This window comes from Xyrauchen texanus, chromosome 11, assembly GCF_025860055.1.
Source record: "Xyrauchen texanus isolate HMW12.3.18 chromosome 11, RBS_HiC_50CHRs, whole genome shotgun sequence".
Taxonomy (NCBI): domain Eukaryota; kingdom Metazoa; phylum Chordata; class Actinopteri; order Cypriniformes; family Catostomidae; genus Xyrauchen; species Xyrauchen texanus.
This window is the reverse complement of record NC_068286.1, coordinates 2,190,673-2,309,579: the sequence shown is the minus strand read 5'-3', so window position 1 is coordinate 2,309,579 and position 118,907 is coordinate 2,190,673. Positions and strand designations below refer to the sequence as shown.

The 118,907-nt window shown below is 39.4% G+C and overlaps 2 protein-coding genes across 4 annotated transcripts in view; one reads left to right on the top strand and one right to left on the bottom strand.

The window, feature by feature from the left end:
• Positions 1 to 26,143, top strand: part of LOC127651725 (NACHT, LRR and PYD domains-containing protein 12-like) — a 26,949-nt gene extending 806 nt beyond the window's left edge. Inside the window, exons 2-10 of one of the 2 annotated variants that reach the window (XM_052137705.1) lie at positions 10,528 to 10,782; positions 10,949 to 11,062; positions 11,291 to 13,198; positions 13,782 to 13,955; positions 16,750 to 16,914; positions 18,705 to 18,878; positions 19,257 to 19,430; positions 24,980 to 25,026; positions 25,113 to 26,143. In XM_052137705.1, the coding sequence (XP_051993665.1) occupies positions 10,586 to 10,782; positions 10,949 to 11,062; positions 11,291 to 13,198; positions 13,782 to 13,955; positions 16,750 to 16,914; positions 18,705 to 18,878; positions 19,257 to 19,430; positions 24,980 to 25,026; positions 25,113 to 25,642 (3,483 nt within the window). In that variant the 5' untranslated portion in view covers positions 10,528 to 10,585 and the 3' untranslated portion in view covers positions 25,643 to 26,143. The remainder of the gene's footprint in view (positions 1 to 10,527; positions 10,783 to 10,948; positions 11,063 to 11,290; positions 13,199 to 13,781; positions 13,956 to 16,749; positions 16,915 to 18,704; positions 18,879 to 19,256; positions 19,431 to 24,979; positions 25,027 to 25,112) is intronic. The other variant, XM_052137706.1, reaches the window with a different exon arrangement.
• Positions 26,144 to 55,284: 29,141 nt separating this feature from the next.
• On the bottom strand, positions 55,285 to 111,707 carry LOC127651727 (NLR family CARD domain-containing protein 3-like). Of its 2 annotated transcripts, XM_052137709.1 has the most exons (9): positions 111,584 to 111,707; positions 110,954 to 111,011; positions 107,393 to 107,595; positions 107,140 to 107,262; positions 105,049 to 106,947; positions 80,692 to 80,865; positions 58,618 to 58,791; positions 57,152 to 57,198; positions 55,285 to 56,829 (listed from the first exon to the last, which is right to left on the bottom strand). In XM_052137709.1, the coding sequence occupies exons 3-9, from the start codon at positions 107,530 to 107,532 to the stop codon at positions 56,267 to 56,269; spliced, it is 3,120 nt and encodes a 1,039-aa protein (XP_051993669.1). In that variant the 5' UTR covers positions 107,533 to 107,595; positions 110,954 to 111,011; positions 111,584 to 111,707; the 3' UTR covers positions 55,285 to 56,266. The 2 variants fall into 2 exon arrangements, with proteins under 2 accessions (XP_051993669.1, XP_051993670.1); XM_052137710.1 differs by lacking the exon at positions 110,954 to 111,011 and having other exon boundaries at positions 111,584 to 111,701.
• Between the last annotated feature and the right edge of the window lie 7,200 nt (positions 111,708 to 118,907).

The window sequence follows — 118,907 nt, the reverse complement described above, 5'->3', positions numbered from 1 at the left end:
GCATGCAGGGTTCCAGGCTGCGACCAAAATGCGACCATTTTTTCAGAATGTGCGAGTTCAAATTTTATGTGGTCGCATTTGTGCGAGTGGACGCTCGCGCAACAGAACGCCGTTGTATCAACAGCAGCTGCTGCAGTCCGTAACTTATGTTCAAAATGAACGAGTACATCATGAATCTGTTTTCCAAATCGTGTTTTTGACTTATCCTGAATCACTACGGTACGCCTATAATAAATGTTTATATTCTGACTATTTTTTATCCCGGGCTCGGCTTGGCTGCGATGTTGCCCAGTGCCTGCGCGACTCGCCATAGACATTAACGGAGAGAAGTAGCTCCGGCTACAGTGTTCTTCCGCAAGAAACGTGCAGTTTATTTATAAACAACGTACACGTCACGCGCATTGCTAGGGTGACCAGACGTCCCGAAAAATTCGGGACAGTCCCGAAATCCAAGCGGTTGTCCCGAATCCCGAATCCTGCCCTAATTGTCCCTAAAATTAGAACAAAGTCTCAAGAGCAGACTCTCGAGTAGTTATAGTGTGATAGAATATAAAAAATTGCTCATTGCCGTCCTGCAGCCAGCTCCTGTCGGCTGCTCATTGCAACCATAGACAGTAAAAGAACGTAGAGAGCTGCAGTAGGCTACGTAGGCGGCAAGGCGCGAATTTCATTCATTCATTCATTCATTCAATCTTGAAATGGAGCCTCAGGCTGGTGTCCCGGGACCCGATGAACACGTAGCTAAAAAGCAAAAACGTCTCTGCAGGTATCGGGAGGACTGGGTAGGGAAATACCCCTGGATTACTGCAGTTTTACGTGACGCTAACAAAGCGTTTTGTAATGTATGTAGGAAGGAGTTTGGTATTCCAATCTGAGGAGGTATAGCGTAGTGCATTTTCACCTTTGTTGTTTCTGTTATTCTATACGCACAAAGAAATACAACCTTTCTGTTCCCTTTTTATGTTATAGAGTAGATGAAGAGAGCGCAAGTTGCAGCCGTGAGGCCAGGGAAAGTGCACGTGCAGGCAGCTACGAGGAGGAGTGATTTGATTGGATGTTGCTGATGTTAAAGCGCAGTGTTTGTTTTATTAGTTTCATGATGACACTTGAGTTCAATGGTTTTTTTTATTTGTATTTCCGTGTTTACATGACAGACAGTCATTTCATTCAGAATTCCTCAATAAATAATTTTGCCCAGATTTTTGAAATGCATTAAGTGAGCAAAGGAAAAAGAAAAGGCACAACTTCCAGCAGCAATGGCTTAGACAGTACCCGTGGTTGCGATACGAGGCTAATGCCATGCATTGTTTGTACTGTAAACAGTGTGGCCCATCCATTGCAGGTCATTCTAAATTGGTTACAGGGTCTACGCAATTTAAGATTGAGTCTATTAAACTGCACAATGAAAGCAAAAAACATAAAACCTGCAGGGACCGTCTCACGAAACACCGAGCCCCTTCCTACGTCTTTTCAGCGGTTAGATGAGAGTAATCGCTCGACGTACAGAGGAAAAGGAAATTATTATAAAATTTAACACTGCTTATAACATAGCAAAAGAGGAACTCCCGTTCACAAAATTCAAATCAGAAATTATACTGATGAAAAAGAACTGGTTGAATGTTAATCCCACTTATGCCAACGACATGGCCTGTGCCCAATTTATAGGAGCGATAGCAGACAATCTGCGAAAAAAGACGGCTGAAAAAATTTCCTCCGCCCACTATTTATCATTTATGATTGATGGAGATACAGACATCTCCAACAAAGAATGTGAGATTGTCTATGCCCGTGTCATTGATAATGGAAGACCTACCAATATCCTAATTGGTCATATTGACGTTCAACACGCCCATGCAGAAGGTAAGGAGTGTGAGATTTCTTTTTTATTACAACTATAAACTTTGATAACGAATAATCTGTATCAGCGTATTATAATAGTCTAATCTTTTATAATTGAATGCATACATTTGAATGTTCAATGATTTTTAAAAGATAGAAAGATGATGATAATAGACAGATAGATAGATAGATAGATAGATAGATAGATAGATAGATAGATAGATAGATAGATAGATATATAGATATATAGATAGATAGATAGATAGATAGATAGATAGAATATAATTAAAATGTAAATAGATAGATTGTATATAATTCAAATGTAAAATGCTTAAAATTACAGATTAAAATTACTGTCGAATATCTGCAGCAGTGTGCGAAAGAGGATTTTCATGTCAGAAGAGAATAAAGTCGGACATTAGAGCAAATCTCCATACTGATACTGTGGAGGACCTCATTAGAATTAGTGTTGAGGGGCCAGAGCTGATGGAATATGATGCCAGTCAGGATGTTAGGCTGTGGTTCTCCCAAGGAAAGAGGACCAGGAGGCCCAAATATAAGAGCTGGCCCCTCTGAATTCAATTGCAATGTGTTACTAAGGTTGATATTTATTCACAACCAAGGCGACAAAGGGTTGAACAGCTGTGAAGACAGTAAAATTATATATCAAACGTTAAAAAACATAAATGTTTTTATAATAGTATTTTTGATTTGATTGTTAAAAGATTAAAACATTTTGCTAACATGAGGTCTTGTGTCACTGTCAGTCTTTTGACATCAGTGCAAAACTAGAGTATGCAGATTAAGACCACTATTCATTAGTATGCATTGATTAATCCCATGGCATGTAGCAGAAAAAAAAAAAGGTGCGACCAAATCATATGCTGGTGCGACCAACTGAGAAAGTTGGTAGCACCAGTGCAACCAGTGGAAAAGTTAGTCTGGAGCCCTGTCATGTATAATGTTTTAAATTTCACGATATTTCTAGTGCTGTGAATGTAAACAATCCGACTAAAAGGTTGAAGTTAAATGTTAGTTTATCAAAGTGACTGATAAATGTCTGACTGAATTCGGATCTGCAACATCTAACAACTGGTTTAACTTTTGAAACTAGTTTTGCTTTTACTGCAATTATGAGATTCAGACTTGTAAAAACCATTAAAACCAGTCATAAGTGTGACACCTACATCTAAAGCTGAATAATACAGTTAATAATCATTCATTTTATAATAAAAATAATTCAAAATTCTGCACTACATGTCATGTTTGTGCTTAGATTAAATCAGACCCGGCGCCAGACACAAATTCACGGACGGACATTAAATTTTTTTCAGGGGGGCACAACTGAGATAAACCTAATTCCCTAATTGCATAATAACATTAAATGATATGACCGATTATGAATTGAATATGTATGATACAATGATAATGATCGATAGTAGCCTGTTACATAATGTACTGACGCTATTCAAATTCATAACTGACGCTAAAGATTTGTGCGGTTTAGGCTCGCGCAGCCTCTCGATGAAACAAATAGGCCTAACTGCAGCTCACACAAAGAAACTCAGTTAGCATACTGCGGTAAAAAATCAAAATGTGTAAGTTAGTTTTTATATTTATAACATGAAGCAACACCATACAACCAAGTCCTGAATACCATCACGATTGAAAATGTAACACTGATTTAGACAGTTCAATAAACAAGTAATTAATATTAAGTCACTTCCATTTTAGATGCAATGTTGACTTTTTGTTCTATTTTAAAACAAAGATCCCAGCAGAAACAGAACGCATCTCACAGTCAACCGTGTTTTCATTACTAAATGATTCAGTGTTTTAAACGAATCGGTTGAGTCAAAGATTCAATGACCCATTCATGAACGACTTCTTTATTCTTGATGAATCAGCTGTTTGAACGAATCGTTTGAACAAATGACTCAATGACTCGCTTAACACCGCAGCCGCTTATCCCTTACCCACCTGTGGCCGTGACGTCCCTTGCTTGAGGCTATGGCTTTGGCAAGTAACGTTAGACCAACTAGTATCGCTGGAATGGCTTCTGCAGTGTTGGGATCGACCTCTTCTGAACTGCTACACCCTGGGTCTTCTCCCCTTACCTCGCTGCTCTCTTCTGCCGACTTTGGTGGTCTTTGATTAAGAAACGCCGTATATCCATGGTAACTGTCACACGAAATAGCTCAGCATAGTTGTTTAAAAAAAAAATAACAGCTATCGTTATTAAGCGCTACTATGCTTAGGACACAAACAAACATTCCCGCGCTCACTATCGACAAACCAATCAAATCCATTTAAAAATTTAAAGACTAGATTTGATGGTCGAGTGCGGGCGCGGGCGGTAATGGGTTGCGGGAGAATAAAACGATTCGTGGGACTCCATATCTAAATAAAACATCCAAAAACAAATACATTGTTATTCATCTATTGCACAAAAGCAATAAGAACATCTAAACAAAATAACGATTTACAGTCGCAAGCATAAGTAGATGTTCTCATTATAACGTGTTTGTGCAGCGTTGTGCAATGTAGCCAATCACAGACATATGTGTTGATTTCTAAAACGCAATGGCCAATCAGATGCATTTCAGATAAAATCCACTCACTGCTCAAAACGTTGGAGTTTTTGTTCAGTGCTGAATTCTGCATGCTGCATAATAAAAGAGCTTTGTGAGATCGCGATGAAATGAGATGTGAGACGTGACGTAGAGTTGATGAAGTGAGACAGGATCGTCCAGGGCAGGCACTAGTGACTCACAGGGCGGGCACTAGTGACTCACAGGGCGGGCCAGGCCCCCCAATGCCCGCCCATGGCGCCGGGACTGGATTAAATCCAAGGATAACCGGCAGAAACGGTGCACGAAATTTGCACACTTTCTTTTTTAATCTTGAAAATGTTTTGCACTCTTATTATGCACTGCAGCAACACACTGACATTATGAATGATGTGTGCTAGAGTGCGGATCGGGCCGCATTTTTCTGTCCGAGCCCGGCCCGCGTCCGACAGGGCAGTAACCGAACCCGACCCAAACCCGAACGTCATTAAGATATTTATGTCCGAGCCCGACCCGAGCCCGACACAGTTAAAAGTCTCGTTTTTTTTTCTCATACTAATGACACGTACATTTGTTTGTGTAGAAAGCCCGCTTTTATTTAGCAACTGGAAGGCATTCGGTAATGTTTACAGATGTGCGCAACGCATAAGCGTGCGCCACACACGGCCAACAAAGCGCATGTTAACACAGGCGCGCACAAGAGGCCCAAACAAATAGCCAATTGAAATTAAATGAACAAAGCTAGGTCTACCAAAAATTGCCCAAGCTAACAGAACAAAACATTAACGTAACACAAATGCAGCTTATTGAAATGATAATATTAATCATAATAACTTCTTTTTAACGTCTTCCATCGTTGCGCTGCCAGCCACATGTAGCCAAATATGCAATATTATGCACGCACATGTTGTGCGTTGTCACAGCAACATAAACAAATTTCCGCACACATGAAGATGGACGTTAGGGTAATATTTTAAATTTATTTTAATCACAAAAATAAACATTTGCATCCAGTTAAACATTATAATAAGCTGTTTTAAATTTCAAATGTTCAATGCCTTATCGTGCCGACGTGACCGAGCCCGACCCGAACCCGAACGTCATTTCAAAATATGTGTCCGAACCCGGCCCGGCCCGTCGGGTCCCGTCGTTGTCGGTTCGGGTATCCATCCTCTAATGTGTGCAGTCATGAAATTACACAGCCTCCTTCTTTCGAAATCTGAATCTGCTGTTGGACAGCATTTGTAATAATTATCCATATATAAATTTTTAAATCAGCAGATGAGTTTTCAGATAATGCATCCTCTAGCCTTGTCTTCTTTTTATTAAAGGAATGTCCTCCTCTGGCTTGATGTCTTATAATGATAAATAGCGGGGACATTTGTGCGATTGCATCTGTACAGTTATCAGATAAACAGACTCGTAATGTGTGCTGGGGCTCACAACCTCCTGAGTGCCAGAACTCGCACCGTGTACGCCCGGCCCGAGTAAGTCTCATTAGAGCAGACGCGATAACAATGACGTGATCAGTGAGATATCATTAATTATGTAAACTCTGAGTTTATCCTGATCCGCCGATCCTGATGGAATAAAGGTCGACTGATAGTTGATTTTACTGATAACGAAGTTGGGCAGTACCTTCCGATAACCGATTAATTAACCGATAGTTTTTAAAATTGATACTGAATGAAAAAATAATACAAAGTAAAATAGTGCTGAATTGTATTATTAGTATTAATAGACAGTACTGAATGAACCATGAAAATGTATTTTACTTTTTAAAATGAAATAGATATATAAATATCAATATACAAACTAATATTCAAATTTTAATGTCAGCTGACATTTAAATTGACGCTAGAGGCTGTAGTTTCCTTGTTAGCGCACCCGCCTCTCATGCCGGAGACGCCGGTTTGAGCCCCGTATGGAGCAGGTAGGACAGGAGCATCAGAATGGTGCCGTGACCCGGATGGGAGTGAGGTTTAGGGGGGTGAGTGTATCGGTGGCCAGCTGATAGATAGCTATGCAATGTGTATAAACCTCACTCTCCTGACCTCAAGAGGTGCATTAGTGAGAGGGCATTAGTGCTAGAGGCTGTAGCCTTTTAGAGTCCCGTATGGAGTGGGTAGAACAGGAGCATCACACTTAGTCCACAAAAGGGTGCAATAAATACATAAACCATTCAGCACTGTTGTATTATTGCATTGAACATTCTTATACTGGACGTCATTTGCATAAAATATATAATAAATAAAATGTTTTAGTTGGTCCATATTCTCAAATGTTTATAGTCAAATGAGGTGGCAAACGCTTCAATAGGCAGTTCAAATGGTGTTACACTTGCACTGATGCCACAGTAAACTACCCCAGAGAAAAGCTATAATAACAGCAAAATAGCATATTGTTAATTCATTACAGATGTATGTAGGGTAGAATTATTCACAGATAGCAGTGGTATTTGACTGAACTTGGTGGTGAAGTGGCTCAGACTATGAGCACAGGCCAGGGTCTGTTCAATCATACAAAACACAACAGATTGGAACTGAACGCGAGGATATTGAGACACACATTTCCACGTTGAACATCTTTCCTGAAAAAGCATTTACACAACTCATTGTTTAATCTAAGAAACGCTTATAAGAGAGCAAGACGCAACGTCAAAGCACCTCCACGTACTGTAAGGGGCTGTTCACACCGAACGCATTTGTTTTCTATGTAAACACACACTAGACGAACGTTTCCCTTTGTTTTTGTTTATTCAGTGTTTCGTGCAGGAGTGATGTGTCTTATTAAAGGGGTCATGACATGAGAAACCAAATTTGCCTTGATCTTTTGGTATATAAGAGGTCTTTGTATCATTAAAACGTCCTGCAAGTTTAATATTTTAAGACGTCCTCCCCATTCTAAACGAATCATTTATTTAATCAAGCTCAAAATACAGCTCGTTCTGGATTCATGGTTAGAAGTGACGTGACGGTTAGAAGTGACGTACCAGCGTTTGCATATGACCGCCTCCAGCACAAGATAACTACGCTTTAAGCGCAAGACAACTACGCTCATTTCAGTATCGCCGTCGCCTCACAAGTGTTCAGTCGATGGACAGCGAGCTCTGACAGAGACTACTTGTGCACAGGAAAATTACGATGCCACACAGATGTGCTGTTCCTGGCTGTGGTCAAACAAAACCTCTGAATAAGCTGCCGAAAGATCCAAACGTCAGGGAAAAATGGATGCAGTTTATTTTTTGCGGACGACCCAGTCACGGCAGTGTTAACTTAAGCGTTTGTTCTGTACATTTTAAGGATGACTGTTTTGAGAACAAATCTCAATATGATGCTGGCTTTGCCAGAAAACTGTTGCTCAAAGATACAGTAAGTCCGTGCCGACTATTCTGGGAACAACGACGACGCAAACTGTAAGTAATCTATTTTAAACTTTAAACTACTTTTTAAAGCGCAATTTCATTCATTATGAATAATCACAGTGTTTTTACTTAGTTTACTTGCATATTGTTCTGGCTGGGGGCGTCAATAATTGATACATAGGCACTGACGTTAGCCAATCATAACAGTGGTTATGATTGGCTAACCATGGTTTCCATTTAAGTTTCAAGTCTTAAATGGAAAACGCCCCCAAAACAGACTGTTTGAATCAGAGGATGAGAAACAGGGTGGGAAAAGGTCATAAATCACTAGATTTTAAAAGTTTTTCTTAAAAAAAAATATATTAATACTATAATTGCACCTAAGGGAACATAATAATACAATAAAAAAAAACCCATGTCATGACCCCTTTAAAAAAACATTAAAAGCATATTGATTTGTTGCGCCAATCTAGACTTTTTTAGTGCAAGAATGGGATCGATCTGATGTCATCGTGTTACAGTGAGGATAAAAAAACACCTGAAGTGTTCCGCTCCATTCAGAGTGTAGTCTCACGTGTCAAAAAAACTCCACAAGGCTTCAGTGAAGTCCCATTCTGTATAATGACAGCAGACCCTTCCCAGCTGCCCCAGCACCAGATGCAAGATTACTATGGTATCCTGAAGGAATAACAGACAGGTGCATGTTGTGCACATTCTTTCAGATTTGGGCAGCGAATCTTCACATAATGACAAAATATGATGCATTATATTTTGATTAGGCAAACGTTTGTACATTTTGTAACATACTATTTTATAACAGCCTATAATAATGAATAGGCGATACATTGGAACAACAAGATGCAATGTAGCATCCAAAGACATTTGTCAGACAGGTTATTATATATGCAGTTATGAACATGTAATTGCCCCTTGAGCACTTGACGAGTACTCGAGTAATTAAATGCACATCCCTAATTTATATTTGCCTTTTTATACTTAGGCAAGACAGTTAAAAATCACAGGGAACTGTTGAGGAGAGAGAGAGGAGGGAGAATGAAACAGACGAGCACTTTAACATTATGAGCTTAAACACTTCTGTCGCGGTGTTACGACTGCGGCAAGCAGGAGAAGGCAGACGGGTGTTTGGGATCCAAACGCAGTTTTATTTGAGACAACACAAAGTAAACAAACTCAGGAACAAATGAAAAGATCCACGATGGGAAAACACAAACTAGAAATACTGGATTTAACACAGGAGGAGTGCAGGAGTGACTGGGCAGAGAACATCCACAGTGGGCAGGGTAATCCACGATCGACCTGGTAAACAGTAGGGAACACGAACAAAGAGCAGTAACGGGCATAGGCACGAACATGAAACTCCAGACATCGACATGAAAACGGCAACGAACGACAAAGGGAAGGGGAAGCAGCGGGGTTTAAATAAAGAGACACGGTAATGACAAAACAACAGACAGGTGCGGACAATAACGCAGAGAAGGGCCGGGAAAGACGGGAAGTGTAGTTTACACAAGGACAGTGAGACTTGAGGCGGACAACAGGGAAAACATGACATGGAACGTGATCGGTGACGGGTGAAACGGAAAACACGGTGCAGACAACAAGGGATCGAAACATGAAACACGGGGCAGACGACAAGGGATCGTGACACGCAGCTCTGATATTCGGACCATTAAAATGACACCGTGTTGCACACTGGTCTTTTATTGTAGTAACACGATGGCACATAACAACAAAATGAACCGTGACTGGTCATTTACATGTCTCAGTCTCTTCATATGCAAGCAGGCGATTCTTGTATTCGAACTAGGTTTATTCTGAAGGCAAGAGGTGTCAAGCACACATTTTGCAGTGAATAATAAATACAAATTAAAACATTAAAATAAATTCAAATAAAATAAATTTGGCCTACAAACAGGTGAAAGTCCCTTAAGTCTATCAGGGATTCTTACGGAAGGCAGGGCTTGAAATTAACAATTGCCTGGATTTTTGCAAAGGCAAGTCAAAATGAATTTTACTTGTCAGATCGGACAAGTTACCTGACTGAAAAAATACCGGGTTTATTGGTGATTTAGCGAATGCCTGTATCACTTATTATAAAATAATAATATCCAGCTATTGAACATAATCTACAGTGCCTGAAATTCTATTTAAACACCTATTTATAAAGTTGCAAGCATGTATCGTCGGAGTGATCCATGTTATCATGTGGCTTGTTGAGCATGTTACCTTGGAGACTTAGTGCATGTGGAGGCCCACACTACTCTCTGTGGCACCCACGCACACCTCACCGTGCGCCCCATACTATAGTGACCATGAGGAGGTTAACCCATGTGACTCTACCCTCTCTTGCAACCAGGATCGCGCACATCCAATCTGAAATCACAATGTGTGCATTTGCATTCATAAGGTTTACATTTTAGAATAATTGGCTAGATTCATAATTGTTGTAATTTTGGACATGTTTATATAAAATGTTGCTTTATCCTTGTGCTTTTTGGATAATCAGTCATAAAAATGTGTTTTATATTATTCGTATGAATCCTTTAGCTCCTTTTGAAGTCATTATTCATGTCATTCCAAATAAGGTATTCGGCTTCGAACACATCCCTAATTTGAAGGTTATTTTCGTCTGATGCTGCAATGAATCAGTTAAGAGTAAAAACCCTCCAAATTGGATCAGTCAGTCAGTCTGTCTATGTGTATCTTTATTTTTTTATTTGTTTCTATATAAAGGTCTGAAATCATTCTTAAACTGTCTGAATAAAGACAAATTGGGGACACTGCCTCTAAAATGAGTCTCAATGAGGAGAGAGAGGAGGAGAGCACTACCACAAAAACAAGTTTATGTGAGCAGACAGAAGAGTGTGCTGCTTATGAGCAGCAAACGCAAAGAGCAGCATCTGCAGGATCAAGTTTTGTGTCTATGAAGAACGATGAATACATGAAGAGTCCCGCATTCAGTGATGGTGCAGAAACTTGTGACTTCGGGTAATATACAAGCCATTTATGCATGTGGCAGATGCTTTTATTCAAAACGACTTGTTGTGCATTAAAGCTATACAGACACTAGCCAGTGCTTGGAAAAAGAAATCGAAAGAGAATCAACAGACAGATCTAAAATGTGGTTTTGTTTGTCTTTTGTAACTATCACTAGGAGGAAGAGAAAAACTGCAGCATCTCCAGAACCTAGCTTTGTGTCTATGAAGAGTGACGACTCTATGATGATTCCCCCTGAATTTAGTGATGGAGCAGTGACCTCTGACCCTGTGTGAGTATAAACATTAAGTTTTTGATTTACTCTAGTGCATCTCAAATGATACATTTTTTAAGAAGCTCAATGGAAATAACACTATACATTCTCATAATGTGCTAGAGAGATTAATATTCTCATCCAACATTACTCACATCACACTGTCACATTAATATCTCTGATGTTCTCCAAGGGTTATTCTGACCACTGAATTGTCTTTTTCCTGGTTTATTTTCTTCATCGTAGGGATGCATATAATCTAATCAGATCTGTGGAGTTCTGTCAGACTCAACAAGATACAAATCCAGTCATGCTGGAGGAGACTGAAAACCTGCATCAGGATTCTGACCAACCAGTAAATTATGTTCTTCATAGAGTCAAAGACCAACACAAAACCAGCATGAAGAACAAGTATGAGAGATTATTTGAGGGAATCAAACTACAAGAGAATCAAACGCTCCTGAACAGGATTTACACACAGCTCTACATCATAGAGGGAGAGAGTGAAGGGGTGAATGAAGAACATGAGGTTTTACACATGGAGAAAACAGCCAGAACTCAACACTTACAAGACACTCCAATCTACTGCAATGACATCTTTAAACCCTTACCTGAACCAGGATGTGAGGAGAAGAGAACAGAGCAAATAAAGACTGTTCTTACTAAAGGCATCGCTGGAATTGGAAAAACAGTCTCTGTGCAGAAGTTCATCCTGGACTGGGCCGAGGGAAAAGCCAATCTGGATGTAGATTTCATGTTTGTGCTTCCATTTCGAGAGCTGAACTTGATTAAAGATGAGCAGTACAGTCTTCACAAACTTCTGCTGGACTTTCATCCTGAACTTCATCATCTGGACTCAAAGATTTATAATGAGTGTAAAGTTGTGTTCGTCTTTGATGGTCTGGATGAAAGCAGAATTCCTCTGAAGTTTTCAGACATTGAGAAAGTTCCTGATGTGACTGAGACTTCATCAGTGGGTGTGTTGATGTCAAACCTCATCAAAGGAGATCTGCTTCCCTCTGCTCTCATCTGGATCACCTCAAGACCAGCAGCAGCCAATCAGATCCCCTCCAAATACATCAAGTGTGTAACAGAAATTCAGGGATTCAATGACCCTCAGAAGGAGGAATATTTCAGGAAGAGAATCAGTGATGAGCATCAAGCCAGCAGAATCATCTCACACATTAGAAGAGCAAGAAGCCTCCACATCATGTGTCACATACCAGTCTTCTGTTGGATCTCATCCACTGTGCTTCAAAACATCCTGAAACAAGATGACAGTGCAGAAATCCCTCAAACTCTGACTGAAATGTACATCCACTTCCTGCTCATTCAGATCAATATGAGGAATCAGAAGTATGAAGAGAGAGATCCAGAGAAACTCCTGCAGTCCAACAGAGAAGTGATTGTGAAACTTGCTGAACTGGCTTTCAAACAGCTGATGAAGGGCAATGTCATGTTCTATGAGGAGGATCTGAGAGAGAGCGGCATAGACATCACTGACGCCTCAGTGTATTCTGGGATCTGCACTGAGATCTTTAAGGAGGAATCTGTGATTCATCAGAGGAAAGTCTACAGCTTCATACATCTCAGCTTTCAGGAGTTTCTGGCAGCTTTTCACTGGTTTCACAGTTATGCGAGTACTACTAAAGAAGCACTAAAGGTTTTTCATTCGTTGCATAATTTGCTGAAAGGAGTTGTAGATGAAGCCATTCAGAGTGAAAATGGACACCTGGATCTTTTTCTGCGATTCCTGCTGGGCATCTCACTGGAGTCCAATCAGAGACTGTTACAGGATCTACTGACAAACACAGAGAACAGCTCAGAGAGCATTAAGAGAACAATGGCATATATAAAAGACAAAATTAAAGACAGGAGAACTGCCCCATACAATCTTTCATCTGAAAGATCCATCAATCTGTTCCTCTGTCTGCTGGAGATGAAAGATCAGACTCTGTACAGAGAGATTCAGGAGTTTTTGAAATCAGAGAAAGACTCAAAAAATGAACTCTCTCCTGCTCAATGTTCAGCAATCACCTACATGCTTCAGATGTCAGAGGATGTGCTGGATGAATTAGATCTCAAGAAATATAATACAACAAATGAGGGTAAAATAAGACTGATACCAGCCGTGAACAACTGCAGAAAAGCTCTGTGAGTTTTATATTTCAAATAATCATTATATAAAATCATATTGTGAATAAAATATAAAATACAATTTATGAATCAAAATAAAAACATTTGTTTGCACAGTGACATTGAAGTGTTACTTGTAAGTCTTCTAATGTGTGAGACGATTCTGCTAGCTTGATGTTCATCACGGATTCTCTTCCTGAAATATTCCTCCTTCTGATGGTCATTGAATCCCTGAATTTCTGTCACACGACTGATGTATTTGGAGTGGATCTGGAGTGGTGGTGGTGGCATAGTGGGCTAAAGCACATAACTGGTAATCAGAAGGTCGCTGGTTCGATCCCCACAGCCACCACCATTGTGTCCTTGAGCAAGGCACTTAACTCCAGGTTGCTCCGGGATGGATTATCCCTGTAATAAGTGCACTGTAAGTCACTCTGGATAAAAGCGTCTGCCAAATGTATAAAAATTTTAAAAAGATAAATGTAAGTAATACTAAAAAATACTTTGGTATTTCAATGGTCCAGTTCATCTCTGTTGAGACTGTGGTCAAACAGTTTAAACTAACATCTTCTTTCATAATATATTTTGTCTCATTGTCTAGGCTTGTTGGTTGTAATCTTATACAACAGCACCTTGAAAGTTTGGCTTCAGTTCTACAATCACCTAAGTCCCTCCTGCGAGTGCTTGATCTGAGTAACAATGACCTGCAGGATTCAGGAATGAAGCTGATCTCTGATGCGGTGAAGAGTCCAAACTGTAAACTAGAGACACTGAGGTGAATAGTTTTCCAATTCAGTAAGGTGCTGTTATTCATGTACAGTCAGAATATTAAATCTAGTCCTATAGAAATATGGTGTTTTTAAATGTAGTTTAGTTTGTTTTTCCATAGCACTTTTAAGTAAAAAAATGGGACAAACATATCTTACATACAATTGTCATCTTTGTTTTAAAAATCAAGAAATTCATAACAAGAGAAATACTGGAAAAGTTAAATCTAAAGGAAATATGTATACTCAGGGCATTTTGTTACTTCCATTAGAATTTTTTTAAATGCATTCTCTATACTTGGAAGCACGTGTAACTTAACCTGTCCTCAGCAAGACATCAAAATGTTAAACTGCTAAACAGTGTTTAACAATGCAACAAATTCATACATATAAATATCAAATGAAAGGTAGGGATCTGTAAGATATCAAACAATACATTAAGAAAACTTTAAATGATATTTTTAATTATTTTCCATAAAAACGTAACAAATTGTGTCCTAACTTTGCGTCAACTTCGTCAGGTTTAAAAAAAAATCCTGAATAAATCAGAAAATGTCCTCATCAGCTTTATCTCCGAGTACCCCTTTCCCAATTCCTGCTCTTTGTGGATGCAACAGTAGGACACGTGGTCTGCTATGTTTGATATTTTTCATATTTTAAACAAACAATGTATAAGTCTCTGCGGTCACAGCTTCAACTGGTCAACTCCGTCATTCTCATTAGTATAATTTCTGTTAAAATTGTGGGATCAATTTTGGCATTTTAGTTTAGTTCATAGAGGCATCTTCAACTGAGGGGGGAACCAAATGGCTCCAGTGGACAACACATGATTAAGATGGAAAAATCGTACATTTTGTCAACTCTGTCAGAATTTTCAGAAGCGTATGAAAACAGAAAAAATTAAATATTGAATGTATTTTATCACTTAACTCCTTTACTGAACAGTATTATTGGATAATTAAAGACTACACTTGTTGGATTAATCAAATTAAAATAGCAAGTTTTTTATGTGTCTGACAGAGTTGACACAAATGACAGTAAGATGCAATTTTCAGAAGAAAACAAAAAAGAGTTTTTATAAAAACCTGTTACCTTACATAATTCATTAGCTGAGACCTTTGTCTACAAATATATCCATTTAAAATTAATTTAGTTTTAAAAAATAAAAACATGTTTTGTCCCTTATCTCAAGAATCCGTGAACTACATTATGTTAAATGTTAATTAATTACAGTGGTGACCAAAATTATTGCCACTCTTGGTAAATATGAGCTAAGAATGTTGTGAAAAAAATCTTGAATTGTTTATACTTTGATCTTTCATTAAAAAAATCACAAAAATCTAACCTTTTAATTGAAGTAAAACAATTGAAAGAGGGGAAATATCTCATTATTAAAATTTTTTTTTCTCCAAAACACGCTGGCCACAATTATTGGCACCCCTAGAAATTCTAATAAGTAAAATATATGTGAAGTATATTTCTGTTCATATTTTAATTTTTTTAGTGCATCTGGGTGACTAGGGACATGAAATTGTTCAGACATGACTTCCTATTTCATAGGGGTATAAATATGAGGTAACACAAAGGCCAAATTCCCTTAATCATCCATCACAGTGGGTTAGACTAAATAATGTAGTTCTGATGTACGGCAAAATATTGTTGAGCTTCACAAAATGGCAAGTGGCTATAAGAAAATAGCCAAAGCATTGAAAATTGGGCAATAATTAACAAGTTCCAATCATCTGGAGATCTTAAGAATTGGCCTGCAAAAGGACATGTGTCTATATTGTCTCCATGCACAGTGTGGAGGATGGTTTAACTGGCCAAAGAATCTCCAAGGATCACAGCTGGAGAATTGCTGAAATGAGTTGGGTCTTGGGTTCAGAAAGTTTCGGGTTCTGTTGTCAGATGAAACAAAAAAATAGGTTTTTGGCAGCAAACCCCAGAGATGTGTTTGGCACACACAGAGATGAAGAAGTACCCAATGCCCACAGTTAAATGTGGTGCTGGATCTTTAATGTTGTGGGGCTGTTTTTCTGCCAGAGGTCCTGGACATCTTGTTCGGGTACATGGCATCATGCGCACTATCATATACCAACAGATAAAAAAACAAAACCTGACTGCCTCTGCCAGAAAGCTTACAATGGGCCCTGGGTGGATCTTCCAGCAGGACAATAATCCAAAACCAACATCAAAATCAACACAAAAATGCTTCATTGACCACAAAATCAATTCCTGTCATGGCAATCCCAGTCCCCTGACCTGAACCCCATAGAAATTTGTGGAGTGAACTGAAGAGGGGAGTCCACCAACATGGACCTCTGAATTTGAAGGATCTGTAGAGATTCTGTATGGAGGAATGGTCTCAGATCCCTTGACAGGTGTTCTCCAACCTCATTAGGCATTATAAGAGAAGAATCAGAGCTGTTATCTTGGCAAAGGGAGGTTGCAAAAACTATTGAATAAAAGGGTCACAATAATAATGGTCGATGCTTTTTGGAGAAAAAATGTATTTAATAATTAGATATTTACTCTGTTTTAATTGTTTTACTTCAATTAAAGGTTTGATTTTTGTGTTTTTTTTTTTTTTTTTCATGAAAGATCAAAAGGATAATCAAAGCAGATTTTTTTTTCACAGCATTCTTTGCTCATATTTACCAAGGGTGCCAATATTTTTGGCTGCAACTGTACAATTGTGTAATAAACCGATTTTGCACATGTGGTTGATGTAAGCTGCCCCAAAGACCATTTCTGAACTAGAACAAAATGTGAATGGAATTAATTGAACTTTGTTCTGTTTAGATTTTCCATCTGTAATCTCACTAGTAAGTGTTGTGAAAGTTTGGCCTCAGTTCTACAATTATCCCTCCTGAGAGAGCTGGACCTGAGTAACAATGACCTGCAGGATTCAGGAGTGAAGCTGATCTCTGATGCACTGAATACAAACTGTACACTGGAGATACTTAGGTATTTATATTTTTTGCATTTGATGTATTATGTATTAGTTTTGCACAGAAATGAAAATTCTTGTCCAAACCCAAAACCAAAAATGATTATTTTAAACGATACTTTATTTGGAATAAACAAATTCAAATTGTGTGTGTATGTATGTGTGTGTATATATATATATATATTACAAGGTACAAATCACCTGTACACCTACTTATTCATACGATTATCTATTTACCCAGTCATGTGGCAGCAGTGCACTGCATAAAATTATGGAGATACGGGTCAGGAGCTTCAGTTAAAGGTGTCATGCATTGATAAATCAAATTTTCCTTGATCTTTTGACATATAAGAGGTCATAGAACTATAAAAACATCCTGTAAGTTTCAGAACTCAAAACGTATTAATTAGTCCAAAAAAAGGCTTTCTTTAAACCAGCTGACCAATAGTCGTTTGATCTCATTTAACATAACATGAGATCACATTAAACTCTAACAATGATGCGTGAGAACAGCACTGCAGTTTGCGCCTGACAGAATGCAGGTATATTTAATGCGTAATAACTTTATTAAAGTTAAAATAATGTAGAAGCAGATCATGTAAATAACAAAAAAATCAGAAACTGGTATTTCTCTGTGCGGTCAGCACCTCTTCTATGATAGCACGAAGTGTTCCAATCTAAGGGGAGAAATTGAAACTGTCCTCAGCTTAGGCACATTCTGTTCGAGCGCATGATTAATGCAGCTGAATTATAATGTGATGGCTCTTGACTTATGTGTCTGTGCATTTCTCATGAAAGAAAGATGAGAGAGGGTAGTCTTAGCCCCATTATACACGGCAACCAAATGTGTTTTTTATTTGTTTTGGCTTGTTTAACAATATAAAATATCTAAAACTCCTTTGTTTTTAGTTGTTGTTTTCCCCCTTTACTCCCTAATTTGGCATGTCCAATTCCCATTGCTCTCTAAGACCTCGTGGTGACTCACCTCAGTCCGGGTGGCAGATGATGAATCTCAGTTGCCTCTGCATCTGAGACAGTCAATCAGTGCATCTTATCATTTGGCTTGTTGAGCACGTTACAGAAGAGACCTAGTGTGTGTGGAGGCTCACGCTATTCTCAGCGGTATCCACGCACCACTCACTACACATCCCTTTGGGAGCGAGATCCACTTAGCAGCTTTGAGGAGGTTAATCCAACGTGACTCTACTCACCCTAGCAACCAGTTGGTTGCTTAGGAAGCATAACTAGAGTCACTCAGCAAACCCTGGATTCAAACTTGTGACTCCAGGTGTGATAGACAGCATCTTTACTTGCTGAGCTACCCAGTCCCCCCCTAAAACTCCTTTAAAAAACGTACATTTTCTTTTGCAGCTATAGTGCATGAGATTTTCAAAACAATTCCACAAGCATAAAGGTGGGGGCGTTGATACTTATTTAATATGCAGAGATGTTACCTAATCATAGCAGTGGGGTTTTTTACATTTAAGTTTTAAAAGGGACATGACCTGAAAATGCAGCATTTTAATCAGAGTGCTAAAAAAACGGTTAGAAAATGTCAAATAATTTCTAAAATATGACGATTTTTGATGAAGAAATCAGTGAACATTGTAAAATAAAAAAATGAAATTCATGACACATTTAATTTTCAAATGGGGAATATTTTCTTAACACACTTTGGGCTCACTAATTCCAATCAATCAACTCTTGAATAATGCAATAATTACCTATTTGAATATTGAATTCCAGTCTTTGAATTTGTGTTAAATATGTGTGGATTTTTTTTTTTACTTTTTGTTGTTCTGTCCAGGATTGCTATGTGTAATCTTACTGATCAGTGCTGCAAAAGTTTGGCTTCAGCTCTACAATCATCAAACTCTGTCCTGAGAGAGCTGGGTCTGAGTAACAATGACTTGCAGGATTCAGGAGTGAAGCTGCTCTCTGATGCACTGAAGAGTACAAACTGTACATTGGAGATACTGGGGTATTTCAATTTATGGCTTGACTTAAATTTGTAGAATTTCCCCTTAAAAGCTATGTTTACTTTGATCCTGCTCATGGTGATTATGAGCAAGGCATTGCCCCTGAAATTATTGTTTTTGTCCCCTGAAGAGTCCCAAAGAGAGTTACGATGATGTTCAAGGGCTGAGATATAATGCTTAAATTATGCTCTTTCACACAATAGTAGTAAAAGTATAAATACATATATTTGAACTTATTTACAATTTATTAACCAAATATCAATTGGTATCATCTGCAGGCCATAAAAGAGGAATATTATATTTGAGTTTTAATGGACCATTGTATGATGTATTTTATGTCTCTTTTGTAGATTATCTAACTGTTGATTTGATGTTTGTAGTTTATCAGGCTGTATGGTGACAGAGGTCGGCTGTCATTATATGGCATCAGCACTGAGTTCAAACCCTTCACACCTGATAGAGCTGGATCTGAGCTACAATCACCCTGGAGAATCAGGAGTCAAACTGCTCACTGAGAGACTCAATGATCCAAACTGCACACTACAGAAACTCAAGTATGTTGAACAGTAAAGATAAAAGTATGCTTCGGTTTTCCCTGTGTTGGAATGTGTTTCACCCAATGTGCATGACAAAATATTCGTTATAAGCATAGTTTGTGCACACTGTCCACGTACAGTCTTGTTTTTCTAGACATACGGTCAGTCCACATCTTTGTGTCTTCAGTGTATGCGGCTGCCTGTGCTAAATAGTTTTCAACTTTTTAGTTAAAATCTACCTTCATTGTTATTGACTCTTGTCTGAATGTATGCCAGTGTGGTTTTATTGTTTTTACTTAATTTCCCAACAGCTTGAACAAAAATATGATGATCTTTTTAACATTTTAATCTGGAGAACAGAATTCCCGCAAATAATTATAGTTTAAGATGCCTTTTTACACCAGTGATGATTGGTCATCATTGATTTGCAACATGTCTGAAGATGCATACTCTCCTCTTACTGCTCAGCTACTGTTCGGATGCTCTTGCTTACTGCGCCGCGCTTTGCTCTATCACTTTTATATTTTTATATTTTATCTCCTTTTATCAACTAATTTTAACTTAAGCAAATCAGCACAGTGCTCAAAAGCTTGGACTACTACTACAAAAGAAGCAGAATTATTTTATCCGACCAGCCTCCCACTGAAAGCTTTCATTCCAGGGAAGGGAAAACACAACTGCCTACATTCAAAAGGATAAGAGAAAATGCCTCTTCTGGAATCTACTTGTTGCACTAACTGCCACAGACTTTTACAAAGGATTGCAGTTCTTGAAACAAAGTTACTTGCGGGACCACCAAACCAGACGGAACACACAACAGTGCTTCGTCATGGACGCCCTCAGCATACAGCCTGTGAGTACCATGAATCTAGTGCTCCTCGACAGGCCACACTGAGTGTAGAGAAACAAGCCGATCAACTTACAAATCGATGGCACAAACAGGGAGCGAGACCAAAAGGCACTCGAGACATCAGATTGTCACGAGCATCACATATTGCCGCAGTAGCATCCTCTGCCCCAGATACGGCTCTGACAAGGATTGCAAACACTGGTTTCCTACCACCGCCTATACATCTTGAGAACAGTTTTGAAGTATTAATGAAGGAGGAATCCCCAAACATGATGAATGTGATCGAACAGAGACTGAATCAGCCAGTAGCTAACGCTGATGCTAACTGGCACTCAAGGTCGAGCAGACAGCGGCCCTCAGCTCAGAGCGCAGCCGGGCCCAGGACTCTGATAGTGGGTGACTCCATAATCAGAAACATTAGCAGCAGGGATACAACTAGGTGCTGCCTTCCACAAGCAACAACTTCGGATGTAAACAGGGAACTTCAGAACATTCTGATGAAACATAAGACTGCAAATCGTCTCATCATTCATGTGGGGAAGAATGATATTCATAAAAAGCAGTCAGAACTCATTAAGAAGGATTTCAATTAACTTTTTGAAACACTTAAAAGACTGAAAGTTCAAATATTCATCAGTGGACCACTTCCAGCAAGAGGATCATACAGGTTTTCACGGTTGCTTTGGCTTAATACATGGCTGCAAAAAACCTGCAATATAAAAGGAGTGAACTTCATTGACAACTTCAATCTTTTCTGGAGTCAGAGGCAACTGTTTCGACAGGATGGCCACCACCCAAACAAACTTGGTTCAAGAGTGCTAAAGGACAATATCTACTTCTCCCTCAATCATCCTTCTGCAGTGTGTGCCAATCCACTCAATCTGAATGGCACACACACACCTGGACACAGAAAAATGACCACAGGACTTCACTTCAGCACCTGAATGGACATGCGGTTGACAAATCATACAAGGACAATGATAACACCACTCAGCCACAACAATTTCTGCTCACGGACACAATCTCAGCTGAGCCCTGCCCACAAAGCTCACCACAGACAGACTGTGACATTTTAGAACTGCTCCAAGATTCAGCACCCAAGGACGACTTTCTGGAAAACACCCAGTGACACGTTGTCCCTCTCTCCAGCATCTCCACATCTGTGCTTCTCAGAGAAAATGGAAGAACTGCTGTATGCTGGAACCAAACTATCCCACTCTTTTGCTGCAAGCCCCCAGATATCAAGCAAAAAATGGCAGGCCCCTCAACCACCAAAGACTGCGGGCCCAGCTCGCCCTCTCCCTCCTCCTGTGAGAGCTCTTCGGCCTCTGCCACAACGCCAGGGCTCACACTCTCCTCCATCTGCTCGAGGTGAACAAAAAACAACTGATACCAGCACTCAGTGATATGTGTCGGGTCCCCGCTATGATAACAGTAACTTTCTCAAATGTTTACAAAACAAGCGGGAACCCAGTGTGCCTGTATCTTTCTCTATTGCTGTTCGATTACATGATATAAAGTTTAAGGCCTTCAAAAGCCGTACAGCAAACCCATCTAATCTGGTGCCTATTACACGCCAAACTAAGATTGCTGTGGGGACAAAAACTGTTAAGTTAGCACTTTTAAACATCCGCTCACTTAAAAATAAATCACTTCTAGTCAATGACTTAATAAGCACATACAACCTGGATTTTATGTTTCTAAATGAAACTTGGCTAGAAGACAGCTGTAGTTCAACAGTCCTTAATGAAACATCCTCTCCTAACTATACTTTTTTGAGTGTCTGCAGAGAAGGTAGGAGAGGTGGGGGTTTAGCTGCTCTTTTTAAAGATGTCTATCAATGTAAGCAAATAACATTTGGGAATTACCCGTCTTTCGAATATTTGGGTAGTGTGTTAAAAGGTGCTCCACGCATTTTACGTATCATTATTTACAGGCCTCCAAAATACTCTCCAGCCTTTGCTGAGGACTTTACAGAACGGTTATCAACAATTACCTCAGAGTTTGACTGTTTTGCCATTGCAGGAGATTTTAACATTCATAGATAATTCAGAAACCAATATGGCAAAGAAATCAAAACTGTTTTAAAAACTTTTGATCTGACTCAGCACGTACATGGATCCACACACAATCATGGACACGCTCTAGATTTACTTATCAGTAAGGGTCTAAACATTTCATAAATTGTTATTAAAGATGTAGCACTGTCTGATCATTTCTGTATTTTCTTTGATATATTGATCTCTCCTGCCATTGAAGCTAGATCTGTGTCTGTCAAGAAGTGATGCTTAAATGAGAACACTAGTGTACTATTTATGAAGGCTATATCTTTAACATCAATTATATCTGCTGACTCTGTTGATTTACTCCTTGATTCTTTTAACTCAAAAGTTAAAAGTGTAATTGATGATATTGCTCCTGTGAAAGTCAGGAAGAAGAGTGGCCGACAAAAAGCACCTTGGAGAAATTCAACAGCAGTGCAAAATATGAAAAGACAAAACTTGTAGTCCATTATAACATCTACAAAGACAGCATCCATGCTTTTAATATGGAACTAGGCAAAGCTAGACAGACTTTCTTCTTGAATATTATAAACAGCAACTTAAACAACACACGCACTCTTTTTGCGACTGTAGAGAGACTGACAAACCCCCCAAGCCAGATTCCCAGTGAAATGCTCTCAGACAGCAAGTGCAATGAGTTTGCTTCTTTCTTCTCTGAAAAAATCAATAATATCAGAAAGGTGATCAGCACATCCTTGAGTTGGGCTGGGGTCAGACAAATCAAACCACAACCTGAGAAAGTAGTTACTATGTCTGATTTCAAAGAAATTGATGGCAAAATTTTGGAAGAAACCGTACAGCACCTTAAAACATCAACCTGCGCCCTTGATGCACTTCCCACATCTTTTTTCAAAAGTGTGTTCAACTGTTTAGAAGCAGATCTCCTAGAAGTGATAAACTCCTCACTTCTCTCTGGGAGTTTTCCAAACTCCCTGAAAACTGCAGTTGTCAAGCCCCTCTTGAAAAATAGCAATCTGGATAAGACCATATTAAGCAACTATAGGCCGAACTCAAATCTTCCTTTCATAGGCAAGATCATTGAAAAAGTTGTCTTCAATCAGCTGAACAAATTCTTGAACTCAAATGGATACTTTGACAATTTTCAATCTGGTTTCTGATTGCATCACAGCACAGAGACAGCGCTCATAAAGATAATAAACGATATTCGCTTAAATACTGATACAGGCAAATTATCAGTACTGGTACTACTCGACCTCAGTGCTGGATTCGACACTGTCGATCACAACATACTTCTTGACAGGCTGGAAAACTGGGTGAGGCTTTCTGGGATGGTCCTAAAATGGTTCAGGTCATACTTAGAAGGGAGAGGTTATTATGTGAGTATAGGAGACCATAAGTCTGAGTGGACGTCCATGACATGCGGAGTCCCTCAAGGCTCAATTCTTGCGCCACTCCTGTTCAACCTGTATATGCTCCCAATGAGCCAAATAATGAGAAAGAACCAAATTGCTTACCACAGGCATGCAGACGACACACAGATCTACTTAGCCCTATCACCTAACGATTACAGCCCCATTGACTCCCTGTGCCAATGCATTGATGAATTAAACAGTTGGATGTGCGAAAACGTTCTTCAGTTAAACAAAGACAAAACTGAAGTCATTGTGTTTGGAAACATAGATGAAGTTCTCAAGGTGAATGCATACCTTGACGCTAGGGGTCAAACAACTAAAAATCAAGTCAGGAATTTTGGTGTGTCTCTAGAGTCAGATCTTAGTTTCAGTAGTCATGTCAAAGCAATAACTAAATCAGCATACTATCATCTGAAAAATATTGCAAGAATTAGATGCTTTGTTTCCAGTCAAGACCTAGAGAAACTTGTGCATGCTTTCATCACCAGCAGGTCAACCTTAAGACTTCTGAGCAGAACCAGAAAACTTGAACATATCACACAAGTCCTTAGGTCTTTACACTGGCTCCCAGTTACATTTAGGATTGATTTTAAAGTATTATTACTGGTATATAAATCACTCAATGGGCTAGGACCTCAATATATTGCAGATATGCTCACTGAATATAAACCCAACAGATCACTCAGATCATTAGGATCACATCAGCTAGAAATACCAAGGGTTCACTCTAAGCAAGGAGAGTCTGCTTTTAGCTATTATGCCAGCCGCAGCTGGAACCAGCTTCCAGAAGAGATCAGATGTGCTCCTACAGTAGACACATTCAAATCCAGACTCAAAACACATCTGTTTAGCTGTGCATTTACTGAATGAGCACTGTGCCACTGTGTGTCCGACTGTTTGTACTGTATTTTATTTTATTCTAAACTGTTTCAATTGTTCTTATTTTTTTTTATTCTTATTTTAATCTCTTCTATGTAAAGCACTTTGAATTACCATTGTGTATGAAATGTGCTATATAAATAAACTTAACTTGCCTTGCCTTATAAATGTATTATCTAAAAATGAATAACAACTTACATTTTAGACTGTTCATTACACAAAGTCCATGTCCCCTAAAAGATTTTTCATCAAATATACTTTTTGGGCTCAATCATCATCATAAGTCTGAAATATCAATCACTGTACATGATTTTTGTTCCTCTCAACTCAACTTGTACGTTATATGCGCATATTAATTAAAATAATTGGAGATTAACTATTTAGTGCTGTGTTTCCTCACAGTGTGAAGTGTGGTGGAGAGATCAGGGCAAGAGCCGGACTACAGAAATGTAGGTGAACACAAGTATGCTCTCATGTCATTATTTATTGTTGTTTTATAAATGCTCTCACCTCTAATTTCCTTAATTATATTCAGATTTCTGTAATCTCACACTGGATCCAAACACAGCAAACACTCATCTCATTCTGTCTAAGGAGAACAGAAAGGTGATGCATGTGAATGAGGATCAGTCATATCCTGATCATCCAGACAGATTTGAGCACTATCCTCAGGTTCTGTGTAGAGAGAGTCTGACTGGACGATGTTACTGGGAGACTGAGTGGAGTGGGAGGGAAGCTGATATATCAGTGGCATATAAAGGAATTGAAAGGAAAGGAAGGAGAAATGAATGTGTTTTGGGGTACAATGAAAAGTCTTGGAGGTTGGAGTGCACTAATGATCAATTCACACACTGGCATGATTTCAAGAGCACCATCATATGTGTCCTGTCACCCCGATCTAACAGAGTTGGAGTGTATCTGGACTGGCCGGCCGGCACTCTGTCCTTCTACAGCGTCTCTGACACAAACACACTCACACACTTACACACATTCAACACCACATTCACTAAACCCCTCTATGCTGGATTTAGCCTTTATAATTCCTCTGTGTCTTTCTCAGATTAAACAACCTCCTGTGAGAAACAGATATATCACAAATACATGAAGTTATATACTCACTTTATGTAGCCAACAAACACTCATGTAGTAGTAATTTATTTGTAAATTGGGACCTGTATTGATATTGTTTTTATTATCTTATCACTCTTAAGTCGTTGTTTTTGCATTATTTGCACCGTTAACTTACTTTGATTGAATATTTACTGAGCAACATATTTATATTGCATTTTTGTTGTTTGGTTTATGAAACAAATAAAAATATTAAATATGTGTACCTCTTACAGTTGATGTTGATGCTTACCACTGGAGCAATAAATCATCAAAAAATAATGACATTGTACGTTTATGTGTGGGTGTTTTAATTGTATTTATTGTTCGCTTTGAACGACAAAAGGGGTTTAACATAAGTAACTGTACTGTATGTTTGTTGGGGTTTTTTTCTTCCGCATAATGCACAATGTAACTTTTCAAACATGCATAGAAAGAGTTGGACGATAAAGATTCCAAAAAGGCTACAAAGACTGTTTTTTGAGTAAAACAACATATGTTGCAGTGAGGAACAAAACAATTAAATCAATTGTGGAATGACAATTAATTGTTTTTGTTTTTTTACTACCACAACTGGCACAGGGTAATGATGGCTCAAAACTTCATAAAGATATTAAACCTTGATAAACCTAAAAAGAAAACTGGCTAAGTCACATGATGCAAAAACATGCTTAATTAACACAGAATTAATAGTCAGTTTTCATAATGACATTGGTGGTGTTGTGCCGAAATCAATGACCTAGAGAAATTTGTGAATAGAGGTCACTGTTCATTAAATGTACGTGCGAGAACAAGCCTTGCCCTTGTGCATGTCATCGTGAGCGTGCATGGAGGAGAGTGTGTTGACCTGCTGCAAAGAAAGCTGTCTCGCCATGTGAACAGTAAAAAAATAGATTCCTTTTGTCGTTTAATATGGTTATTTGACGAGTGCTATTGCATTCTCTAATATCATTATTAATTTTTTTTGGTTTGTTTTACCATTCTGAATGTTATTTATTAATCAAATATATTTATAAAACAATGTGTAGTCTGTTATTTATTTTAATTATTTGTTGTGTTTTTATATATTGTGTTTGTGTGTGTGTGTATATATATATACATATACACATACAGTATCTCACAAAAGTGAGTACACCCCTCACATTTTTGTAAATATTTGATTATATCATGTCATTTGACAACACTGAAGAAATGACACTTTGCTACAATGTAAAGTAGTGAGTGTACAGCTTGTATAACAGTGTACATTTGCTGTCCTCTCAAAATAACTCAACACACAGCCATTAATGTCTAAACCGCTGGCAACAATAGTGAGTACACCCCTACGTGAAAATGTCCAAATTGGGCCCAATTAGCCATTTTCCCTCCTGTGACTCGTTAGTGTTACAAGGTCTCAGGTGTGAATGGGGAGCAGGTGTGTTAAATTTGGTGTCATCGCTCTCACACTCCCTCATACTGGTCACTGGAAGTTCAGCATGGCACCTCATAGCAAAGAACTCTCTGAGCATCTGAAAAAATGAATTGTTGCTCTACATAAAGATGGCCTAGGCTATATGAAGATTGCCAAGACCCTGACACTTAGCTGCAGCACGGTGGCCAAGACCATACAGCGGTTTAACAGGACAGGTTACACTCAGAACAGGCCTCGCAATGGTCGACCAAAGAAGTTGAGTGCACGTGCTCAGCGTCATATCCAGAGGTTGTCTTTGGAAAATAGACTTATGAGTGCTGACAGCATTGCTGCAGAGGTTGAAGGGGTGGGGGGTCAGCCTGTCAGTGCTCAGACCATACGCCGCACACTGCATCAAATTGGTCTGCATGGCTGTCATCCCAGAAGGAAGCTCTTCAAAAGATGATGCACAAGAAAGCCCGCAAACAGTTTGCTGAAGACAAGCAGACTAAGGACATGGATTACTGGAACCATGTCCTGTGGTCTGATGAGACCAAGATAAAGTTATTTGGTTCAGATGGTGTCAAGCGTGTGTGGTGGAAACCAGGTGAGGAGTACAAAGACAAGTGTGTCTTGCCTACAGTCAAGCATGGTGGTGGGAGTGTCATGGTCTGGGGCTGCATGAGTGCTGGGGATCTACAGTTCATTGAGGGAACCATGAATGCCAACATGTACTGTGACATACTGAAGCAGAGCATGATCGCCTCCCTTCGGAGACTGGGCCGCAGGGCAGTACTCCAGCATGATAACGACCCCAAACACACCTCCAAGACGACCACTGCCTTGCTAAAGAAGCTGAGTGTGAAGGTGATGGACTGGCCAAGCATGTCTCCAGACCTAAACCCTACTGAGCATCTGTGGAGCATCCTCAAATGGAAGGTGGAGGAGCACAAGGTCTCTAACATCCAACAGCTCTGTGATGTCGTCATGGAGGAGTGGAAGAAGAATCTAGTGGCAACCTGTGAAGCTCTGGTGAACTCCATGCCCAAGAGGGTTAAAGCAGTGCTGGAAAATAATGGTGGCCACACAAAATATTGACACTTTGGGCCCAATTTGGACATTTTCACCTAGGGGTGTACTCACTTTTGTTGCCAGCAGTTTAGACATTAATGGCTCTGTGTTGAGTTATTTTGAGGTTATACAAGCTGTACACTCACTACTTTACATTGTAGCAAAGTGTCATTTCTTCAGTGTTGTCACATGAAAAGATATAATCAAATATTTACAAAAATCTGAGGGGTGTACTCACTTTTGTGAGATACTGTATATGTAGCCTCTATATATTATGTGTATATATACATATATATGTAATATATTATCTGTATTATTATTATTAATAACAATAATACAATTATTATTATTATTATTATTTTTTCACAAAATTCACTTCGGTGATGTCTAATCTCCTCTGTGTCATATTCCAGAAAGCATTTTGGTGTGATGTCAACAGTTGCAGACATACAGCAGGGTCATCAAATCTGACAGGGTAATATTAGAGGTTACCAAAATCTGTTACCCCTCTCTATTTCACACAAAATGGGTTGAATGTTACCCAGATTCACTCTGGTGATGTCTAATCTCCTCTGTCATATTCCAGAAAAACAAATTGAATATAATGATAATCAATAAAAAAAAATATATATATATATTAATCAAAAGCTAGTTTAAAAGATATGTCTTCAAATGCTTTTTAAAAATGTAAATGCTTGATGCTGATCTAATTCAACTGGTAAAGCATTCCAGATTTTTGCCCCATAATGGCTAAAAGCAGCTTCACCAGACCTTTTAAGATTTACATCACAGTATGTAAGAGATTTTGCTTTGGAAGACCTCAAACTACAAGTTGGAACATCATTTTATAAACAGTCAAGTTATTTTTATTTGTATAGCACCTTTCACAACACACATCGTTTCAAAGCAGCTTTACAGAAAATCAAGCATTAACAGAAGATAAAACTGTAATATCTATAATGTCTTAGAGTCATTGTGTAATTTGATTAAATAACGATTGTTAATTGTGTTTAAAATAAGTAATTAAATAATAATTGTATTTTATAACTATTGGGAGAAAATGACTTTGGGAAAAACCAGACTCACTGTGGGGGCCAGTCAGAAATGTATGATGGTGCTAAAGCATTAAGTACTTTTAAAACCATTAAAAGAACCTTCAAATCAACCCTGTATTTAACAGGTAACCAATGCAAATGAGCTAAAACTGGTTTAATGGGGTCTCTGCTCCTGGATCTTGTGAGCACTCTGGCTGCAGCATTCTGAACCACTCTTAGGAAAGCCAGTACAAGTGCATTACAATAATCGAAGCGAGAAAAATAAATAGTGAAACAAATGGAAGAATTTGCGCAATATTTCTAAGATGATAAAAATAGGTCTTAGTAACAATTTATATTTGACTTAAAATTCAGATCACTATCTATAACAGAGTTACTCAACTTCAGAAAGGTCAGGAGTTGCAAAGTGGATCCTTGTACCCTCGAGGGCCACACTCTTAATTTTTATGATTTTATATGTGCCTTTGAGAGGAAGAGGCTGAAGTACTCAGATCTCACAAGGAGTGCAAGGAGGCTGGCTGGAGAACCATCATCTACCTGGTAGAAGTAAGATGCCGCAGCTTTGTTGGAACATCAGAGGCTCACCTCCTGAGGGATATGGGAATAACTGGAGCTAACCAGTGGAAAGCTTTGAAAGACTAAGTTCTTCTAAAGAAGCCGCGAAGAACAGCATCTGGCTCTGGGTGAGGAGAAAGGAGAAGTGTTGGGGAAGTAACACATAACCCGTGGTCCAGCTGCAGGGGATGGCAGGGAGACATTCTGCGGTTAAAGGAGCGAAACGTTGTTGAGCGGTGGTACCCGACTGACGACCCTGCAGCTGACCAATGGGCACCGGAGGAGATGCGTCAGGCAGTAATGCCATAACAGGCCAACAACTACCTGTGCAATTAAGGTTGAATCAAGAAATGACATTGCTTTTGTTTATTTATGACATATATATTTAGCTTTTTGTCTGTATACTCCCAGAATGGCGCAGACACATCAACGCAGGACTTTAAATGCAAACCAACACAGGTCAGATAAAAAGTCCACACCATGCATTGTGTTGTAAGTTCATCAAAGAATAATACTCAGTTGCTACCGCACAAGACACTGTGTCGTTACAAGGGTAACACCATGGTTCTGAATGATTATATTCATATTTCATGATACCGTCATGGTACTCCAAGGTACTTTAAAAATACCATGGTTTTACTACGACACATGTCAATAACATGGGGTTATCACAGAATTAGAAAATGTAAAATATGGTGCTTTTTATTAAGAACAGAATAAGTTATACAAGGAAATAATGGAAAATTTGTTTATAATACAAGAATAATACTTAAATACTCAAAAAGCAAAACATTTCTTAAGTAAACATAAGTGCTAAAAATGTTTTATACATTTAAAAAAATCAATGCCCTGTTTAATAATTTTGCCCCTGTCCCCGCTGAGGTCTGTGCACGCCACTGGTCAATTTAGGCTTAAAACATGCACACACAACAAATCGGACAACTCAATGGACCAGGATATGATGTCACGTGGGAAGGCTTTTGGTTTTGGTAAATAACACTTCACAAGTAACAAATAATATAGCCTATTATTACAATATTATAATAAAATTACTATGTGGCCACATTAGAATTATAAAGTAGATAGATAAAATATAAATGATACACCTAGTGGGTGGTTTTGCTCTTAATTTTGTAACATTGGTCATAACCCAGATAGCAAGAAGTCGGCGGTCCGCTGGCGGTGCGCCGTCGGCAGTAGAAGCGGCAGAATGGCGATATCGCAAACACGTTCGACGGCGGCAGCCGCTTTTTAAACCGCCTTCGATACGCGGACGGCCAGCCGCCGCTCCGCCGCCGTTATATCGAAGGCCGTCGGAGGCAAACGCTTTTTTCGAGCGATCTGCCGCCGCTTATTGTATATAGGTCCGGGTATCGTTCGTTCATTTGTTTTTGCTTTCATATAGGTATAAAAACGAAAAAACGAGAAAACAACTCCTTTTTTCGTTTTTTTTGAAAAACGAAAAAACTAAATTATGACTTGATTTTTGCTTTTCCCGTTCTTGCACGGAAATCAGAAAAACGACTTGATATTCCGATTTTCCCCTGTGGGTGGGGCTAAATCTGATTGGCAGGATATGCATTCATTGTTTTTCAAATTAAGAGTTTTCCAAACACTGTATTTGTTAGCCTGTAAAATTAATAGTCTATATGCATGCTATTTGTCACCCAATTATTTGGCTTCACTGACTGAAAAAATCTATTGAAATAGCCTAAATTCAAGCCTAAAAGCCTGTTCACGCACTGACAGTTGTCATTATACAAATTTAAATAATACATTTATTCCTTGTTTTAGATGTTTTTATTAACTTAAATTCTTATGAATAATATATTTTTTATAATGTCTATTTGTTATTTATGGCCTGTATGCACATACACATAAATATGCTTTGAGGTTCCTAGTAATATGCCACATGCAGGCTATAGTCAAAGTTTAGTGCTATATTACATCGTCATTATAATACAATATAATGCAGGATTGTCATCTGTCCTCTTATGTCAGATTCTTAAATTTAGTCAACAAATTCAATCAGAATGCAAAGACACTGTGTTTGGTGTATGGTTACTATGACCAAATAAAAGGAAGTCGGTATCAATATAATACATTTTTGGATTGAGATTTTGGATTGAGATTGATCCAGGCTGTTTAGCCTGTGTCATGTGGATTTACACATACACAGCAAATTATAATTGCATAAATTATGTTAAGAGATTAATGTTTTAAATGTAAAAAATTGTATGTAGAAATATGAAATTATTGGAAAAAAAATGAAAGCGTCTACTTTTTAACTATATGAAACTAACACACGCCATTAGGTGGCGGCAAGTCTCTAATGAGGGAGTTGATTCCTTTATTCCAGGGGTCGACAAGTAAGGTTGGCATCGGGCCAAAAATATTTTTGACACTAGATGGCTGGCCAGAACATAGTCAATGGATAATTTAAGAAATTAATTGATGAAAAATGCAACTAGAATTGCATGTGACAGACTGTTACAGTGTCTTTTGTAACTGGTAGTGAGCTGTTACTCTGTGTTAAATCCTGTAGTAGGACAGTCATTAACAAAAGCCACATTTGTGTGGGGGTGTCCGGGTTTTACACTGAATACATTAATAAAGCAGTAGGGATGAGTCACGATTTTCGAATATTCGATTTGTTGATTTAATTATAGAATATCGAATAGGTCGTGCGATTATTGTCTAAAAAAATCCCGATGTTTTCGGTGCGATTCGGTGCTGACGCCGTGTAACCAGAGGGTGACGCTGCCAATAACGCAAAAGCTGTCACAAGGAACCGGCAAAAGTAATGATTATGAATGTTTCAAATATAGCAAGGAGACATTTTAATTGTTAGTGTATGTGTCGGCTGCAATATTGACCGCAGTAGTTAACGCGCATAGAGAAATGCACATTTCGGATTAGACATAAGCAGAGAGTAGGCTAGTCGGTTTCTTTTCGTTTTGAATTGTTTCGTTTAAAATTAGACATTTTTAAGCTTTCTATATATTTCTGGTGTCTGTGAGGCAGCTTAAACGCCGAGTTTCGGTTCATTTATAAGATGAGCTCCAGTTCACCAGCAATGCAATCTTGCCGGCGCCTCCATGTCCTGATTATATTGTCTGCTAGCCTATATTTGCTTCTTATTTATTAAATCCAGGTTGATAAAACATTGATTAAAAATAAGATACAAATGATACAAAACGAAATTAAATTTTTAGAAAGGCTTTCTACAAAACAAAACTTAATGATGGTCAAAATCATGTCTGACCCACATGTCTCCCGATATATTGCAGCATCTTGCAACACATCCCGCCTTGCCAAAACACACATGTGGGAGATGCGGAATGGATAAAAATCACTCAAAAAATAAAAGAGGAATTGAATAAGCCCATTAATGGCATTTTTGAGTCATGCTCTTAACGAACTGTTTTATTTCCTCTTTCCATATGTGAATAATAATGTGTATCATTTTAATTTGCTTGTTACACAATGGAGTCTAACTTATTGTAATAATTATTTGACGTAGACTACTTTTAAACTTAGAATTATTCCTTGGCATCCTCGCATAGCCTACTAAACTGCATTTTTTTATTGTTTGAGTTTTTACGTGCATATGATACGCATGGGTAGGTTTAGTAGTGGTGTCGGGTGCGTGTGTATTATAGCCTACATTGGGTAGGATTAGTGGTGTGGAGTGCGTGTGTAGCCTATTACATGCGTATCAATGCTCGTAAAAACTAATTTTCGCGTATAAATTGCACGATAAACACAACGCGTGCTATAGAGACGCATTTAATATGGCTAATATTAGACATTTTATGACGGTTATTTTAGAGGTGTGTCTAGCGATCCACAGACTCTTTTGAATGTCTTTCAGAACTTTTCAGGCTGCAGCGCGGGCCAAATATTATTGCTGGTGGGCCAGTTTTGGCCCGGGTATTTTATTCCGTGCTCCCCTCCGTCTTTCAAAATATCCTTTCAAACTCAGTCTTCGCGAAAATACGCGTTCGGCGCGTGTGCGCGCTATTGGTAAGCGTTCAATGGTGTAAGTCACTACTTTGGGGTTTGGGCTGATTATAAACCTCGCTCGCACATGGCCAGACAGTGGAAATAATAATTCCTGGATATATGGCATACAAGTTATCCTCATTGATCTGAGCTTATACATCTTGAATTCGATCGAGTAGGCCTACTAAAAAACATTTGCTGGATTATTTTGACTATAATAAATAAGATGAAACATAGCTAGCCAGCCTAGGCTACTGTTTATCACAGATTAGCATTGGGGCAAATTTACCAAGGACATTTGTTTAGAAACCATTTACATTCACATAAAGTAACGCCTGTTTGGGTCAAAAGTGAGAGATTTTATCTGTCACTTTGGAAAAAAAAGCGACTCTGAGAAAATGTTCGCGTAGGGCTAGTAGGCGTGAAAAAAATATTTATAACTAAAAATGATGGGGTTGAATGATCTATGGAAAGGAGTGCCATGTCTTTTTGGTACATGATAAAGTATCTGCAGTCAGTGAAGCCAAATAATTGGGTGACAAATAGCATGCATATAGACTATTAATTTTACAGGCTAACAAATACAGTGTTTGGAAAACTCTTAATTTGAAAAACAATGAATGCATATCCTGCCAATCAGATTTAGCCCCACCCACAGGGGAAAATCGGAATATCAAGTCGTTTTTCTGATTTCCGTGCAAGAACGGGAAAAGCAAAAATCAAGTCATAATTTAGTTTTAAAAGGAGTTGTTTTCTCGTTTTTATATATGAAAGCAAAAACAAATGAACGAACGATACCCGGACCTATATATATATATATATATATATATATATATATAGCATGCAGTTTATCAAGAATAATGATTGATCAAACCAGACAAATTTCCATTTGGCGTTTTAATTCCACATTTCAAAGTACAGTAACTGTCATTGAAACAAGATGTCATATCACTGAAATATAAATAACAGAAAAATACAAACATTATATATACACACACACACACACACACACACAAAAGAACATGCAGGTTTCCAATTTCTTTTTTTTTTTAAAAACACTATTGTAACACTTACAATAATTGTTAATAATATAAAGAGGTCAGCTCTGGGATGAAAAGAATTACCAGTAAACACAAGCAATGAGGATATTTGGTACCAAATAAATTGAGGTATAACATCATATTTACAAGTCATTTCTAACAATAGGTTAAGTGGTAATAATTTAGAGTAAAGCTCTGGAGTAGAATATACCATTATAACTGCAATGCTGACTTGTGGCACAAGGATTTACAAGCTATATGTAACAATAGAATAACAGTTAAACACTGTGACGGTATCAAGTATCAGAGGTATGAAATAGGATTTACAAACTATAATAGAATTGTTAAGCACTGACGGAATGAAATAAGCCAATACTAAAGTCACGGTAAGTAGAATATTTGATACCAGATAATGTGCAAATATCAAGTATTAGATGTATAATCTAGGATTTACAAGCTATATTTAAAAATAGAATAGTTAAGCACTGTAACAATGAAATAAGCAGCAAATTGTATATGAAATAATTGAGATCTTTGGTATCAAAGAATGTGCAGGATAACAGGTATAATATACATTTTGACATTCAACTTACACATGACAACAAGTGGGAATAAATATAATTAAAAGCAGAAAATCTGGCTGTAGAGAACACAGCCAATCAGAATGTCTGGAGAGGTTGGGGACTTCTGGGCTAAGAATCACCGGTTTTCCCCGACCTCCAGAATGAGGCAGTGCAAATTGGCATATCTTCAGTGATTCCTCGTGCGCCTGTATAAAAGGACAAACCATCCCATATTCATCCAAGGAGCTGCCCTCAAAGCAGGGTCACGAGAAAAAAAAAAAAAAAGCAATTTCCACAGTGAACAGTGTGGATTGGGTGAGTGTAGTCTGACACTTTTAGCAGGCTTTTTAGGGGTCTTGATGTTACTGACTGCAGGATAAAGAAAGGGTTCCAGTTGTCGGTGATGCTGGGGTGTCAGTAGTCAGCCTAGGTTTAAGGGGTCGGCTGTGGGTCCCTCTCAGCTGTCGTCGCCTTTTCCACCTTCATGTTCAGATGCTCCTTTCAGGTAACGCGTAGCGTTAACCTGGATCTCCTCATCAGTGGCATCCTGTGTTGCCGGGTTCTTCCGGATGGCTCCTGTAGAAAATAAAGATCTGTCATTCCATTTGAATGGCATAAGGTCATACACATCTACTTAAATATAAAAAAATATCCAACTTACTTTGAACAATGGTCTTCAGGAACATGTCTCTAAAACATGCTTTATCCCCTACACCAGTCCAGGTTGTATTGATGGAAAGGTGATTAGAGAAGATACTCTGAAGCATTCGCCACACGGTTGTCTTTAGGTCCCTCCCACATTTGATTGCCAAAAACCGAAGCTGAAAATACAAAAAAAAAAAGTGTTACAAATTACATTTCTCTGAAGCTTCTCATAAATGTAAAATGTGACAGGCTGTGGATTCAGACTGTAGAATATGCAGTGTACGATCTTAATTGTACTTTTTAGATTACCCTATACCGTTATAAACTAAATCGCACACTTACAAATCGTTGCTGGAGCTCTTTATCCTGCCTCAAACTGTTGTCAAGCAACGCCAAATCTTCCTGGGTGTCTAGGGGGGAGAACAGATCCCCTGGCAGGGATAACTCTCCAACAGACACATTGGCACTGAAACGTTGCAGCATAGCATTTTGTCGTCCATGCTACGCACAACATCGCCAAACTCCCAAGACGTCGCAGCATTAGGGTTTGATCTGCACCTACAGGGGTTCCCAGAATAAAATAATAAAGTAGTCAGTCCTGGTGCTTCAAATACTAAACTATGACATTTATATCTAGGTCTACTACATGTACAGGTGGCCCCAGTGGGAATTAAACCAACAACCACAGGTGTTGTTTGCAAGTTGTACCCAATTGCCCAGTGCGAGCAAATGTCTTCAACATTGTCCCAACTTGCTTCACCTGCTCTTGAAGCGAGCCGCTGTCATCTGGGAAGTAACAATATATTGATTAGCAATACACTAAATATAATATAACCACAATTATCATACCAGTAACTTTCCCTGTAATTTCTATCCACAGTATGTTATGCATGGCATACAAGTTCATAATGAAGAACCCTTATGAGAACATCAATTTCATTTTTTTTCTTTGAAGCAGAATATCTGTTTGTAAAAGGGGAGGAAAAAGAAAATGAAATATGGGTATACAGATTTTGGTTGATATATCATACTGTACAGTGAAATTTGCTATTGTTATATCCCTACTCACCTGAAGGACGGATAGATCAGGCAAATCTCCAGTCAGGCCTTTGTAGAGTGTGTGCTCCTGCATATCCACAGGTATTTTAATTCAAACATGCAACATATTGTAATAAATCTACAATATTCAGCCTTTACCTTACACCCTCGGTTGTTGCTCTACACTTATTATATTAAATACTTATTTATATAGCTTGCTCACTGTATAATCATGATAGCCTAATACTTATAACACAAGCTCTTAAACGAATGACTGAGTTGAAAACTTGAATAAGAACGCATTTTACACAGAGGGACCAGCTAGGAAACTTACCTGCCTACAATAACTGTTTTCATTTGAGTTACATTAATCATGAATAACCTTAGCCGAGTCCCCAGGAACATCGGGCTATTAAAGTAACAAGCCTATAACTGCGGTCTTATTAATTCTAGCTTCACCATACACTCAACTGTGAGGTTTATCTGATTTTCTCATGGACCTGTAACACAATGCCCTGACAGTGACTTCACCGGTGTCCTGATCTTTATTAGAAACTGAGAGGAGACCAAGTTAATAAAATTGATATCACAATTATCACAAAAATTAACAAACAGTCTGCTTTAAAACTAAGAAAAAACAAGCTTCTATACTAACGTTACATTAAAAATGAACACGTGGCGAACTAGCTTAGCCGCTATCTGCCGGCACACCACATTAGATTAAAATACTTACCCTTGTAGTTGTGCAGATAACTCGATATGTAGAGTTTAAAGCCCTTGTCCCTCTTGCTTGTCGGAGCAGGGGACCAGGCATCAACAATGCGATGAACATCGCTGACGCGTATTTTCGGAAGATTCTGGAGACGTAGAGTAAAAACAGACATTTTGGGCGACGCGCAAGTAAACCGGAAACAGATATGGCGACAGCGGAACTTCACTGTTCAGTCTTTGCCATGTGTTTTAGCAATACATTTTTAACATTTATAATGTGTTTAGATTTTTTGTATTACCTTTACAGGGACTTTAACACTTTCTTAAACATTTGTACAGGTCAAATTGCAAAACCTGTAAAAGGTAAAATAACAAAAAAAATCGAGGTTGGAAAAAATGTAGACATAAACGAAATTTCTGCGCAACTGTGAAACCAGAGGATAATTTCGCTTTTTCATTGAGTTTATCCTTCACGTCAAAACAGGGATTTTCATGTTTATGATAGATATCACCATGGTTGCAAATTAATAAAAAATAATTAAAGTATAGGCTACCCGATATTTTGGCCATGTTGCAGATGTCTTTCACTGTTCACTGATACAGGCATTGGTGAAAAGTCTAACTTCATCAATTTATTCTGCTAAATTGTTCATACCCTGTATTAAATATCTATTTTAAAACCTAATCAGAATCAGAAAGATATTTATTGCCAAGTAAGTTTTACAAAAAGGAATTATTTTTGGTTTATTGGTGCATGTCTCAATGTGCATCAATCAAATAAATGTAAACAATTTTCAAGTGCATAAAATAATTCAATATATTTTACAAATATTACTGTATAATCGCTTCAGAGTTTCAAAGTAATTTAAATGTCATTTCCTAAACCTTACCTTATCATGGAATCAAGAGTCAAGACTCTGTTATAAACCCTAATGGCTTTGGAGCAAAAAATAATAATAGCCAACATGGCTGGTCGATTTTGAGAGTCTAAGCTGTCCTCGTATTTCAAAGCGGCTTGCCGCCGGCCGGCCGCGGTCGATTGCCGCGAGGCAACCGCCAGAGAAAATGAAGCGGGCGGCCCGCCGTCTGAACGCACCTATAGCCGACAGCTTGGGGACGGCGGCAAAACGAAGCCGTGCGGACATTTTTTGCTATCTGGGAAAAAGCTTCCTGCCTTTGCTAGTAAGTGAACATTTTGAAAAAGAAATATGAAATTGCAAAATGGGTCCGATCTTTCTGACTAAAATCACTTGAGCGCACATCACATTTACAATTTCTAACCTCATAAGTTCCCAGGAAGATTTGAACACACCATTAATTACAAAATTATTGGAAATTACAGTAACTCTGTGCCAACCAACCCCGGTCTCCCCTTTGTTGGTTTCCATCCAACAAATGTAATAATTTCGAAACTGTGCATAAGAAATCCATATGGAAATGCTTGGAATGCGGATAAACTCTAAAAATGGAAACATTTCTTCGAAGACAGCCCTTGACATTCGGAACTGTTTAACCCACAGCTTTTTGTCATTAAAGAGGGTCTTTACAATCTGATAGAACAGTTTAGAGAGCGGGTGTTCACAGATATGTGGAGGCTCTCAGCTTGTCAGTCTCTAAACAGGCTGAGAAAAGAAAATAGGGGACACTGCCTCTAAAATGAGTCTCAATGAGGAGCGAGAGAATGGAGATACTGCCTCTCAGGGGCGATTCTAGGGTCAGAGCTTTAGGGGTGCTGAGCCCCACTGCCACCACCCACCCTCTTTTCACACAAAAACAAAAAATATGTCTATTGAAAAATAACTTTATCATTTTAACATTGGTTCAACTAACTCCAAAATCCTTCTTTTTTTTTTTTTTTTAGACCTTTTCAGAGCACCAGCTCAATTGTGAGAGTTCACACAGACAACCCCCTGTAACAAACACAAACACTTCTTCACTCAGCTGCTTTTCCTGACCGTTAACTCCATGTGCCTCCTTTTGTATCAACAGTCATCAGATTGGTTAGATTAGATTCAACTTTATTGTCATTGAACAAAGTAACAGGTACTTGGACAACAAAATGTAATTCCCTCTCATCCCTTATGTCATCATCCCTCTCCCTGTTGTTTTCCTCCTCCTTTATTATGAAAAAATGTGGGGTAAAATAATGTTACAAAAAGTAAATGTAATATAGGCTACTTAATGCCAATACGTTAGTATAGGAGTATGAGTAGTTACTGTTTTGCTTGCCACTATTCACTATATGTCAATTTATTGTTGTTGTTTCCTCACCTGGTTCTTCCTGCATGCTCTCCCTTTCCCTTTCTCCTTCTCCATCTCCCTCTCTTTCCCATTCTCCTTCTCCTTCTCCCTCTCTTTCCCTTTTTCCTTCTCCATCTCCTTCTCTTTCCCTTTCTCCTTCTCCCTCTCTTTCCCTTTCCCCTTCTCCCTCTCCCTCTCTTTCCCTTTCTCCATCTCCCTCTCTTTCCCTTTCTCCTTCTCCATCTCCCTCTCTTTCCATTGGCACTGACAATCATACACAAATATATTGTAGGCAGGAGAGTTGAGGTCAGTTTGTAATGTCAAAAAATGTTCTGGAGACCATTTACAGATTCTAATGATATGATCAAAAGGCACACAGAGGCGTGCCATTTTAAATGTCTTTATTATTATTATTATTGGGCTTAGAAACTTTTTTAAATCACAAATTCTTTCACAAGAGAAGCTGTATTCTCCATTGTGGGTTTGAAATAAATAAAAATAAATAAAAGCAGGGGATTGCCTAGATAAGTAATTTGATACAACAACAGATAGCTGGTTTGCATTATCTGTTACTTTAGCTTAACACTTTTCAGAAGAACAAAAAAACAAAAAACAAGACAGAGGTCATTATGGACTGTCCCTAGTCTCTCACCTGAATCTGTCTTTTTTCTTTTAAAGAACTGTCGTATGTCCATTGCTCACTGGCAGGCCACACACACACACACACACACACACACACACACACACACACACACACACACACACACACACATGCACACAGAGAGAGAGAGAGAGAGAGAGTAATGCTAGGAGTTCAGGAGTTAAGCCTGGTTGAGGTTAAATCCTCTGTGTGTGAGGAATGAATAAATACCGCAAAAGAAAAACATTAAACTTTCTTTTATTGTCTAGTTTGATTGTCAGCCACAACTGAAAATAACAGATATAAATCTAGGAATGAATAACAATTCATTTAAAAAGCCACAGTGAGTGTTTTCACACATCCTGGTGGTATACAGTGATATGTTTGTTTTACTCTGGTCCAAACGCCAGGGCTTCATGTTTCCATGACGACTGACCAGAAAAGACGCACGTGATGTCATGTTTACACGACTCCCGATTGTTAAAATGAGTATCAAATTAACGATGAACTTTAACAACAGAGACACACGTACGCACTACACAGGTACGCAGTTTATTTGTCGCGCTGCTGTTTTTGTTTCACGCTCCAGCAGTTAATAAACAGAACTGCACGTGTCTTGCGGAAGAACATTGTAACCGACGTTACTTCTCTCCGTTTATGACTATGGACGAGTCACCCAGGTCCTGTGCAACTCCACAGCGGCGGCGACCTGATGGGCTAAAATAGTCCGAAAATAAACACTTATTATAGGTGTACCATGGTGATTCAGGATACTGACTCCAGTACTCACCGATATGGTTTCAGAATCGGAACAACTCTAGGTAAAAGGAAAGAAGTGTGAGACTCAGCTTTGGAGCAACTTAGTTGATTCACAACACTACATAACGGGTTCTCCCTCTGCGTGTGTTTCGCGCTGGATGACGGTCGTGCTGAGCGGTGCAGGTACAGAGGAGAAGTAGAAGAAGAGAAGAGGATGATACCATTTGCTAAGCGGGTTTTAAACTTTTAAACCACAAACTACGGAGTATGTTTTGGACATTATTCAACCTTGTCAAAGACGAACAAAAATTTTAGAATAACAAAATTTCTTACTCCAAGATTTAGGGGTGCTGAGCTTCTTCTTAGGGGTGCTGAAGCACCCCTAAAAAGGGGCTAGACTCGCCCTTGCTACCTCTTAAACAAGTTTCTGTGAGCAGAAAGAAGACTGTGCTGCTTACGATCACCAGATGCAAAGAGCATCATCTTCAGGATCAAGTTGTGTGTCTATGAAGAATGATGAATCTGAGCCCTGTAATCAGTGATGGAGACCTCTGACCTCTGACATACTTGCCATTTATGCATTTCACTTTTTAATTCAAAACAACTTAAGCCCAAAGTATACTTTGTTTTTATCGCAAACGCTTAGCGTCTACATACAGTTGAACGCAAACCTTTCAAAATATTCCTCATTTGACTGTTCACATTCAAAGGCAGTTGCCCCATGCATGCTACACCTGATATGAGAGACTGAACTATTTATCTTCAAGAGTTTATACCTACAAAGACGTCTTTAGAATAGAGGCTATTTTAGGCTAAATGGTGCCAAAGTGCCCATGCATTTTTTTGGGTTATGGAATTATTTTTCCCATTCAGATTTCATAGAATCCTTCTTAAAATAGTTGTAAGCCATGAACCAAACCAACCAGCTCTGAAGTGAATCACATCACAAGCTTTCATTTCAACAAAAAAAAAATTTATAATGTGAACTGTGAACTTAAAGTCTTTAGAAAGTCTTTAGAGCGATTGAAAGATATAAAAATATTGACTTAAAGTTACATTACATACGTACATTCAAAGTTACCATAAAGTTACAATGATTAACAGTATAGAAAAATTCAAAATATTGAGATGTTTACAAATATATAAGTAGTTTTAAAGTTTAAAGAAGTCAGGCTTGATTGTATCATTCACAGTGTGGTATGGGAGGAGGTGGACCTGCAAAGCTATTTTGGTGTTTTTATTAAACACGACTCTCTGGCAGAGGCGTTTCCAGCATTGAAGGACATCCGATGCTTAGCCCAGACCATTTTATTTTCAGACTAGCAACCACTTCTCTGTAGTCCAAAGCTGGTGAGAGGGTATTCTTTGAGTTTTGCTCTGGCTGGGCCTGTTTCCACAGTTCCTAAATCTTCCACTCTAGTACTATCCTCAACATCCTCTCTCCTCCCTGAATCATCTGTGATGCAAAAGAACAGATACCGCACATAACTTACTGCAAATCAGCTTCAAACAACTCATTCATCAAGTGCTACATATGTCAAATTGTGGACCAATACCATTGAAGGAAATGTATTGGGAAGAGCAGATCAGTGGGATTGCCCTTAGATCTATCACATTACCATAACGTCATCACAAAAGAGTTATATTATAGTGAGTAAAGTGAAGTAAAACATTTTTTTTATATAAATAATTTATATGTTTTGACATAAATAGTCAAAATGATGTATAAGATCCTAAGTTAAAGCAATACATGAATGACTTCAGTCTAAGTTCATTGACACACCATGGCATCGAACTGTATATAATTCTCAATGTTCATCTATCAAAATCCTTTCATTAGGATCATTGGGATAAACAATGTTTCACTTTTAACTTTCTCTAAAGTAAAGTGACTGATTAATTGTTAGCAGTTTCCATGCCTGATTCTGACACATCTTTGCTACTCTTTACAAAACCATTTAATCAAATCAAAGTGTATATTTCCTACAAACTAATATCACAAAACAAGTCACACATACATGTATGCTAATGCTCATTGGTTATACTTAAAGAAAACAACACCTGATAAACAAGGAAAGTACGCTACGAACGGGACTCGAACTGACGTCTCCGACGTGAGAGGCGGAGGCGCTAACAAGGAACTAACAAGTTGCGTCGGTCATTTGTAGACCTTTCAGGTCAGGAGAGTGAGGTTTACACACTGCACAGCTATCTACCTGCTGGCTCTCGTTACAAGTGCAATGTGATAAAACGTGTTCCTGGCTACCCACTGACTTCTTTTGGAAAAATCCCCAAAGCCTCATTTGTTTCAGTTTTGCTGTCTTTCCTGCTAACTGCCGTTAACTCGCCACTAAGTAACGTTAGTTGATGTCAGCTCCTCCTCTACCTGCTGCATATTCAACAGAGAGGAAGAAACGGAGTCGCCCATAGGCTACCGACAGCAAAGGAACTTATTCTATAGGCTAGATTATGCCTATGTCTATTTTTACAGGCTGTATGCAGTATGTGCAAAGCCAAAACACAATGAAATAAGGCAACTTGTGATTTCGGGGGTTTACATAGGCTATTGTCCGGTTTCATATTTGTCAGTCAACTTTTCAAAATACATTCGGGGCTACACTCAAAACATTCGGGGCTGAAGCCCCGGCAAAATCGGCTGATGCTGCGTCTGGATCTCATCTTGAGTTTTTTTCTTAAATAAACAATAGATTTGTCAGAAAATCAACAAAGCATACCACCAATAATGTTATTTATCACTAATTATTTACCATTTTTTATTTAATATACTTTAAATGACATCATTCATTCTTAGCAAGAGGTCTTTGTGGTTAATTTAGCCAAGCAAGGCAACAACCAAAGCATAAACAAACAATCAGAAACCGAGAAGCAGAAACTCAATAAGAGCGGAAGTAGCCGGTCATCATTCATATCTGCCCATCACTGCCCACTTCGGCATATCGCCGAGCTGTTTTGTGGTCCATTTCAGTTTATGGCGGCCCACCGGAAAAAGTCCCGGTTGTCCCGATGACCAGTCCGCTACTGCCACTACATGTAAATATAAAAAAATCTAATAATTCCCCCCATGGCATTTATGTACAGCGGAGGAGATGTTAAAATGAGGAGCACAATATAGATAGGAGGATTGCTTAATTGATATATAGTTTCTGTGGATGAAGAGGAAACACAAGGAAAATTGATTTATGAATTCCATGGTTATGACCATTTTTAAAAGCTAAGATATATTAAACATGTGTAATACTTTAATACTAAATAATAATGTAGTGAGCGTAACGCATAGGCCTAAAAAACAAAATATGCACTACGTCACCAAAATCCACTAAACACGGGATTAGATCCAGTACGTCATCGCGCTACAGTCTGCAGTGAGGATCCTGTCGAAATATGAGCAAACAACAACAACAACAGATCTGAGGCTCGGCTGAGAAATGTGATGATGATGATGATGATGATGATGATCTGCGCCAGTAGAGGGAGATTATTCAACTGGATTGACGCATTTTACATCTGTGAATAAAATAGACAGTGTTGTGTTGATGATAACACATAAACCTTTTCTTACAATAATACTTTTTCGACTAGAGGGTGGCAGTGAAGTTATGTTTTTTTTTTCGTCTGGGTGGACAAAAATAAATAAAAAATGCGTCACAAGCAAAACCGAAAGTGAAGAGAACAACATTGTGAGTCTTTAAACAGAAACATATATAGCGTATTTAAAGAACGGTACATTTTGAGGTATTTTCACGAGATATGTTTCATACAACAATGTATTCATATTTCCGTTTGAGTTTATAATATATTATATGATGTATTTCTGTAGTTCTTTACAGGTGATTTCAAGCCGGATCTTTATATTCCGGATGTGCAAACAATCTGAGGTCATCAAAATAGTGGACACGTGATCATTGAGGCGATTTAAGATTTTTTAAATAACATAAACTTTATGTTCACTTAGACTGGTGACATTCAGATACCTGTTTCAGTTTATTGTAGACTTAAAGTCATCATGTGAAATGGGTTTATATCCTGATAGTGACAATAAAAGTTTAAAATCATGTGATTCTGGATGATGATAACTGCATTATTTCTGAAAGCTCTCGTGACTTCATATAGAAACTCTGTACACAAAGATATCTGATACTATTCAGTATGATAATGCTCACATAACACTGACGACATCAGAGCTCAATGATTTCATTATGTTTGAAAAAGGGAACTTAAAAAAAATGGTTTGACAAAAGGTGCGTCCCAAACCGCACACTTCTGCTCTATTTGATGTCATTTAGAAGTGTGAGTAGTGCGAGTAGTGTGTTTGTAGTCGGGGCCATAGGCACATATTCATATACACTGATGGCCACAAGACTGGAATAATGTACAGATTTTGCTCTTATGGAAAGAAATTGGTACTTTTATTCACCAAAGTGGCATTCAACTGATCACACTGTATAGTCAGGACATTAATAATGTGAATAATTACCATTACAATTTGAAAAATACATTTCAGAACTTCTTAAACTACTTCAAAGAGTTTGTATCAAAAAATCCTCCACGTGCAAATGACAGCTTTGCAGATGTTTGTTATTCAAGCGGTCTGTTTGTCCAGATACTCAGTTGGCATTTCACCCCACACTTCCTGTAGCACTTGACCTTTCACCCCACACTTCCTGTAGCACTTGACCTTTCACCCCACACTTCCTGTAGCACTTGTGGCTGTCTTGTCTGGCACTTCTCACGCACCTTACAGTCTAGCTGATCCCACAAAACCTCAATGGGTTTAAGATCCGTAACACTCTTTTCCAATTATCTGTTGTCCAATGTCTGTGTTTCTTTGCCCACTCTGACCTTTTATTTTTCTGTTTCAAAAATGGCTTTCTCTTAGCAATTCCCACAAGGCCTCCTGAGTCTTCTCTTTACTGTTGTACATGAAACTGGGGTTGAGCGGGTAGAATTCAATGAAGCTGTCAGCAGAGGACATGTGAGGCGTCTATTTCTCAAACTAGAGACTCTGATGTACTTATACTCTTGTTTAGTTGCACATCTGGTCTTCCACATCTCTGTCTGTCCTTGTTAGAGCCAGTTGTGCTTTGTCTTTGTAGTGTACAGCTTTGTATGAAATCTTCAGTTTATTGGCAATTTCATTGTATAGCCTTCATTCCTCACAACAATGATTGAATGACGAGTTTCTAGAGAAAGCGTTTTGTTTGTTGTTGCCATTTTTGACCTAATATTGACCTGAAGACATGCCAGTCTATTGCATTCTGTGACAACTCAAAAACAAACACAAAGACAATGTTCAGCTTCATTTAATGAATCAAATATCTTTCAGCTGTGTTTGATATAATGGCTAAGATAGAAACACCAGCTTATCATCTGCATTCTGTATTCTGATGAAGATGTTATAAGCCTCCAGTACTTGTATTTGTCACCATGCAAACAGGAGAGCTCCTTGATGCAAACATAACCATAATGGTACATTTTTATAACATGCAAATATACTGTAAATGTAATGCCAACTGTGGAGGGCGAGGAGGGGGTTGGGGCTTTGTTATAATAATTATTAAGAATGATTTATTTTCCATTTCAAGCATGCGCCAGGTAAAGTGACATGCATAACGTAGTAGATAGGCATGTCTGTGGTTACTACATGTCAAGAGCTGAAAAAACTCTCATTTAACATGCTTTAATTTGTCTTTTATTTTTCATTCATTTACTTGTTCATTGTTTCATTGTTTGCAAAAACATTGATATTACTAGTCTGTAAATTTAGCTGATGCCACTACTTCACACTCTGTTAGGCCATTTTAAAAGAAGGATCAAATAGTTGTATTATCGGCCTTCAGGCACAATTCTTAAGTTCATTATTAAGACCAGCAGCACCAGTGAGACGCCGGTAATGTACAGCTAACTAAAGCAATCACAAGTGCAGACAAGTCAGTCTTGAACGGTTCCAGAGGCCATTTTGCATGAGACGGACCGCTTGGAGAAATTGGAACATCCAATATGGCAGATGTAGAAACGAAGTTTGTATGTTGTAGACATACTTTTTGATTTTTACCTTTTTTTTGTGCAATTTTTATATAATTTTGATTATTTGAATGAATCATATATTAAAGCTACACTATGTAACTTTAAAAAAAAAAAAAAAAATTTTTATTAATGAGAGCGTGCAACAAAAACCATCTACCTAACCATGTCTTTACCCAAATAGACTTGATAAACCTATAATAATGATTTATATTTTAGATTTATAATTTTTTTTGCTTGTGCAAGTATGCTTTGTATTAAGTCTGAATTTTAATGATGCTTATTTTACATATGTAATCTGTCATGTTTATTATATTTACCATTTATACTTTATAAGTTTGAAGTACTTGTTTGAATTACTAATACTGTAGTACATTTGAAAAACCAGTAGATAGAATTAAAGTATTAGTTTTGAGAGCAATGCTGACTGTTAACAGAAAACCTTGAGGAACCGACAATTTGATATTAAAATGCCTGTTCATTCTGTGGTAGAAGCCATTTTACAGTACAACAAAGTATAGACACAAGACATCAACAATATGTGTGTAAATGTTACTTCTCTATGTATGTATGTTTACACATGCTTGTTTTTTCTCTCTCTTTCACTCTCTCTGATTAGGTTACTGTTATTGGTTCTCTGATCTGCCAATCTTCACTACCCTGATGACATCATATATCTCTCCACCAATTGGACGTTATCGGTTCTGCTGTCGGTACTGGAGAAATGAAGAAAATACATTTATTATTGCTATAAAGAGAAATCTCTATCTATATCTCGCCAGCCATTTCTATGTATAATAATATTAAACCATTTGTCTGTGATGCAATTTAGCTATTCGCAGTCAGAGAGAGAGAGAGTGAGAGAGAGAGAGATCTCTCACGCGGTGCCACAGCGAGCACAACACGAGCCCTGCTTAAGGTGCGTACACACTGCCAGCGACATCGCGCGCAACAGCGACTCAATACCATTCATTTTCAATGCGAGCACAGCGACTTCCGGCGACAAGAGCTGTCGCGACCGTTGGCGCTAGATGTGGGCGTGTCCAGCGACGCGACAAGTTGAGAAAAGTTCAACTTTGGAGCGACTAACGGAAGCGACAGCCAATAGGAGAGACGACGGGAGAGCTCACGTGACCCTCTCTCTCTCTCTCTCTCTCTCTCTCTCTCTCTCTCTCTCTCTCTCTCAAGATGGATGAAAGGCTAATTCTTGCTGTTAGAAATTTCCCAGTGCTCTATGATAAGTCTCTTCCCACGTACAAGGACATTTTTAAGAAAAATACTGCGTGGAAAGGTGTATCTGAGATCGCGGGGATTTTATGGACCCAGAAAGACCGCCATTTGCATTTTCGCCGGAGATAAACAGCCGCTATGGCAAACAGCACGCCTTGTTTCTCATTCATCTTTGATATAAAGCATTTTATGTACTGATTCCATTTAGATTGAGTCTTTTCCCTCCAAAATGTTTGTTTTTAGTGGCAAGAAAAGAGATTCGCTGTCAACAGCAATGGAATGACATCCGTGAATGTCATTTATAAACGTTACTAGGCAACCAGTAGTGGGAACACCCACTAGCGACTTCACCGCCAGCCACTGGCGACCTGCAGCGATAAAGTCACTGGCAGTGTGTACGCAGCTTTAAGTGACAGAACTAAACATTCAAACTTAGCCTGTTTACACTTTAGATCTGTGATATTAGTCTGATTTTATTTTAGATTTCGCCTTCCAAAGATTATAAAAAGAATATTTACTTAAACACAGTTTATGTCTTAAATGGACGTAGTTATGGAAATAGTTGGGAGAAAATATGGCGCATCAGGAGCCTATTAGACTCGGTCTTAAAGGGGAAGCATCCTAATAAACATGCTGACGATTGAGCCATTACTGCGAATCAAACAACAAAAGGCAAAGAGAAAATCACTTACAGCTCTTGAATGAAATAACTTCTGCATTAATAAGCATTAATCTATCTATGATAAACTATGCAGTGTTATTTTATAATTGATTACTTTATTAGATTTCTAGACCACACCTGAACAGTAATGTTAGTAAACCTTCCTGAAATTAAATCACTGTGCCTATATAACGTTTATCTTTGTTTTATATATATATATATATATATATATATATATATATATATATATAACAAAAAGAACCGTTAAGAATACCGTTAAAGTACCGGATCGATAAGCAGTATCGGTAAGATAGTAATACCATTAAAACCTTAATGATACCCATCCCTAGTTATGCCTGTGCTTCTCTTGGATGCTCTGAATATTGGATTACGTGTCTGGATTGCCCCTTAATTAAAGCTGCATTTGGATCTCAACCTTTGTGTCTCGGAGCAGTCCGTAACACCTGCTTTGTTTATTTAATATATTTGTTATACATTATTTATACAATATGTTTTTACATTATAAATTTTTAATTTAAGTGTACAAGTGCAGATTGGTCAAGTGTTCAATAAATGTATTTTTTGAAGAGGAATTTTGTCTATCTTAAGTAATTATTTGTGTTACATTTTATCTTTCAAATAAAAGGTTCAAATAAGAGGTTAAAAACAAGCACATATCGGCCAAAATAAATCGGCAGCATTAATCGGCCATCGGCCGACCCGGATTTCAAAAGATCGGCATCGGCCTGAAAAAACCCATATCGGTCGACCTCTAATAAAGAGCTCCAGCAACGATTTCTAAGTGTGCGATTTTGTTTATAATGCCATAGGGTAATCTAAAAAGTAAAATTAAGATTGTGCACTGCATATTCTACAGTCTGAATCCACAGCCTGTCACATTTTAAATTTATGAGAAGCTTCAGAGAAATGTAATTTGTAACACTTTTTTTTTTTGTATTTTCAGCTTCGGTTTTTGGCAATCAAATGTGGGAGGGACCTAAAGACAACCGTGTGGCGAATGCTTCAGAGTATCTTCTCTAATCACCTTTCCATCAATACAACCTGGACTGGTGTAGGGGATAAAGCATGTTTTAGAGACATGTTCCTAAAGACCATTGTTCAAAGTAAGTTGGATATTTTTTTTATATTTAAGTAGATGTGTATGACCTTATGCCATTCAAATGGAATGACAGATCTTTATTTTCTACAGGAGCCATCCGGAAGAACCCGGCAACCCAGGATGCCACTGATGAGGCGATCCAGGTTAATGTTACGCGTTACCTGAAAGGAGCATCTGAACATGAAGGTGGAAAAGGCGCCGCACAGCTGAGAGGGACCCACAGCCGACCCCTTAAACCTAGGCTGACTACTGACACCCCAGCATCACTGACAACATGAACCCTTTCTTTATCCTGCAGTCAGTAACATCAAGACCCCTAAAAAAGCCTGCTAACTACACTCCTGTCAGACTTCACTCACCCAATCCACACTGTTCACTGTGGAAATTGCTCTTTTTTTTTCTCTCGTGACCCTGCTTTGAGGGCAGCTCCTTGGATGAATATGGGATGGTTTGTCCTTTTATACAGGCGCACGAGGAATCACTGAAGATATGCCAATTTGCACTGCCTCATTCTGGAGGTCGGGGAAAACGGTGATTCTTAGCCCACTACGCCACGCAGTCCCCAACCACTCCAGACATTCTGATTGGCTGTGTTCTCTACAGCCAGATTTTCTGCTGTTAATTATATTTATTCCCACTTGTTGTCATGTGTAAGTTGAATGTCAAAATGTATATTATACCTGTTATCCTGCACATTCTTTGATACCAAAGATCTCAATTATTTCATATACAATTTGCTGCTTATTTCATTGTTACAGTGCTTAACTATTCTAATTTTAAATATAGCTTGTAAATCCTAGATTATACATCTAATACTTGATATTTGCACATTATCTGGTATCAAATATTCTACTTACCGTGACTTTAGTATTAGCTTATTTCATTCCGTCAGTGCTTAACGATTCTATTATAGTTTGTAAATCCTATTTCATACCTCTGATACTTGATACCGTCACAGTGTTTAACTGTTATTCTATTGTTACATATAGCTTGTAAATCCTTGTGCCACAGGTCAGCATTGCAGTTATAATGGTATATTCTACTCCAGAGCTTTACTCTAAATTATTACCACTTATCCTAAATAAAAATATACACTCACCTAAAGGATTATTAGGAACACCATACTAATACTGTGTTTGACCCCCTTTCGACTTCAGAACTGCCTTAATTCTACGTGGCATTGATTCAACAAGGTGCTGAAAGCATTCTTTAGAAATGTTGGCCCATATTGATAGGATAGCATCTTGCAGTTGATGGAGATTTGTGGGATGCACATCCAGGGCACGAAGCTCCCATTCCACCACATCCCAAAGATGCTCTATTGGGTTGAGATCTGGTGACTGTGGGGGCCATTTTAGTACAGTGAACTCATTGTCATGTTCAAGAAACCAATTTGAAATGATTCGAGCTTTGTGACATGGTGCATTATCCTGCTGGAAGTAGCCATCAGAGGATGGGTACATGGTGGCCATAAAGGGATGGACATGGTCAGAAACAATGCTCAGGTAGGCCGTGGGATTTAAACGATGCCCAATTGGCACTAAGGGCCCTAAAGTGTGCCAAGAAAACATCCCCCACACCATTACTCCACCACCACCAGCCTGCACAGTGGTAACAAGGCATGATGGATCCATGTTCTCATTCTGTTTACGCCAAATTCTGACTCTACCATCTGAATGTCTCAACAGAAATCGAGACTCATCAGACCAGGCAACATTTTTCCAGTCTTCAACTGTCCAATTTTGGTGAGCTCTTGCAAATTGTAGCCTCTTTTTCCTATTTGTAGTGGAGATGAGTGGTACCCGGTGGGGTCTTCTGCTGTTGTAGCCCATCCGCCTCAAGGTTGTGCGTGTTGTGGCTTCACAAATGCTTTGCTGCATACCTCGGTTGTAACGAGTGGTTATTTCAGGCAAAGTTGCTCTTCTATCAGCTTGAATCAGTCGGCCCATTCTCCTCTGACCTCTAGCATCAACAAGGCATTTTCGCCCACAGGACTGCCGCATACTGGATGTTTTTCCTTTTTCTCACCATTCTTTGTAAACCCTAGAAATGGTTGTGCGTGAAAATCCCAGTAACTGAGCAGATTGTGAAATACTCAGACCGGCCCGTCTGGCACCAACAACCATGCCACGCTCAAAATTGCTTAAATCACCTTTCTTTCCCATTCTGACATTCAGTTTGGAGTTCAGGAGATTGTCTTGACCAGGACCACACCCCTAAATGCATTGAAGCAACTGCCATGTGATTGGTTGATTAGATAATTGCATTAATGAGAAATTGAACAGGTGTTCCTAATAATCCTTTAGGTGAGTGTATATATATATATATATATATATACACAATAAGCGGCGGCAGATCGCTCGAAAATAGCGTTTGCCTCCGACACCCCGCGGAAGGTCCGCCTTCGATATAACGGCGGCGGAACGGCGGATGGCCAGCGGGCCGGCCGCGGAACGAAGGCGGTAGGAAGGTGGCTGCCGCTTTTAAAAAGCCCCGTCAAACGTGTTTGCGATAACGCCATTCTGCCGCTTCTACTGCCTCCGGAGCACAGCCAGCGGCCCGCCGACTCATTGCTATCTGGGAAGTAAGTGTTAAGGGTCAGTGTTTAAACATAGATTTTGTATGAACTGTAAGATTAATGACTAATGTCTTTGAAGTTCATCCTTGATTAACTGCAGAAGTTCACATAGATGCAATTGTCCTTGATAATTGACTGATGAAGGGTTTTGTTGGCAATTAATTGATAGTCGATGTTTTCCATTTCAAGAGTGTAGTCCAATAGACAAAGGTGATGCAGGCAGAGATCAGTGAGGTGCATTGCAGTTCAACCAGCAGGTCATTTTAGTGAGGTTTGGTTTGGTCTATCCTAAATCCAAGGTTCAGGCAATGGCATATGAAGTATCCCATGTCTAATGGTTGGATTTGGCATCAATCCCGAGGTTGAGACAGGGAAACAAATAGAGATATAGCTGCAAGCAGCGATACCTGGGTCAAGCCAATAATTGGCACCATGAGGAGCAAAAGAAGCATTGTGACATGTTTTTGGTTCGAGTCCGATGAACAGTGTATGAGGAGACAGAAAAAGTAAACTTTCAATCATAAAAAACCCCATTATTTAAAAAATAACAAATAATTGCATGTTCACTTTTGTCCAGTATTTGGTGCTGTTCTGAAACTGCTCAGGTAGTATCTGGGCATGATGGTTATCATTCAGGAAAGCTTTCAAGAATTCTTAGCAAAAACTATCTTTTTTCATATCTCCTGACCAGTAGGGGCAGTGTGCCAAAACAATACAGGTAACCTCTGGGTTTAATGGTGATGACACCATAACCTTCGGGGCTTGACCCCTAATAATATTAGTGTAGATGCCTTTACATTTTTGCAGAGTTATAGAGCATGATACATTTTTCTGGTTCTGGCCAACATTACTAAAGCAGCCTAATTGTGAGTTGGAGGATAAATTAAGTGTTTGTCTGGCTAAATAAACAAGTCTTTAGTCTAGACTTAAATTGAGAGAGTGTGTCTGCATCTCGAACAGTGTTAGGGAGATTATTCCATAGTTTAGGAGCCAAATATGAAAATGATCTTCCTCCTTTTGTGGATTTTGATATTCTAGGAACTATTAACAGGCCAGAATTTTGCGATCGTAATGAACGTGATGGGATTTAGTGTAGTAGAAAGTCACTTTAGTACTGCAAAGCTAGTCCATTCAAAGCTTTGTATGTAGTTAAGAATTTAAATGAATACGGAATTTAACAGGTATACAATATAACGATGATAAAATGGGGCTAATATGATCATATTTCTTGGTTCTCGTCAGCACTCTGGCTGCTGCATTTTGAACCAAATTAGTTTATTTATTGAACTTGCAGGACATCCTCCCAGTAATGCATTACAATAATGGTAAATGTTAAATAACAGAAACATGCAGGATAATGGAGGTAACAACATTGCACTGAGTGTTTCAGTCTGTTCCTCACAGAAAGCTATTTTATGGCTGAAGACTGAATGAAGACTCACTAGTCTTAAAAAAATAAAAATAAATTGCCAATACTTTAATGTCATGATGGCCTGTTTGACAGTGCCTCACTTGTCAAAGTTTAAGGAGTGAGTAGATGTCATTCAGTCATAGCCAGAAGTTAGTTACACTGATATCATTCACAACTTTGAGTTGTTAGTTATAATAATAATAATAATAATAATAATAATAATACATTTTATTTGTAAAAGCACTTTACATTTTAAGAAAAAACCTCAAAGTGCTACAGGTCTGATCCTAAGAACAATATCTAGACATTCTTAAAATCCATAAGATCTGCTAAAAAGTAATGTTTTTAATCCCTTTTTAAAAGTGTCGATGGTCTGTGGTGACCTCAGATGGTCCGGGAGGGCATTCCAAATCCGGGGAGCGGCAGAGCAAAAAGCGCGATCGCCCATTGTGCACAGTTTAGTTTTTGGTATTAAGAGTTTTTGGTATTAAGAGTTTTTGGTATTAAGAGCCGGTTTGAGTTTTGTGATCGGAGGGATCGTGTTATGATGAAATTAAATATATTGATAGTTATGACAGTCAACAACAGCACAACTTGAGATTAACTTACTTTACTGACCAAGTGTAACACACTTTATGATGAGTTTTTACAGTGCTATTTTTGGAGACCCAGCGGTTGCTCAGAAAATCTGTGGATATGCAGATCTTAAAATATATATATATATATATTTTTTTTATTTATTTCAAAACACCTTTTTATTTCCACCAACTGACTCCTGGATTACAGAGTAAGTCTCATATCTAGAGCAAGACCTGAACTGATGCAGTCTTAAACTTATTGAGTTTTTATTTATTTATTGACAACAACACAAGCACACATATGAACTTATGTATATGTTAAAATATTATACATAGAAATGTAAATGTACAAAATAGATACATTTTATATTCAAGTCATCATATCTAATTCATAAAATCAATGCTCAAACCATGAAAACATTTCAGTTAAAGCCACTAAATTTCCTTGTAAATGTATATCTATGGCTTTTTACTTCTTCATTGTCACATATTTTAATAGATAGAACACATTTAAAACAGTTTATATTAGAGCTGCAACAAACAATTACCATGAAAATGGGTTCATCTTCAATCATTTTCAGTTAATCGATTAATCAGAAAAAAAAACTCATTCTTATTTCCTGTATTTAATTAAAGTGCATTTTTTAAAAACAGAAATGATTAAGGGTGTAATGACTCACTCGTCTCACAATTCAGTTCAATTTACTGTACTTTAAAAACAGCCTGAATAAAGAACCGTGAAGTTTGAATGTTTGTTTTTATTTACTTTTCAGAAGTATTGAAAACAATTTTACTTATAAAAACTTTTAACCTTTATTTGAATTGTTCAAATGTAAAATGTGAAGGAGTGGGACTAAAAATCAGCACAGCAGTGGGCAATGTTGACACCAGAATAGAAATAATAATTCTGCTGAGCTTTAAACAGAATTGTGTTTGATACATATGATTGCACACTGTCACTGATTACATACAATTGAATTATTTGTAATTAATATAGTATGTTTTAAAACAGAGTCTTGTCTCAAACTAGATGTCATGCAAACACTTTTTTAACTGCTATAAAGTGACATCACTGAAAGAACTTCTCTTGCCACACATATCCAACTAATTGAGAAGGAAATTCAATGTTTATTATAAATTGATTATAATTGATTTTATCGATTCGTTTTTTGCAGCACCTGTTTGCATTACTGTGTCTGTGAAAAATATTTTTCAGGCTTTCAATGCATGCATCTAGACTGAATCATTTTCAGTTATTTCTCACCTGAGGGTTTTCTATCTGACACAGAGAAACTGGAGAATCAGGATAAAGTCTAAATCCAGCATAGAGGGGTTCAGTGAATGTGGTGTTGAATCTGTGTAAGTGTGTGAGTGTGTGTGTGTCAGAGACGCTGTAGAAGGACAGAGTGCCGGCCGACCAGTCCAGATACACTCCTACTCTTTTAGAGGGAGGTGTAAGGGCTGGTGTTTCAATGGTTTTATTATTGTGCCAGACAGTATAAACATTACCACTGTTAATATAGTAAAGACTCCAGGACTGTTCATTAACTCCAAACCGACAATTAATCCCTTGTTTTCTACTGATTCCCTTATATGTCATTGCTACTAAACCCTCTCCTCTCTCAAATTCAGCCTCCCAGTAACAGCGTCCAGTCAGACTCTCTCTACACATAACCTGCTCCTGGTGCACAAATCTCTCTGGATGATCAGGATATGACTGTTCCTCTTCCACATGTATCACATTTTTGTTCCCCTCAGACAACTTTAGGCTAGGATGTGCTGTGTTTGGATCCAGTGTGAGATCACAGTGATCTGAACACACACACACACACACACACACACACACACACACACACACACACACACACACAAAAGAGATTCGAACTTATGTGACAAATTATATTTACATTTACATTTATACATTTGGCAGACGCATTTATCCAAAGCGACTTACACTTATTACAGGGACAATCCCCCCGGAGCAACCTGGAGTTAAGTGTCTTGCTCAAGGACACAATGGTGGTGACTGTGGGGATCGAACCAGCAACCTTCTGATTACCAGTTATATGCTTTAGCCCACTACACCACCACCACTCACTATGCAAAAGAAGGAAAGAAAAGAAAAAAGACTTACATTTTTGTAGTCCTGGTTTGATTCTGAAGGGTTCATTATGGTCCACACTGATAGAAAAACAAAATGAAACACAAGGGATGGTAACTTTGTCTCTCTTTAACATAAATCCACATAATTTATTAGAATTCTCCAAATTCTCTAAAGTAAATCTGTAACCATTGGACAACAACTGTAAGCAACTAATATGCCAAATTATGCAGATTTGGTAATCATGTTTGTTTTTTTAATTTTAAGTTTAAGTTTGCCTAGAGGTAATTGATTACTAGTTAATTTGATGCATTTCAGTAAGAGTGAGGGTTATGTACAGATATATGAGGTCTTCAGAGACAAAAAATAAATAAAATAAAAATAAATAAGGGTGACAAGGTGACTTTTTATTTGAAAAACTGTTTACTATTTGTTGACACAAAAATTCCTCTGATGCAAGTTTATATAAAAATGTACACATTTCAAATGGAAAGCAAAGTCTAATGATTGATTGTTGATTTGATAGTGAATAATGATTTCCATTCATTAAGGTTCATTCTGTTCATCATACAAAGGGATCATTTGCATATGTGCTTTATTAAGTTTTAACATGAGGACTGAAATATTAATATTAAATTGTTTCATTTTGTATTCTGTAGAATAAATTAAGTCATACATGCTTGAGGGTGTGTAATTTATCTCTTTAATTTTGTTGTGATGAGTGATTGAGTTGTGATGTTTAGAGGCACTTGAAAAAGTGTCCTTCAGTCAAGTGCAAACGCTGAGTGTTCATTTACAGAAATTGTTATGCAAATTTCATCATAAGCAGAGGATGTGAACCCCGTCATCAGCAGAATACGTGGATTTTTCTTTTAACGCACAGAATGCGTATGCGCAAGGAATTATGTACACTTAACAAAAGCATCCACAAAGAGGCAACACTGGCCCCTGGGCCATTGCATTCATGAGGTCGTCGAAGAAGAACTGGAAGAGACAAACGACAGCAAACACCTGAAGACCATAACAACAGGGAAGCCCACGTTGACAAGCACTTGTATGAGGAGGTTAGGAGATACCCGCACTTATACTCTAGTCTGAAAGAGTACAAATAAACTTTATGGGTCTTAAGCCCTGGAAAGGAATACCACAGATACTAGGCAAAGACAAAATGTTCTGTCGACAATGTAGTGAGAGAAAAGCTTAGCTATCGTTGTGCACATGTGTCATGTGCCTGTGTTTGCGCACACTTTCATATGAAGTATATTTTGAAAGGCTCGTGTTCGACTGTACAAAGATGACGAGCGTTCACATCACAATTGAAGTACACTATGGGCTTGACTTGACCGAATTTGGGCTTAACTCTGCACTTGGGTCCAAGTTCTCACAGTAGAACTGGAGACATCAGAACATTGGCCTATTCCTTGTTATGTTATTGGTAGTTTTTTCTTGCTGTTGTGCAAATAATCAAATGTACCATGTCAAATTTTAGCTCAACATACTTGAGTTTGTTCAGTTCGCAGTTTGCATCATCGAGTCTCTCAGACAGCAATTTGACTCCTGATTCTCCTGGGTGATTGTAGCTCAGATCCAGCTCTTTTAGGGGTGAAGGGTTTAACCTCAAAGCTGAATCCAGATAACCGCAGCCGACCTGTGTCACCATGCAGCCTGATAATCTAAAGAAAAAGATTGGATTTGAGTAACGTAAATTGTACTGTATCTTTCAACATACGCTCTGATGTTCATTCATGTTTTTGTGCTATAAGTTGGAAAGCAAGCATTGTGTCCCACTCTGTTTGAATGGATATACAATGTGTCATGCTCACCATTAAAGAGCATAAAAACAACATTTGTTGTTTGAATTGTGTTATAAAATTGACAAATGTAAAGCTGAGATTAAAATCATGTTTCTCCAAAAAACAACAATGGACTCCAATGATGCATTGCATCACATTTATGGATATTTAGCAGTAACCAGCACAAACTTATGCTTTCAATCTGCATTTTGTGTGCAGTTAACAATGAGACCAGACGGCGTTATGCACACTCAAAAATGGTTTGTTTATTAGCCGCTGTGGATCTGTGTTGATATATTTATTATGGGTTTCAATTAATGGATTGTCCCGTTTAATCATTCCAGTTCACAGTGGACTGAGTACCATTACCTTAAAGTGAAAGTCTACAGCCAGCGCTTTAGGATGTCATTTTTCAAAATAAAAGACCCATATTGAATAAACTAATTTAGAAATTAAAATGAACATGAATTACAGAGTTAAAAAAAATAATAAAAAAATTAAAGCTGCGAGCAGCGATGACGGGCCCAAGCCGGTGGCACCGCCACCCCCGTGCCTTTAGGGTTGCTGTGCACGATGGGCAATAACGTAACCTCGCTTTGACTGTCGAGAAGAAGATGTGTGCTGTAGAGTTCCAACGAACATTCGCAACGACAGCTCTCGACCTAGTTAGAAGCATTTCTTGTTTGCATGACATGTGGACTTAATAAATCCTTATCTTGAGCCAAATAAACAAGCTGACATTCAGTACAACCTGTGTCTTTTGTTTAGAACACATACAAATGTTATTTATGTACCGTTTTTGTACGGTACATAAATAAATAAAGCACCGCTTTTGAAGACTGCGCATGTGCGAACGTGCTCTACTATGTAAGAACGAGCCGATTATTGAATCTGGAAATGGGTGGGGCCTGTAACACCTTTAGGAACCAAACGTGCAACACTCATAAATACCGGTTGTAAATCACATTCCCTCACTCGTCTTTGAGATGGCTTCACGTGTTTGGATCGTCGGCAGTTCCATCATCCGCACACTGCATACTCGCTTCTGTGAGCAGCGCCTGGACGGAAACCTCGGTCTTCAGTGTGAGATCACCTGGGACGGCAGAGGAGGCAGACTCTGGGAGGAGCTGTTTCCAGCTCTGCGCTCTCTCAGGGCCAAAGCTACAGCTCCAGATATTCTCATTATTCACCTGGGAGGGAACAGTTTGTGTCGGGTGGGCCGCAACCGCCTCGATTTTCTTCGGAAATAAAGAGTGACCTGACCGAAGTCTTACAAATGTTTCCCAGAACCAGGCTGGTGTTTTCTGGCATTTTACCCCGTCTAAATTGGAGAGGACAGACTGGCAGGACTGGCTATGGCATTGAACGAAGCCGGCGGTGGATCAACGGCGCCATGTCTGGCTTCTTGGCAGAGAGGCAGATGCGCTGCATTCACCACAGAAACATCGGCTTGTTCCATCTGTGCAGAGACGGAGTCCACCTGAGACCAGAGGGAAACCAGCTTCTGCCGAGCAACCTCCGAGAAGCTCTGCAGGTGGAACTCAGAAGATGAAGCAACAAATGTCCTTTTAAGGGCAGCAACAATGGCTCTTTTAAGAGCCACATTCACTCATTCAAATAAAAAGCATTTTCCAAGTGTGTGAAATTCGTTGTTCCTCACCTTACTTGATGTCAGGTTTCAGATGACTTGTTTTTAAATAAAAATGTCGATTCCTCTTATCCATTCCTTTGTAAGCATTTCAATATAACTTTCAAACCATTTAAGAATCGTGCGCTGTTTTCTGTGCTGACCACAATCCAAAACGTGCCATAAAGCAGCGGTGCTCAAACTTTTTTGTTTTGGTTTATTTATATAAAGACACAGAGAATATTACTTGCCTTACCTGATTAGAATTATAAAAAAAATAACTAGGGAATCACTAAAACGAGAGAATTATTCTTATTTGATGATACTCTCAAAACATTCCACAACAAATCCTTGAAATTGAATGATATTCAGAACAGAACACGAATAAAAAAACGCTCTCTTTACAATCAAAATGTTTTTACATTTGCGATGTATTTGGATGCTAAACTATTCTTTATTATAGGCTTTGTACTTTACTCATGCTCCAATACCGACGTAGAAAATCATCCGCTTTACATGCGCAAAAATATGCTTGGAAACATCACAGTGGAGCGGTGCTTACTGTGAATGATACGAATTGTACTACTGACTATTTAAACTAGGGCTGGGCGATATGGCAAAATATATTATCACGATATTTTTTTCCATATTGATCGATATCGATATTTGTTACGATATATAATTTAATAATGCTGCCCGTTTGAAAAGTATACTGATAATGATGCCTGAAGAAACCAGAAGGTTCAATAGTTGAACTATATAGTTTATTAACATAAATAAATAACAATGCAAACATTTAACTGTGCAAACATGGATTGGTTGAGAATATATTTTGTTATAAAAGAATATTGATAAACTTTAAATCTAAATGTTAACATTTTACTTTTAGCAAACATGCTTTATCTGCCTTGACAAAACAATGCAAGTTAGCTTGCCTTGTAACTGATTATAAAATATTAAACTAAAAGCTGTGACTACAGTACTATCACATCAAATTTCTTTGGCAGGGCAGCAAACATTTCAAAATGTTTGCTGAGGTACAACCAAGACAACAAATGTAAACAAGTGAACCACAAAGTCCCTGGCAGATTTAAGTACTTAACTGTCAGATAAATAAAATATTAATTGTGTACTGGTTTTAAATATCTCAAATGTTTTAGAGGTAGCAATCTGAGTAAAAAGTGCAAAATGTAAACATTGTAAACCAGTCACTATGCTACACCTTTTAGGTAGCGCTCATGTAACCCTAATTACCCTATTATAGGTTTTTTGCCAGAAAGACTAGTCTGCAAAACTTTTGGACGGAGTAACATTAACATGGGCCCGCATTTTCATACTCTCGGTGTGGTCGCTGGGATGGTACCTTTTCAGGTGACCGAAAAGGTTTTATTTGTGTTTCCTGTCTTGGTTATCACCGACCGACGGCATATTTCGCAGACCGTCTTTATTTGCGCGTCGTCGCTTTTCAGATATCCAAACCACTTCCATATAATTGACGTCTTGTTACCTTTTTTGTCAACAATTTCCTCAGCTTTGGAAGATAGTTCGAGTTCGTCGTTTCCACTAATTTTTTCTTTACACTCACTTTCTTCACTGCCGGTAGCTCAAACAGTGCTCTGCTAGCAAATGGGCGTGTACTTAGACGCACAAGCCAAAATCTGCGTTCTGACTGGCTGTTGTCCGTTTATTTCTGCTTTGTAATAGGCTGTTAGGTCTATCCATATCGAGTAAACATGTCAAAAGTTTATCATCGTAGTCTAAATAAATATTATCGCGATGCCATATCGAGATCGTTTTATCGCCCAGCCCTAATTTAAACAGAGTAATTTTTATATGTTAGGTTTACTATTTTATTATTATATTTTATTGCGGATATAATGAACAGGCTGCGATGTCAAGATTGCAATGATGGAGTGTGTGTGTGTGTGTGTGTATTTGTAACCTTAAGTAATCATGGTTTATTTATTCATTTATTTATTCATTTGTTCTTTTATTTATTTATTATTTAACATGCATGTGTGCATTATTAAAAGTACCATTGCAGCAACGAGAACGGGTCTGAGCCAAATTATGTTAAAGACGTGTTCTGGTGACTGGCGTGTTTTTAAACCAATCAGATAAGAGTAAATCGAGAGTTAGCGATTAGCTCATCTGATTGGCTACATGAAGAAGGTGGACCCGCCCTCCACTTCGCACTCCCGTTGGAACTACGTCATTTCAACAACAAATGGTAGATTTATCAGAAAATTAATCAGAAAGAAAATCAATCGCAAAGATCGCAAAACAATAATTATAAAAGTGGTTGTTTGCTGCCATTTTTTTTGTTTTCGTAAAAATGTAAAACACAAGCATATATGTTTTATCACAGGTTTACAATAAAAATAAGAGTGTGATTTCAAAGCATTTTGAAATTTGATCATCATTCTCGGACGTTTTGATACGTTCAGATCGATCAGCCCATCCCTACTTTCTTTAGACATATGTTTCATGTGTTGGTTTTAATAAAGACTCGGAGTACTCATAAAATTCACAGAACGAAATATGCGTCACACTTCACTGCGTTCTCAACAACATGTACAAGTCTTCTTCATACGTTAAAACAACGAGAATACAGAAAATAGGCTTAGAACGCCACCTAGTGGTTATATTATAGAATTAAAGGAGAAATTACAGGAGACAGCTTTATAACTGAAATGGCTTTAACTGAAATAGACTAAAGTTTAATATAACTATTCTGATAAGTGTATATTTCCAACATCATGTTTGTGTTATCAGTTTCTGTAAGTTTTTGTGACGTGTTTCAGAAAGATAATCGCTTAGACAGAGCGATAGTTTATTTTCATCTTAACCGGACATCACAGTTGATCACTGCAATAATTCATAATTCAATATATTGATACCCGATTTCTTTATCAACTGTTTGTTCAATTGAGACATAAGGGGGTGATTTCAAAGCATTTTGAAAGTGACACACTTCCTTCTGACAGTTGGTGGCGCTATAACTTTGACTCACAGTAGTCACATCCATGTGACACACTGCTGAAGTTTCATCGAGATCAGTTAATATATGCAAAAGTTATAACACACTTCCTTGCTTTTATGCTTCCTTTGTGTGCTTTTGGAGCTTCAAAGTTCATTTGCAATGTGTTCCACATTCAAACCAAAATATCTGACTCTAGGTCAAAGTATGAAACCAATACCCCACTTTTGTCTGAAGGTGGCGCTACTGAGCCCCTGCACCAGGCATCAAAAAAGAAAATTCAAGTTTGAGGAGCTGCCACAACAACAGTATTTAAGATATCAATAATCCTTTCACACGTCTACATCTGCCGGTGTTTACATTGTACACATAAAGTTTGAAGTAAATCGTGTAACAATAAGTGGGTGATTTTAAAGTAGTTTGAAAGTGACACACTTCCTTCTGCCAGTTGGTGGCGCTATAACTTTGACTCACAATAGTCACATCCATGCGATCGGCCTCTTACAGCGAACACACCGCTGAAGTTTCATCGAGATCAATTAATGTATGCAGAAGTTATAACACTCTGACTGTTTCTCATTTCTCACCATCATTTCGTTTCCTCGCCACGGCCAAACCGTTAGAGATATCAAAAATCTGCCGGCAATTTTTCATGCTCAATGTCTTGACATCATGCTGACCGAGTTTGGTGGCGATTGGTGGAATTCTCTGGGAGGAGTATTCCAAATTCCATTGCGTGCGTTTTCAAACAACCCTAAATAGACGGTTTCCTGTTGGTCTGGGGTAAAAAGTAAAAGTATGAATGATATATGAAACGATGAGATCTATATGTGTACCCAGTTTCATATTATTACATGCAAGCGTGTTTGAGTTATAGACCAAGTTTTCGGACCCTGTTCCAGGGGCGCTGTCGAGCCCCCTGCTACGCCCGGTACCAGCTTCAGCCCGGCCCTAATGACCGCAGGTTCTGACCCGTGTGCAAAGTTTCAAGAGTTTTTGAGCATGTTAAGAGCCCCAAAAGTGCCCCGTAAGTCGTAAAAAAAAAAAAATAATAATAATAATAATAAATATAGCTGCGAGCAGCGATGGCGGGCCTAAGCCGGTGGCACCGCCACCCCGTGCCTTTAGGGTCGCTGTGCACGATGGGCAATAACGTAACCTCGCTTTGACCGTCGAGAAGACGTGTGCTGTAGAGCTCGCATCAGCGTGGGCTCTGCAAAAGTTCGCATGGAGGGCACATATCAACCACAAAGTATGTGTGAGCACCCTTCCGATACCTAAAATGAAAAATGAGACACCCTACGGTCTCATGGAGTTAATGGACACACGAAATAAGTACACAAGACTGAAAATTCATATGAAGTGTGCCATTTGAGACAGGGACAGTGCCTAGGACCGTGAACCACAATAGTCACATCTATGAGGTAATTCAAATGTAGAATAATTTTTGATGTCATAGGTCAATATCTTTTGCAGCACTTAAACGTGTTAATCCAGAAGGCCAGTATTTATCCGGAGGTGTCTGTTCAGGTTTATTAATGTAATTATAATTTACGCACTGCTGAAGTTTCATCGAGATCAGTTAATGTATGCAGAAGTTATAACACACTTCATTGCTTTTATGCTGCCTTTATGTGCTTTTTGGAGCTTCAAAGTTCATTTGCAATGTGTTCCACATTCAAACCAAAATATCTGACTTTCTGTTGGTCTGTTTGTTCACTTGAGACATAAGAGGGTGATTTAAAAGCATTTTGAAAGTGACACACTCCCTTCTGCCAGTTGGTGGCGCTATAACTTTGTCTCACAATAGTCACATCCATGTGACACACTGCTGAAGTTTCATCGAGATCAGTTAATGTATGCAGAAGTTATAACACACTTCCTTGCTTTTATGCTGCCTTTATGTGCTTTTTGAGCTTCAAAGTTCATTTGCAATGTGTTCCACATTCAAACCAAAATATCTGACTTTCTGTTGGTCTGTTTGTTCACTTGAGACATAAGAGGGTGATTTAAAAGCATTTTGAAAGTGACACACTCCCTTCTGCCAGTTGGTGGCTTATAACTTTGACTCACAGTAGTCACATCCATGCGACCGGCCTCTTCCCGCAAACACACTGCTGAAGTTTCATCGAGATCAGTTAATGTATGCAGAAGTTATAACACACTCCCTTCTTTTATGTTACTTTTGATGTGCTTTTTGGAGCTTCAAAGTTAATTTGAAATGTGTTCCACATTCAAACCAAAATATCTGATTTTCTGTTGGTCTGTTTGTTCACTTGAGACATAAGAGGGTGATTTCAAAGCATTTTGAAAGTGACACACTTCCTTCTGCCAGTTGGTGGCGCTATAACTTTGACTCACAGTAGTCACATCCATGCGACCGGCCTCTTCCCGCAAACACACTGCTGAAGTTTCATCGAGATCAGTTAATGTATGCAGAAGTTATAACACACTCCCTTCTTTTATGTTACTTTTGATGTGCTTTTTGGAGCTTCAAAGTTAATTTGAAATGTGTTCCACATTCAAACCAAAATATCTGACTTTCTGTTGGTCTGAGCTAATGACTGTAAATTAGAAAGTTGTTCGGCCCGACGAGATCTAGAAGTGTTCCGAGTTTCATATTATTACATGCAAGCATGTTTGATATATGGACAAGTGTTTGAATCCCATTCCAGGTGTGCGCTGTCGAGCCCCCTGCCACGCCGGGTACCAGATTCAGCCCGGCCCTGATGGCCGCGGGTTCTGACCTGTGTGCAAAGTTTCAAGCGTTTTCGAGCATGTTAAGGGCCCCAAAAGTCCCAGAATTTAAAAATCTAAACCCAACAGAGAACCCCCCCCACACACACACACACAAAAAAAATTTGGCAGGCCCATTCTGTCTGTCAGACAGAGAGACACTGAGAGAAAAAACACAGAAAGGGAGGAGGAGGGGTCACTCAGAAAGAGAAAAATTTTAAGAAATCCACATTCAAACCACAATATCTGACTTTCTGTTGGTCGGAGCTAATGACTGTAAATTAGAAAGTTGTTCGGCTTGACGAGAACAATATACACGCCGAGTTTTGTAACTGTAGATAGAACTAAGTTATAACACACTTTATGTGTCCATTTTTAGTCCTAAAACAATTTCCTCGCCACGGCCAAACCGTTCGAGATATCAAAAATCCGTCCGGAATGTAGCATCCTCAATGTCTTGACTTCATGCCGACCGAGTTTGGTGGCGATTGGATTCATTCTCTAGGAGGAAAATATATATTTCCAGAGCACGTGTTTCCAAACAACCCATAATAGACGACTTCCTGTTGGGCTGGCGTAAAACTTAGAGCACGAAAGTTGTTCGGCCCGATGTGATCTACAAGTGTACCGAAGTTTCATATCATTACATGCAAGCATGTTTGATATACGGACAAGTGTTCGAATCCCATTCCAGGGGCGCTGTCGAGCCCCCTGCCACGCTCGGGTACCATCTTCGGCCCGACCCTGATGGCCGCGGGTTCCGACCGTGTGCAAAGTTTCAAGAGTTTTCGAGCACGTTAAGGGCCCCAAAACCTTGAAAAACAAAAATAAAAGCATTCTCATTCAACAGCCAAATCAGCCCCCTCCCCCAGACACAGAGAGACGTAGGGTCAGTGAGAGAGGCAGAGAAAATTCTCCAAAACATCCACATTCAAACCAAAATATCTGACTTTCTGTTGGTCTGAGCTAATGACTGTAAATTAGAAAGTTGTCCGGCTCGATGAGAACAATATAAATCTTGAGTTTTGTGACTGTGGGTCAAAGTGTAAAGCAACCCCCACTTTTGTCAAAAGGTGGCGCTACTGAGCCCCTGCACCACGCCCGTTTCTGAAACTTTGCACATGTGTACTGGCTAATAAATGTGATGTGTCTGTCGAGTTTCATGCAATTTCAAGTATGCTAAGAGTCTCAAAAGCATCAAAAAGAATATTCAACTTTGAAGCGTTGCCGCGGCGACAGTATCGAAGATATCAATAATCCTTTCACATGTCTACATCTGCCGTGTGTTTACATTATACACCTAAAGTTTTAAGTAAATCGGGTAAAAATAAGTGGGTGATTTCAAAGCATTTTGAAAGTGACACACTTCCTTCTGCCAGTTGGTGGCGCTATAACTTTGACTGACAATAGTCACATCCATGCGATCGGCTTCTTCCAGCGATCACGCTGCTGCGGTTTCATGGAGATCAATTAATGTATGCAGAAGTTATAACACACTTCCTGTTTCTCTTTTCACGCCATCATTTCGTTTCCTCGCCACGGCCAAACCGTTCGAGATATCAAAAATCTGCCGGCAATTTTTCATGCTCAATGTCTTGACATCATGCTGACCGAGTTTGGTGGCGATTGGTGGAATTCTCTGGGAGGAGTATTCCAAATTCCATTGCGTGCGTTTTCAAACAACCCTAAATAGACGGTTTCCTGTTGGCCTGGGGTAAAAAGTAAAAGTATGAAGGATATATGAAACGATGAGATCTATACGTGCATCGAGTTTCATATTATTACATGCAAGCGTGTTTGAGTTATAGACCAAGTTTTCGGACCCTGTTCCAGGGGCGCTGTCGAGCCCCCTGCCACGCCCGGTACCAGCTTCAGCCCGGCCCTGACAGCCGCGGGTTCTGACCCGTGTGCAAAGTTTCAAGAGTTTTTGAGCACGTTAAGAGCCCCAAAAGTGCCCCAATAGTCGTAAAAAAAATAATAATAATAATAATTAAAGCTGCGAGCAGCGATGACGAGCCCAAGCGGTGGCACCGCCACCCTGGGCCTTTAGGGTCGCCAGCGCACGGCGGGCAATAACGTAAGCTTCGCTCGACCGTCGAGAAGATGTGTGCAAATTCCAAGAAATCCACATTCAAACCAAAATATCTGACTTTCTGTTGGTCTGTTTGTTCACTTGAGACATAAGGGGTGATTTAAAAGCATTTTGAAAGTGACACACTTCCTTCTGCCAGTTGGTGGCGCTATAACTGACTCACAATAGCAACATCCATGCGATCGGCCTCTTACAGCGAACACACTGCTGAAGTTTCAGTCGAGATCAATTAATGTATGCAGAAGTTATAACAGACTTCCTGTTTCTCTTACTGCCTTCTGCCAGTTATTATAGGCTTTGTACTTTACTCACGCTCCAATACCGACGTAGAAAATCATCCTCTTTACATGCGCAAAAATATGCTTGGAAACATCACAGTGGGCGGTGCTTACTGTGAATGATACTGAATTGTACTACTGACTATTTAAACAGAGTAATTTTTATATGGTAGGTTTACTATTTTATTATTATATTTTATTGCGGCTATAATGAACAGGCTGCAATGTCAAGATTGCAATGATGGAGTGTGTGTGTGTGTGTATTTGTAACCTTAAAGGGGTCATATAATGCCATTTTTGTACAAGTTAATATGAATCTTTAGGGTCTAAATGAAAACTTTGTAATATACTTTTATTAAAAATTCTCATTAGTATTTTAAGAAAACACTAATTTTAACTGCTCAAAAACAGCTCCGTTTTCAGCACGCCGTTTCAGTGCATATGACTTTAAATGATAATGAGGTTTGGTCACCCGCCCCTCCCTCCGTTCTGGGGAATTGTAGTCTTGAATCATATGCATTTGCAAGATGTAAACAGTATTTTGCCAGTATTGTGTTACCATTCATCTTCATGCAGTTATAACTGTTTTTTTGACATTACTTCTTAATCAGTAACATACAAGTAAACCAGGTGTAACTTAGTGTTACCATGTTAACTGTAACACCTGCGTACACAGTTTTTAATAACACAATAACCATAATGCGTTGTTCATTATAAACGTGGGATTATGAATTATATTGAGAACGTCGTAACGTTATGGAAAACATGCTGTAATGTACCCTGAGTGTAAACATTAGCCACATGCAGTTTAGCGTTGTTTTGGTTAAACTCACCTCTGAATGCTGCTTTACCTGCAGTTGAGCGTTGTTAAACTCACCGATGAATGGGGTTGTACACCACAATGAGCGTTGTTAAACTCACCGATGAATCGCGGTTGCCTATGAACGCGCTAAACCTTTGCTGAGAGGGCACTTTGATATCAGATTGTGAGGGTTTTTAAACATAAAAAACTGTTGGAGGGCCAGATAAAGATGATCTGGGGGCCACCATTATACTAGCCCTGCCATAGATCATTTATTGTAGCCTATTCCTTTTTATTTTTATTTATTGCAGTCTCGACCCATTCAGCAGCAGACCAAAAGCGTACGTGCAGGTCCAGCTGTTTCGTTTTGGTGGTGCGATTAAGACTTTCGTCGAACATCAGCACGAACGGTCCCGTGATTTTGGAAATTAGTCATCATCCGCTATTCCAAAGCGCGTAATGGCTGATGGCTGTCGTTTGCTGGAGACCCTTCACAGCAGTTAGATGTTTTTCACTTTTTGAATGAGACTCCAGCGCCCGTACACCCAACATTCCCAATTTAATAGCTTTCTTGCATAAGCAGTAGGCTTCAAATGCGTTATTTGCAACTGGCTTTAACCAAGCACGAAATTCAGATTTTTCAAGCCAAGTATCGCTAAACTTGCACTTCCTCATAGCTGAATAAAATCTGTTTAACGTCTTTCTGTGGTATCCGAGAGACTCGCGCCAATAACACGAAAGCTCAAAGCTGATTGGCTGTTGCATGTTGGTCTATTTTGTAGTCATAATACAGCGAATTACATTTGGACTAGCGAAATAAGAAACTACAACACCACGGAATTAAAAAAAAAACATTCCAAAGCGCTATGGAGCATTTAAATGAGATTTACATGGACGTAGGAAAATTAAGACCTGTTAAAAATTATTTAAGACCTAGAACACAATACTTCAGCAAATTTAAGACTTTTTAAGGCCTTAAATTGTCATTTTGAAATTTTAGACTTTTTAAGACTTTTTAAGACCCCGTGGAAACCCTGTTTTTTTTTTTTTTTTTTTTTTTGTAGAGTATTTTTTATTGTATCACCAAAGCAATGGCGCTCCACGACTCCCGTTGAAGTATCCAGCATCTCTAAGGTCTGCAAATAACTCCATCCAGAACTGAGACCTATATACATTTTTAAGAGTCCTCAAGCTGATGTTTACACCGTGTACAGCGTCACGAGTGGCCCTCGTTAAAATATTGAGCGCAATGATGCAGTATGTCTTGTTTTTCCGTCTGGTCCGCCTCTTTTAAAAACTCCAAACACCGTTCTCAACAGTCAACACGTACAAGTCTTCTTCTTACGTTAAAACAAAGAGAATACAGAAAATGTGCTTAGACCTCCACCTAGTGGTTATATTATAGAATTAAAGGAGAAATTACATATGAGACAGCTTTATAACTGAAATGGCTTTAACTGAAATAGACTAAAGTTTAATATAACTATTCTGATAAGTGTATATTTCCAACATCATGTTTGTGTTATCTGTTTCTGTAAGTTTTTGTGGCGTGTTTCAGAAAGATAATCAGCTTAGACAGAGCGATAGTTTATTTTCATCTTAACCGGACATCACAGTTGATCACTGCAATAATTCATAATTCAATATATTGATACCCGATTTCTTTATCAACTGTTTGTTCAATTGAGACATAAGGGGTGATTTCAAAGCATTTTGAAAGTGACACACTTCCTTCTGCCAGTTGGTGGCGCTATAACTTTGACTCACAGTAGTCACATCCATGCGACTGGCCTCTTCCCATAAACACACTGCTGAAGTTTCATCGAGATCAGTTAATGTATGCAAAAGTTATAACACACTTCCTTGCTTTTATGCTTCCTTTGTGTGCTTTTTGGAGCTTCAAAGTTCATTTGCAATGTGTTCCACATTCAAACCAAAATATCTGACTTTCTGTTGGTCTGTTTGTTCACTTGAGACATAAGAGGATGATTTCAAAGCATTTTGAAAGTGACACACTTCCTTCTGCCAGTTGGTGGCGCTATAACTTTGACTCACAATAGTCACATCCACGCGACCGGCCTCTTCCAGTGAAGAAACTGCTGAAGTTTCATCGAGATCAAGTAATGTATGCAGAAGTTATAACACACTTCCTTGCTGTTTAAGCTGCATTTATGTGCTTTTTTGAGCTTCAAAGTTCTTGTACAATGTGTTCCACATTCAAACCAAAATATCTGACTCTAGGTCAAAGTATGAAACCAATACCCCACTTTTGTCTGAAGGTGGCGCTACTGAGCCCCTGCACCAGGCATCAAAAAAGGAAATTCAAGTTTGAAGAGCTGCCACGACAACAGTATTTAAGATATCAATAATCCTTTCACATGTCTACATCTGCCGTGTGCTTTACATTATACACCTAAAGTTTTAAGTAAATCGTGTAACAATAAGTGGGTGATTTTAAAGCATTTTGAAAGTGACACACTTCCTTCTGCCAGTTGGTGGCGCTATAACTTTGACTCACAATAGTCACATCCATGCGACCGGCCTCTTACAGCGAACACACGGCTGAAGTTTCATCGAGATCAATTAATGTATGCAGAAGTTATAACACTCTGACTGTTTCTCGTTTCTCGCCATCATTTCGTTTCCTCGCCACGGCCAAACCGTTAGAGATATCAAAAATCTGCCGGCAATTTTTCATGCTCAATGTCTTGACATCATGCTGACCGAGTTTGGTGGCGATTGGTGGAATTCTCTGGGAGGAGTATTCCAAATTCCATTGCCGTGCGTTTTCAAACAACCCTAAATAGACGATTTCCTGTTGGGCTGAGGTAAAAAGTAAAAGTATGAAGGATATATGAAACGATGAGATCTATATGTGTACCCAGTTTCATATTATTACATGCAAGCGTGTTTGAGTTATAGACCAAGTTTTCGGACCCTGTTCCAGGGGCGCTGTCGAGACCCCTGCCACGCCCGGTACCAGCTTCAGCCCGGCCCTAATGGCCGTGGGTTCTGACCCGTGTGCAAAGTTTCAAGAGTTTTCGAGCACGTTAAGAGCCCCAAAAGTGCCCCAATAGTCGTAAAAAAATAATAATCATAGTCATCCTACTTGAAAACAATAGGGCCTTGCCTTTTCAAGGCTTGGGCCCTAATAATCCTAACTGAAACAATAGGGTCCTACGCACTTTGTGCTTGGGCCCTAATAATAATAATAATCCTAATCGAAAACAATAGGGTCCTACGACTTTGTGCTTGGGCCCTAATAATAATCCTAACGAAAACAATAGGGTCCTACGCACTTTGTGCTTGGGCCCTAATAATAATAATAATAATAATAATAATAATAATCCTAACGAAAACAATAGGGTCCTACGCACTTTGTGCTTGGGCCCTAATTAATAACACAAACTCTAATGATACCCCTCAATGTAGTAAAATGAAAATTATTCACGTAGAAGGCTGGCACATAATTCTAAAAGCTAAAAAGGTCAAGAATTAATCTAATCTTTGCATCTTTCTTTCAGAATCATGAAAACAAATATTTTAAAACTTTAAATATTACCCCATCTCAATATTACAGGTATAAAAGAGAATATTTATGCACTGAATTAAAAGTACTGTAAATACTTGAAACAATTATTTGTTAAATATACTTTCTTGGATTTCCAACAATACTAGTTTGTTTCTGAAAAGCCCAATGACATCTTTAAAATGGAGTCAAAACACCAAATAAAAGAAGATGGTGGGGCAGGACTGGCAACATGTTTTTTTCTCTACTCAAAGTCAAACTCTTTCATACAAAATGTTAAAGAAATGCTATAAAAACTAAAAACAAAACAAAAACAAAAAAACTAGTGTTGTCACAATACTAAAATTTCAGAAATCATTATCAATACCAGTGAAATTTCAGTGATCTCGATACAAGAGGTGCACCAATACCAATATTTGAAGGCCTTTTGAAGTACCATGTACCTAGATTTGAAGTAATGTGAAGTAATGTGACAGACAGTAACTCCCATCGATTTTTTGTCTTTTTTGTCTGTCTTTACACATAAAGAAACATAAAACAACTGTCTGTTTAAATTGTTTTTTTGTTGTTGTTTTTTTATCACTTGCACATGAGAGAATCCACTTATATCAGGTAAAGATGGATACAATAAAAAACTGATGTTCTAGATTTAAATGGTTTAAACTCATTAAAATGTTTCTCAGGCACGTAGAGTGCAGTGTGTGTTGGAAGCTTCACTGTCGGGCTGAAAAGAAGCAGTTTTATAAGACGCTGAAGACATGTCTTGAGTGCTTGGTTTGCCAGCACACCGAGGCAGCATTTGTGGATGGGTCATGTTCTCATTGTGAGAATATGCCCATGAGAACTTTGCGGTCATGGCTCTCCTTTTCCTTTATGAAGTAGAGAGCCTCCACGGTTGCTCCTGGTCTCCTCCACGGCCCTGGCTTCCCCAAACTGGTGCCTTTCTTCCCGGAAGTGCACGAGGATCTCACAAAGTTGTGGAAGGCACCTTTCTCCGCCTGTACACACTTCGCAGGCTCGTCCATCCTGATTACCCTAGACGGTGGGGCAGCCAAGGGATATGTCGAACTTCCCCAGGTAGAGCACACTGTGGCAGTGCACTTATGCCCACAGAGTGCAGCAACCTCAGAGAAGAAGATTCTCCCACAGGAAGGAGGCACTGTCTGACCATCAGCCGGCCACTAAGAACCCTGGATGCTTTGAGACAGGCGACCCAGGGATGGGGTTCCTGGCACCAACCGGCCTAACCCAGGTGAGGGCACTGGCATCACTCCCACCCCTGGGCCAGCATGAGGTGAGTATGCCTCCACCTATAACATCGCCGGTTGCCCACTGTTGGATACCGGCTGTAATCAGACCACCATCCACCAACGCTTGGTTCAACCCGGGGCTCTGGGCTCAGCTAAACTGGTGAGGGTGAGGTGTGTGCATGGGGATATTCACAAGTATCCCGTGGTGACTTTGGCGATCAAATTCCGGGGAGAAAAACATAGTGTGGAGGCAGCGGTTAGTTCCCGCCTCACCCATCCGCTAATTTTGGGTACTGATTGGCTGAATTTTAGAAAGTTATTGGAGGGAGTTTGTGCGGATGGGTCCTGCATGAAAGTGAAGGGATGTGTGATGTGCGATGCGGAGGCCGGGGCCGTCCTCGGCTGCTCCGAATGACGAGGGAAGGGGCGAGGTTGTCGCCCCTCCTCTCCGGGAATTCCCGGAGGGGGACTTCCCCTTGGAGCAGTCGCGGGATGAAACCCTTAAGCACGCTTTTGACCAAGTGAGAGTAATCGATGGTCAACAACTCCGGCCGGGTGTCGCCGTTTCATATCCGTATTTTTCGCTTATTAAAGATCGGTTATACAGAGTGACGCAGGACGCTCAAACAAAGGAGGAAGTAACGCAATTATTGATTCCACGGAGCCGCCGGGAAATGGTTTTCCAGGCGGCTCACTATAATCCTATGGCCGGTCACCTAGGGGAACGGAAAACACTTCTCCGTCTAATAGCCCGTTTCTATTGGCCGGGCATTGGCGGTGACGTCCGCAGGTGGTGTGCGGCGTGCCGTGAATGTCAGCTGGTAAACCCACCGGCCACCCCAAAAGCGCCATTGCGCCCTCTACCATTAATCGAGGTCCCCTTCGAAAGAATTGGGATGGACCTCGTCGGGCCATTAGAACGGTCAGCACGCGGACATCGCTTCATGTTAGTCCTAGTGGATAACGCGACGCGATATCCGGAAGCAGTGCCTCTGAGCAACATCTCCGCATGTAGTGTTGCAGGGGCACTCTTCAAGATAATCTCCCGGGTGGGGATTCCGAAAGAAATCCTCACCGATCAAGGCACGAGTTTTATGTCACGAACACTCCGTGAACTTTACGAGCTCTTGGGCATTAAATCGATTCGCACTAGCGTTTACCATCCGCAGACTGATGGCCTAGTGGAACGATTTAATAAAACGCTCAAGAACATGATTCGTAAATTCGTACACGATGACGCTAGAAATTGGGATAAGTGGCTAGACCCCTGTTGTTTGCAGTACGAGAGGTCCCACAAGCCTCCACAGGGTTCTCCCCGTTTGAGCTGCTGTACAGGCGACGCCCCGCGGTGTCCTTGACGTCATCCGTGGCGTGGGAGGAGGGACCTTCCAATAGCAAAAATGAAATTCAGTTCGTTCTCGATCTTAGAGCAAAACTCCACACACTGGGGCGATTAACACAGGAGAATTTTCTCCAAGCTCAAGAACGCCAACGCCGGCTGTATGACAGGGGTGCGTGACTACGGGAATTTGCACCGGGAGATAAGGTACTTGTATTACTCCCAACATCGAGCTCTAAATTACTCGCCAAGTGGCAAGGACCCTTTGAGGTCACACGACGAGTAGGGGATCTCGATTATGAAGTTAAACGTACCGATAGAGGGCGACGTCAAATTTATCACCTCAACCTCCTGAAATTATGGAGGGAGGACGGCCTCTGTGACGTTGGCCGCGGTAGTTCGGAGAGGGCGGAACTCGGACCGGAGGTAAACAAAAACTACAACCTTAACACTCCGGTTACTTGTGGAGACCAACTCTCACCGCGGCAACTCACAGAGGTTTCCGAATTACAAAAGGAATTTGCGGATGTGTTTTCCCCTCTACCGGGCCGTACAAACATCATACAGCACCACATCGAGACCGAGCCGGGCGCGGTGGTGCGTTGCCGTCCCTATCGCTTACCCGAACATAAAAAGAAAATAGTACGGGAGGAATTAGATGCGATGCTTGATATGGGCGTAATAGAAGAATCCCATAGTGATAGGTTCAGCCCGGTTGTTCTTGTTCCCAAGAGTGATGGGTCTGTTCGATTCTGTGTGGATTACAGAAAAGTCAACGCGGTGTCTAAATTTGACGCGTACCCAATGCCCCGTGTTGATGAACTGCTCGATCGGTTAGGTTCTGCTCGATTTTATTCGACCTTGGATTTAACAAAGGGTTATTGGCAGATCCACTTGACACCAATGTCCCTTGAGAAAACAGCCTTCACTACGCCGTTTGGATTACACCAATTTGTGACGCTTCCTTTCGGTTTGTTTGGGGCTCCGGCCATGTTTCAGCGACTCATGGATCGGATCCTCAGACCGCACACCGCGTACGCCGCTGCCTATTTAGATGATATTATCATTTATAGCAATGATTGGCAGCGGCACATGCAACATCTTAGGGCCGTCCTGAGATCGCTGCGCGGCGGGGCTCACAGCAAACCCTAAGAAGTCTTGCTGATTGAGCGTGTGGAGGTACGGTATCTGGGGTTCCACTTGGGTCATGGCCAGGTGCGTCCCCAAATTGATAAGACCGCGGCGATTGCGACTTGCCCTAGACCTAAGACCAAAAAGGGGGTGAGGCAGTTCCTGGGGCTGGCTGGCTATTACAGACGGTTTGTGCCTAATTATTCGGATATTACCAGCCCGCTGACTGACCTCACTAAAAAGGGGGCTCCAGACCCGGTCCAATGGTCAGAGCAGTGCCAACAGGCGTTTACTCAGATTAAAGCTGCACTTTGTGGGGGGCCGCTGTTGCATACACCTAACTTCTCTCTCCCATTTGTATTACAGACGGACGCTTCAGACAGAGGGCTGGGGGCCGTACTCTCGCAGGTGGTGGAGGGGGAGGAGCGCCCGGTGCTGTACATTAGCCGGAAGCTCTCCCTGAGGGAGACTAAGTACAGCACCGTGGAGAAAGAGTGTCTGGCCATCAAGTGGGCGGTCCTCACCCTCCGATACTACCTGCTGGGGCAGGCCTTCACCCTCTGCTCGGATCATGCCCCACTGCAGTGGCTCCACCGCATGAAAGACACTAACGCCCGGATCACCCGTTGGTATCTGGCACTCCAGCCTTTTAAGTTCAAGGTGATCCACAGACCGGGGGTGCAGATGGCTGCCGCGGACTTCCTCTCCAGAAATGGGGGAGTGGTAGGCAGGCCGGATGACGCCCCGGCCTGAGTCGGGCGGTGGGGGTATGTGGCAGCGGGGGCGTGGTCAAGCGCCCGTCCGGGAGAGAAAAGCGGTAAGGGCGCTCACACCTGAGCTAAATTATGTCTAACACCTGTGTCTAATTGCAGTAGTGTGAGGAGAGCGGCATAAAAAGCAGCAGCAACCAAGCCCGACGCCAACACAAGAGAACGTTACACTGTATATTGATAACAAGTAAAATTAAAAAGAAACCTACCTTTGAAGTCAACGCTGTTTCGTATATTATTATTCGTATATTTGTGCATGAAGACGCTCAGAACTGGAACAAGTGGCTTGAGCTCCTATTATTTGCAGTTCGAGAGGTCCCGTAAACCACAACAGTATTCTCCCCAATTGAGTTATTGTATGGCCGTCAACCGCATGGCGAGCTCGATGTCCAATAGGAAACTTGGGAGAAAGGACCTTCAAAGCGCAAAAATGAAATTCAATATGTTCTTGACCTGAGCAAATCAGGCTCAAGAACGTCAAAGCTGTCTGTTTAATAGGGGAGGGAACGGATAGAGGTGGAGCACGTCAGATTTAACACCTCAGTCTCCTAAAACCGTGGAGACAGGCTGTCCCCATGACTTTGGCAATGGTGGTTTCAGAGAGGGAGGAGCTCAGACCAGAGGTGAACTTAAAAACCCCTGAATGAGTCACCCCGGTCGCTTGCAGAGACCATCTCTCACAATCACAAGAAGTGATGAAGTGTGCAAAGACACATGAAAGCTGGGATTGAAAATCAGTGTTATCCCACCAAATATTTCTGAATGCTTCCTAAGTTTTAACATTAGTATTGTGTTGTTTAAAAATGAATATGAACTTGTTTTCTTTTAATTATTCGAGGTCTGAAAACACTGCATCTTTTTATGTATTTTTTATTTTGACCAGTTGTCATTTCCTGCAAATAAATGCTCTAAATGACATAGGGTTGTTGACACAGCAATTAACTAGGAAAATAAAAAATGGCACTCCATGTCAAAAAGGTTGCCGACCCCTGATCAATAGTAATGATTGGCAGTGGTACATTCACCATCTGAGGACTGTTCTGAGATCGTTGAGATGAGCGGGATGGCCAACCCGAAGAAATGCACAACTGGGTAGGTGGAAGTATGGTATCTGGGCTTCCACTTGGGGCATGGGCAGGTGCAGCCCCAAATTGATAAAACCATTGCGATTGCAACCTACCCAAGACCCAAGACCAAAAAGGAGGTGAGACAGTTCCTTGGGCTGACTGGCTATTATTGCAAGCTTTGCCAACAGGCTTTTACGCAAATGAAAGCTGCACTTTGTTGCGGGCCGCTCTTACACTCTCCTGATATTTTTTTACAGACTGACGCATCGGACAGGGGGTTGGGGGCCGTGTTGTCCCAGGTGGTTAAGGTGAGGTAGAGTCCGGTGCTATATATCAGCCGGAAGATTTCGTCCGCTTTACTGCAGTACACGGCGAACATGCCAAATCCCTGCGCGCGGAGATCGCTACTCTTCTACTCAAAGACGCGATAGAGACTGTCCCTCCAACCGAAATGAAGAAGGGTTTCTACAGCCCTTTCTTCGTTGTACCCAAGAAAGGCGGTGGCTTACGAACAATCTTGGACCTGCGAGTTTTCAACCGAGCACTGCTCAAACTCCCATTCAAAATGCTCACGCAAAAATTTATCTTAACATGCGTCCGGCACCTAGATTGGTTCGCAGCGGTAGACCTGAAGGACGCGTACTTCCACGTCTCAATTCTGCCGCGACACCGACCCTTCCTACGGTTCACGTTCAATGGCCAGGTGTTTCAGTACAAACTCCCCTTCGGCTTCACGAATGTCGTAGAGGCAGCTCTTGCCCCGCTCCGAGAAGCCAGCATCCGCATACTCAACTACCTTGATGACTGAATCATACTGGCCCACTCCCGAGAGTTACTATGTGCTCACAGAGACCATGTGCTCAAACACCTCAGACACTTGGGGCTTCAGGTCAACCGAGAAAAGAGCAAGCTCACTCCGGTTCAGAGCATCTCCTTTCTCAGCATGGAGTTAGACTCAGTCTCAATGTCTGTATGTCTCACCAACGAGCGTGCACAGTCGGTGCTGAAATGCCTCGAAAAGTTCAAGCCAGGCACAACGGTCCCTCTAAAACTCTTCCAGAGGCTCCTGGGGCATATAGCATCCTCCACCGCAGTCACGCAGCTGCGGGCCTTTGGAGAGGGCATATCAATTGCTTAGAGTTGTTGACTGTTTTCTTTGCCCTGCGGAAGTTTCTCCCGTTAATTCGAGACAAACATGTCATAATCAGGTCAGAGAGCACCACTGCGGAAGCGTACATAAATCGCCAAGGCGGCGTATGCTCCCATCACATGTCACGACTCGCCCGTCGTCTCCTCCTTCTCTGCGTGCCACTCACATCCCCGGCAAACTCAATGTGGTAGCGGACGCGCTGTCACGACAATGCTTGCCCAGTGGAGAGTGGAGGCTTCACCCCCAGTCGGGCCAGCTGATTTGGGAACGAATCGGCAAGGCCCAGGTAGACCTGCTTGCCTCCCGAGAGACCTCTCACTGCCCGCTCTTGTATGGCCGAACAGAGGCTCCCCTCGGGGCAGACGCGCTGGCACACAGCTGGCTCACGGGGCTGCGCAAGTACGCATTTCCCCCAGTGAGACTTCTTGCACAGGTGCTGTGCAAGGTCAGGGAGGACGAGGAGCAAGTCACACTAGTGGCTCCATATTGGCCCACCCGGGCCTGGTTCTTGGACCTCGTACTCCTCGCGACAGCCCCTCCCTACACGGCTCAGCGCATGGCGTCATTTAAATTTGACCCCTAGTGTCGCTTCTCCGACACAACGTGGAGAGAGCGACAGAAGGGGAATGTCTAGGTTATGAATGTAACCTCCATTCCCCGATGGAGGGAACGAGAGGTTGTGTCCTTCCCGGCCACATCGCTGAGCCGAGCCGCTGTAGTGGCCGGACCATTTCCGGCTCCTCAGAAAAATCCTGAATGAACTCTAATATTTGCCTCGCCTTTGTACCCGTATGTCCGGGGGCGGGGTATGCAAATACTTGCTGCCAACTTCTCATTGGCCTTTTTTCATAGATCAGAGGTATAGTCGGTGCTCAAGAGAGACCCCTAGTGTCACTTCTCCGACTCGTTCCCTCCATCGGGCGTTATGCTTTGTCATATGACACAGCCAAGATCTGTAAACCATTAAAATGATGTCTGAAAATCGAACGTGTTGATCATTTATCATCTTATAGGTTACTCCTTACACACCTCAGTATCTCCAGTTTACAGTTTCTACTCTTCAGTGCATCAGAGAGCAGCTTCACTCCTGAATCCTGCAGGTCATTGTTACTCAGATCCAGCTCTCTCAGGACAGAGTTTGATGATTGTAGAGTTGAAGCCACAATTTCATAGTGCTGACCGGTGAGATTACAGTTAGCAAGACTGAAAGAGAGCAAAATACACATTTTAGTGTGGTTTGTGCACAGATTCTCATATAACCATCTTGAAGCCATACAAACACAGCTTCACTTAAAAATTTGATTTTAAGTTAATTACTCAAAATGAGTCCTTAAAGTTTGCCATGCAGAAACTGCAATGGCATACATTAACAATGAGGGTTGCAGTAACTAATTTGTTTTCTTGATGCATGGATTAGAAATCCTGCCAATTCAAGTTCATAAATCTTAAAATATGACTTAAAAATCATCATTCCTCCAATGCACATGTACACAACACAACTGCCAGAGTATATATCAACAGTGTAGTCTGGTCCTGGCGTAAAGATCCAATTAATCTTAAAAGAGTTAAGTGAAAAAAACATGTATAAAATTAGATTTCGTTTTTTAATACTATATCATTTTGAAATGGATATATATTTGTCAACAAAGGTCTCAGCTAATGAACCATGTTAGGCTACAGGTTTGTATAAAAATGCTTTTTTTTCTGAAAATGTATATTTATTCACTTCATAACTTTCATCTTACTGTAATTTATAACAACTCCATCAGACACACTAAAAGCATGATATTTTGGGTTTACTCCATCCAACAAGAGAGTATATGAATTACAGTTGTGCTCAAAACTTTGCATACCCTTGCAGAAATTGTGGCATTGCTTTTGAAAATATGACTCATCATGCAAAAAATCTTCATGGTATTTTATTTAAGGATAGTGATCATATTAAGTCATTTATTATCACATAGTTGTTTGGCTCCTTTTTTTTAAATCATAATGATAACAGAAATCACCCAAATAGCCCTGATCAAAAGTTCACACACCCTTGAAAATTTGGCCTTGTTACAGACATACAAGGTGACCCACACAGGTTTAAATGCCAATTAAAGTTTAATTTCCCACACCTGTAGCTTTTTAAATTGCAATTAGTGTCTGTGTATAAATAGTCAATGAGTTTGTTAGCTCTCACGTGTACTAGCAATTTTGCTAGCAATTAACTAAATAAAAGACATGGGATAAAATGAAACTCATCAACAAAATCATATGTTCAGACTCAAGCTTTGCGCTGTTATGTCTGGAAACTCAACAGTCTGAAACTAGACAAGATATATTGATGGAGAGATTCTACAGATATTATTTATAATGCAGCAGACAAATAAGACAGTTCAGTTTTTATGGGTTCCAGCACATATTGGAGTATCAGGGAATGAGGAAGAAGAGGAAAGGAAATATAGATATGCTTATAATGTATAGTAAATCAGAAATCAATTCAATAATAAAAGAGTTCAATAAAAAATGGCAATTTTATTGGGATAATGAACAAAAGGGTAGACATCTACATTTAATACAACCATTAGTAGGAAGAGGAAGGAATTCGGGCGGGAGGAGGAAAGAAAAATGTATTTTGTCTAGACTCAGACTGGGACATACAGGACTTTCTCAACAATGTATATAATAGGAAAAACATCTTACAGGATTATGTGATTGGTGTGGAGTTAGAGAAACAGTGGAACATGTATTACATGTATGGAACATGGAGTGGTGGTGGTGTAGTGGTCTAAGCACATAACTGTTAATCAGAAGGACACTGGTTCGAGCCCCACAGCCACCACCATTGTGTCCTTGAGCAAGACACTTGACTCCAGGTTGCTCCAGGGGGATTGTCCCTGTAATAATTGCACTGTAAGTCGCTTTGGATAAAAGCGTCTGCCAAATGCATAAATGTAAATGTAAATGTATTAATACAGTGTAACAGATATAAAGAGGAAATAAATAAACTAGCAGATGAATTACATAAGAAAGGAGAACAACAATTAACCTTAAAGAAGCTTTTAAATCCAGTAAGAGGGGATAGTCTCTTAATACAATTTCTGAATAGAACTCGGTTAAGTGATAGAATATAGCTAGGACATAAAAGTATTTATTTATTTTTCTCTCCCTCCTCTCTCTGGGCAGTGAGGGACTTGGGGAAGAAATGGAGGAGCTGAACACACAGCACCATTGGAAGCATGAGTCCTGAAAGTTCGGGGGAGAGAAGGGAAAGAGTCTCTGATCTGTAACCCACAGTAGATGGCAGTAATGCTCTATTTTAGAATGCAATCCGCAAATGAAAAAGAAAAAAGAAGCAGCAGCTCTCACGTGGATACACTGAGCAAGCTTGATACTCAGCCATGGGGAGCTGAAAATAACTGTCAAAAGACCTGCGTAACAAGGTAATGGAACTCTATAAAGATGGAAAAGGATATAAAAAGTTATCCAAAGCCTTGAAAATGCCAGTCAGTACTGTTCAATCACTTATTAAGACATTTGGGGATCTCTTGAAACAAAGCCTAGGTCAGGTAGACCAAGAAAGATTTCAGACACAACTGCCAGAAGAATTGTTCAGGATACAAAGAAAACCCCCACAGGTAACCACAGGAGAAGTACAGGCTGCTCTGAAAAAACGACGGTGTGGTTGTTTCAAGGAGCACAATACGACAATACTTGAACAAAAATGTCCAATGCCACATAAAATCCCAGTTACAATATGCCCGACAACACCTTGACACACCTCACAGCTTCTGGCACAATGTAATTTGGAGTGACGAGACCAAAATAAGAGATTTATGGTCACAACCATAAGCACTATGTTTGGAGAGGGGTCAACAAGGCGTCAACAAGGCCTATAGTGAAAACAATCCCATCCCCACTGTGAAGCGTGGTGGTGGCTCATTGATGGTTTGGGGATGTGTGATCTCTAAAGAAAATTGATGGCAAGATGAATGCAGCATGTTATCAGAAAATAATGGCAGACAAATTGCATTCTTCTACATGAAAGCTGCACATGGGACACACTTGGACTTTTAAGCACGACATTGACCCTAAGCACAAGGCAAAGTTGACCCTCCAGTGGTTACAGCAGAAAAAGGTGAAGCTTCTGGAATGGTCATCTCAGTCTCCTGACCTTAATATCATCGAGCCACTCTGGCAAGATCTCAAATGCGGTTCATGCAAGACGACCAAAGACTTTGCATGACCTGGAGGCATATTGCCAAGACGAATGGGCAGCTATACCACCTGCAAGAATTTGGGGCCTCATAGACAACTATTACAAAAGACTGCACGCAGTCATTGATGCTAAAGGAGGCAATACACAGTATTAAGAACTAAGGGTATAAATAATTTTGAACAGGGGTCATTTCATTTTTTTCTTTGTTGCCATGTTTTGTTTTATGATTGTGGTATTCTGTTATAACCTACAGTTGAATATGAATCCCATAAGAAATACAAGGTATGTTTGCCTCCTCACTCATATTTTCTTATTTTTTTACATATATTACCAATTCTCCAAGGGTATGCAAACTTTTGCGCACAACTGTAATAATGGTGTTCAGTAAAGGAGTTAACCCTCTGGGGTCGACGGATGTGCCGGCTCGTCCTGCTGGATATTTTTGTAGTTGCAGCAGAAACAACTTAAATATGGGTATACAAATAAGTGTAAGACATCATTAGAGACTATAAAGAGTCTACTTATATTTGTGTCTCTCACAATAACAACAAAACCTTGTGCTTTTGTAAAATAAAGAAAATAAAAAGGGTGAGCTTTCAGCAGTCTCTGTGTTCACGAGCATATTTCAGAAACACATCACAAAAATGCGATGAAACTCTGCGAATGCTTATCACACAAACATGAAACATATGTCTAAAGAAAGCTTAAAATGTCTACTTTTATATAAAACAATTCAAATTTAAAACAAATATTCTCCTGCAATGCAATCTGTTTGAAACAAAGCGATGTACAGTTTTTACTGGTCTATCTAATTATCTGTAATGTCATCACTCCCACCAGCAGAGCGCGCCATTCATACGCTAATGTCCTGAGACGATCAACGCAAATGTACACACACCCTGACTGTGAGGTTGTAAACACATTTCATTTATTTTTCTGTGCGTTTTTGACGATACACAGGCGAGAAAGCTCCAGGATATTAAGGAAGAGTTAACATTTTCCTCAGAAGAAGAGCGGGACTCCGATGAACGTTTGTATTTTGAAGAGAGACTTGATTCAGCCGAGGATACAATTTCAGATGAGTAAGTAATTTAGTTTTCATTAGTTGACATGCTATTTTATATAAACATGTACATATGTTACTAGTGGGACTGTTTCCAGACTTGCCAGCCAGGATTCAGTGTATTGACATTTGAAATATGACTCCTAATAAGCAAGTTTTAGTTACATTTAACCTCTTAACCAGCACCCCTATTTTTGAGAATTTTCTGAAAATGACATACCCAAATACAAAATGTCTGTAGCTCCTAAACCATATGGTCCACATTCATAACTCTGATATTTTTTTAAACTAGACACTTGAAACTTTGTTACCCAAGAGTCATATTAATTCAAAAGTAGCATAGGAACAGAGTAAAACAAGGTCAAATTTACATGAAAGTGACTCATGATTTCTATGAATGAACTTCATTTAGGGAAAAATGTATCAGACTTTTATGTTAAAGGCCTGAAAACACCATAAAGATAAAACTGAATGTCTGACCATGTTCTGATTCAAATTTGAAGATGATACTCCCAAAAATGTAGTTTCTGTAAGCTTTTATTCAGGGAAAGTCTAGGCGTCCTTTCCAAAAGGCCATTTGGAGACTGCAAATGGACATCTGGTAACCAAATGACATAAGGAGTAAACACTACATACTACATACATGTATATCAATTCAGAACTGTTCTGCTCATCAAACCACACAAGAAAAATTGATTTCAGCACAACATTTTAACATTTTAACAAAATACTCTTTATTTTGAACAATTCTGATAGCAAAAACAGTGAAACAAAAAAACTCACTTCATGTATGCATTTCAAAAGTGATCGTTTTACAACTAATTAATAAATTATATAAAAAGAAAACAACATTTGTAATTGCAACAGTGTTTTTTACTCAAATAAATTACAATAAACTGATAATTATAATAAATATCCAATTACTAAAGAAAAAAAAAGCAATTACAGTATTTACAGTATTTATGTTGATCCAAGGCAGTCACTAACAAGGTTTGATACCAACTGGAAACCAAAGCCACTCAAAGACAGGTAAGATAAAGATATTTTTGTTATATTATATGCATCATAAATATAATGTGTGTGTGTGATATAAATATGATGTCTTTATGTATAATATACAGCTATCACCTAGCTACTCGTGTAGCCTCGTGTCTTTGCTAGTCATTTTATAATCAAAAACATGATATGAACAGAAAAACTGCCAATACTTCATAAACATAAAAACTCAAGACGATGTGTTTCAACTTACCGATCTAATACGGGATCGAGTCCATGGAGAAACATCTCCTCTTCAGCCGAATCGACACTCGACAACCGTGTCTCTCTGTCTAAGATGTATGTTTCTGCGTCTTTCTGCTGTTCTTCGTCGCTACTCCTCATTATCTCCTCCAAAACACTCTCAACACCACAAAAACTCCTCTTCAGTCGACGATCCATGATGTAGATTGTTAGATATAATGTTAGAATAAATCTGTGCGTTGAAACAAGCTCCGTAGCAAAACAATGGTAAAAACTGTGCGCTGTGCGTAAAATGACGAAGAGCGCACGTGGACGCACTTGTATTAGACCTATGTATTAGACAGATCTTCTGAGGTAAACTAAGCAAACTGTCAATCACTGCAATCGTGTTTTAGTTGGTTAATACTCCCATCCATCAAAATTTTGCTGACCAGACATTGGGTGGCTTTTATCCAATCAAAAACCGAGGGGCGAGAGTGACAGGTCCCGCAGCCTGTTGGTGCGCTCCCTTCATATTTTGGTCATTACAGAGCCTGTGATTGAAGGAGAGAAACAGGGAATGGCTCATTTTATCGGAAACAGTCCAAACTACGGGGGAGAGATGGTTTTTGAACATTGGAATACAAATTAGAATCGATATTTCATTGAAAGTGAACATGATGGATTACTCTAACTGGAAGCGCTCATGAAAACTGAGGAGGATATTTCGTTTTTTTCCCTATTTTTTTGTTGTTTTGGATTAAAAAGTGGGATGCATTTTGAAGAGTAGACCCTTACATTGAAATGTATGCTGGTGTTTCTTGGATTCGATCCGAACTGATCTGAACCATAGGAGATGAAAGATGAGTATTGCCGTTCATTTTGTTCATATTTACAGGGTCGGTCTGTCAGCATTTAATTTAACCCTTTCCTCTCTGGTGTATTGATTGCAAAAACAAGTTCAGAACGTGATTTTTGAGCGTTTTAGCTATCAAATGATGCATAGTTTATGATAGTTGATTGAATATTTGTTATAAAACAAAGGTAATAAAATTATAAATACGCCCCCACGGCCCGCCCACGCCCCCCTGCGGGTATAAGACATTAAATGCTGTTTCGGCTAAAGCAGGTATTTAAATTGTATGTTGTATGATATAAATATGATATGTAATAAGATATAAAATTATTACGAATGTTTAGATTATATTTTATTATGAAAATTCAGCTTTGATCACAAATTGCATTTTACAATATATTTAAATAGAAAACTGTTCTTTTGAATTGTAAAAAGAGTTCAGAATATCAATGTTGTTTCAGTATTTTGGATCAAATAAATGCAGTCTTGGTGAGCAGAAGAGACTTCTTTTAATGGTAGTGTAGGTCTAAAATTAAGTAAAGTCTTTATGTAAAGAAAATATATAGTCAGATTACTTCTTTTAACTTAAAACTTGATTTTGATCATTAAGTCTCCTCACATTCATTCTCTATCCCTCATTGATAGATTCAATGAATATTCATGATAGTTCACGCCTCCTCGCATATTACCTTTCAACACTAAAATTGTCTTACAAAAGTTAAATGACTATATTGTTTTGTATGAATGAGTGATCAGGATGGTTTTCACATCATTTTGTAGCAAGAACTCTAGGCTACAAGATCCAGTTCTCAAAAGTCTTGTGGACAAATGTTTAGTATGTGTTATATGGCCTTATTTCAGTGACTTAAAATTTTAGTTTTTTCAAAAACCATGCTTAAACGTTATTTTCTTAAAATACAAACCTGTACACACATGTTGCTCACATATTATTGTAGCCCAGTTTGTGCTGAATACAGTGTTATCAGACTTTAGCCATTAATATGTTTTTAAGCGACTGAAAAAAAGCACAAATATCAAGGCATGTCAAAACTTCTCCAGGGCCCAAAATACCCTCAGACCCCAGAGGGTTAAGTGATAAAATGCATTCTTTATATAATTTGTTTTTCTGTTTTGACACAATTCAGAAAATTCTGATGGAGATTATTTAATTATTTATTTTTTCATCTTAACCATGATGATAACCATGATGATTGCTGGAGCAATTTAGGTTTTTCCTAATTTTAGTTAGCATCCTAACTAAAATGCAAAAATCCATCCCACAACTCCAGACAGAAATTTTCATGCAGTGATCACAGTTTTCACATGTTGACCTGTGACCACAGAGATAAAATATTGTTTGTTTAAAATAAAAAAACAATATATAATACTTATCAGACCACGTGTCCTACTGTTGCATCCACCATGAGCAGGAGGTGGGAATGGGGTAACCAGAGTTATAGCTGACAATGACATTGTCTGGATTATTCATGATTATGGAGTTGTTGCAAAGTGAGGAAACATTTGATTTACATTTTTTATGGGAATAAAATATTTAAAATTTAGTTTATACATTGTTTTATATTTTAAACCCATAGCTTTCATTTAATATATAGATTTTTGAATTTGCTAAACTTTTAAACACTTTGTTTGGCAGTTTAACCTTGTGACCTCTTGCTGAGGGCAGGTTTATTAAATGTGCTTTCAATTATAGAGCAAGCACATAAAAAAATCCAATGAAACACATTTCCTTTAGATTTCAAGGATTTCAAGGATTATTATTTTCAATATTTTCATTATTTTGAGTTTCTTGATTTTTAACAAAATGAGGACTTTTGTATGTAGGACATGTTTTGTCCCAAGAATCAGTGAACTTCTAGACCTTTATAGACAGACCATCCCTGAGCTCTGAGCTTAATAATAGGTGGTATATATTTCTATTGAAACCATCAATCTCACACTCAACACCCAGAAGACCAAGGAATTTATTGTGGACTAGGAACGGACACACACACACACTCCCATCTACATTGATGGGACGAAGTGGAGCATGTGACAAGCTTCAAGTTCCTGAGTGTCCATATCTCTGAGGATCTTTCCTGGACCTACAACTCTGATCAAAAAGGCGCAACAGTGCCTTTACTTCCTTAGGAAGCTAAGGAAAGCTCACCTGTCCCCCATATCCTGCTGAATTTTTACCGCTGCACTATTGAAAGTATCTTAACAAACTGCATCACAGTGTGGTATGGCAACTACACTGTCTCAGACCAGAAGGCACTCCAGCGGGTGGTGAAAACTGCCCAATACATCACTGGTGTCCAGCTACCCTCCATCAATGACATTCACAATAAATGCTGCCTAAGGAGGGTGTGAAACATTATCAAAGACACCTCTCACACCAACCACGGTCTTACCCCATCTGGGAGATGCTATAGGAGTCTTCACTGTCGCACCAGCAGACTCAGGAACAGTTTCTTTCCCTCAGCTGTCATCCTACTGAACTCTAAACTCAGGCGCTGAACACTACATCCACTCGGACTACATATTTTTTATTTATATATTTTTTTTAATTAATTATATATATTATATATATATATATTATATATATATATATATATATATATATATATATATATATATATATATATATATATATATATATATATATTTATATTTTCAGCACATTCCCTTGCACATTTCTTGCACATAAATTCTACCTCCTGATGCAGCTTGCACTGTTATGGTCACCGGCCATATAAATATATTTACATATTTATACCTCATTCTGTATAATGCACCTTGAGTTTATGCTTCTTCATTTGCACCTTGTACTGTATTCATAGACATTTGCATTGAGCTGGTCTCTGCTTCTCTACATCATAACTTTTCACTCAAAAAACCCATATTGTTTATACTCACATACTTTTATATATATTAGGGCTGATAATTTAACACGTTAATTCAGTGCGATTTAATTTTACAAAAAAGAACGCGCTAAAAAGAATTTACGCAATTAATCGCATACCCACGGACCGTAATAAGGAAGATTCCTGAGAAATGCTTGTAGTACCACCTGTTTAATCTAGAGTGCAGTAAGTGAAATTTCAGCTGCATGAGCAACACACAGTTTATACAGTGAACAAAACAAGCATCCAGCAGCAGCACAACACAACATGCGTTACGTTCTTGCATTCAAAACACTCGAAGGAGCGCAAATGCGATCTCAGGGATCACAAGATGTGTTTAAAGATTGTGTATTAAACTACACTCACCTAAAGGATTATTAGGAACACCATACTAATACTGTATTTGACCCCCTTTCGCCTTCAGAACTGCCTTAATTCTACGTGGCATTGATTCAACAAGGTGCTGAAAGCATTCTTTATAAATGTTGGCCCATATTGATAGGATAGCATCTTGCAGTTGATGGAGATTTGTGGGATGCACATCCAGGGCACGAAGCTCCCGTTCCACCACATCCCAAAGATGCTCTATTGGGTTGAGATCTGGTGACTGTGGGGGCCATTTTAGTACAGTGAACTCATTGTCATGTTCAAGAAACCAATTTGAAATGATTCGAGCTTTGTGACATGGTGCATTATCCTACTGGAAGTAGCCATCAGAGGATGGGTACATGGTGGCCATAAAGGGATGGACATGGTCAGAAACAATGCTCAGGTAGGCCGTGGCATTTAAACAATGCCCAATTGGCACTAAGGGGCCTAAAGTGTGCCAAGAAAACATCCCCCACACCATTACACCACCACCACCAGCCTGCACAGTGGTAACAAGGCATGATGGATCCATGTTCTCATTCTGTTTACGCCAAATTCTGACTCGACCATCTGAATGTCTCAACAGAAATCGACTCATCAGACCAGGCAACATTTTTCCAGTCTTCAACTGTCCAATTTTGGTGAGCTCTTGCAAATTGTAGCCTCTTTTTCCTATTTGTAGTTGAGATGAGTGGTACCCGGTGGGGTCTTCTGCTGTTGTAGCCCATCCGCCTCAAGGTTGTGTGTGTTGTGGCTTCACAAATGCTTTGCTGCATACCTCGGTTGTAACGAGTGGTTATTTCAGGCAAAGTTGCTCTTCTATCAGCTTGAATCAGTCGGCCCATTCTCCTCTGACCTCTAGCATCAACAAGGCATTTTCGCCCACAGGACTGCTGCATACTGGATGTTTTTCCCTTTTCACACCATTCTTTGTAAACCCTAGAAATGGTTGTGCGTGAAAATCCCAGTAACTGAGCAGATTGTGAAATACTCAGACCGGCCCGTCTGGCACCAACAACCATGCCACGCTCAAAATTGCTTAAATCACCTTTCTTTCCCATTCTGACATTCAGTTTGGAGTTCAGGAGATTGTCTTGACCAGGACCACACCCCTAAATGCATTGAAGCAACTGCCATGTGATTGGTTGATTAGATAATTGCATTAATGAGAAATTGAACAGGTGTTCCTAATAATCCTTTAGGTGAGTGTATATTTAACTTGACACAGTGACCTAAACATTTTACTTTTATGAAGCAACGCACCCGAGACCCAACACAAGCATGTCTGACGCAGGTGTACATTGACGGTCCTTAAACAAGCCCTCATAATAAATCTCCAACTGATTGACAAATTCACTTGTGAAATGGATTGCTGTGAACTGTGTGACAATGATTGACTTCTGATCAATAATATGGTAATAAACAATACATTGTATTCTAAAGCCACTTTTATATTGTTTTATCAATGATTAACTCTTCCGATACAAAAAAAAAAATATATATATATATATATATATATATTTTTTAAATATTTAAAGATAACTATGTATAATTATATATTGGGGCAGTAAGAGGCAGTGGTGGCTTGGTGGTCAAGGCTGTGGGTTCCTGACCTGAAGGTCAGGGGTTCAAGCCCCAGCACTGTCAAGCTACCACTGTTGGGCCCTTGAGCAAGGCCCTTGACCCTATCTGCTCCAGGGGTGCTGTTTCATGGCTGACCCTGTGCTCTGCACAATGACAATAAAGTTGAATCTAATCTAATTAGTCCACATTACTTCACTGTTTAAAAGTTGTGTTCAATAGTAGAATTCCAGGTGAAGAACCACACCACCCATGATCCTGAAAAAAATGCTACACCAGACAATCACAGCCAACAAATCTGCTAAACAAGCTCTGTAGCGGCCACCTACATGAAGAACTTTGAGAAAACACAAAAGAGTTGGTCTCCATGACACTCTTAAACTACTTATATAACTGTAAATATCTGTATATTTGTGATGTTTTTGTACTTACAATCAAGATTTAAATCAGTAGTTTTATATTATATTGTTTGTTTTTTTTATAGAAAAAAAGATGCCACGAGTTTGTGTGTCGGCAGGCCATTGTTCTTTGCATACTTTGTCTGTTATTGTTGTGCTCTCACTTGTCTTGCAGCCCTTAGGTTTATTACAGACTAATTTGATATTCAATCATGAGTTATGGACCTTTAGAGCTGTGACCCTAGGTTGAATAAGATTTTTCATCCTCGATTCATGCTTCTGGTTGCAGCGAGGGTTTGCCGCTTGACCGGTTGCATGTGCCTGAGAAAAAATGCTGAAGGAAACGGTAAATGAGTTGGAGCTCTAGTGAGACTAAGGAAGAGCTTGAGGAATTTGTCAAACAGGATTGTGATCTTAGTGTAGGATGACATGGCAGCATCGATGGTTGGGAGACACTCATACCTGCTACCTGTTTTCACTGTTGTTAATGTTGCAAATAGTCCCTATAAGGACAAGGACCAAAAACGAAGAAAATCGCTCAAATCCTTGCTCTCTGGGTGGCGGAATGCTGATGAAATTACCTGGTACCTCTTTAAAACTGCCTATTGACTCCATTTCAGTGCAAATAGCACTGGTTAATGCTCAATCACTTTATCACATGAGTTGGACTTTTTATTTGTTACTGAAACTTGGCTAAATTCTGGTGACTTTGGCCCTCTTACTGAATTTTTGCCATTTGGATGTGACTTTTTTTACTACCCAAGGACTGCTTGTTGGGATTAGCTCTTATCTTTAAGAATATGATTAAATGCAGATTTTTTATTTTTTTTATTTGACCTTTATTTAACCAGGATAATCTCTCTGAGATTAGAAATCTCTTTCACAGGAGTGTGCTGGCCAAGAATGGGCAGCAGTTACAGTCACAAAATTACGAATCAACAACAAATATAAAATATCAACACTTAAAAACAATTGCACATCATTGAGTCTTCTTCAATGGACCGAATAATAGTTTTGAAATGTTCCATCGGCACCAGATTTTGTAATTTCAATTTTGTTTGGAGTCGATTCCATTTAAATGGAGCTGCATACATAAAAGCCCTTTTTCCCCAGTTCAGTTCTTACAAGTGGAACAGAAAGGGTAAAACAATCAGACCGGAGGGAATATTTCAAAATACTTTTCTTATGAATTAGGCAATCTAGATATGAAGGCAACAACCCCAGAATAGCCTTATAAATAAATAAATAATAGTGCATTTTCCTTCTAATAGACAGAGAGGGCCAGGCTACCCTTTTATACAAAAGACAATGATGAGTTAAAGGTTTACAATCTGAAATAAATCTCAAAGCGCTATGATAGACGGCATCCAAAGAGGAGAGAAGATGAGAAGAAGCAAATTGATACACCACATCACCGTAATCAAGTACAGGCAAAAAAGTAGCAGAAACGAACCTCTTTCTTACATTAAATGAAAAACAAAACTTGTTTCTAAAATAAAACCCAAGCTTTATTTACATTTTTTATTTAGTTGAGTTATGTGAGAGCCAAAATATAAAGTATAATCAATAATGATGCCAAGATATTTATACTCTTTTACTAACTCAATCACATTTCCTTGTAAAGTCTGGATAGGAATAATATTGTCTACCACCTTTTTTAATTTGAAAATAACATAATTTTGGTTTTGTCAACATTCAGCAAGTTTTAGTGTATGAAGCCGTGATTGAATGACATCAAAAGCCACTTGAAGCTTAAGCAAGGCTTGCCGTTTAGAAGGAGCACCACAATACATAACAGTGTCATCTGCATAAAAATGGAAATGTATGAATATCATAATCCAGACTGTTTATGTAGATAGTAAATAAAAGAGGCCCCAACACAGATCCTTGAGGGACACCTTTTGCAATCTCCAGTAGTCGTGAATTTTTACCTTCAGCCTTAACACATTGAGTTCTATCACTTAGATAATTTTTAAACCAGAAAATAACATGATTTGATAAACCAACACTCTCTAGTCTATGCAGCAACATTTCATGATCAACTGTGTCGAAAGCCTTTGATAAATCAATAAAAAGGGAAGCGCAATAATCTCCTTTATCCATTGTTCCCACAATGTCATTTAAAACTTTTAAAGCGGCTGTTGTGGTACTATGTTTTTACTGAAACCCTGATTGATTATCAGATAGAACTTTGTTTACATTCAAATAATGGGTCAACTGGTCACTAATAAAACTTTCTAAAATTTTTGATAGGACACAAAGCTTTGAAATTGGCCGATAATTATCTAGTATGGTGGGATCTCCCCCTTTTAATAATGGAACAACAAAAGCTGATTTCCAAATATCCGGAATAACACCAGTATCTAGTGAAAGATTAAAAATATAAGTTGAAGGCGTCGAAATAATATCAGCTGCTAATTTCAGATAGATAGATTCCACACAATCAGGGCCTGGTGATTTATTTATATAGAGCAATTTAAGTGCCTTATGAACATCAGAACTCTTGATATGTACAAAAGTGAACTCCTCCTTTTTAAAACTAGTCTCTGCACTAACAAAATCATAGTTTGAGCGCAAAGGATTTGGCGACTCCAATAAGGACCCAGAAGCAATAAAATGCTTGTTAAAACAATTAAGCATCTGCTCCTTATCAGATATGCTAGTAGAATCTATATTTATACATGAAGGAAGATCAGACGATTTTTTGTTCCCTACTAAATACTTTATATTCTGCCAAAAATTGTTAGGATTCTTTAAATTTGTTGTAGATATGCAATAAAATAATCAGCTTTAGCTTTCCTAATGGCGACTGTACATTTATTTAGAAGCTGTCTAAAACAAATCCAATCAGAATCTGTGTCAGATTGCCTAGCTTTTGCCCAAGCAGCATCCCTCTCACGTATAAGAACAGACAATCCTGAGGAAAACCAAGGCTTATCCCTCCCTTTCACTCTAAGTTTCTTAAACGGTGCATGCCTATTAAGAACCGATATAAAAGCATCATAAAAATATTGCCAGGAAAACTGATCAGGGATAAGGAAAATCCTATCCCAATCATAGAGAGCAAGGTCTTGGAGAAAACATTGCTCATTAAAATATTTCATACAACTTTTTACAATAATACGTGATTTCTGCTTAGGTAATTTTGTATCTCTAACTGTGGCAATGACACAATGATCACTAACATAATTTGCATATACAGAAGCCAATGAATATTTGTGTGGAACATTTGTAAGAATGAGATCAATTAATGTTGACTTTTTATAGTCCTTCAAATTTGGTCTAGTAGGTGTCTCAACTAGCTGAGAAAGGTTAAGAGTATCACAAATTAATTTAAGCCCATCAGAGGCTGATTGCAACCAATTCACATTAAAATCACCCAGGAGAACAAGCTCCTTATAATTCAGTGAGGTCACTGTGTGCATCAGAGATGAGATGGCATCGTTATTAGCTGAGGGAGGTCTAAAGCAACCAATTACTGTGAGATGTACGGATTTAGAAACAATGAGGTTTAAAGCTACTAATTCATATTGTTTTACCACTGATTTAGAGATTAATAAGGTAGCTTCAAATCTATCATTGACATAAATTGTTACCCCCCCTCCCTCCTCATTTTGGCCTATCGGCCCTATAGACAATCGCTACCAATAGCTTTATCCGAAACGGTTTTATTAAGCCATGTTTCAGATATTACTATGATGTCAGCATTGGTATTTTTTACCCAAATACGCACCATATCCAACTTAGGAATCAAGCTTCTCACATTAATATGAATAAACAGTCGCACTGTTTTACTTTCATTAACAGATGGAGTCAAACATGTAGAATGGTTGACAATGCTGATTTCTTTCTCTGCATGAGCCGACTTTGTAGAGTCCTCATACACAAAATTTGAAAATATCAACTTCAGTCGACACTCTCTAAAAACATGAATGTTTTTGTATACTCCAACATCAGAACAGTTTATCCTTTTTAAAACTGCAGAGGTGTCATAATACGAATCATACCTGTAGCTGATGATTGCCTGTTGAAAGATTTCAGAGTTTTAAATTGCAATTAATTATGGTGGATTTACTTATATCTGTGCTCTTATATACACGGATCAGCCACAACATTAAAACCACCTGTCTAATATTGTGTAGGTCCTCCCCGTGCCGGCAAACCTCACCAACCTGCATTTTATTCTATTCTCACCACAATTGTATAGAGCGGTTATCTGAGTTCCCATAGACTTTGTCAGTTCAAATCAGTCTAACCACTCTCTGTTGACCTCTCTCATTAACAAAGCATTTATATCCATAGAACTGTTGATCTCAGGGCACCATTCTGAGTAAATGGTAAATGGTCTGCCCTTATATAGCGCCTTTTTAACCTTAACGGTATTCAAAGCGCTTTACACTGTGACTCATTCACCCATTCACACACACACACACACACACACACACACACACACACACACACACACACACACACACACACACACACACACACACATTCATACACTAATGGTGGCAGAGCTGCTATGTAAGGTGCTAGCCTGCCATTGTGAGCAACTTGGGGTTCAGTGTCTTGCCCAAGGACACTTTGGCATGTGGAGTCGTGTGTGCTGGGATTTGAACCAACCCTGCAATTAGTGGCAACCCGCTCTACCAACTGAGCCACAGCCGCCCCATAGTAAACTCTAGAGGTTGTTGTTGTTGTTGTTTGTGAAAATTCCAGAAGATCAGCAGTAACAGAAATACTCATACCAGCACATCTGGCACCAACAATCATGCCACGGTCCAAACCACTTAGAATATCTGCATGATCCATATCTGCATTCTTTTATGCACTGCACTGCTGCCACATGATTGGCTGGTTAAATATTAATATTAATATTGCTATCCTTATGAAATGTCTCAAGAAACTTTAAAATATCAGTTATCAAACCACCTATTAAGAAGATACAGCTTGATCCTGGAGAATTGTAGACCGATTTCAAATCTCCCATTTATATAAAAAATACTAGAAAATGTTTCATTTCTAAAGAGTAATGTTATATACAGGCATATTCAGTTAGGATTTAGGCCCCATCACAGTACAGAGACTGCACGTATCAACTGCACTTAGAGTTACGAATGACTTGTTCTTATCATCTGATCGCGGCTGCATTTCTCTTCTAGTTCTTTTAGATCTTAGTGCTGCATTCGACACGATAGATCACGACATTCTCTTGAATACGCTGGAGAATTATGTTGGCATCTGTGGATTTGCATTAGCATGGTTTAGGTCCTATTTAGCACACCGCTACCACTTTTTCTATGTAAATGAGGAATTGTCAAATCAAACAAAAGTTAAGTATGGAGTGCCACAGGGATCAGTTTTAGGGCCTCTGCTTTTCTCCTTATATATGCTTCCCCTGGGAGATATTATCAGGAATCGTGGAATAAGTTTCCACTGTTATGCCGACGATACCCAAATTTATATTTCTTCTAAACCCAATGAAATTTAACAATTCTCCAAATTAGTGATGCACCTCACTGATCTCTGCCTGCATAACCTTGGACTACTGATGGACTACAATTTTAAAAAGGAATGCACAGACTATCAATTAATGGCCAACAAAAGCCTTCATCAGTCAATTAATTAACAAGGACAATTGCATCTATATGAACTACTGCAGTTAATCCAGGATGGACTTCAAAAGACATTGGCCATTAATCTTACAGTTCAAACTAAATCTATGTTTAAACACTGACCCTTAACACTTACATAGTTTAATCATTTTAAACCATGACTTGCACTACACACAAAAAATAAAATTGGCATTATATTCATGATGTTAGTCAGAGGGGAACTGGCCCCCACAGTGAGTCTGGTTTAGGGTTAGGGTGAGGTTAGTCAGAGGGGAACTGTCAGTCTGGTTTCTCCCAAGATAATTTTTCTCCATTAACCAACATCTTATGTAGTTTTGTGTTCCTTGCCACAGTCGCCTACAGATGCTCACTAGGTTTGTAAATACAATTAGAATTTACTTATTTACTTCATTATTTTTATACACAATTTATAATTGTATTTTAATCAAGCTACACAATGATGACTATAAGACTTTATAGATATTAAAGTTTAATTTTCAGTTAAAGCATGTTTTTCTGTAAAGCTACTTTGAAACGATGTGTTTTGTGAAAAGCGCTATATAAATAAAAATTGTTTGACAGCGATACAGCATACAACTGTGGGAAGTCATGCATCACCACGTTATCACTACCTGCACGTCATGCCACATGTTTATTGTAGCTTCATCCATCAGCAATGAGTGATTGACATGTGATAAATGTAAGGAATAAGTTAGGCTGAAGACACGCATCCGAATGCTAGTCGAGGTCAGTGAGAAAGAGAAGCCATTAGATGCCATTTCGGATGCGGGTAGTACAGCGAGCCAAGTACACATTTTGGTTCCCGTGTTATAGATCAAGTGGGGATCATGTTAACTTTAATGTGCATGTGCATGTGCATGTCAATTATTTTACTTGCCTTTCATCAGATTTGTTCAATGTGAATTGTCAATGAGTAAAGAAAAGACGTTTTTCACATAAAAAAAATTGGTATCATTATTAAACCATTCTGTTTCAACATTGTCTGTTCCAATAGATTTGACACAATTTTATTTTTATTATGTGCTTGTGAATTGTGGGTTTTAAAAAATGTATCCAAGTGGCTCGAGTGTTTTGTCTAAGTTAACCAAAATTCGTTCAGATCCATTTAACCTTTGTGTTGTGTTAGTTTCTGCAAACACCTTTTGTGATCCCTGTCAAAAATGACCGGCCCACTAAGATTGTTAATAAATCTCTCATAGTGCAAGCTGTATTAGATCTTTTTGTCAACTTCTTTATTAGTAATTAATAAATAAAATTGATTTGACTTGACTCACTTGATTTTGTGTCGATGTAGTGAAACGCCACAACAGCTGAACTGTTTTAAGTGAACTGCTGATTCAGGTGCAAGCAAGCTGCTGCGTGCGTAATAGCAGGAGCATCAGTTTGCACGTAACCACCCCAACGCCCCAAAAGACTTCATGTAGTTCCCCATATCCCTGAGGGAGGGAAGCAATGTAACTAGAATGGGAGAAGGCCACGCCAGCCACGGCCACAGGCCACACCCTGCCCAGAGGAGAGGTTAACATGTGGCGATATGTCATATGGGCTAGGGAGTTGCACGTGGAAGAGGCATGGTGGTAGGTTCTGCCATGAAGAGGAAGAGCTCTACAAACGCAGCAACTGGGGCAAAAAGTGCTCTGCCCACGGGGTAAATCACAGGGAGTTGTGGAGCACCTATACCAGTACAGGGCATATTAGTACCCACAGTGGGTCTGGATGGGAACTCCTCCGCCAAATTTGAAAGCTACAGGGCAAGGGAGGAAGGACCTCCAGGGTCCACGACTTTGTGAACTCGACTGGGGAAAAGTGCATGTTTTCGCCTCAGGGGAGGGGAAAGGAGCTATATGCAAGCTATACACATGGCCAGCTCTTCCGTATTACCAAACTGAACCTGTTCGTACCTGATGAAACCGGCTCAACCCGGAGATTGTAAAATCTTGCAATGGTGTTGGGTGTAGCCCAGCCGGCTGCTCTGCAGATGTCTGCTAGAGAGGTGCCATTGGCCAGTGCCCACAAGGATGCCACACTTCTAGTAGAGTCTGCTCATATTCTGAAAGGGTGGGCAAGGCCTGAACCTGGTATGCCAGAACAATGGCATCCATGATTCAGTGGTCAAGCCTCTGTTTGGAGACAGCGTTCCCTTTCCGCTGTCCGCCAAAGAGCTGCTCAGTGTGTTTACAGCTCTGCGTGTGATCCAAATAGGTGCGCAAAGCATGCACCAGACACAGCAACAACAGGGCTGGGTCTGCCTCCTCCCGGGCAGCACTTGCAGGCTCACCACCTGATCCCTGAAGGGGGTCGTGGGAAACTTGGGCACATAGCCCAGGCCGGGTCTCAGGATTACGTGAGAATCTGCCAGACCGAACTCCATGCAAGAGATCCCATTAGGGGAAGAGGTGTGGCCTGGCAGGATTCATCCTCCGGGCACCTCTGAGGAACTTGATGATCAGCTTGTGCTTCCCTAGGGACTTACCGTCAACTGCGTCATGGTGGGCCACTATAGCAGCTACATATACCTTCAAGGTGGAGGGGGGAAGAGTGCAGGAAGGAAAGCACAGACCTGATTGCGCCTTTATGGGGGTCTTCGGCTCAGAAGAACATCGATTTATGAACAAGCGCCACTTCAGGGCATAAAGCTGCCTGGTACGAGCTCTGGCTTGAGTGATTGTGTCTACGACTGCTGGTGCCAGATGGCAGACGGTGCCCCGTCCCTGAGAAAGAAGGTCCTTCCTCAGGGGACTCTGCCAGGGAGGTGCTGTCGTGAAGAACGTGAGGTCCGAGAACCAAGTCTGGGTGGGCCAATATGGGGCCAAGAGGGTGACTCTTTCCTCATCCTCCCTGTCTCTGCACAGGGTCTATGCAAGTAGGCTCACTGGGGGAAAGCATATTTGTGAAGCCCCCGGGGCCATCTTTGTGCCAGCGTGTCTGTCCCAAGGAGGACTCCCGTCAGGGAATACCAGAGCGGGCAGTGGGAGGATTCCCGGGAAGCGAACAGGTTTACCTGTGCTTTGCCAAATCGACTCCAAATCAGCTGGTCCACCTGGGGGTTGAGTCTCCACTCTCCACTGAGCATTGCCTGCTGCGACAGTGCATCCGCTGTTGCGTTGAGGCTGCCCGGGATATTAGTGGCCCACAACCTCAGCCGCTGCTGACTCCAGAGGAGGAGATGGCGGGCGAGTTGCGACATGCGACGAGAGCGTACGCTGCCTTGATGATTTATATATGCTACTGTTGCTGTGTTGTTGGACCAGACCAACACATGCTTGCCCTGGATTAACAGCAAAATCTTCCACAGGGTGAGTAGTACACCCTGCAACTCTGTTGATGTGCCAAACCAGTCGCAGTTCTGAACAAGAAACTGCGGTTGCGTGTCCATTGCACATGGCGCCCCAGCCCAGTTTGGAGGCATCTGTGGTAACCACAGTATGTCTGGACACTTTCTGTAGGGGAACTCCTGCCAGTGCTTAAGTGGTCTCATATGCATCAACCCGAGTGGCGTGAATGCCGCTAACGAAGCCATATGCCCCAGGAGCCTCTGAAAGTGTTTCAGTGGAACCGCTGTCCTCCACCTGAATGACTTCAGGCAGTTCATAACCAACTGCTCATGCACGCTTGTGAGGCACGCTATCATTGAGACCAAGTCTAACTCCATGCCGGGAAAAGAGATGCTCTGAACTGGGGAGAGCTTGCTCTTTTCCCAGTTGACCCGAAGCCCTAGACGGCTGAGGTGCCTGAGCACCAAATCCCTGTGCGCACACAGCAACTCTCAAGAGTGTGCTAGAATCAGCCAGTCGTCGAGGTAGTTCAGTATAAGGATGCTCACTTCCCAAGGACTTTCATGGAGACATGAGGGGACATGGACAGGCTGAAGGGGAGGATCTTGTACCGATACGCCTGGCCGTCAAAAGCAAACCGTAGGAAGGGTCTGTGTCGAGGTAGAACCGAGACGTGAATGTATGTGTCCTTCATGTCTACCGCTGCGAACCAATCTTGAAGCCAGATGCAAGACAAAATGTGTTTCTGCATCAGCATCTTGAATGGGAGTCTGTGTAAGGCCCGGTTCAGAACTCGCAGGTCCAAGATTGGCTGAAAACCACCACTTTCTTTGGCGCGATGAAGTAAGGGCTGTAGAACCCTTTCCCCATCTCGGCTGGTGCCCTTGAAAAGAAGGATTGCGATCTCCCCACGCGAAGTGAAGCGGATGCTACTGAATCAGTGCGGGCATCTTGCGAACTGAATTATGTAGCTGAGTAGGGATGGCCGATATGGACTTAAAAATATATCACGATATTTTCTGGCATTTATTGCGATAACGATATCAATGACGATATTTATATAATACCATATTCACCACTGTTTTTGGCTATAAGTGATAGCTGCATGCAAAGTAAAATGTACCCTTCATCAAATAGGCTCCTATAAAATACCAATTACCGTACATAAAATAATAATAAAAAAAAAAAACAGTAAAAATCCAAACACCATCCCTTGCAGAAATGGAAAAGCTGCATACATTTCTTCTGTAAAAGTGCAGATAATGTTTAAATAGTGCAACTATACTGAAAAACATCACACACAGTAATAATTCAAATAATTTACAAGTTTGAAATGTAAAAAAATCTAACAACGAATAGTTATAGGCCTACTAATATAGCTACTACGAATTCTGATACTACTAACAATATAAACCGCACTAAGGATTGATGAGCTTCTGGGTTCATGAATATTAATATCACGTCTGCGTTTGCGCATTAGTTTCTGCTTGCTCATAAAAGCTGAATAATTCCAAATGAACTCCATTATTTTTACAGGAAAATACAACAAATAATATAATTTACATGTAGACGTCATATACACTTCAATTCTGCGTGGTATGTAAGACTCTCGCTCTCATCGAGTGTGTGAGAAACACTGAGCGCTCTCAGCAGTGACAGCAAGTCGTGCGCGTCACACTAGTGTTTACTGCGCGTCAAATACACTGTGTTCATTGAGATGAACTGATATAGTGGGCTTTACGGATCACTTAACGGAGAGCGAAACTCTCAAGCGCTCAGTCAGTGTTTGGCGAGATGGCCGGGTGAAAATCTATCTGTGTGTACCAGTTCCAGATTGTAGAGGTAGTTACTCGTTTAGCGATAAACTTCACCTCAGCTTCACGTCCGCCTTCCGCCATGCTCGTGAACTGCGAATGGGTCCCGTCATAGGCTTTATCGTTATTATCGCGGGAAGACTAATTCTTATCGTGAGGAAAAATTGTAACGATATATCGCAAACGATAATATAATCGCCCATCCCTATAGCAGAGTCGGATGATCCTGGCCAGCCACCGCGACGAGTTGGAAAGCGTTACCCACGCGTCCAAGCTCTGGGCGATAGGCACTAAGGGGACAATCATGTCTGACGTACATGGAGGCGGGGCCTCACTCTGGGGGGAGCAGGCGACGCCACATTGACGGTCCACTTACAATGTGTGCTTAAAAGAAGGATTGTCCTTTGTTTTGGTTTTTTTCTGCAGTGCATTTCATGTAATGCTGCCAATCAAGAATGATATGATGATAAATAACTCTCATTTGTGTGTTCCTCATCTCTAGATTATTCATTTAGATCAACATCAATGCTGATAAAAATCATGAATAAATGAGCATTGTTGAAAGCAACTTTGTAGAAATGAACCGAGTATTACGGACTATTACATAAGGGTTGTTTCGGCTCAGGAAACTCACCTGTGATTGGCTGGTTGGTCACTCAATCAGCCGATAGTAACAAAACGCAAAGAATACTGTGTATAAGTCCACCATTTGGACTCGGCATGGGTTTAGCTTGGAAAAGTGCGTGGGACCAAAATCACCTTTTTAAAGAGTGCAGGGGACGTATCTCTGTGGCTTCTACACCCTTAGAGTGTACTGGCAGCCATACCACCCTGCAGCCCTTGCCTGGTTGTCCACTAAAGCTAAGCAGGGTTGAGCCTGGCCAGTACCTGGATGGGAGACCTCCTGGGGAAAACCATGGTTGCTGCTGGAAGTGGTATTAGGGAGGCCAGCAGGGGGTGCCCACCCTACGGTCTGTGTGGGTCCTAATGCCCCAGTATATTGACGGAGACACTATAATGTAAAAAGGCACTGTCCTTTGGATGAGACGTTAAACTGAGGTCCTGACTCTCTGTGGTCATTACAAATCCCAGGATGCTTCTTGTAAAGAGTAGGGGGTGTAACCCCGGTGTCCTGGCCAAATTGGCCCCCATCTATCTATCATGGCCTTGTATTAATCTCCATCCCTGAATTGGCTACATCAATCTGCCAATAGTTAGTGTGTGGTGGGTGTTCTGGTGCACTATGGCTGCCGTTGCATCATCCAGGTGCACTTTGTTAATGGTAAGAGGAAGTTATTCAAACAATCATGGTTAATTAAACCGTTATTTATTATTAAGAAAAAAATAAAGCAATTGAAACTATATTATTGACACATCAGCTTTAGTGTTACATATAAAATAATTCCACGTGCGATTTACTGCTCTTGACAAGTGTAATCGCCAGATCCCATTCAAACCAATGTCCCATGTTAACATGGGAATCCAGATGTTCCAGATGTAAGACGCTCTTAAACTGTGTCAAATTCATTAGAACAGACATCGATGAAACAACTCTGTTTAATAATGACACCAAAATTTTTTATAATATGCAAAATGACTTTTCTTTGCACATTGACAATTCACATTGAATGAATCTGCTGAAAAGGCAAGTCAAATTATTCACTTGCATGCACACATCCCCAGTTAACATGATCCCCAGTTGATCCATAACACCGGCATTAGAGCCCCCACAGCAGAGCAAGTGGGTGACATTTTGAAGGCATAGTAAGACACAAAACACTATTCTCCTGTTCCTGTTAGTCTTTCCAAATGATTCTTCCCACTCAAAGACACACCTGCTGAGAAAATTGTTGAAAACGCCCTGGATATAGGTGATTCTATTTTAAGGAATGCGTTACTAGAATTTAAGTGCTGGCTAATGCAAAATGTACCTTTTCTAAGATGGTCACATAGGCCACATAATCTATAACACATAGAGGCTGTGTCACCTAGAAATCATACAGAGACTGTCTCTGTTCCCCGAACTTCCAAACATAATACGCTTAAAAGCACACAAATGTATTACTCACAGAGCTTTTCTGCAGTTGCTCACAGCTGGTATCAGTCTTTTTCTACCCTCTGCTGATGTGTTGTATTTCTTCAGGTCCAGCTCATCCAGCACCTCCTCTGATATCTGAAGCATGTAGGCGATTGAAGAGCATTGAGCAGAAGAGAGTTTATTCTCTGAGTGTTTGTCTGATTCCAGAAACTCCTTAATCTCTCTGTTCAGAGTCTGGTCATTCATCTCATGCAGACAGAGGAACAGATTGATGGATCTTTCAGTGGAGATATGTTTGTCATTCTTGATTGTGTCTTTAATGTACTGTGAGGTTTTCTTGATGCTCTCTGAGCTGTTCTCTGTGTGTGTCAGTAGATCCTGTAAGAGTCTCTGATTGGACTCCAGTGAGATGCCCAGCAGGAATCGCAGGAAAAGATCCAGGTGTCCATTTTCACTCTGAAGGGCTTTATCTATTACTCCTTTCAGCAAATTATACAATGAATCAAACATTTTTAGCGCTTCTGTAGTAGTACTCGCATAGCTGTGCAACCAGTGAAAAGCTGCCAGAAACTCCTGAAAGCTGAGATGTATGAAGCTGTAGACTTTCCTATGACGAATCACAGATTCATCCTTAAAGATCTCAGTGCAGATCCCAGAATACACTGAGGCGTCAGTGACATCTATGCCGCACTCTCTCAGGTCCTCCTCATTGAAAATGGCATTGCCCTTCATCAGCTGTTTGAAAGCCAGTTCAGCAAGTTTCACAATCACTTCTCTGTTGGACTGCAGGAGTTTCTCTGGATCTCTCTCTTCATTCTTCTGATTCCTCATATTGATCTGAATGAGCAGGAAGTGGATGAACATTTCAGTCAGAGTTTGAGGGATTTCTGCACTGTCGTCTTGTTTCAGGATGTTTTGAAGCACAGTGGATGAGATCCAACAGAACACTGGTATGTGGCACATGATGTGGAGGCTTCTTGCTCTTCTAATGTGTGAGATGATTCTGCTGGCTTGATGCTCATCACTGATTCTCTTCCTGAAATATTCCTCCTTCTGAGGATCATTGAATCCCTGAATATCTGTCACACGCTTGATGTATTTGGAGGGGATCTGATTGGCTGCTGCTGGTCTGGAGGTGATCCAGATGAGAGCAGAGGGAAGCAGATCTCCTTTGATGAGGTTTGACATCAACACACCCATTGATGAAGTCTCAGTCACATCAGAAACTTTCTCACTATCTGAAAACATCAGTGGAATTCTGCTTTCATCCAAACCGTCAAAGATGAACACAACTTTACACTCATTATAAATCTTTGAGTCCAGATCATGAAGTTCAGGATGAAAGTCCAGCAGAAGTTTGTGAAGACTGTACTGCTCATCTTTAATCAAGTTCAGCTCTCGAAATGGAAGCACAAACATGAAGTCTACATCCTGATTGGCTTTTCCCTCGGCCCAGTCCAGAATGAACTTCTGCACTGAGACTGTTTTTCCAATTCCAGCGATGCCTTTAGTAAGAACAGTCTTTATTTGCTCTGTTCTCTTCTCCTCACATCCTGGTTCAGGTAAGGGTTTAAATATGTTATTGCAGTAGATTGGAGTGTCTTGTAAGTGTTGAGTTCTTGCTGTTTTCTCCATGTGTAAAACCTCATGTTCTTCATTCACCCCTTCACTCTCTCCCTCTATGATGTAGAGCTGTGTGTAAATCCTGTTCAGGAGCGTTTGATTCTCTTGTTGTTTGATTCCCTCAAATAAACTCTCATACTTGTTTTTCATGCTGGTTTTGTGTTGGTCTTTAACTCTTTGAAGAACATCATCTACTGGTTGGTGAGAATCCTGCTGAAGGTCTTCAGTCTCCTCCAACTGTCTGTGTGTCTGATAGACAGATTCTGTGTTTTGCTGACTGATGTGGGTGTGACTGGACTTCACTGATCTGACCATCAACAAGACCGCAAAAAAAAAAGAGCATCAAAATAAGACAATAAACTTTGGAGGTGTGTAATATTTGATGAGAATGTTTAAAATAATAAAATACATGTGAGTTTGATGTTATTTCCATATTTTTTTAAAAAAAAATCTTCTAAGAAGCACTGCAGTATATCAAGAACTAAATGTTTATACTAACAAAGTGTCAGAGGTCACTGCTCCATCACTGAAGTTAAGGAGTTGTCTCATAGAGTCGTCACTCTTCAAAGACACATGGCTAGGTTCTGGAGACGATTCTCTTTTTCTCTTCCTCGTGGTGATCCTGACAAAACACACACAAAACAACATTTTATACCTGTTTCTCTTTCAATCTCTTGTTCCAAGAACTGGCTAGTGTCTGTACAACTTTTAATGAACTTTAAGTTGATTTAATAAAGGCATCTTCATATTACCTGGAGTCAGAGGTCTCTGTTTCATCACCAAATTCAGGAGAACGACTCATGGATTTATCACTCTTCATAGACACACAACTTGATGCTGGAGATTCAGTACATTGCATGCTCTCCTCCTCTCTCTCCTCATTGAGACTCATTTTGAGGCAGTGTCTACCTCCTTTCTTTGACTGCTGATGACTGTTTAGAGACTGATTTGAGACCTTTATGTACAAACACAAAAAATTTTACAAAAAGGTAGATTTAGACAGACTGACTGATACAGTTTGGAGGGTTTTTACTCTTCACTGATGGTTAAAATGGGTTGGTACGGTCCAGAACGGCGTTCTGGCTCCATCGATTCCAAAAAGAAAAAATATATTGTGTTTGTCAATCCATCCCATGTACTGTATTCTCCGATTAATTTTTTGTTTGATGCCCTTGACACATTCTGCCACTAGGGGTTCACCCTTGGGAGCCCAGACATCTCTGATCTTTGAGAAAAGGCCAATGAGAATTGGCGTGTGGAATTTACATGCCACTCCCCCGGACATACGGGTATAAAAGGTTTGCCGCTTGCAAACACACACTCCGATATCTTCTTCGGAGTCGAGTGGTCGCAATCACTGAGCTGAATCCCTCCTGCCGTTCCATTCATCTCCCCCTCTCTAAGCTGTTGGATCTACCTTCTGAGGGCCACAATCGTTGCCTTACGTGTTTGGGTGCTACCCACACGGATTCAGCTTTTGTGGATGGTTCATGTCCCGAGGACATGACCATGGCTACACTGTGGCTGCGGCTCGCCCTCGTAAGAGCGGCTCCCCAACTATATATGGGGCAATATGGGGACATCAATGGGAGCTTCTCCGCCGGGTACTCCCCCGGGTATTCCACCACAGACCTCCCATTCCCCGTCACGCTCGTATGCTCCGACCGATCTCTGGAGCGAGGTTGCCAGTCCATCTTATGGTGGGGCCGCAATCTCGTTTGGGACAAAGATGAATTGACGATCACGGCATCGGAGAGCAGGCTTGTCATGTCTGACGCTGAGGACTCGGCTGGACGGCCACCCTTGTGTGCGGCAGCTTAGTCGCTGGCCAACGCGGAGCTGACAGCCATGCTTGCAAGCTGCGAGTGTTGGGCTGGAGTGAAAGACTCCAATATTTCAGCTCTGTAGGTCCATACAATGTAAGTGAATGGTGACCAGAACTTTGAAGCTCCAAAAAACACACAAAGGCAGCATAAAAGTAATCCATAAGACTCCAGTGGTGAAATCAGTGACTTCAGAAGTGATATGATAGAATTTACTATAAATTCTCCTCTCTCCTCGTATGCATGAAGAATGTGAAAGTGATGATTGATAGAAAAACTTTACTCCAATATCATCCACACCTATCATATCACTTCAGAAGAGATTGATTTAGCCACTGGAGTCAGATGGGTTACTTTTATGCTGCCTTTATGTGCTTTTTTGAGCGTCCAATCTCTTATCACAATTCACTTGCATACAGAGCTGAAATATTCTTCTAAAAATCTTAATTTGTGTTCAGCAGATGAAAGAAATTCATATACATCTGGGATGGCATGAGGGTGAATAAATTAAGAGAGAATTTTCATATTTGGGTGAACTATTCCTTTAAAGATGATGGAAAAGTTATTTAATTGTTTATTGTGAATGCATAACATGTCATTACAGTGGCAGATTTAGGTTTGGGCGGCATGGGCAGCTGCCTGAGGGCGACATCATGCCGGGGATGGCACAGGTTGCTTGTCGGGGTCGGCACCACCCCTTTTATTTAGACCTTAAATAAAAATAAGTTATTACAGTTTTATTTATTTAGTTTAACGTATTATTCATTCTAACTTTTGACGATACGTTTGCGTTGTAAGCAGTGGCAGTTTACATTTACATTTACATTTATGCATTTGGCAGACGCTTTTATCCAAAGCGACTTACAGTGCACTTATTACAGGGACAATCCCCCCGGAGCAACCTGGAGTTAAGTGCCTTACTCAAGGACACAATGGTGGTGGCTGTGGGGATCAAACCAGCAACCTTCTGATTAACAGGTATGTGCTTTAGCCCACTACACCACCACCACTCATGTTCTAGCTTGTATGGCACCCTGTCATTTTGTGTTGAAGGTGGTTCACCAGGGTGACCTACAAGCTACATTATCAAGAATGTCTAAATCAGACGTAGTTAATGGGAGCTGTTCATGATCTCCAAAACTATTAAAGCCACAACAGATCATGTGTGGTTTTGATGATAATAGCAACATATTTAATTATTAGATTAATTTAAATCAAGTCCGTCCAGTGATGCTAGTTGCGCATAAATTACATCAGCTTTAATGATAAAAAACAAGATGAAAAAAAAAATACATGATAAAATTCTTCAACCTTCAATTAGCTTAAAGATAATGTTTAGAATTAGTTTGACACAGGGTTTATGTCTATGTAAAAAACTAATGCGCATTTGTATTACATTTATCTTGTATCTTATTCTTTTTACATTCGGTTTGGTTATTTGGATAAATGGAAATTGTTTTTAACTCCTCACAGGAAAAAAAAAAACACACTGCCGCAATCTAATATCAAAGGCAAACATGTAAACTGAGAAGATTACATACAATGACTAAAGCCAGAGCAGCCATACACTTTGTTGTTGCCTTGAAATATTATTTACATGTATTTCATAATTGAATTACATTTTTAAAGTATCCTTACATTAAAAATGTTCACTCATTTAATATTTCTATATACATACTTTCTATTTAAAAACCTTGATCTCATATTGACCTCATATTATATATGTAATTGTAATATGCTGTGTACAAATCAATGTATGTCTGCTCAGAGCAGCATAAAAAAGGTCTGTATAAATGCAACTAAATGCCACTTCAGATGCAGCTTCTGTGCCACCTTTGCAGTGTAAAGATGGCTTTAAATGTTTGGAATGTCTTTGGACAGATACGCAACATAACTTTATGTCTAGAAAAAATATCAAAATTACTTTTTCACTCAAGAACTGAAGAAATGTTTATCATAAGAGGTGTAATTTAGAATCATTTATTAGATCTGACCCACCTATGTTCAGCTCTGTTCTTTGAATCTACTTAAGGTTTTTACAATATTTACAAATTTTACTACATGTAATTATGAGCTGAACTGCTATGATGGACAATACGGAGGATGAAACCTGCAAAAATAAATAAATAAATACACAAAAAAATAAATGTGTATAAAATGCGTTTTGAGGTGCAAATGGTTTCTTAAAACAAGTTACATTGAGTCAGATTAGAATCTGTAACTTCTAAAATGAGAAGCAAGACATACTAACTTTTTCTCTCTCTCAATATGGCTTTTATTGACATTTGCAAAAAGTCAATACAGTTGTGTGTTGAGAGGGAGTGGTGTGGCTCGTCAAGCTGGTTGACATGATTTCTAACAGTTGTTTCTCATTACAGTGAGACACCAGTGCGCAGTGACGGCATTATTGTGTGTTTTATGATTATTAGTAGTATTGTTGTGAAGCTGAAGTGTTCGAGAAACTGAAAAGAGAGAATAAAAACGACCTACTTTTCCATACCCGATCCCGTAGATCCCTTAAAAGTTGTTTCTGTATGGAGGACGAAACCTGCGAAAATAATGAGTATGAGTGTATGCATGCATACATGATTTTTCGAGAATAAATGGGTCTGTCAAATTTGCCTGCCAAAGGCCCTAAAATCTCATCAGCATGTTTCAGAGGAAAAGTAAATACGGAACTGCATTCAGAAATAAATGAAATATTAAATTAATTAATAATATACAACTAAAAATCAATCTAGCATTTCCTTATTTTACATTTCCATAACCACTTGTCATGTCATTGTATTATTTTTGCATTGGTGCTGCTTTCATTTACTTATTTGTTATGTATTATTTTTATGCAGGTGTCGCCCTCCGTATTTCTGTTGCCCTCAAAATATGTTGCAGATTCTGTCCAAATTATGTCCGACATTTTTCACACTCACATTAATTTACCGTTAAACTTTCAGTTGGATTGTGTATATTGAACGAACATGCCAGAATAAAAGATTTTACATAATTACTTCAGTCTACCATTTGTTTACACACTGAAACAATGATCTACATTTTACCAGTCTGAGCAACTGCCAAAATATCTTAAATCACTTTTATCATCGACGTTATCAACATTTTGTTTACCTTTGTGGCTTTTCGGAATATGAAGATTCGGCTGGAAATCACCTGTAAAGAAATGCAGAAACCGAAGTTGCAGCTTATTTTTCTGACTACCACAAAATATACAGCCGTTTAAATACAGACTTCCTGTTTAATGCCTCAGAATGGCGTATCTTCTATTTTTTACTTTCGGTTTGATTACCTGGATAAATGGACTCATTGTTTTTTAACTCCTCCCAGGAAAAAAAAAAAAAAACGCATTGCCGCTCTCTAATCTCAAAGAGTGTGTGTGTGTGTGTGTGTGTGTGTGTGTGTGTGTGTGTGTGTGTGTGTGTGTGTGTGTGGTGGAAATGCACTATAAATTGGTTAAACTGCGATAAAACGTCAAAAAAGAAGATTATTTGAGAGTTACCTGAGAAATGTGATGATGATCTGCGCCACTAGAGGGAGATTGTTCAACTGGATTAGATGACACAACAACTCTCTCTCTTTTACAAAAGTAACTTAAATCATCAATATCTCTATGGTGGCCGAGAGAGCTCAACGTGCTGCAACCTAAAGAAGACGCATGCAAAAAGAAAAAAACACCAGCAAATTAAGAAAACATATTCATCAGTTTCACAACACATGTGTACTCCAAATACTCACAACACAACCAAATATAGAAACGCGCTGCAAAAGTTCACAACACAACCAAATACAGAAACGCGCTGCAAGTAACACAGACCACAACGGAAATGTTTCCGGGGGAACCAAATAAGTGACGAACCCGGCTGGGACGTGCTTACAGCAAAGAACTGATATGGGCTATATGCACGCATAACTTCCGCGTTTGACGCAAGGATGCTCTTGCGTTTCCGGTTGGGGAGATTTAAAGCGGAGGTAAACGGGATTATGGCAGAGTCTTCAAAATTTTCTCGTTGTTTGTTTGAGTTGCCAAAATTTAGTATTAATGATGTGCGAAGAATTGTACGAATGTGCAGTACAACGCCACAGAGCAAGCTTGAGAAAGGTTTCAAGTTTTATGTTTCGTCTTATCTCTGCAACTATGAAGGTAAGTTCAGATTGAACTAGTACGTTATGGCTAACATTGTGCTATTATTTTTACATTCCGGCCAGCAGCAGACTAATCACGCTAATATAAATGTTTGGCATGTAATGTGTTTGTAATTTTGTTTGTAAAAGTGTCAGGTAAAATCAGGGCCACAAATGAGATCTCAATGAAAGCTCAGTGTTACCGCTCTGAGGAAAGCAGAGACTCCACACCAACTAAGAGTAGGACTGGTATTTTGAAAGTGACGTTCAAAGTTCTTTTGAACATGTTCTAAGTTTTTACTTTTCTAACGTTACCACTGTTCATTTTGGATAACCACAGATGTTATCTTAGCTAGTATGGATGTTTATTGTACAAAATGAATAATAATAAAAAATGTAATGCAGTTCTATCAACGACAGATGAATAGCACTGCGTTATTGCAAATTCTAGCTGAAACAGTGGTAATGGAGATACACTGCTGCAAAGTTTGTTTCCTAAATGAGAAGTTGCTGTTTTGTGACTAATGTTCCTTTAGTGTATAGTCAAAGAGTATAGAATCCCACATCAGTTCTCGGCATAGCAGCGCTCTACGATCGGCGGAAGTAATCAAGCATCCTTAAATTTCACCGGAAATACGTCATGCACCGCCGTGCATAGAGCCCATTGACAAGAAGTGAAAGCCTATATATTTTTTTTTATAAATAAACTATAATATTAAAATAATATTGTAATATATTGTATATAGAAATAATATTATAATATTATATTGTAATATTATACTTTTTTTATAGTTCTTCTACTCTTTGCTTACAGCTCAAAATTCTACTTTATTTTATTTATTTTAACTTTTTTCCCATAAAACATACAGAGATTAATTTTTATGACATAAAACTTGTATACAATATACAAAATGTATTAACAATATGTTCAATGTCATCAGAAATGAGAAAAGAACAATGAGCTGAAAACTAAAATAAATAAAAAGATAGAGAAGAAGAACATGAAGGAAAGATATTAATCTTTACATCAGTTACACCAGAGCCATTCTCTCCATGGCTCTGAGTTACACTATACAAATTGTTTCATGTTATGTTTAAATTTTCATAAAGAAAAGTTTCATAAGAAGGTGTAGGTAATGTAGGGTCCAATGTTTTAAAGTTGAGACACTGACACACAGATAAATAACGGATATATAAAACGCATATTTTAACAGTTTTTTTGTAAAGTAAAAATACATTTATTTGCAACCGTTATGTTAACAGCATTATATTTCTGTCCTCAGAACAGCTATTCAGCTGATGGACAATGTGCTGCGTTGTCACGGGAACATCCCAGGTGAAAATAATTACGTTGGAAGTTGTCTTTCATTGCTCCCTTCATCAAGTGCGTTCCAAACGGCTACATAAATGGCACACTAGTGCCATGCTCACTCCAAAGTCCCACTTGAAGAGCTCTGCCGTCTGCCCTTCGAAGGGAGTAGGGCATAGGGATGCTCACGTGCAATAAGCACGTCCCAACCGGGTTCGTCACTTATTTGGTTCCCCCGGAAACATTTCCGTTGTGGTCTGTATTACTTGCAGCGCGTTTCTATATTTGGTTGTGTTGTGAACTTTTGCAGCGCGTTTCTATATTTGGTTGTGTTGTGAGTATTTGGAGCACACGTGTGTTGTGAAACTGATGAAGATGTTTTCTTAATTTGCGGGTGTTTTTTTATTTGCATGCGTTTTTTTCTATTTGTATGCGTTTTTGTCTATTTGCATGCGTCTTCTTTAGGTTGCAGCACGTTGAGCTCTGTCGGCCACCGTAAATATCAGTATTTCTTGAAATTAAAGATGTACCAGGGTAGATTTATGTAAAATGTTAAAGTGTACTTCTTTTAATTTATTATTAATACAATATTTAAAGGGGATTAACCAAGCATTTGTTGTATTTGTTTTTGAAGAATATTACAAATATGTTTGTTATTTAATTTGTTCTCTGTTAGTTCAACACCGTATAATATTAATTTAGGATTGGACACTGTTGGAGAGCTATAACAAATATGACTTTTGACAAGCTAAATAAGGGTTAAAGGAATAGCTTTAATGACTAAATTAAATTCCTTAAAATGTACGGGGAAACAGTGATTACGCATGAATTGTTCATAAATTAAAAGATTCCCATAATTGTCAAATATTTTTATAATATGTTTAATGTCTCTGTTAAACCAATTTCTTAAAAATAAAGATTTATTTGCAACAGTTATGTTAGAATTATTCCAAATAAAGGAGGTGTGAAAAGGGAAATTGTAAGAGTAGCAAATTTTCCAAGCAAGAAAACCTTGCTGGTGAAATTTGAATAATTTGAGAGGATTTTTGAGAAATTTTAAGCCACCTATTTGATTAAACAAGCCATGTTGGATGTGGTTCCAAAGGGAATTCGGGGTGATCAGACATCTTTTTAAGCCAATTGATCTTATAAGTCTTAATTACGTCATCAAAATATAGCATCTTCAGCTTTCTTATTAGTGAGTAACCTTTTCTTAAGTCTTTGGGATTTGTTTTTCCAAATAAAACAGCAGAACAAGTTATTCATATCTTTACAGTTAGAATCTTTAACATATAATGGCTTCATATTTAATCTCTGTACACAAATGTAGTTATCTGTATGATAATGCTTTGTTATAACACTGACGACATCAGAGATCAATGGTTTCATTATGTTTGAAAAAGGGCACTAGAACAATTTTGGTTTGACAAAAGGTGCGTCCCAAACAGCACACTTCTGCTCTATTTGATGTCATTTTGAAGTGTGAGTAGTGCGAGTAGTGTGTTTGTAGTCGGGGCCATAGGCACGTATATATATACACTGGCGGCCACAAGACTGGAATAATGTACAGATTTTGCTATTATGGAAAGAAATTGGTACTTTTGTTCACCAAAGTGACAAATTACTATTACTACTGAATAATTACTATTACAATTTGAAAAAAAAATTCAGAACTTCTTAAACAAGTTCAAAAAGTTCTCGTAAAAAAATCCTCCACGTGCAGAAATGACAGCTTTGCAGATCCTTGTTATTCTAGCGGTCAGTTTGTCCAGATACTCAGTTGACCTTTCACCCCACACTTCCTGTAGCACTTGACCTTTCACCCCACACTTCCTGTAGCATTTGCCATAGACGTGACCGTCTTGTCAGGCACTTCTCACGCACCTTACAGCCTAGCTGATCTCAAAAAAGCTCAATGGGGTTAAGATACTTTTTATCGTCCTTTATCTTTGAAGACTGTAGTTACACCTTTGTATGAAATCTTCAGTTTATTGGCAATTTCATTGTATAGCCTTCATTCCTAAAAACAATGATTGAATGACGAGTTTCTAGAGAAAGCGTTTTGTTTGTTGTTGCCATTTTTGACCTAATATTGACCTGAAGACATGCCAGTCTATTGCATTCTGTGACAACTCAAAAACAAACACAAAGACAATGTTCAGCTTCATTTAATGAACCACATATCTTTCAGCTGTGTTTGATATAATGGCAAGTGATTTTCTAGCATCAAATTATCAATTTAGCATAATTACTCAAGGATAAGGTGTTGGAGTGATGCTGCTGTCTAGATTTGATCAAAAATGACTTTTTTCAAATAGTGATGGTGCTGTTATTTACATCAGTAATGTCCTGACTATACTTTGTGATCAGCTGAATGCCACAAAAAAATAAGAGTTACATCTGTACATTATTCCAAACGTTTGGCCGCCAGTGTATATATGCCTTGGTGCTACTAGATGGATATGTTCAACTGAGATCACTTCACCCTGGATTTGACTGGATAGGTGCTTTGAGTTTCACATCTGTAAATCAAAGGTATATTGGTAGGGTATTGTTGATAACCCATAGATCTATCTTGAGAAAAGGCCAATGTCAAGTTGGCAGACAGAATTTGCATGCCCCGCACCCCGGACCCCGGACATATGGGTATAAAGGGAGCGGGCAAACGTCTGTTATTCAGAAATGTAAAGTTTGTTGTGTGTCCAGCGAGCTGTGATGACTACGACTGCTTCACTCACCTCTACTAAGAGAGCTGCTGTTGGATCCTACGGCGCATTCCAGCGGCTTCTCCCACTGCACGCTTGTTTTGAACAAAGAATATTCCTTTTTAAATGATTTAATTGTTGATGGTTGAACCTGATCTCAGGGTTATCATTGCAACAGATCCAAAAACTTAAACCTGCTTGGGACACATACAGTGTGTGAGTTTCAGAAAACCTGCAATCAATTAAAAATTCAGACATGGAGCTGTTGCTTCTTACAGTAAGAAATGAAAAATGTAACAACATGAATTTCAATTTGCATCAACCACGATAAGTGTGAATAGCCGACCAGCACTGGATTTACACAAGTAAATGCAAAGCTTCATTTCCTTAATGAAGATCACCTTTAGGAAGAGGGTATTACTGAAATTACTGTCGGTGAATGACAGAGAGGGGAGGGGCAAGTCATTTTTTACTGTCAACAAGACTTACCCATCAGCTGAAATATGTTTCTAGACCAAACAGTTCAATAGTTACAAGTAAAAAGAGTTCTGGTGGTGCCAATACAGGGTTTGGCCTAGAGACCCCAAACCTAATGTAAGGGGTTCATTTGAATCTTCATGAGGAGAGTAACTACATACAAAATGAATTATTAGACTTCTGGTTTGTTTACCCTTACACAAATTAACCATGGTTTTGTTACTGTATTGCTTTTGTTTATGTAAACTTGAGTGCATAAAGTACTGTATCTTTTACAACCGGTCACAGTGTAACACTGACAATGCAAAAGGCATTAACCTACTGATGGGATATTCATTGCAGTGTTTTGTGTTGAGCATATTCATGTGTTGTTGTTTGATAGACAGATCTATTCATACATGTTATTTTGATGGAGATAACCGTTTTGGGGGGACCAAAACGTCCAGGGAACACGAACAGGGCTAGACATCTACAAACAACAATCGACAGAGACTGAACAAACAACCGGGCTTAAATACAGAGGGGTAATGAAGATCAAATGATCTGGTGAGAACAATGATTGAAAGCTGGCAGTGATGAGGGCCGGGAATTGTGGGAATTGTAGTTCATGAGAGGTGACACGAGAAACACGGGGCAGACAACCAGGAATCGTAACACTAGCACAGATCTCTAAGCTGTAAAAATAAGGGAATCAGAATGAATTTACTTTACTCAATGTGATCTAAACATTTCTGTTTTTTCACAACATTAGCTAAATCCATCTTCATTTCACCATTCACTTAATTTCACTGGTTAATCTGCTCACTTTCCTTTTAACAAACAAGGTAGGGATTGATCCTAAAATATCAATACTTGCGATACTGATTCTGTATCAAAAATAGCAATCCTCACACAAAAATATAGATTCTAAAAAAAAATTTTTTAAACTAGGGATATTATTATTTGGTTACCATGAAGAATAAGAGAAAATTATCATTAACTTCAAAGTGAAATAAAAAGGATTAGGCCATATTAGCAAATATGTGCAGGATGGGAAGATTTTTTAACATCTTAACATGCTGAAAGACACAAGCAGACAACAAGACTTGTTCAAACAAGAGGAATCAGTGTCTTGTAGAGGTATGAGAGAAAATTCACACCAAAATAACATATCAAAGGTGATATTTCTTATGGGTTGGTGTAATTGTTGTCAATAATTAAAATAAAATAAATTGTTAACCATTGTTTTACTCAAGTATATTGTTGTAACTATGTTTGTCCATATGTTTTTTTGGCTTGAAACCATGGTTTTACAACAGTAATATTGTTGTAGTAATAATGGTTAATTGTGGGGTAACTATGGTTTTACTAAATACCATTGTTAAACCATAGTTACTGTAGTGAAACATTGTCATTTATTTCAAAACTGCAATATTTTTGAACAATTGTTTTTTGTATGCAACACTTTCCATACCCAACATGAGAAAACTAGGAAAAACATTCAGTAAGATCAAGGGTTTCTGTACAAAAATTAAATGAAAGTGGCTCATGATTTAGAAACTATAAATAAAAAGACAAATACACATGCAAAATGTTAGAAAATAAATTAGGCTGCATCCTGCCTCCTATTTTGGTCAGGCCACAGCACCCCATCTACATCACAAGCAAAGTTCTCCCTAGATAAACAGCAGGGAAAGAATCTTCTGGAGTGAACGATCCAGTCACTGAAAGCATTTGGTCTATGACTCTGGGCATAGGCTTGTAGCATAGGCACATTGATTGGTTATTAGCTGTGCAAGTTGGGAGTTTATGATTGACTACACTGACAGTGCATTTTTGGTTG

Bases quoted from the DNA above. Each gene is read 5' to 3' on its own strand.
- LOC127651727 (XM_052137709.1), bottom strand. From the start codon at position 107,532: ATGAGTCTCAATGAGGAGAGAGAGGAGGAGAGCATGCAATGTACTGAA. The intron at 58,792-80,691 runs GTGTGTAAGGAG...CTTTTTCTTTAG, and splicing joins TGTAAACTGGAGATACTGAG to ATTATCAGGCTGCATGGTGA. The intron at 56,830-57,151 runs GTAAGTCTTTTT...GTGTGTGTTCAG, and splicing joins CAAACCAGGACTACAAAAAT to ATCACTGTGATCTCACACTG.